At 43.7% G+C, this 126,622-nt stretch overlaps 2 protein-coding genes across 5 annotated transcripts; one reads left to right on the top strand and one right to left on the bottom strand.

Annotated features, from left to right (window-relative positions):
* Window positions 1-25,691: 25,691 nt before the first annotated feature.
* Window positions 25,692-81,281, bottom strand: parp14rs3 (poly(ADP-ribose) polymerase family member 14-related sequence 3). Of its 2 annotated transcripts, XM_078552552.1 has the most exons (25): window positions 80,703-81,281; window positions 71,965-72,167; window positions 70,327-70,381; window positions 70,042-70,212; window positions 67,956-68,204; window positions 67,528-67,764; window positions 65,448-66,976; window positions 63,056-63,107; window positions 60,674-60,802; window positions 59,933-59,995; window positions 58,547-58,723; window positions 58,250-58,434; window positions 53,049-53,097; window positions 52,194-52,328; window positions 50,294-50,356; window positions 46,184-46,360; window positions 44,190-44,356; window positions 42,703-42,826; window positions 39,644-39,706; window positions 38,552-38,728; window positions 35,928-36,107; window positions 31,890-32,495; window positions 29,751-29,896; window positions 27,478-27,652; window positions 25,692-25,994 (listed from the first exon to the last, which is right to left on the bottom strand). In XM_078552552.1, the coding sequence occupies exons 1-25, from the start codon at window positions 80,869-80,871 to the stop codon at window positions 25,693-25,695; spliced, it is 5,583 nt and encodes a 1,860-aa protein (XP_078408678.1). In that variant the 5' UTR covers window positions 80,872-81,281; the 3' UTR covers window position 25,692. The 2 variants fall into 2 exon arrangements, with proteins under 2 accessions (XP_078408678.1, XP_078408681.1); XM_078552555.1 differs by lacking the exon at window positions 70,042-70,212.
* Window positions 81,282-84,498: 3,217 nt separating this feature from the next.
* On the top strand, window positions 84,499-121,490 carry nmi (N-myc (and STAT) interactor). 3 transcript variants are annotated; one of them, XM_078552549.1, is made up of 10 exons: window positions 84,499-84,713; window positions 85,413-85,473; window positions 95,347-95,436; window positions 98,839-98,997; window positions 102,590-102,706; window positions 104,768-104,942; window positions 107,432-107,538; window positions 107,795-107,981; window positions 113,060-113,169; window positions 120,802-121,490. In XM_078552549.1, exons 2-10 carry the CDS (start codon window positions 85,417-85,419, stop codon window positions 120,997-120,999), a joined length of 1,200 nt encoding a protein of 399 aa, XP_078408675.1. In that variant the 5' UTR covers window positions 84,499-84,713; window positions 85,413-85,416; the 3' UTR covers window positions 121,000-121,490. The 3 variants fall into 3 exon arrangements, with proteins under 3 accessions (XP_078408675.1, XP_078408676.1, XP_078408677.1); XM_078552550.1 differs by lacking the exon at window positions 85,413-85,473 and having other exon boundaries at window positions 84,502-84,713; XM_078552551.1 differs by lacking the exons at window positions 84,499-84,713; window positions 85,413-85,473 and adding an exon at window positions 84,720-84,822.
* The last annotated feature ends 5,132 nt before the right edge of the window (window positions 121,491-126,622 follow it).

Below are 126,622 nucleotides of genomic sequence, written 5' to 3'. Positions count from 1 at the left end.
TCCTCACAGATGGAAATCAATTAGAAGTCACTGATTTGATGTGAACTTCCACTTTCTGCTATCTTAATGTTGCTGTAAAAAAAACTTTGGCCAGAATATCGCCATCGGCGTGCGGGGGGGCGGGGGGGGCGGGCCCGACGTGCCAACGCGCAAAATGACGCGCGGTGATGTCGGGCGTACTTCCCGTCATCATTGCGGGTCATTTAGATGGTTCATTCAGCGGGCACGTGCCGGAGGCGGCTACACACCCACCAAACCGTCAGCGACCTATTAAGGCCATTAAAAAAAACCAACTAAAGTTGTTTGCAATGCTGCCCGCCAACCTTAAGAGCCCAAGCAGCCTTCACGTTTTTTTAGGAAACCTCATCCACGAGCGGGATGAGGCTTCCTAAAGCTTTAATTAATTAAATGAAAAAAATTTTCCTAAATATAAAATTTATGCTTATGTGACACTGTCACATGAGGGGACACGTTTAGATAATTTTGTACTATATTTATAGCAATTTTTTTTAATCAACTTAATCTCTCTGAGGCAGCTCTGTGCCTCAGGGAGATCGCTGCGTTCTTTTGTGCACATGAGCGAAAGAGCGCAGGCCCCAACTCTCCCTCCTCCTCCCATAGGTGGCGCTGAGAGTTACCGGCCGTGCATCACGCTGGGTGGGCCTTATTTGGCCCACACACATAAAATGGCGGCGCACAGCCGATCGCGGGCGGTGATCAGCTCCTCCCCCTAGCCGGCCTGTTCCTGCCCAGCCTGCCCGACATGGGCAAGTTTCTGGCCTTTGAAAAAGTTATACCTTGTCGAACAAGGTGTAACTGTTTTTTAACAGTGCATTAAATCATAAATGCTGTTTAAATCCTTGGCCCTGAAAAACTAATTTTATATTTGTAGAATGTCAAATTTCTGCATTACGTGCTAAAAATCCATCAATCTTTAAACTTAAAAAAATTTTTGTTTATGATATTTCAGCTTCTACCTTAATCCCACATGTATGTCCCAGCCTTTATGTTACTTCCACATAAATTGTAAAAGGCGAAGGAGAAAACCTTGTTATTTCCCGATTTGCTATCTGTGAGAATTCTTAAATGCAACTGGCTGCTTACCTGCTTGATGACATCACTGTTGCTGGGTGTCAGAGATCCATTGTAACTGGCACAACAGTTAAACTAACACTGGGAAAGGTAAAAACACACCACAAAAATCACTAGACCTCTACGGGTAGCTTTCTTCGCAGTCAGCAGCTAACACCATCACTTTACCGCTGGCTGTAAAATCCATGACAGCCAGTTTCCATGGCAACATGGAAGCTCACTTATTCTTTTGCAGCATTTGTACCATCAAATATTCAATTCATCTCCCAACAGCAGACCTCAAATTATCCCACCTACATAGTAAACAGTGTCCAATATAAATTAACTTTCGGTTTTGTTAACTGAAAATGTTAAAACTACTTGCTCTGCTCCTATAATGTGCCCTTATGTCAGAGTCCCTATTTATATGTCTTTTTTCTCTCATGTACTACCCTTTTCCTTCATTACTGGTGTGGTTAGGTCGCCTCCTTTCACTGCGGTGTTAGGGATTGCTGACAGGATAAGAGAGAAATTTTGTTTTTGAAATGGAGGACGTGGACTTGAAAATTTAGTCCAGTGCAACTGAGCGTACACAAAATGAGCCTATAGGCAGCACTGCGCTTGTTGCTCCTGGTTCATTTTCTGCTGAGTAGTGGTTTATGGGCTTGAGCAGCCCCGGGACAGCCAATGGGCACACAGTGTAAATTCAGGGCTCAATAAATTCTTTGCACTGTGGACTATTTCAGTGGAACCAAGGAAAATGACAAAGAACGGGAAAAACCGTTGTAAACACACACAATAAATGCCAGATATGGATACATTATTAATGTGAGCATCACCTTCAAAACGACGAAACCCACAGAGCGATGGTGCAGAACGCCCTTCATCAACATCTACTGTAAGGACTGAAGAGCACCAAGGATGTGAAAGCGTGAGTGAAAAACATAAAGTCGCCATTAACCCTGTAAAATTAAGGAAACAAAGGCAGCTCCTTGCACTTCAGTTTTATGTGCACTGGAAGTGGAAGTGTATCTCAATCTCAGGGTGCAATTTGTGGACAAGTATTGTCCAATTGAAATCTTCCAAATTGTAGAGATATTTATTTACAAAGCATGAAATATACAAGGGCGAGCAGCATTTGTTTTTCAGTAAAGGCTGAAGAGCTGGTTAGCACTAAAGCAGCGAGGAAATCCATACCTACCACTGATCAAAAGCTTTTTGCCTCATCGTCATAGTGGTGCAGAAAATTGCTAGATCAAAAAATCACATACAATCGCTGAGGAGTCAATCCTGCCGTGTGCCATTGAAAACATCAAATGTTTGGAGAGCAGAAAGCCAAGGAACTGGGAAAAATAACATGTCAAATGACACTGCCAAACAACGATTGATTTAATGTCAGAAGATTTAGGGTGGAATCGTCCCAGATTTGCACTAAGTGTGGTAGCAGGCGGGTAAAACGGCGTTTCACCTGCCGGCTGCAATGGCGGCTTCTCACGCCCTATCATTCCATACCCGCTGTATTAATTATGCATTCCCAGGAAACACACCGTTTAGATGATGGGCGGGCTCTCATTCACCCACCGCGCCATTGCCTCGCTGCTTCATCACGCCGTGCGCACACCTCTCAGTGCTCCCAGCCCAGGACTGCTGCACAGATGACAGGATGGCCCCAAAAGGCAAAAAGACTGCAGCCCCCCCGCTTCAGTGACACGTCTCTCGAGCACCTTTGGAACACCGTGGAGGCCCGCCGTGATGTCCCCTGCCCCAGGCCTGGCCGCAGGACGGGCACCTGCATCACCAATCCAACGTGGGAGGCGATAGCAGCAGTGGTCAGTGCCAATGCCCTGCAAAAGAGGACAGACACCCAGTGCTACTACAAGATGAATGTTCTCATCCGTTCTGCCAGGGTAACTCACTCTTCTCATCACTCAACTCACACACTCACAAACCCATCACACATCCACAGGGATCTCACACCTCAAGGGACAACACCACTAACTCTTACACACACCCTCACATCTCCATCAGGCTCATACCCTCTCGAGCTTGTGTCCTCACCCTGTGCCTGGCGCTGCTCACCACACAAACATTCCAAGCAGTGCCATGTGTCCTGCTCATACACCCTCTCCATCTGTTTTCATGCAGGAGAAGCCTGCTCACATCAGCAGGGAGAGGCCCCAAACTGGGGGTGGAGTGGCCCACATTAGGTCCCTCACTCACTTTGAGGAGTGTGCCTTCGGTGTGCTGACTGGTGAGGACATGGACTGTGCCTGTGGTGACAGTGAGGTCGGCAGCGACACCCTCGTGAAGGTCCTGCACCAGATGTAAATGCTCTCTCAATGCAAATGTTAGCGCTCTCTCTCTTGCTTTTGATTCTGATGAAATGCATTAATTATCTCTACTTTGGTTCACAGGGAGCTCTGCCAGGTGACCGACACCCTCAGCCAGCCAGTCCCTCAGCTCCTTACACATCCTCAACTCCAGCCAATGACCTCCTCCATTGAAGAGCTGGAAATAAGCAGCCTGGAAGACGGTCACAGCGCCTACCCACACCCTCCACCAGCACAGAAGCATACAACCTGATGGGACCTAGGTCTGGAGCAGGCTCAGGTTCGCAATCTGGTGGTCATTCCATGGACACATGTCCGCAGCAGGAGGAGGCAGGTTCAACTGAGCTCCCCGGTACTCAGAGAACTGCTGGGGAAGAGGCACCTGTGAGGCCTGAGTTAGATGACAAGCCTCTGGAATTGGCCTTCCCACTCATCCTGGAGAGTCAGCAGAAGGTGTGGGAACATCACGCAGAGCTATTGTAAGCCCTCAACAGAGTGGCACACAAGTCTGAGGAGTGCATCCGCCTGCTCTCTGATGAAGTGGTGCCCACATGTGCAGGTATAGAGGTCTCCATGGGGAGGATGGCAGACACCATGGAGACCCTGGTCCAGCAGAATGCAGAGATGTGTGCAGACCGGCACTCCATCATGGGAGTCGTGGGTGAGTTCCTGCCATGGCAGGAGGGAGGGAAACGGAGCACCTCGATGTCCCTCCAGGTGCCCCTTTCCCTCAAGGAGTCAGGCTGGGGCTCCCGGCACCTGAAGGCCGGAGGAGCTGGATACCCCTGGGCCACCCACTCAGGAACCTCAGAGGCTGTCCTCTCTCTCTCTGAGTCCCCTTTGCCTGTGAGCCCCTCAACCTCATCCTCTGTCACCACAGAGGGAGCAGCTGGCCCACAAGTGATTCTGGAGGGAGAAGTGTGTGTGCGGCAGGGCCTTTTGGAGCCTCCTGCAAGCACTCTCCCACGCATGCAGACCCTTGCCGTATCACACCCACCTCAATGTCCTGAGAATTTTGAATGCTGCCTGCTGGGTTTCGCTTTCAGTTGTCCACCTGAGCTGACCTGTATCTCCGCTCAGCCAACGATCACACTGCCCTGCAGCACCTGATCTCGCCCATCACAACTGCTGTCTCACTTTTAATTTAGACGCTCCCCTGTCTTTTCCCCTCACCCAGTCACCCATTTCCTTTCACCCATCACTGCTGAGCCCCCTGGCATCACCCTCCACCTTCCAGCTACAACCTTTTTCCTACAGGGATGTCCAAGTGAACGTGCACGTTCCCTTCCTTCCCAAAAATCCCACCCTATTCCACATTCACCTCCCAGGCCTCCTCCTTCCCACCCCTGGGGTCCGTGTCTGCCTCTGAGTTCCCACCAACCACCCTCACCTCCCACCCTACCGCCTCACTCTGCACTCAGTCATTCTCACTATTCCCTCCTACCACGCCCGCCCTCAGTTCGCTCCCCAGGAGGCAGTCATGGACTCATCAGAGCCCTCCCTTGCACATTCACCTGGACATCTCCCCCCTTGGAACTCCTTACTGCCCCCCACCGGACTCCACCCCTGCTTAGCCCTTCCCCCTTCCCGACTTCTTTTGCCACACTTAGTCTTTCCCCCTCCTGACCCTTTCCTCCAGCCTTACTTCTTCCTCCACCCTTAGTCCTTCCCCTGTTCCTGACTACTCCCTCCCCCCTTATTTCTTTCTCCAGCCTTACTCCCTCCTCTCTGCGCACTCCATCCTCCCCCCGGACTCCCTCCCCTCTCCACACTCCTTCCCCTCTCCGATCTCCTTCCCTTGCAACTTTCACCCTCCTTACACCTACCTCCCCAGTTGCCATCTTCTGCCAGTACCTTACCCCCCTCCTCCTCCCTGTGCTCTCTTTCCCCTCCCAACCTACCCCAAAGCCTTCATTCTTCCCCTCCCAACCTCACCCCCCATCCCCCCGACACCTCATCCTCTCCCAGTCAACCCTAGACCTTCTCCCAGCCCCTGGTATATCTTCCTCTCCCAAACACAGCTGGACCTTACTCTCGACACCCTCAATCATCATCCGTTGTGAGCAGAGCCTCAACGGTGACTTTCCAACTTCCTTGAGCTGCTTCGCAGCAAGGCCATGTCCATGAGAATCCACCCAGCATGCCATGGACATTCCTCCAGTGTGCCATTGCTGTTGGGCTCCAGCATCTTCTACTCCTCGGGTGTCTGTGATGTGAGCAAGGCCCTGGCGGTAAGTCCCGACTTCTGCATGTCACACTTGTCAAGAGTATTAGACACTGGCATGCAATCACGCCAATGTGGGCGGACAATCCAGCGGGAGGGGATGATTCCGGTGGGCTGGCCTTATAATGATATCCAGATGTATTACAATGAGGTTCCCAACATCTGATGGTGGGGAGCTCAGCCCGCCATCGATGGGCTGAGCGGGCAATCGCAAACTGGTTTCACAACATCGTGAAACCGATTTCTGGCCTTTTCGCAATATTGTCTGCTCACGCTGCTGAGCACGCCCGACACCAGCGGGCACGGAACATTCCGCCCTTAGTTTTGCAATGTGTTGATTTCCTGTGTGGAAATGACTGTGAAACAACTTGACTAATCCACAAGACATTTCTGAAATGTCTCATTTAATTGCCCAAGTGCAGCATGTGTGGAACAGGGAAATAAAAGACTTTTTGTTTTGCAAAGAATTCAAGACAACAACAAAGCCAGGTGACATTTTCAAAGCATAGCACGATTTCATGAGTTCACTAGAAATCAGTCAGACAAATTACATTGAGGCCTCCACTGACCAGGCTGCATCCTGCTTTTGCACAATTATAAAAACCATGGTACCTTGCTCGGTTTGGACACGTTATTTTTTACACTGAGAGGCATTGCTGCAAGAGATATTGAACCAGATCTTCGCGATGTTCTCAACACATCAACAACACCTGTTAATTTTACTAAATCTAGAGCAAGAAACTCCAGGGGCCAGATCTTCCCCTCAGAGTTGGGAACTGCGAGTCGTACCCTTTTCCAACCTTGTGATCCAGACTCCATCATGTTCTCCTGCTCCCACAGTGTTTTTCTCACCTGAGGCATGGGTGGACAAGTTTTGGGTCTGCTGTCTCCCTAGGCAGGCACAGGACAGCAGTGGATGTGGGCAGGTGACAAGGCAGGCTGGTCAGAAGGCCTGCCTCCATTTACTGGCATAATGACCCAGTTCAATTCAGGGTTGTTAGCCCCTCTAGCCCTCACATCTCACACCCTCACCCACTCATCTACACCCCCCCCTCCAAGCCCCATTCATGCCCCCATGCACGCTTCATGCTTCCTCATATCCCCCATCTCCCTCCATCCCCCTCCATTCCCCCTCAAATCTCCCATATTCCTCCATGCCCCCTATATCCTTTCCATACCCCCATGTCGCCTGCATCTTCCATTCCCACCATGCTCCTTCGATTACCCTCATTCCCCTGATGCAGCCTCCATACCCGCTTTCCCAGGATCCACTACGTACAGAACTAATGAGCCGTTGGTAAGCCTGGAAAGCCATTGAAATGCTCCTGAAACTGATACAATAAATTAAGAGGCTTTGACAATCTCTTTTGAAAATAAAACTGCTCACCTTACAACCTCATAAAAATATCAATCCACCATAGCCATTCATAATATCAATTACAAGACCTTTAATCCACTTCACAACACTTAATCTTATCTAAATAAACAAAGAGGCATTTAAAAACACATCAAATTATTGCAAGGTAATAAAGATGTCAATCAAATCAATAAAGGAGCTGAATATTATTTAAATGGAGAAAGGCTGCAGAAGGCTGCAGCACAGAGGGATTTGGGAGTCCTTGTGCATGAATCCCAAAAAGTTAACATACAAATTCAACAGGTAATAGGGAAGGCAAATGGAATTTGCAAAAGTTATTTCAAAGGGAATGGAGTATAAAAATAGGGAGTTCTTGCTAAAACTATACAAGACTACACCTAGAATACTGAAACAGTTTTGGCTCACTTATCTAAGGAAAGATATTGGAGGCAGTCCAGAGAAGATTCACTAGATTGATTCCGGGTATAAAGGGATTTTCTTATGAGGAGAGGTTGAGTAGGTTGGGCCTGTACTCATTGGAGTTTAGAAGAATGAGAGGTGACCTTATTGAAACATATAAGATTCTTAGGGAGCTTGACAGTGTAGATGCTGAGAGGTTGTTGCCCATTGTGGCAGAGTTTAGGACCAGAGGGCATAATCTCAGAGTAAGGGGTCACCCATTTAAAACAGAGATGAGGAGGAATTTCTTGTCTCAGAGGGTAGTTAATTTGTTGGATTCCTTCCTGCAGATGGCTGTAGAAGCTGGGCCATGAAGTATATTCAAGGCAGAGATACACATTTTTAATCAGTGTTATGGGGAAAAGGCAGGAAAGTGGAGTTGAGGATTATCAGATCACCCATGATCCCATTGAATGGCAGAGCAGGCTCAATGGGCCGAATGGCCTACTTCTGCTCCTATGTCTTATGGTCTTATGGTCAAATAAAGCTAGCCCTTTCCTTCACACTGCAAACAGGCTCCTTTGCGCTGAATCCATTAGCCATTCTTGAAGCTGAGTCAAGCATTCATAATAAGGCCATTTGGAAATACAGATGTCTGGCCATCTCTTCAAACTGTTCCTGTGGATACATATGCCAGAATTGTTTGTTTAATCTTTCTCAGTTTGCTTATGTGCTTGCTAAAAATGATGGGCAGAGTTTATGATTTGAAATTGTTGAGGCCACTATTGGCTCCAGAAGGTGTGTTTATAACAGAAGTGTCTAATTCAAATTTTGTATTTGACAGACACAATGAATTTTACCAACTACTAGTCTTTGTAAACAGTTTGCACACTCATGTTCTTTTGACATGTTGCTGCACCACAGTATCACCCATTTTGGTCATCAAGCACCAATTATTATCTTATATTAATTGATATTGCATTGATGTACTTCATCACCACCATCCTGAGATTCCCTGGCTGTGTTTTTTATTGCTAAGTGGCCTATTCGCCAAATAGAGTCACTTTTCACTGTAGGACCTTCAAAAACTGGTACTGCTCCAACCAGCTTTGGGAAGATAAACAGGGTCCAATTTTAAGGAAATCCTACCCACCTCACATACTCCCAGCACAGAATGCATGTCACACTAAAAGTGCCAAAGTGCGCAAATTAGATGGCCTTGCATTATCAGTCCCCATAGGTCAATAAGACACCTCTGCTAATATGAAGATAATAGACCATGGTCTGGAATTTAACAACAAAAAACTGGTGGATTGGGGTCAGGTCAGAGCTTAAAATTTTAAAACACTCTAATTCTACTCCCAGCTTACCTTCAACACACCTCCTTGCAGATTTAACAGAGGTGGGATAAGGGACAGGCAGCCAACCTGCTCCCAGCAGGAGGGTTGGCAATTTAGCTGATGATTGCACGATGTCCATTCACAACTCCTCAGATACTGAAGCAGTCCATGTCCAAATGCAGCAAGACCTGGACGATATCCAGGCTTGGGCTGAGAAGCAGCAAGTAACATTTGCGCCACACAAGTGTCAGGCAATGACCATCTCCAACAAGAGAGAATCCAATCATCGCCCTTTGATGTTCAAAGGCATTACCATCACTGAATCCCCCCACTATCAACATCCTGGGGGTTACCATTGACCAGAAATTGAACTGGACTAGCCATATAAATACTGTGGCTACAAGAGCAGGTCCGAGGCTAGGAATGGTGCGAGGAATAACTCACCACCTGAGACCCCAAAGCCCGTCCACCATCTACAACGCACAAGTGAGGAGTGTGATGGAATACTCCCCACTTTCCTGGATGAGTGCAGCTCCCAAAACACTCAAGAAGCTTGACACCATCCAGGACAAAGCAACCCGCTTGATTGGCACCACATCCACAAACATTCACTCCCTCCAACACCGACGCACAGTAGCAGCAGTGTGCACCATCTACAAGATACACTGCAGGAATTCACCAAGGCTCCTTCGACAGCACCTTCCAAACCCACAACCACTACCATCTAGAAGGACAAGGGCAGCAGATAGATGGGAACATCACCATCTGGAAGTTCCCCTCCAAGTTACTCACCATCCTGACTTCACAATGTATCACCGTTCCTTCACTGTCGTTGGGTCAAAATCCTGGAACTCCCTTCCTGACAGCACTGTGGGTGTACCTACACCACATGGACTGCAGCGGTTCAAGAAGGCAGCTCACCACCACCTTCTCAAGGGCAACTACGGATGGGCAATAAATGCTGGCCCAGCCAGTAAAGTCCACGTACCATGAATGAATAAAAAAAAACTAATAAGACATGGAACCGATGATTTAAACCATTTTATGGGCTTAACTTTGGCCAGCTGGGTTTCTCAGGCCTCAAGAAATCTGGAAACTGAAGAGAGGTAAAGACAGGGGGTAATATCCCTTACAGTTTGTGGGCCAGATGGAGCAGGAGTGCTTCAGATGAACTTTGAAAATTGATAATAACGTTGATAATCCTACGAAAAAAAATCTCACCACAGAGGGTTAACTGAACACTCGAAATAGTGGCAAATGTACTCAAAACAATGATGTTCGTATATGTTTCTAATGCATCTCTGACCTGAATCTTCTGGTCGGCCCATGGGGGCGGGCCCCGCTCGCCGACACGTAAAATGACGCGCGGTGACGTTGGACGTCTGTCCAAACATCGTCACGTGTCATTCAGATCTTCAGTTCAGTAGGCGCACACCAGAGTCGGCTGTGCACCCGCCGAACTGTCAAAGGCCTATTAAGGCCATTTAAATGGCAATTAAAACACTTAACAGGTTGGACGGGCAGGCGAAGAACCCAGGCGGTCTTTGCATTTTTCATAGAACCTCATCCACGGGCGGGATGAGGTTTTGTGAACGTTTTTAAACTTTAATAAAAATTTTTAATAAAATTCATAGACATGTCCCAGTTCATGTGACATGAGGGGACATGTCCGAATAACTTTTTGAAATCTTTTATTTACTTTCTGATAATTAAACTCCCTGAGGCCGCTCTCGGGGAGGTTTCTGCGCTCTTTCATGCCTGCGCACGAAAGAGCGCAGGCCCCAACTCAACCTCCTCCCCCCGCCCGCACACGGAGCAATCAGCGCTTCCGGGCGCGCGTCACGCTGGGCGGGCCTTAATCGGCCTGCCCACATAAAATGGCGACGTGCAGCTGATTGCGGGCGGTGATCGTCTGCGCACCCGCCCATGCCCGCTCCCGCTCAGTCCCCGCAACGGGGTGAAAATTCTCCCCTCTGTTGATTAATGTGTTGTTGTGAAGCAGGACACCAGAGGGTGGTGTGGTTCAGGGCTTTGCGTTTGAATCTGTGTCATATTGTGTGAAGAATGAAAGCTCCATTTTCTCACACAATGAATGCTTGATTGTCACAATAGCTCTTATAATTATAAGTAGATTGATCTGATTGGTCAAGCTTTCGGTAACACCCACCAGACTGACTTTCTACATATGTGGCCTGCTTTTTGATGGTGAAGAATTAAAATCCAGTGTCACTTCTTACTGCCACTGACACCTGTTTTTATGGGTTATGTACAAATATCGGCCCAGATTTTACAGTTGTAATGACTGAGAAACTGTCAACATTCGCTGTCATTACTCCTCTGAACCTGACAGGAACTTCTGGAGGTTGCAAATGTGCAGTTAAAAGTGGAAATCCAGAAATTGCTTTTAGTGATTCTGTGGGCAGAGTTTTACACTTGGCGTGCAGGGGTGGGCCCAACACGCCCGAATGTGTAATGACACGCAGTGACGTTGGGCATGTGTCCCGACATCATTGCGCTGTCTCGCAATATTTCATTCGGCGGGCGCACACCGGATGCAGTTGCATGTCCGCTGATAATTGAAAGGCCTATTAAGGCCATTAATGAACGAATTAATTTCATATTTACGCTGCCCGTTCAACCTACCAGTTGGCGGGCAGGCAAAAAGGCCAAGTGGCCTTTACGTTTTTTAGGAAACCTCATCCAGGAGCGGGATGAGGTTTCCTAAAGCTTTTACAATTTAAATAAAAAGTTTCTATGAAAAATAAAAACATGTCCCATCTCATGCGACACAGTCACATGAGGGGACATGTTTCATTAAATTTTTAATGTTTTCAGTTTTTTTTTTAACAATCGCTTCAATCTCCCTGAGGCAACTCCGTGGACCCGACTCTCCCTCCTCCCCACCGCCCGCACAGGATGCTCGTGTTCCACACTGGCCCGCCCGCGTGAAATTGTGGTGCAGAGCCGATCGTGGGCGGCAGTCTGCTCCGCGACTGTCCCCGCCCACTCCCGCCAAGTCCACATGACCAATGGGTAACCCTGGCCTTTGCTTCTGCAGAGGGTGTAGTGTCGAAGACCCGCCCGGACTGCAATCTATTAAAAATGACTGAACTGTTGAGGAATTGTCCTTTTATGCTGTTTGCCTTGATGAACGAACCTTCTAAAAAGTTACGCGTTGTTGAATGAGATATAACTGGGTTTTTAACAATGTGCTAAGTTCACCGTTACTGCTGAACAGCCTTACCGTTTCTGAAAAACAATTTTTGTAATTGTGGAATAAGAAATTTCTTCATTATGATAAAAAATGCTTTTTAAAAAGTTTTCTTATGATATTTCTACTTCTACCTTATTTCCATGTGTATGTCCCAATTATTTATTTAACTTTCTTTAAAATTTTAACTTTTACTTACTGATTTGGTGTCTGCGAATATTTCGATGTGATTGGCTACTTACCCTGCCTAATGACCTGACGACCTTCTTGACTTGGTGTCGGATTCAAACTAATGTTGGTGAACAGGGAACTCCCATGCCCCAGAGATTGTCAGATCTTTGAGGTTAGCGACAAGCACAGTTGCGTCATGAGTAACCACTATATCTTGGCCATTGAATCAGCCTGTCTTTGTAGGGTAACTTATGTTTAAATGAAGCAATAAATATCAAAATATCAAAATTAAAATATCAAAAATAGTTCTAAAATTTATTACTAGATTCTAGATTGTAAATCAGGGAGTACGTTTTGTCTCTCTGTTGTTCACATGTTGCATTTTGGCTCTCTGCTCTCTTCTACTTCCATCCCTCATTCCCCCTAACTCTCTTTGCTTTCCTCTCTCCTCTTCTGTCTGTTATTAAGGTTTCATCTTGGGATTTGTCAACTTCCTAATGTAGAAGAGACCTTGCTGGAGGCAGTGATCTTTCATTAAAAAACATTTATTATGTAGTAACGATTTACTGAGGTTAAACAAGACCAAGCTCTAGCTGGAGCTACTCTCTAAGAAACTTCTCAATCATCTCCTCTCAGTGAGTGACATCAGCTCCTTATGCATATACTCAGTACCTGATAGTTGACAATCAGCAATGGTTTCATGGTCACCATTAGACTTTTAATTCCAGATTTTTACTGAATGCAAATTTCAACATCTGCTGTGGTGGGATTTGAACCCCAGCCCCCAGAGCATTGCCCTAGGCCTCTAGAAAACTAGTCAGTGACAATACCACCACCCCCTCCCCTAGGCCTTACCATTGACCAGAAAATGAACTGGACTAGCCATATAAACACTGTGGTTACAAGAGCAGGTCAGAGGCTAGGAATCCTGCAATGGGTAACTCACCTTCTGTCTCCCCAAAGCCTGTCCACCATCTACAAGGCACAAGTCAGGAGTGTGATGGAATACTCCCCACTTTCCTGGGTAAGTGAAGCTCCCACAACACTCAAGAAGCTTGACACCATCCAGAACAAAGCAGTCCACTTGATTGGCACCACATCCACAAATATTCACTCCCTCCACCACTGACACACAGTAGCAGCAGTGTGTACCATCTACAAGATGCACAGCAGGAATTCACCAAGGCTCCTTAGACAGCACCTTCCAAACCCACGACCACTACCACCTAGAAGGACAAGGGCAGCAGATAGATGGGAACACCACCACCTAGAATTTCCCTCCAAGTCACACACCATCCTGACTTGGAAATATATCACCGTTCCTTCACTGTCACTGGGTCAAAATTCATGGAACTCCCTCCCTAACAGCACTGTGGGCATACCTACACCACATGAACTGCAGCGGTTCAAGAAGGCAACTCACCACCACCTTCTCAAGGGCAATTAGGGATGGGCAATAAATGCTGGCCCAGCCAGTGACGCCTGCATCCTGTGAATGAATAAAAATAATTAGAGTTAATTCTTTATTCTACGTCTCCCCCTGATGTTTTATCCCCATACTGTTATAAATACATTCCCCTACACTTCCCCCTAAATTCTCCTCCCTTAAAGGGAAATTCTCTTTCTTGGTTTCACCAGTGTTCCTGAATGGGTGTGGATCTCCTGTTTAGGTAGATGAGAACCCTGTTACTTTGAAGTCAGTTCATGGGGTTGTCACTCAAGCTTTCCCTCGTTTGTGGTTCAGTTGGTGCGATGATCTCTTGAGGTTCAGGGTACTCTGCCCATGCTGTTAATGGTGTTCTGCCCATTGAGATTAGGGCAGATCTGTTCCTTTGAATGATGCCTGACTGCGCCTTGACCAGATACAATCTTGGTTGCTGTAACTCCTCAATTACCGTTCCTGCATGGTTCTAGTCTCTGACCTATACCCTCTCTCCCTTTCCAAGAATTGGGAGGTCATGAGCCCTGTGCTTCTGGTTAAAGGTACGAGCTTGACTCGCTTGGTAGGCTTCGTCATTCTTCCTAGCCTAATGACGGTCTTCTACCGTGACATTTAGCAGTAAGATGTGGGGTAGAAAAGGAAGTTGGGTCTTTAGCTTACAGCCCATCAGAAGCTTGCAGAGGGCAAGTTCATTATGTAATGATGTTGAGCGATAGCTAAGCAGAGCAAGCTCAAAGTTGTCATTTTTCTTCAAGAGGCTTTTCTCTTTTCCTTTCAGTTAGGAAATGCTTGGTGGACAGGAGTGGAAAACAATCTCTGAGAGTGGATAGCTCCATTTTACCCGGGCTTGTGGAAAAATCTCAAACTCTCAATGGCTCCTTTTCCATTCCCATGTGATGACTCCAATCATTGCTACTTGCCATTTGATATAATTTAATACAAGGACTGAGTATCCTTGCCACCACTTCATCCCATTGTCATCCACCCAACGCTTAACCTTTCATTCTGTGTCTCCCCCAGAATTGGCATGTGATGAAACTAGAGCGACCTCCCGCAAACCCGCCCTGTTTTTTCTGCATATTCAAACTCAACTTGCTTTTTTAAAAAAAATGGTCAAATTGGAATGAGGATAAGTAATTTTTGCTTATCTCTCCCTTCCCCCCCCCCATACAGATAACTGAGACTAAAATAATTACATTTTGTGTCAATGACACATAAGATGCGACATTGCTTTCAGTTGCTTCAAAACACACTTGTATTTATAAGTTGAACTAATTTAAGACGTTCTCGGTTTAATATATTTTCTGAAGTTTACAGGACACAAAGCAAAAACTGCAACTAAACAGCACACTTCCTTTCTCACATTCTCTCTCTCTCACTCACCTGCATGCACACTCAGGGACTTTCTGCTTTAATAAAGCACTCAATAACATTTTTATTTGAATGAACCCATTGGACCTTGATCTTTGGACCTTCACAATTTTTTCCTGAAAAATAAGTGAACAGGAACTGCTGGAAGATGAAGAAAAATATCCTCGTATTCAGTTGGTTGAATGGTGCCAATGCATTCCGGGAATTGATCACTGCATCTGCTCAGATTGCCCTGAAGAATTGATTTAAGAATTGTGATCCCTGGACAAAAATACATCAGAGCTTCAAAAGACACAAAAGACGATTCAGCCAATAAATTAAATCATGTTATTGTGAAATAAGTAGCTTTTATTTGTTTGAATCCTTATGTCGGATATTTTAAAAATTGACAAGGAATGATACAATACTAAAAATTTAACAGAAATTATTCTGAGTGATTTGTAGAGAATAGGTAAAATAGTTCCACAGAGTGGCTAAACACCTGAAATTCCAAACTGCCAGGAGGCAGCTGACATTAATAAATCAAATGGAAAATCTAGATCTGGGAATTTACAATGTCAGAAATTGACAGTAAAGCATGAACAAAAATGTGACAACTGGGAATAAAATTTGTAAAGACGAAATGATTTCAGATGCCACATATTTACTGAGAAATTACGATCTCCACAGAGGCTAATAATGGTTTAAAGGGAAATTCAAACTTCCAGTTATTAACTGAAAGGATAACATGTCAAGATTTCACTTTTTTTTTATTCGTTCATGGGAACGAATGAAACTAAAAGAACTTTTACTGTATCAATCACTAAAGACAAAACAGTATTAATTAAATGCTTACACTTTAAACTACTGAACAGTGTTTGCCCCTTTCTACTTTTAATGACAACTAAAACCCCCAATTTTTTTATGTTACTCAGTCTCTCATAGGCATCCAATTCCCTGGAACTAAACCAAGTGTTTTGCAGTTCCCAAGTTTGTTCTTTTCCTTTCCCAATACTATCTTCCATTCTGAGAGTTTTCCTAGGGATTCGCCCTCTAGCTTCAGCTATGTGGACCTTCCAGCCTTGCTTTAACTCCTCACAAACTTGGCCTACTGACTGAGTGCCAGCTTCCACCCGGATTCTGTGTGGTGAACAATAGAGTTAGTATTTTCTCAGCTTAAGGTACAGGCCTGGCTAACATCTACTTTTTTTTGCTTCCCAACTCCAAGTGGGCTGCAGATCACCCAAGACCAAACTGCAACTGGCTTCTGTCTGTGACATTCCTGGGTTTTTAAGGAAGTCTGTAACCTGAGCTCAAAATGGCTTCCTGTATCCCCTTCACCGTGGCAACAGGAAACACATTAGCCTTGTAGCTAAGTAAAAATGTTAATCAATTATCTCTGATCACTACTGTCTTTCACCTTAGAAGCAAAGGGACAGGTTTCAGCACAACTGTTTACAACCTGATATCAGTAACAACTTTCTGGGTCTTAGGTGATTTCGGGTCTTCTCATTGAGGGCTTAGAAGCAGCTGTCATTGTGCTCAGGTGCAAACATCTAGCACTTTCATTTCAATAAAATAATCTGACTCTCCCTTTGATCTTTCACAATTAAACCACCCAGGTTCACTGTCAGACAGGCTCCAGCATATGTTACAGCGCCCCTTCCATTTCATTGAAATTTAGAGATACAGCCCCAAACAGTTCTGCAAACCAAAATATATTGGCCAGGATTTTATGGCCCATCCTGCCAGGCGAGAGGGACCGTACAATCATAATAATCCTACAAACCTCATGTATGTATGTTTGTATGTATGTATGTTTTATATGAAGTTATGTATGTATTACCCCTCACAATAATGGTCTGGACATAATGTTGTCATCTGTAAGAGAGCGGAAGATAGAAAGCCATCCGGGGAGCATCAGAATGGTTGAGTCTGGAGGTAAGAAAGGTGTGGATGAGGGTTTCAGCAGCAGATAGGCTGATGGAGTGTACGGGACAACAATGCAATGGAGTGGAAGTAGAGGCCTTTATGATGGGGACAATATATGGTTGAAAACCCAGATCAATTGGATGCTGAAGTTGCAAATATTCGGGCTCAGCCTGAGACAGTGTTCAGGAAGGGTCCAAGGATCAGTTCTTGAGGGATTCCAGAAGTAACTGGGACAGAAAGAGTTGCCATTACGGGAGATTCTCTGACAGAGACTAGGTTAGGTAAGTAGATAGGCAACAGGTGAGGGCAGAGACACACTCGGCTCACTCAGAAAGTTGAAGGTAATTCAAAAAGATAAAATTCTTGAATTTTGGAGGGCTGTACCATGCAAAGAATACCCAAGAATCAAGATAGCCATTCTTTGTCTGATCTAATTTTCAGGTGAGATGTTAAACTGAGGGCCTGTCCTCCCTTTCTGGTGAATGTAAAAGATCCCATGACAGCATTCGAAGAAGAACAGGGATTTTATCCCCATGCCTTGGTCAATATTTATCCCTCAGCCAACATTACTAAAACAAATCAGCTGGTCACCATTTCATTGCAGTTTCTGGGAAATCAATGTACTTTTCAGCCATGTAACTCTGGTGGGGTCTTTTTAACTAGAAATGTTTTGACAGATATGACGCATTATTCTGCCTGACTTTTCGATTGGTTGGGAAACCTGGAGGCATGGCGTTAATGGCCTGGCTGAGCTAAAGAGCCTCGGAAAAGCCCGTCTTCAGAACAAATGGCTTTTCAACACACTACCAGCCTCCCCGTTGAGCGTGGGTCTGTTAAGATAAAGTTACATCCACAGTATTGATCTTTTCTGACTGACATTCACATTTTGGAGCTATTTAACTTCACGTACAACTAAGTGCAATTGTGAAGGAATCTATATTCTTGGATTTTTGTCTGTGTGGTTTTTGGTGTGGAGTCATTGAGGATTCGCACCTGTGGGAGTGCCCTTTGGTTGACTGGAGACTGTAACATTTCAGGTACAGAACGTACCAATGTTTGTTACATTAGACCCTACCTAATATCAGGAGCTGACCCCGTTGGGAGATTTAAAAGGTCACAGATCAGTTCAGGGGGCAGGGTGAACAGCAGAGCATGGAAAGCAGATGAAGAGGAGAGTTGACTCCATGCAGTTGAGATGCTGCCATTAGCTTTGGGCTGCTGAGGGAATGATTGCTCAGATTAGTTTGGAGCTGGAGAGGAAGTAGAAGGTTGCCATCTCAATGTGGCTAAAGTGCTGTGGCTAGCTCTCTGAGTCCCAACTCAGAGAGGCCCAGGAGCAGTAAATGCCTGAGGAAGAGACTGGAGCTCAGAGAAGCCCATTCAGAGCAGTGTCAGCTCAGTGAAGCTGGCTGTTGGGGCAAAGGAAAGCCCATGAGTAGTGGGGTTCTGTTCAAAGCAGCAAGGAAGCTGGGACCGTGGTGATGATTAGGAACTGGGGTGCAGCTTTGTGAGTCCAGCGGGACGTAGTGTCGGGAGAGGAGATTGAGCAGTTGGGTGGTGAGCAGTTGCTGCGACATTCCAAGTTTGAGGCCTGATGCCAGATAACTACTTGCAGGCCAAAGATGAAGCAAGAAGGTCTCCAGCCTAAATAGAAGCTTCTTTTGAGGGAAATCAGAGGCTGGATCCTCGAACGAGAAGAGCTGAAATCCCTCGTGAGGAAGACAGAGTTGGAAAATTTTTGTGACTTACTGATGTCTGGGTGGGCTGCCAGGAAATTCACACAATCTGCTCTATTTGTGTCTGCCCTTTAAAGTGCAACTTGTGGGTTGTTTGACCACAATTTGCCTGTTAATTCTTGTTTACCTCATATTAATTCTGGATGTTCAAGTATAAGTGCAGTAAAGTGAGGTACCCTGTCCCTTTAAGAGAATGCAAATCACATGCTGATCATGTGACAGCACTGATGAATCACTAGACAGTGTGGGCAACTGGGAACTGTAGGTCTAGTTCTGGAGGTGTCTGAGTGAGCATGTATGATCAGGTGCTCTGCCCTATGTCTCCATAAACATCACTGTTTATTCTTACATCAGTCCACCCCTTTATTGATTGCAAGCAGCAATTGATGAGAATATGGGAAGGCGTGCAGTTAGAGTTCAGTTGGCCAACGAACTCATTTACCCAAGACATAAAAATAAGATAGATAGTGTTGACTCTTTGCTTTGGTAACTCGTGTACAGTAAAGTTTATTCTATTTCTTTAAAAACATGGAATCTTGTGGCTTTATTCTCTGAGTAAGTAACTAATTAACTGAGGTTTCAAATCTCATCTACTTCAAAAAAAAGGTCACTAGTCACTAACCAGATTGAAACAAAATTGGGGCCTGCCCTGGGATCATAGCACAATCCAAATTTCAAGAAAAAAGTTGGAAGTAAAGCATTTAGAAACTCACATTGAATCTTGTGTAGTGAGAATATCAATGACTATACTTGTGTACTTGTTACTATATTATATGGTTCAGCAGGCCACAATAACTCAAGCATAAACAGTGATACTGTCCTCCTTGTCAGTGGCAAGTAATCATTTTGATTTAGGCAGCTAAGGGCACTTTTCTGGAATATGTTAAGAGGTGCACTTTACTTTATTTATCCTCAGTGCATTTGTGATCAGAACGTCACAGGCTGCTATCGCTATGCTGTGCAAGTTTAAATATTTCAGCACACGCCATCCTGACTTGGAACTATATCGCCGTTTCTTCACTGTCACTGGGTCAAAATGCTGGAACTCCCTCCCTAACAGCACTATGGGTGTAACCTACACCACGGGGACTGCAGCAACTTCTCCAGGACAATTAAAGAAGGGCAACAAATCTTGGTCTTGCCAGTGACACTCACATCCCATAAATTTTAAAAAATGACCCCATTATTATGAAACAAAACCTTAAACGCCATTGGTAGAGGTTTACTAAAACATATTTATTTCAAGACAACCATTGTTTGTAAATGTTGCAAAGCCGCACTAGCAAACCAACTGTGCAATGACTATGTTTTTGAGCATTTTACTTTCTTAATGTATAATTTACAACTTTTAAATTTGCAAACTCTTTCATTTGTAGTGGGTGTCACTCCCTCAACGTTTACTTCCAAAGACAGGTCTTAAAGAAGGCTTGTGTGTGAACCAGACATCAACCCCACATTTTGCTGTAATGATAATGACAAGCCGTTCAGCACTCCCAGTTATTACAGGGTAAATCGAACAGAAACTTCAGACATCTACACGTGCAGTTACATTGTGAAGTTCAGACATCGCTGCCAGAGCTGTCCTGCTCTTCCATAGTGTGCGCTGTTGCAAACCTTGCCAATAAACTTGGCCCTGAAATCACTGTAATGGCATAAATCGGTTATGCATAAAACAACTGAAAAGGTTAAGCTGGTACATTTAACAGTAAGTTTTTAGCAGCATGATTAGTGATAATTACTGCTGAATGACCTTTCTAGCCTGAAAATTTAATTTTACAAGTGGAGTCACATTCCCTCAGAAGCAAATTAGTAGTGCCGATTTAAAAGAATGCAAAGATTAAATTGATTTTTACTTTTTCTGTGTGTATCTTTTATCTCTCTCCTTCATCTCATCTGTATTTCTAACCCTTCTTTAGTTTCCTTCACATCATTTAAATGTAATTTATATTTGCTCGATTATACCTCCTGGACTCTGGAGATGTAATCTTGTGGATGCGATGGGGATCTCAGCCTTCAGCAGGAGAGCAGATAAGAGCCCCGCATCACCTCTTTGCAGGAAAACCTACTGCATCTTGTTCCACTCAGGCACTTTACAGGCCAACAGCGGCCTTACCCCAGGATCAAGGACCACGGGCATGGAAGTCATCCCCCCCGCCTCCCACCTCCCCTACCACCACCCAAATCAGAAGCTGGGAGCTCTACTGAATGACAGCACCGCCAGGGATGCTGTAGCTTCTGCTGGTACGATACGTGCCTGAAGCCTAGGATCATCGTAGGATCTCAGGCCATGAGTGAGTGGTGGTGGGAGCGGGGGTCATGGGGAGGTGGGGGATGGGGGGTTTGGCAGCATGGGCAGAGCAGAGACTCTCAGCAGGCCCCACTTCCTGATGCAGGGTCCCTCAATCAGGCATTGAGTGTCTTTGACCATCCAAGCCCTGGAAGCCTGCAAGCAACCGCCTACGGGTCCACTTGTGGTGTTTTCCCACATGGCGAACCTCCTGTCAGCCGCTGGGTTAAGGCCAGAAGTGGTGGGAGGAGACTCTTAAGTGGGATTTAATTGATCCCTTAAGGCCGTCAATTGGTGGTGGGGCAGGAAGGGCTGCCACAGGCCCTCTTGCCACAGATTTAATCAGGGTGGAGGCAAGAAGGTGGCTAGTTCCTCACCTGATTAAATGCCACCCCAGTGCCCCCCCAACCAAATTCGACATGGGGAGGGCATAATATTCCGTCCAGCATGTCTCAAGTGAGGATACTTAAATCTGATTGGTTGAGGAGCCTCATTGTGGCTTACCCTGTTCAAAGTGCCATAAATCCCTACACGGCACCACACTGAAACTGATACCAGATTTGTGGAAACCTCTCCTAACAAACCCAAAAAATGACCATGCGCAGGTGAGATGAGAGTGACTGCCTTTGATATCAAGGTGGCTTTTGATCGAGAGTGACATGAGAAAAATTGAAGTCAATGGGAATCAAGGGAGAAAACTCTCAATTGGCTGAAGTCTTGCTAGTGCAAAGGAAGACTGTTGTGGTTGTTGGAGGCCAATCATCTCAGCCGCAGGAGTTTGTCAGGGTAGTGTCCTAGGCCTGACCACCTTCATCTCCTTCATCAATGATCTTCCCTCCATCATAAGGTTAGAAGTTGGGATGTTCATTGATGATTGCACAGTGGTCAGTGCCATTCACGACTCCTCAGATACTGAAATGGTACATGTGTGCATGCAGTAAGCCCTGGGCAAATGTAGACTTAGGCTGATCACTGGCAAGTAACATTTGGCCAAATAATTGCCAGGCAATTATCATTTCCAACAAGAGAGAATCTAACCGCCGCTCCTTTACATTCAATGACATTACAATCGCTGAATCTCCCACCATCAACACCCTGATGGTTACCATTGATCGGAAATTGAACTGGACCAGCCATATGAATGCTATGTCAACAAGAGCAGGTCAGAGGCTGGAAAGTTTGCAGTGACTAATTCACTGCCTGACTCCCCAAGGCCTGTCCACCATCTACAAGACACAAGTCACGAGTGTCATGGAGTACTCTCCACTTGCTTGGATGAGTACAGCTCCAACAACACTCAAGAAGCTTGCCACAATCCAGGACAATTTAAACTGCTTGACTGCCAACTCATCCACCACCTTAAACATTCACTTTCCGCACCACCGATCCAAAGTAGCAGCAGGGTGTACCAACTACAAGATAAGCTGCTGCAACTCACCAAGGCTCCATCGACATCTAACAAAGCTGAGACCTCTACCACCTCAAAGGACAAGGCAGCAGACACATGGGAACATCATCCTTTTCAAGTTCCCCTCCAAGCCACACCCCATCCTGACTTAAAACCAAATCGTTGTTCCTTCACTGTTGCTGGCTCAGTCAAAATCCTGCAATTCTAACAGAACTGTGGGTGTAGCAATGCAGCATGGGCTGCAGCGATTCAAGAAAGTGGCTCACCGTTACCTTCTCAAAGGCAATTAGGGATGAGTAACCAATGTAATTTTTGCCAGTGATGCTCACATCCCCATAAGAGAATTAAAAACGTTGGGTATGAGGTGAACTGCAAAAGTCATTCATTTGCCACTGAGAGCAAAATATAGGTCAATGCATCCAACTTGTGTAGCAAGTGGGTAAATGAACTAAGGGATCAACGAATGGCACATTATCCCGGCAGAGCAAATAGCCTCATCTAACAAAATCGTAACTTCATTTACCTAGGGCATAATATGGGCTGGGCAGAATGATGTCTGCTGTGGGTAGATATGCTGAGTATTTGATGATACAAATGTTGCAAAAGGATATGTAATCTTCCATGTTGCAATGGAAACTAAATGTCACTTGCCGCTGACCTTGAAGAAAGCTTCTCACAAAGATCTACTGATTCCTGAGGCATGGATTTTACCTTTCGATGTTAATTCTGGTGCCAGTTAAAGGGGACCTCTGGCATCCAACAACAGAGATGCCATCAAGCAGGCTAAACAGTCAATCACGTTGAAAAATTCTCATAGGCAGTAAACCAGGAAGTACTAGACAAGTTTTATTTTTCACTTCTTACAATTTTACAGAAAGATGGTGACATACACATGGCATTCAAGTAAAAAATGAAATATCATAATTTTAAAAAATAGCATTTATTATTTTAAAAATCTATAGATTTTTTAACATGTGATAGAGAAATCTGTCATCCCACAAGTTTTTCAGGGTCAGAGAAATTTTTCAGTAGTAATTATGACTTAGCACCTGCTAAAAACTCACTTGCATCTCATTCAAAAACGTGCACTTTTTTCAAGGGCAGAGCCATCTTCTGTTCAGCGAGCGAGGGGGCGGGACCCACTTGCCGACGCATAAAATGTCGCGGGGTGACGTTAGGTGTGCATCCCAACGTCACCTCGTGTCATTTAGATTTTCAATGCAGCGGGCGCGCAGCCGAGGCCATTAAATAAGTAATTAACATGATTAATGGACCCACTCGTCCAACCTTCAGGTTGGCGGGCAGGCCTGGAGACCAGGCGGGTTTCTGAAAAAAACATGAATCCTCATCCATGGGTGGGATGAGGTTTCATGAGGGTATTGCCATGTCCCCCTCATGTGACAGTGGCACATGAGTGGACATGTCAGTAATTTTTTCTCCCTTCTTTATTGAAATTTTCAAACCTGAGCCGATCTCCCTGAGGCAGCACTTTGCCTCAGCGACATCTGTGCGCTCTTTAGCGCATGTGTGAAAGAGTGTACTCCCGGCTCAGGGAATTCTCCCCTGTCCGCACAGGGAGCATATTGCCTTAACTGGCCTGCCCACGTAAAATGGCGGCACGCCCCCGATTGGGGGCGCTGGTCGGGAACCCACCCGCTCACGCTCAATCCCGCACAACACCCCCCTGCCCCCGACGGGGGGATGATCCTGCCCCAAGAGTTTTTAAAATGAGACTAATAACTTAAAAATGGGAAGTTCACATCAAATCAGTGATTTCTAATCGAATTCCATCTGTGACGACTTCAACAATGCACTCTGTGGAGGAATGAGGAGTTACTGCCAACAACTTCTAAATTTCCATGTTTAAGTGTGGACACCAGAAATTTCAGTCAGTTTCATGAGACTAAGGGGAGTGGATGCCTACAATTTTGTCATCTTTGCTACCACAAAATCTACTCTATTCTTCTAAATTATGCAAACATGACCATGAAAAAAATATGCAGAACTATAGTTTACTAAATTAAATGCATATGAGGAAAATCATTGGTGCTAGTTACAGTAACAGCTTCCTCACAGAGATTCTCTATTGCATTGATTGCAATTTAGAATATGGGTCATTTTAGTTTTTAACTTGCAAATATGCAAGAAGTGAATTTATCTGTCAGGCTGTTTAATCTTCCTACAAAATGGTTTCAGCCATCATAATTGAAATATATACTAAAATAATTTGTATGCTAAATGACAATTGTTGTTGAAACTTAACTCGAAACTAAACTATTGTTGTCTATGATGCCTTGGGCTGCAATTCCCTATTTGGATTGATTGAGTCACTCTTGGAACACAATTTATTTTGGCAGGAGGCCTGCTGTGAATTAGGTCTCATGCCAATATCCAGAGATGTCAAGATAAGTTAAGCAAACTTATAAATCCATTTTTGTATGCATGTATTTAGAATTTTGAATATTGCTGAAAAGAGAGACATGTTGCCGAAGCTTTTCATCTTGCACTCAAGAGGGCAAATGCAAGAATGCCAAATTTCAAACAATCACAACAATTTATACTACAGGGGAAAAGGGTGCTGATTGATTGACAAGTTGACTCAGATTGGCCGAGGGGTTGCCATGGGGAAAGCAACAGGGAGCTAAAGGCTCTCCAAACTCCTAGGTAATTCAGAAAAAGGCACGAGACTTAAACACATTCCCCTTGCTTGCACAGGATGAGTCCCTGTGTATGACTATATGCTGCTTCTAGCAAGTATAAATTTGACTGATTATCTTAAATTGGTTGTTAGTGTAGCTATTAGCACACTCAGTATTGTTCAACAAGTGCTGCCCAATCACAGAATCACATCTAACAGCAGACATTTTGTTTTGGGCTTTGCAAGCAAAGAATGGTTGAGTACAGTCTGTACTCTGCTTATTACAAACAATCAAAGGAATACGCTGTTTGATTTGATCAGCCAATTGTTGGGACGTATGGCCTACATATCTGGCATCGCACTGGCACTGAAATTCATAAACGATGTTGCTTGGGGAGCCTATAGTTCCATGTTGCTTTCTCTATGGCTATGCCTCGGCCAATCAGGGTCAACTTGCCAACCAATTAGCACCCTTTTCTCCTGTGGTTTTAAATTGTTGTGATCATTTGAAAATTAGTTTTCTTGTGGGTAGATGATATAGTTTACTTGGGAATACATTTTCACTATTCAACTTCACATTCAATATCCTAGCTGACAATAACTTACGATGTCTTCTAAGGTTATGCTGTTTCACCTCAGTTTGGAGGCAGTGCCCACTGGCAACCTATTCCATAAGAGCAACCTGAACAGGTCATTAAAGACTGCAATCTGTAGAATGCTAGATTTACCAGAAATATGAATGAAATTTGTATAAATTGCAATAAAGTTATGGCCACTAGAACAAGGTCGCTTCTGTCTCACGCCAGCCTTGTTTTAAAGGTTATTAAGTATTCCGGATACGCTCCATCATCACAAAAAATAACAAAAATGGAAGGTTTTGATAAATCATCCACTGCACAGTCACAAAGGTCAGCTGAATCTATCTGAGGATTTACTGGTGCTGGTTCCAGCATGTCTTGTTCTCCTTTGCATTCCTTCCCAGTGATCACTCGTGCCTGATAGATGTATTTGCATCCATCAGAATCAGGGTTGGAGTATTTGTTGTCACAAGAATACGAGGCATTCAAGGCAAAGTAAGTTCCTTTTCCAAAGTAAGTAGCTGAAACATATGAAAAATATTTTATCAGATATTAATTGAAGTCATTGCTTGAACTGATAATCAGCTGTGCTGCACCACTACTAAAAATGTGTGTAAATTCACAGAGACCACGCTAAATAGAAAATCCAAACCTCCAAATGACCTGGAAATTCTAGTGCAATTTGAGCCATTTTTATGCTGGTCCTGTTTGAGTTTCGATTGCAAGACATCAACATTCATGGGGCAGTTCTCAGTGTTAAGCTGGATTCCCTTGTCCCCTCACTAGCATTGGTATTGAATTTTTCATGAGGAGAGGTGCCTTTCTCTGGCATAAGGAAGCTGGATTTAGCAGTGTGAACAAGGGAAAGATGAAAGATGGATGCTAATTACTCAGTCTGAATTAAGATGGAGTCAGCAATAAAGAGGCTGATGTCACAAACATTAGGCACAAAGTTGGGTTGGAAGATGGGGGCATTGGTGTGGTTCAGGACGGGGGGGAAGGGTGGGGTGATCAGGGTGTTAATTGTTTAGCAAGATTACTTTTAAATACATTTTGCAGCCTTCTAATTCAGCTTCTGCTGTTAGTCACTTTCAACCCAGATCCAGGCCAGTGATTAACTAGCAAGAGCATTCTGGAGTAAATTTCTGGACAAATTCAGGGCATCCAGCTCAAGTCCACAATGGCATGGTCCATGTCGAGGTCATACACACAGGGTTCCAGGCAGCATATCTCTGCCCATTGGAGGTTTGAACTTTCTGGCTAAATACTCCCCATGTGCGAGTGCCAGTACTCCCTTCTGGGGTCCTGACGCACTATCGAGATGTTTGCCACTATTTCCATCAGAAGATTGGGACCAATATAAATAAATCATTTGGACGTGAAGCGCAATTGCCTGTTCTGTTAAGGTATTACACTAAAAAAAAGTGTTTCACCAGGTCTTATCACTTTATACAACAGTTAACAATACAATGGCTTTGAATTTTCTTAGATGTTCTGTTGCTGTGCTGCCAGAACTGCAACAGTAACCCTGTTTACGAGCTTAAATGAGATTTCCTACTGCCCAACCATTAAATAGGTTACTTAATGAAAGAGGACTACAACCCATCCATAATTATGTTTTCTTTTCCAAATGACTTCTTTAGTTTTAACACAGGCTTAACCATCCTCCCACATTCATTTGGCTGGATTTTATGGGTTTCCATGGTCCTGTCCCTCTGGCTAAATGGTTGGTGATGAGTCTGCCCGCTATCCCGCTGGCTGAACTGCAGCAATTTAATGCTGGGGGCAGAGTTAATGGCTTTAAGGCGAGACTTCTGCCTCTATCTCAGGAGGAAGTCCCGCCTTAGAGAGCTGCTGACCAAACGGATGGCTGACAGCTTTGTAGTCCCAGCAGCGCCAGGTGGGAGCGGTGGCCACTGCTGGGACTACAGGCAGTCCCAATGAAGAGGAGCCCAGAGCCCAGGATTGTGGCCTATTTATTCTTGTATTTTCCCAGGTTCTTACCATTTCTCCCGCAAAAGCTTCTGTTGAAGCCAGTTTTGTTCACTTTTTGGGAAATTTCTTTTGTGGTCCCATGATAAAGGATCTGCTCAATATTTAGCCCGGGATTCTTTCTTTGTGCAGTTTCTTTCCTGACAGAATAACTTTGCCAAAGCTTGCGATTCTGAATCCTTTCGATCTAGACGAGAAATTTATACAGTATTAGTTTTTAAAGCAAAAATAAAGAGATTGACAGTTGTAAGTATTATGGAATCAGCCTGGATATGGGAGGCAATGATGGGGAGGGCAGGGAATAACAATAACAATTGTGGCTGGAGGTTAGGGTGAGGTTGGCCATTCCTCTGGCAGGAGAGGGGCATGGTTGGGAATGCCCGATAATAGTCTAATAAAAAGATTAGTGAATGTGAAGCCAGAAGACAAGTGGCAAAATGGATTGCTAATTTAAAAAAAAATTCCTTCACAGGGTGTGGCTGTCTCTGGCTAGGCCATCATTTATAGCTCATCCCTAATTGACCTTGAGAAGGTGGTGGTGAACACCTGCAGTCCATGTGTAGGTAAACCCGCAGTGCTGTTAGGAAGGGAGTTCTAGGAATTTAACCCAGTGACAGTGAAGGAATAGCAATATAGTTCCACGTCAGGATGGTGTTTGACTTGGAGGGGAACTTGCAGGTGGTGTTGTTCCTATGTATTTGCTGTCCTTGTCATTCTAGGTGGTGGAGGTCGCGGGTTTGGAAAGTGCTGCCGATGGAGCCTTGCCAAGTTCCTGCAGTGCACCTTGGAGATGGTACACACCGCTGCCACAATGCACTGGTGGTGGAGGCAGTGAATGTTTAAGGGGTACATGGGGTGCCAATCAAGTGGACTGCTTTGTCCTGGATGGTGTCAAGCTTCTTGAATGTTGTTGGAGCTGGAGTCATCCAGGCAAGTGGAGAGTATTCCATCACACTTCTGACTTGCACCTTGTAGATGGTGGACAGGCTTTGGGGAGTCAGGAGGCGAGTTATTTGCCACAGAATTCCCAGCCTTTGACCTCCTCTTGTAGTCACAGTATTTATATGGCTAGTCCAGTTCAGTTTCTGATCAATGGTAACCTCCAGGATGTTGACAGAGGGGAATTCAGCGATGGGAATGCCATTGTATGTCTCTTCCCTTGTTGGAGACGGTCATTGCTTGGCACATATGTGGCATGAATGTTCCTTGCCACTTATCAGACCACGCCTGAATGTTATCCAGGTTTTGCTGCATATGGACATGGACTGCTTCAGTATCTGAGGAGTCATAAATGGTGCTGAATATTGTGCAATCATCGGCAACATCCCTACTTCTGACCTTATGATGGAGGGAAGGTCATTGATGAAACAGCTGAAGATGGTTGGGTCTAGGCCACTACCCTGAGGAACTCCTGCAGCGATGTCTTGGGGCTGAGATGATTGACTTCCAACAACCACAACCATCTTCCTTTCTGCTAGGTATGATTCCAACCAGTGGAGTAGTTGAAGTAAATAGTATAGATGTGTTTAAGAGGAAGCTAGGCAAGTGTATGGAGGAGAAGGGAATAGAGGGTTACGATGCCAGATTTCGATGGGGAAGAATGGGAGGAGGCTTGAGTGAAGCATAAACACTGATATGGCTGTTTTAGCTGAATGGCCAAGAACTGCAACTGTATATCCCATATAACCCTATGAAGGCCTGTGTGATCAGAGGGAAGAGCGTAGTCAGAGTTGGTGGTGGGGGCGGGGTGGAATGGTGGTCAGCGTGAGGGCAGGGTGGTAGCCTTGGAGTGGGAGGAGGTGGGGGGCTCTTGGAGGCCTCCTGGGGTGGGGAATTGGGAGCAAAATGAAGGGATTGAGTGAGAGGTTGCCTTCATTTATAGAGGAGTTGACCATATCAATATGCTGAATCCAGAAAGTAAATGGAAAACCATTTAACTCATGACCCAGAAGTCCCTCTCCTCAGTTTGGCTGGCAGGTTTCCTGAGACCCAAAGCTGAGGAATTGAAAATTTAAAACTTGAGATACTATAGCGTCACCATTTTTGGAAGGGTTTTGATACAGGAAATGCATGCAGAGATAAGTTTTTTAAATATACTATAAATAGAGGAATGAATGGATATCACACCAGAATTACATCTATTCCTAAATCCTTTCTATCGATGTTTACTTTTAATCTCTAGCATATGATACGTCATTAGAAGAGATCTCAATTGTTTGCTGCGCAGGAATAAGTTGAATAAAAAGCAAAAACGTACAAAGTCAAATTTTATTGAACATGCGTACCTTGACTATGTCAACAATTGTCTTCTTGCAAGAATTCCTGAACGTCTTTGCTACATCTTTGAATTCTGTGGTACCTGATTGAAGACCAACCATTAAAACTTCCTGATTGTTCATGTTAGTCCAATTTGTTGGGAGTTCAAACATAGCTAGAATATAAAATAGATGCAGATCCAGTAAGAAAGCACATTTCAACTAAAGTTAACTTCAAGGTTTCGCTTTTAATTTGTAAATGATCTGTCTTTGCAGGATTGAGGAAATCCTGCAATGATGTCCAGAGACTGAGATGATTGACCTCCAACAACCACAACCATCTTCCTTTGTGCTAGGTATATCTCCAAACATTGCAGAGTTTTCCCCCTGATTCCCATTGACTCCAGTTTTGCTAGGGCTCCTTGATGCCACACTCGGTCAAATGCTGCCTTGATGTCAAGGGCAGTCACTATCACCTCACCTCTTGAGTTCAGCTCATTTGCCCATGTTTGGACCAAGGCTGTAATGAGGGCAGGACTGGGTGGCCCTGGCAAAACCCAAACTGGGCATCAGTGAGCATGTTATTGCTGAGTAAGTGCTGCTTGATAGCACTGTTGATGACCCCTTCCATCACTTTGCTGAAGATCGAGAATAGACTGATGGGGCAGTAATTGGTTGGCTTGGATTTGTCCTGCTTTTTGTGTACATAACATATCTGGGCAGCTTTCTGCATTGCCAGATAGATGCCAGTGTTGTAGCTGTACTGGAACAGTTTGGCTAAGGAAGTAGCTAGTTCTAGGGCACAAGTCTTCAGTACTATTGCTAGAATGTTGTCAGATCCCATAACCTTTGCAGTATCCAGTGCCTTCAGCCATTTCTTGATATCACATGGAGTGAATCGCATTGGCTAAACACTGTAATACTGGAGACCTCAGAAGGAGGCCGAATTGGATCATCCACTCGGCACCTCTGGCTGAAGATTGGTAGAGTGGGAGATATGCCGGTCTGTGAGGTTACAGACTGTGGCTGCATGAAATTCTGCTGCTGCTGATGGCCCACAGAACCTCATGGATGTCCAGTTTTGAGTTGCTAGATTTGTTCAAAATCTATCCCATTTAGCATGGTGTAGTGCCACACAACATGGGTATCCTCAATGTGAAGATGGAACTTTGTCTCCACAAAGACTGTGCAATGGTCACACCTACCAATACTGCCATGGGCAGATGACAGGTAGATTGATGAGGACAAGGTCAAGTAGGTTTTTCCCTCTTGTTGGTTTCCTCACTACCTGCCACAGACCTAGTCTAGCAGCTATGTCCTTTAGGACTTGGCCAGCTCTGTCTGTAGTGGTGCTACTGAGTGATTCTTGGTGATGGACATTGAAATCTCCCACTCAGAGTACATTCTATGCCCTTGCCACCTGCAGTGCTTCCTCTAAGTGGTGTTCAACATGGAGGAGTACTGACTCATCAGATGAAATTTGAAACATCCCCACAATCAGTTCCTCCCTCCCTCCTTGCTCCCAATCCCCACCAAGGTTCTCTCATTTTGTTCTTTCTTTCCCTAAGGTGTTGATTCAAGCCAGAGTACAGTTCCATAGGGTCAGACAGATCTCCAATGTTTTCTTCTAGTTATTCTTTAGTTAAATCAACTTAAAGTGTATCAGTAAATTATTCAACATTGTAGCCATACCTGGTATGGTCCATACACAAAGTTCAACATGCCATTACACTCTATCTACCCTCACTTGACAGAGATCACAAAGCTAACCCTTGCTCTTTTATTCAGCTAACCCTGTCCCCAGAATTTGGATATGTCTTTGCTGAGGCAGAATGCTGGCCCAACCACACTTCTAGCAGCGTAGTAACTAAACCATGATCTCTAGGCTTCTAACCTCACTCTCGCTCAAAAAGAAGAACTCATTATTATTCAAAACGCAATCTAAATGAAAGTTAATGAACAAGCTAAAGTAGCTTAAGAACCTTCAGAATGATGTATACACCAGGTTCCTTAAGTAACTTTTTAAATAAAGATAACTATTGGGGCGGGATTTTACAGCCCTGTCAGGGCAGGGGCCTTAAAAAGCGGCGAGTCATTCAAAAGTCCATTGAATTCACTGGGACCGTAAAATCCCACCAGCGTAAAATTCTGCCCTTTGTTTTGACATACCTGCTTCAAGAAGTCTTCTCTTAACGTCCGCTATGTTTCCTTTCGAATCCTTTTCTTGCATCTTATTAAAGTCAATAGTGCACATTTCCCCATTTTTCATGCAAACTAAGGTTTTCTTTTCATTCAGGTAAGCTTTCTCAAGATCACAGTTCAAAGATTGATCATAAGGCTGAGCTGTTTCATTATTCGCAAACTCCCACTGGACAAATTTCTTCATCTGGGTCTCTTCCAGCTTTCTATCCTCTCTCTGTTTGACAGCCTGGAGCATAGAATTCACTTTCACAAAGGATTCCAGAATATCAGCGTTGTATCCCTCTATTGTTATTTTCTTTTGCTCAATTTCAACTTGCAATTGATGTTTTTCACAGAGCTCAATGATTTGTTGTCTTTCATCATCTGAGAAACAGGCGGCATATTCACTGCACATTTCCTTGCTTCCATGGTTTTCTTTAATTAGATCTTCAACAGCCTTCTGAGCCTTAGCAATGTCATTCTTTGCTATGCCACATATCTCAACTACGCCAATCAAATGCTTTGTTGCCCTCAGAGTGATTGGATGAACAGGTTGGACTGCATGAACAGGTTTCACTGGAAGAACTGTTTGTGCTGAAAAAAATAAAGTTTATATGACATACACAAGCATATATCTATCAAAAATTTATGTGCACACATCCTAGCAAATTCTTCCATTGTGGAGAAAGGAATCCATACTGGAAATATAAGAATTAGGATAGAATGTATGATTTTAAACTGACGATGCCCTGGCACAATTATCCCCTGCCCCCTAACGCCTCTTCTCCTGTCCCGCCACTTTATCTATCCTCCTGGGAAGGCTGAATTTCCATGTTGGTTCTCCCTCTCATCTACCAAAATCTTGGCTGAAGAGTTACAGAAACCCTGGGGAAAATGATACAAATGTCATTTACACCCTCTTTCTGCAATTTCTGTAGCTCTTCTGTTGAAGTTACAATGAATGAGTGGGAGAGGCACTGTTGAAATTCATCCTCTTGGCGTAACACACAGGAAATGTTCAAATGCCTGCAGAAGGATTCATTATTGACAATAAACAGCATTCCTTCAGAACATACCAGGCATGAATTTGACTGACAGTATCAAAATATCAGTGGATTTGTGCCCCAGAATAACTAAAAATCTCTAACATCATGGTATACATTTCAAATAGGAAACATACAGTAAAAATGGGCAGCAACATTACTCTTTGACTTTGACGTAGGCTAGAATCAAGCTCAGAATGACGAGGCAATATCCTTTTCTTTCAGTTACCTGGAGGAGTCTTGCTTCGAAGACATTTCATTGTTCCAACCCAACTCTTAATGGAGGCAACCCTCAGCACACAACTGACCACAATCTAGCATTAAATTCACAGTTTCATTTGATCTCTCCACTGTCATCTGGCTGTGGGCACCTGCACCCATTTGGTTCCATTCTTAGTCGTAGGCGTCTCTGCAACGGCTTCTCTTCCTGCTCACACACCGTTACCTCTGGTGTCCCCTCCCAAAGATGTCCCCTTGGCCCGCTCCAATTTCTCACCTACATAATGCTTCTCTGCAGCATCATCCAAAAACACAGGCCCGGATTTTCACTCCCAAGTCAGGTAGCAAGAGTTGGAAAACATTTTAGCTCACCACTTCCGCCGAGGGAGAAGCTCACCCAAATGGCAGGATCTTCATCCTGGGTGTGTGTGTGTGTGTGTGTATCAGGGAGGTGGTGGGGGGTAGGGACGGGGTAATGTGTGAGCGTTGCATTGCATAGATGCTGGATTTGGACCTGCCAATCTTGGACACAGATCGGAGACAGCCACGGAAGCCCCCGAGTGCTGAGGTGGGCTGTTTAAAAGACCAACGCAAGTTCTATGAGACCTCCTATCAGTAGTTCTGTTAAATATTCGGCTCTCTAGCCCTCACCCACTCCTCATGCTGCTTACATGGAAACTCATGCCAACCAATTTCCCCCAACCCATCCCCAATGGCCCCTCATATCCTCCATGCCAACCCTTTTCCCCCCATATACTCCCATGGCCATTTAGAGCCCCTATGCCAACTTAATACCAACTCTTGCCAATCTACCCACCATACTTTGCCATTAATCTTCCATGCCAAATCACCCAATATCCACTATGGACATACTTCATGAACCATGTTGTGATGAAATAAAAATAAAGTTCTAAATATCTATTACAAGTTTCATTATCTGAGAAAACACTCCCATTTATGAAAGCCATTCAAAACATTTAAATCCCCTCAAGTACCTAATCCCTCATAAAAGCAAACTGTTGTATTCATAATTCTACATCAAAGACAGTTAATCATTTAATAACCCCTTTGCGCTGTCAATCAAACTGAGAACTTACAATCCCCTACTGAGATAATGATAGATCATGGAAAGCAGTCAAGCATAAATAATGATAAAATAATAGCCTTTAGGTTAATGTCAACAAACAGCTGCAGTAACTGCTAGAACTGATGTTTTTATCTCTCACTGGCACAGGTAGCCTATATTTTTTAAAAAGGCTGGGAGTTTAAATAACTCCACAGCTTGACGCTTTTACAGACCTTATCCACCCTTCATGGGCATTTATGTGTACTTTAAAGATTCGTAACTGTAACTCCCATGCTATAATCTAAGGCCCTTGCTACAGCAAAAATGTGGTCTGAGTTCAGTACTGAGTTCAAATGGCTTTGTTGAGTTTGGATTTCTGGCCTTTGTGAGTCCCCACACCCAGGCACCCCGCCCCCCCACCACCGCCGCCGCCCCCCAACCCCCACCCCTGGCCCCTGCTTTCACCTACCAGCAAAATGGGATCTGTTGGAAATGCAGGTGGCACTTCCAGATCTAGATTCTGTTTGCCATTCTAGAAGGTCCATGGATTTCCATTACTTTGTGAATATCTGGGCCACTGCCAAATTCCACATGTACGCTGCTGACACCCATGTATACCTCACGACCACATCTATCAATCCCATCCACTGACAACATTGTAAGGCTGCTTGCCCGGTATCCAGTACTGGATGAGTATAAATATCCTCTTACTAAATATTCACAAGACTCAGACCGTTGTTTTCAGTCCATGCCATAATCTTCATTCCCTAGCCACTGAGTCCATCCCTTTCCCTGGCAACTGTCTGAAGCTGAACCAGACTGTTTGTAACCTACTTCATACTCAAACCCAAGATGAGCTTCCGCAATATCACCAAAATCGCCTATTTCTACCTTCCTAACATTGTCTGACTATGGCCTTGCTGCATCTCATCTGCTGCTGAAATCCTCATCATGCCTTTGTTACCTCTGGACTCAACTATTCCAACAACTCCTGGCCAGCCTCCTACATGCTACCTTCTGTAAACATAAGGTCATCTAAATCTCAGCCGCCTGTGTACCTAAATCACAGAAAGTCCTATTCACACATCACCTCTGTGCTAGCTGGCCTACCTTAGCTCCCAGTTAAGTAATGATTATAAAACTCTCAACCTTGTTATCAAATTCCTCTATGGACTTTCCCCTCTGTAATCTCCTTCAGTCCTACAACCCTACAATTCTGGCCTCTGGAGCATGCCCGATTTTAATTGCTCCACCATTGGCTGCTATGCCAAAGCCTTAAGATTTGGAATTTCCTCCCTAAACCTCACTGCCCCTTAACCTCTCTTTTCTCATTTTAAGAGACACCTTAAAATCTATTTCTTTGACCAAGTCTTTTTCTAATTTCTTTTTATGTGACTTGGTGTCAAATTTTGCTTGATAATGCTCCTGAAAAGCACCTTGGGGTTTTTTTTACAACGTTCAAGGTGCTATATAAATAGTTTTTTGTTGTTGTGACAAGGCTGGCTAATATAGCAAATAGGAGTGTTGCAGTGAACCCACGATTTCTTCTCTGAGATAATGGCACATGATGAGTCAAGAGTGAATGAAACTGACTTGCAACAGCCTAATGCTAACAGTGCAAAATAAGGACAATTACTGAACTGGGTTTCATGATTATGGAAACGCCTGCAGGAGTATCGTGCTGAAATAGTTCCTCACCCGCGAGCTGTGAAATTCTGAAACGCTGCTCCATACATTGACAAAATGGATCCATCAACAGTGAGTTGAACAAAACAATCCTTATCACAGAGAGTGAATGTTGAACAAAGTCTACCACATAATCACTTATGGCATCCAGCAGTGCATTTGCAACATCACTAGGCTTCAGTTTTCCTTCCCCTAAAGAAAAAGATTGGTGTGGTTAAATAGAATGCAATGAGAAATTTTAACAAAAGAAAGGCTGCAAAGTAAGAAAACTATTAAATCCTTAACTACACTGCTTTGCTATCAATTATTTCTGTTGTATTGTCATTCTTACTTTAATTTTCCCCTCCCATCCTCAGTTTAAAGTATTGCCCCTTTGTTGGGGTATAATTCCAAAGACAGTAGTTAACCTGCGGTACTTTGCTCAAGTAACCATTCTTTGTACGCAAGACAGTGAGTGACAGCAAGCTATTTGATTATGGCTGGATAGGGGGTTGGGGGAAGCATGATATTACAATAGGACCATGGCTCAGTTGTAGCATGCTTACCCCTGAATCAGATGATTATAAGTTCAAATCTCTACTCCAGGATTTGAGCTCAAAAATTAAGACGAGCACTCCAATGCTGTGCCAAAAGAGTGCTACCCTGATTGAGGTACCATCTCTCAAATGAGGTGCTAAACCAAGGTACAACTGCTGTGAAGAAGAGTGGGGGGATTATCCCTGGCCAATATTTTTCCATTGAACAACATTCTAAAATTGATGATCTGGTCATTATCACATTGTAGGAGGTTGCTGTGTGAAAATTGGCTGCATTTCCTACTTTGCAACACTCATTACACTTTAAACATTCTTCATTGTAAATGATGTGCAAAGTATTTGGGACATACTTTAGTGATGAAATGAGCTACATAAATGCAAGCTTTCTTTTTTGACTCTGTAACATTCCAGACACCACACTTAAGACACTTCACCCAAGTCTGACTATGTTTATTTAGATCTATTAGACCACATGATCTTAAAGCAACTGACTGGTTTAAAAGTCGACCTTGCAGCTACCAAGGGTATCAGGGCTGCTCAGTGCTGAAGAAAGATGGAAGACCACTCAAAAAGAAGCTAGAATTAAACAGGGATTTTAAAGCCTCACAGGGTGGTTATTTCTTCATTTTGAATGGTTTTCTTCATTACCTACAACAAATTGAATGCTAACCCTTCTGTTATTCTCTGTGGGGCTGTCTACCCACTTTAGAGACGACACAAACAAACTTCCTATTGTGGATTACTATTTAAGATAGCTTCAAGAAAGAAAAGGAATAGGGTCATGGAGTTTGAATGGACAGAAGGAGCTTGTCAGCTCATGACAATTGGGCCAGTTCTCTTAAAAAAAAAACCTCTCCTCTTCACCTGCCTTTTCTCCATCATCTTCTCCTTTACTTCAGGAGTTACTATGGATTCTGTTTCCACCAGTACTCTTTGCAGTTTATTCCATTTCTGAGCAAGCCACTGATTTTAAATAAAAATCACAGGGTTGGATTTTGTGCAGCCCGCTGGAGTGGACTACGTGGAGGGAAAGCCAGAAAATTGAGGGTAGGGGGGAGGCAGCACATCCCATTCCCACCAGCAGGAAAAATGACCCCTGGGAGGCACCAAATTCAGTCAAGCCAGCGAAGTGACATGGGTTTCCCACCGGTTTTCTTTTGGTGATGATCTTAAATTTATGCCCTCTAGTTATCAACTTACCAACTAGAAGAAATAGTTTTTCCTGTTCACCCGATCAAAATCTTTCATAACTTTGAACATGTATATCAAATATCCTATTAATCTTCTCTGATTCAATGAAATGAGCATTGGCGCACTGGTGAGACATACCTAGGTAGGTGATGGAAGTATCTGGAATGTTGGTTGATTAATATGATGCTGTAAGTCTGACTATGTCAAGCTGTTGTTTATCTAATCTGTGAGACACCTCTCCCAAATTTGGAACCATCACTGACTCATTACTGTGGAGACTTCATAGAGTTGACTGGGCTAGATGTGCCTTTGTCGTGTCTTTAGTTTGATGCCTAGGTCATAACTGAGTGGTCTATCTGATTTTAGCCATTCGTTCCTTTCTAATAGTTTGATGCGATCGAGTGGCTCGGAATCAACCATGTTGGTGTGGGAGCTGGAGTGACACAAAGGCCAACTGTGCAAGTATAGCAAGTTTGCTTCCTTAAGGGCACTAATGAACCAGTTGGGTTCCTGTGACAATTTGACAGCTTTGTGGTCATTTTTACAGATATATCCTTTTCATGCTTCCAAATATTTTTTGTTAACTTTTTCAAAAAACAGAGCTTTCACAGAGGCTGGGTCTATCCCTCACGGACGTTTCCCTGGGAACTGTCGACACAACTTGGTGGTGTATTTTAACAGTGGGGAAGGGTTATCTTGTAAATGACTTCCTGGATTCTGCAGCTAAGAAAAACAAACTCGTAATCAGGAGGAAGCTCGACTGTAATTATCAGCAAAAATTTTGTTTTGTGGTGAGATGTGCAATGGTCTCACCCTGTTGTTATTGGGCCATCTTATACCACATGTTTTCTTTAACACAGTAGTATAAAGATACACAATATACTTTATACATGTTGTACTAAATCTTACCTGTTCCCATTGCTGGAAAAGAAACTGAACTTATTTTTAGGTCTTCGCATTTCTTCAGAACTTTGCCAACAGATGCTTTTGTATTTTTCACCTTCATCCAGCCAGCCAAATGTAGGATGTATTTTACTTGAAGGTTTCCTGCTGCTGTGCTTGTAACACTATCATTGCTTTGGACTCCTATGGCAGAGAAAACAGAAATCTGTCTGAGAGGAAAACTACTTCCATTGTCAACAATTCAATAACTTGTTGGTAGCAGGAATTAACCTCTGTAGGCTCAAAAGCTGATGAGTGTGTTTCTAAAAGGCTGTGGAGTACCAGAACCTTGCAAGTTAGTTATGGATATGAAAGGTCATTTCAATCCTCTAAATTCGTCCATCCAGAATAAACCAAAAGCCTCCCCATTCCAGCATCCAATTGTTTCTTAAATAATTTGATTGCTTTTGTCTTCACTACTACATCTGGCAGTCTATTCTATGCATTGATCACTCTGTGGGTCGGGGGGGCGGGGGGGGAATTTAATGGACTTGCTGGGGGTCTCACCCACTGGCTGCAGAGCTTGTGAGAGCCCCACAGCACCTCTTTTTTGGGCCAAATTAAGTCACTTAACTAGACAGTGTCAGGTCTTCCCTAGGATCCAGGACCCCGAGGGCGGAAGTTTTGCCCATAGAGAGCTGCCAGCCAGTCAGAGGCTGGCAGCTCTATTGAACACAGCGCCATCAGGGAGTTGGTGGTTTCCGGCAGTATACACCCACCAAGGCCAGGCTTGTCTCATGCCACAGGTGAACAATGGTGAGAGTGGGGTCGTAGGCTGGGGGTTGCGGGAGAGGTTGGATGGGGTGGGGGGAGTGGTGACCACAAGAGCAAGGGGGAATGTCTTTCTGTGCTACCCCACTCCCCACCCACCCTTTCTGATGGTGGGTCCCATGGTCAGACACTAAGAGCCTTTGAACAAGTGACCCTTTAGTTCCTCCACTTTCTGAAGCTGCTACTAGCTTTAACTTTGCACTCATTATCTTCTGGCAAACAATTGCCAAACCCATTTTGAGCTTGCATTTATCCGCATGAAGAGGCAGGTGGCCTACAGTTACTCACCCAGTCGACTACATTCATCCACGACTGATTGGCCGGCTGCTTTTAGAATAGCCCCAGAAACGCCTGTAAAGTGGAGAAGTTAGTTATTGAGGCTGAAAGGCAATTCCCATTTTACAAAGAATTTAACTTTTGTCCTAAAGATCTGTAAATTTCAGCAGACCCCTAATGTAACTGAATACTGCCATGCGATCTATGCTGTGTTACTATGACCTTTTTATCTGATAGCATATCAATTTCCAATGAGGGCATGCATCCACTTTTTTTTCCATTCTCTCCCCTGGAAGGAATCCTTTTCTCTAGGTCAGATGTCTGCTGAAGGGAAGAAGCCAGTGCAGGTGGCTTGGTTCTAGTCCACTGCTTTTAGCTGATGTTAGACTCGGGTTCGACAGGGAGAAAAGTTGATCAGTCATCCCACTCCTGATCACTTTCCTGTGACACCTGCTGGAAGTGTGCGTTTGTGGACAAGATAAGGCTTGGTTATGAAGCCCTCATGGTATAATAGCTTGCCAACACTCACTGTCAAGGCTTACATACCATAAAGCTCACTTGGAATATACATGAGGTGCCCCTGGAGCTTGACCCCATCAGGGAGTTAACGCAAACTTGGAAGCAAATCAAAAAGGAAAAATACCATAGACCATCTATGAGATCAATTGTCCACATAGTTCAGTGTCTTTACAGTTCAAAACAGATGAAAACACAGTTTAAGCTTCTGTCATAGTGGCTAACTGTAAAAGGGAATTTTGTATTGATATCCCAGCTGTAATGGGCCTCAAAAAACAAATTCTTTCAGACATTATTTCACATAAACATTTGTCCGGCTGAATCAGTTGGCAGCAATCTCATCTGACTAGAGGGCTCGATACCGTCCAAGGTGAATGGGAGATGCTTCAGGTGGGTTGGTGAGACAAAAAGTTAAGAAGAGTGAAAAGTGACCCTGTCCTGCTGCATACGCAGCTTATCCTGGTTTTCAAATTGCTCCATGGCCTCGCCTGTGATCCCCTCCAGCACCATCACCCTCCATCAAATCTTTGCTATTCCAATTCTGGCATCTTGCACATCCCCATTTTTAATCACACCACCACTGGTGGGCCAGCCTTCCGCTGCCTAAGCCCTTAAGTCTGTAATTCTCTCCCTAACCATTGCCACCTCCCTAGCTTTCTCTCTACTTCTTTAAGACCAACTTTATTAAAACCTTGGAGAGGAACACAGTTAACTGTGTCAGCTGTCAGACCTGCTGAGTTTTTCCAGCTATTTTTGTTTTCATTTCAGATTTCCAGCATCCGCAGTATTTTGCTTTTAATTTATTAAAACCTTTCTTTTTGACCAACCTTTTGGTCATCTGCCCTAATATGTGGCTTAGTGTGAAACAAGGGGACAGTATTGTCAGGGGGTCATGCTGTTCTCTATAGCTGTGACTGGGAGTCCTCAAGGTTGTGTTGCCTGCCGGGTGCCAGGGTTAAGGACTGGGCAATGTTTGACTGGGCTAGAGAAGAACTTGGAGTGGGAGGGAGATGATCCAGTTGTCATGGTCCATGTAGAAACCAATGACGTAGGTAGAATTATGAATGAGATTCTGCTAAGAGAATTTGAGGAGCTTAGTCACAAATTAATAAAAAGCAGAACCTCAAAGGCAATAATCTCTTTATTGCTACCTGAGCCCCATGCAAATTACATACGGACAATCAGATTAGAAGGTTAAATACAAGGCTGAAAGAATGATGTGGTTCATCAGAGTTCATGAGGCAGTCCACTAGTGCAGGGAAAGAGGGAGTTGTTCCATTAGGATGGACTCAAGTTAAAATAGGTTGAAACCACTGGCAATCGAACAACAGGGCAGGTAGATAGGGCTTTAAACTAATGAGGGTGAGGGAGGTTCAGATAAGAGTAAATTCATCAGCCTCAAAACTCAAAGTTATAGTGTAGGGTAGTGATTTAGATAAAATTAAGCAGGATGCATCAGGAGGGTATTAATGACTAATGCCACAATGGGGAAATATAGTGAAAAGTTAAAATTTAAGTCGCTCTATCTTAATGCATAAAGCATTTGTAACAAGATAGATGGGTTAACAAAAATAATTAATGGCACAAATAGAGATACATGATCTAAAGTCCTCTCTGATCAAGGTTGGGAACTAGATATTTGACGATATTTGACTCTTAGAAAAAAAAAGGCAAAATTGAAAAGAGGTGGAGTAGTCCTGATAATAAAGCGCGAGTCAAAGGCAATAGTGAGAAAGGAGCTTAATCCAGGGAATCAGGGTGTAGAATCAGTATGGGTGGAATGAAGAAATAACAATGGGCAGAAAACACTGGTGTGAAGAGTTGACAGACCCCCCAACAGTAATATGATAATTGGACAGAATATAGACAACTTTGAAAGATCAAAACCAGTGCATCCACTATCTCTGCAGTCACTCTTTTTAAAACTCTAGAATGTAGGTTATTAGGTCCAGGGGAATAGTTGGCTTTTAGTCTCATTAACTTCTCCAGTAATTTTTTTTCTTTCCTCATATTGAATACTTTCAGTTCCTCGCTCACATTAGACATTTGGTTCCCCACAATTTCCAGTCTGTCCTCTGTGTCTTCCAGAGTGAAGACAGGCACAAGATATTAGTTTAACGCCTCTGCTATATTCAACGGAGGTTCGTCCATTACCTTCTGAGGTAGAGAATTCCACAGAATTACCTTTCCTGTGAAGATATTTCTCCTCATCTCAATCCTAAATGATCGGTCCCTCATCCTGAGATTGTGCCTAAGTGTTCTAAGTATACCAACCAGGAAAACAACCTCCTAATGGTTATAGTATTACTCTTCTTACATGCTCCTCTAATATCCTGATCTATATGGTGTATAGTGATGTTGATGTAAAAGATCAGCCATGACCTTATTGAATGGTATAGCAAACTCGAGGGGCTCTAGTCTACTCCTACTCCTATTTATTATGTTATTCTAGTACTCCTGTGAAGCACCTTGGGATGTTTTATTGAGAGAAAAATGTCATTAATAATGCAAGTAGTTGTTGGAAAACTGATGTGTGAACAAACATTGCCACTCACCCTTGTTTCGGTTAAGTTTGACATTTGCGCAGTTTACAATGGCGTCAGTCTGTTCTGCTGTGATATCACCTTGAACAGCTATCACTTTTACTTTGCCAATGTTTATCTCCTTAGTCTTCAACATCTGAAAGAAAAATTGTTGAGCGTTAAAAATATTAGGATTCTTTTCTTTCTTTCCACCCGTACTTCATTCTGACCAAGAGAGTAAGCATTCAGTCTGTTCCTGGGCTTTCACTTGTAAAAGCACACGACACAATTTTAACTCTCGGGTGGCAAAGTGAACGACCGGCCCATCAGGAAGCGCTCGATTTAAGTGGCCAGACCTCATTAACTTTCTGACTTCCTGGCCAATATGGCGAATAAAATCAGGTGGCGTGATGCTGTCATTAATGGCCCCAGGGGCACGATTGCTGCCACAAGGGAATTTGCACCATGGAAGAAAACAGGGATAGAGGAGAATCAAAGTTTCCTTGCAAGACCCAGAGAAACACTTCTGATCCTCTTAACCTACAATGGAATTGAAAAATACATTAAAAATATACCTTGCTTGGGCCTCTTCTGGCCCTGGCTCCTGTTCCCAGAAGCTTGGCCTGGCAAAGAAGCCATCAGTGCTCCTCTGCACAAGCCTTAGGTTAAAACATTGGGCAGAATTTTCTGCCTGTTGGGCGGGCGGGCCCGACCCAATCTCCGGAAAGCGGGGAGCCGATCCCCGCCGGAGAAGTGGGCCCCACCACCATTTTACATGGGCGAGCCAATTAAGGCCTGCCCAGCGTGATGTCCGGCGTGATGTGTGGGCGGGGGGATTCCCCAAAAGTGAGAATGCGCTCTTTCGCGCATGTGCATGAAGGAGCGCACATCTCCCTGAGGCTAATTGCTGCCTCAGGGAGATCGCTGACACTTTTAAAAACATTAAAAATAGAAAAAAAAAATCCTTAACATGTCCCCCTCATGTGATAATGTCACATGAGATGGGACATGTTCATAAATTACACTAAAACTTTATTAAATCCCTACATGAAATCTCATCCCGCCGGTGGATGAGGTTTCATGTTTTTTCTATTGCCCCCTGGGGCTCCTGGCCTGCCCGCCAACCTTAAGGTTGGACGGGCAGATACACTAAGTACTTTAATTGATCTGTCAATGGCCTCAATTGGCCATTGACAGGTTGGCGGGCCCACAGCTGATTTTGCTGCGCCCCCACCTTCCTGAAAATTTAAATGGGGCGGGATGACGTTGGGAGTTCCGCATGACATCATCCTGCATCATTTTATGCGTTGGCGAGCAGGCCCCGCCCCCTGCTCGCCAACGGCAAAATTCAGCCCATTAAATTTGGTCCAAATGATCCCTTTGGGCTAGGGTGAGTATTCTAGCCAGAAAGGGGCAGGAAAGGAATGTGTAAGTTCCCCACACTTCATTTTAAAAACACCTCCGTCTGATTTCATCTTAAGGCTGCAAAATGTTGTAGCTAATTTTAAAGCTCCTCTCACCTGTTGTGATTTTTGTTGGAAGACATCAGAAAAAACATCGTACACTTTACGATCGTAGACAACAATGTAAATGAGTCTAATCGCTGATGGATTGGTTTGTGATAAGTGATTTCCAAATCCAGCCAAAATACTTGCAATAGCATCCTGCGGCTTCACTCCTCCCATGCCTGAAAAAGGGCAAAGTCTTAGCAAAATGAAATTAAAATGAAACCAGAAGAGGATCTAAATCACTGTTAGACATATCTTTGGTCAAATTATTGACTTATATTATCAGTATCAGAGAGAGAGAGGGGTGGGGGGGAGGGGGAAGGGTGCCTCTCTATTATTATGATATGCAAACTGATTGCATTTGACTTTTCAAACATAACTAACTGTAGCAAATATTTACTGATTCGACCTACAGGTTGTCAGCACATGAATCAACCTCACATCCTTTGTTAAGCTGTGTCCTGTATTACACTTATATTTATAATTTTGTGTGGGCTGCGCCGCTCCACTCATAAGTCCAGGTAGGACCTTTGGGCCGGATTTTCAAATGCTCAAGGCGTCAGGAGCTGGTGAGGATGCGACTTGAAAATCGCGGTTCTGGAGGTCTTCTCAGGATCCTGACACCTCTCGGACAGTTTCAAATCTTCAAAGTGCTGTCGGGTTTGGGGGAGTGAGCAGGGACCTGGCTTGCCACCAACTAATGGCCCATTAACCAAATATAGGAGCTTGTTAAAGGGCTGGAATGTTCGGGAACGTGATTTTTGAAGTTGATTTTGGCGAACCCGAACAATGTTCGCATGTTAGTGCGCAGCTGTCGGCTTCATCCCGAGCTAAAGGTCAGTTCCTAATGAGACGGTGAAAGTTATTGGGCCCTTGGGTAATATGTGCCGGGACGTGCGCATTACCTTAGTTAGACCCGGTTGCCCTCATTCCCAACCTTTATCTGCATGGGCTTCTGATATGCTGCCTGTTCTCTTCAGCAAGGCAGTGGCAAGGTCCAACATGGCATGTTCTGTTGAAGAGTCTTACGGACTCAAAACGTTAACTGTGTTCCTCTCTGCAGATGCTGCCAGACCTGCTGAGTTTTTCCAGCTATTTTTGTATTTGTTTCAGATTTCCAGCATCTGCAGTATTTTGCTTTTATCCAGCATGGCTAATGCCTGCCTTTGCCATTGGCACCAAGCAGGCAGCTCCACCTCCTGGAATCACTTGGTGCCGAGCTTGCTTCCTGCCTAATTAGGGCATTTACGGTTACAAATAGCATCACATGAGTGACGCAGCTGTGGGACAGGGTCAGCACCTGGAATTTATCTGGATGTTGGGTTCTCGAACCCATTTTGAAAATCCGACCCTATAAGTCAACAGTTGTACAGGTCAGATTACTGGGTGCTATCAGAGTATCACATTCAATGAGACACTAGTTTGGAACCTCTTCTGACCATTTATTAGTGAGCACTGAGCAGCAAGTATCAGGTAAGCAGCTCATAACTTGAGCAGTGTTAACCTGATGCACTTTATCCAGTGAGATCAAAAAATATGTTTTAACAAGGAAGCTGAAGACAATGAGGAAGCGACGTTAAATAATCAGACACTAACATGGATTGAGCCATACAGACCAGCTGGTCTCTACTTTCAACTCCTGTCTCTGTTCAGTTAGTTAATCATAGTCAAGGCAGCAGTTGAGGATGCGAAAGTTGGTCTATTCCTGCGTTGGGGGGGTGAGAATTTGCCCTAGTTTTACACCCAATTGTTATCGACAACAGCTGCTGTAAGTGTACATGTGTTGGATAAGAAACAAATTATGCCTAGCTGCGATACCATTATAGCTGAAAGCCAGATGAAGTGCATTGTCAAGAGACACACATGAATAATGGTCATTTGGAAGAGGCGCTGGGGGCACACTGGTTCTCATGGAACTGTATCTCAGCAGCAAACAACACCTTCAGGAGAGGAGAGAAGTGGAGTAGAGGAAAAGATGAAAATCTTGCTGTCCTGACTGCAGTTACCTGTTCCTAGAGCAGGGAAAGATACTGTGGTAATCTGATTTAGTTCACATTTCTGCAATACTTTTTCTACTGAGGCTGTTATCATGGCTGGATTAGTTTGGCCGATCATATGAATGATGTAATCGCAGGTAAGATTTCCACTTCCAGTGACTACAACACCATCATTAGGCTGAGAACCTAAATAAATCACAGACATGAAGTTAAATAAAAACTACATTTATTTTCTCTACCTATGAAAGCTCAATAACATAAATGCATTTAAACAACTTCCACAACTGCAGAGTCAGAAAATAATGATTACACTCTTAGCTTTGTTTTAAGTATATAAAAACATAGATGATTATGAACAAATGATGCTTTAGGAAAACACGTCACCAAGCATCTCCAAATGCTAGATACCATTAAGGTTGTATATGGTGAATCACTCTTCCTGGTTAGAATAGAAATTCTCCCATTGTTCATGTCTGGAACCCGCACTGGTATAAATGACTGGGACTGATTTTACACACATAGGCCAGAATTTTTACCTCGTTGGGCGGGCTCGGGAGGGGAGGTTGGGAGCGGTCGGGAAGCCGAGCGCCACCTGTGATTTCACACTGGGCAGGCCTTAATTGCGTGCTGCAGCACTCAGCGCTGCCTGTGTGTTGGTGGGTGTGGGGGGGGAAGGGGGGGAAGTTGGGGGGGGGGGGGGGGGGGGGCGGGGAGGGGGGGGAATGGGGGGGATGGGGGAGTGGGGGGGAGGGAGGGGGAGTAGGGGGGAGGGGGTGTGCAGGGGAGGGGGTGTGAGGGGGAGGGGGGAATGGTGGGGGGGGGAGTGGGGTTGGGGGGAGGGGGGGAGGGGTAGGAGCGCGAGCATGCAAGTTTGCGTTCTGCAGCACTCAGTGCTGCCTGTGTGTTGGTGGGGGGGTGTGGGGGGGGGGGCAAGTTGGCGCATGCGTGCAAGTGTTCACAGGAAAAGCTCCCTGAGAGCTGCCTCAGGGAGATGAAGATATAAAAAAAGTAAAAATAACGCATTTTAAGGTGTTAAAAATCATGTTCCCTCATATGACTCTGTCACATGAAATTAGAAATTAGTATGAAATTTTAAAAACATTTTAATGATGGATTGAAACCTGATTCCACCTGTGGATGAGGTTTCGCAAAAAAATGCAAATGAGATGAGGTAAAAATTATGGCCATAATTTGCGTGAAACTATCCTCCACTTCCTGCATTTTGCTGAAGAAATCACCCTGCTTTTATCCAGAGTAGTATGGCTGTAGTTTCAAACATGAATTCAATTTGCTGTAGTTCATAGGGGCTCTTTTTAAATAGACTCTGAAGACTGTTTATTGCAGTTCACTGTTTAAATAGACCGTCTTGCTTGAGTGAATAGACTTAGTTTTCTTTGCTGTTTTGTTGAATAAGTAATGGCCCAAACCTCTGGTCAGCATCAATGCTGCGCACATTGACATTGCCTGCAAAGATTTCTATGACCCGACCCTTTTGCGAATTTTCAACCAGGACTTCTGATCCCAGCTTTAGCATCGAAGGATCAGCACAGCCATCCCCAGGAAAGATCGTTGGGACATGTCCCTTTTTCATGACAGTAGTTGCCGTATTCAGGCGAGTTTTTAAAGATCCAAGTCCTTCAGTAAGTGAGTGGGTTAGTGAATGGATGAGTGGGTGAGGTAGGTGGGTAAGTGAGTGAGGCAGTGATTGGGTAGCGAGGTGGTTGAGCCGGGTAGTCAGATGGTCAGGGAGGTAGTCAGGTGGTTGTGGGGTAGTAGACTTGAGGAGAGCAGTTGGGTCAGGGAGGTACATGGGTCAGGTCAGGTCGGGGTGTTGGTTGTGGGGCTCAGTTCTGTTACACTGGCTAATAACTGAGCTAGACCAGGTATTAACCAATATAATATTTCCAGGGTAAGTATCCAGGTAAGTTGCATGTATCTGTCTCGAGTCTCTGACACTGAGCTCAGTGCCTGAAACTTTCACCAAGGCAGTGGAAATCAGCCCATCGGAAGTTTAAACTTCAAGTGTAATTTCAGCACATGTGTGTGTGTGTCAGGACTTCTGCAGGGCCCTGACACGCATCTCCCAACTTAATCCTATCTCTGTCGATCCAGATACCAAAAGACTTGGTGCTACTGTAAGTCCCACCTCAAACTCACTGGCTTACATAGTGCAACTTATTGGCTGGCACAGTGGCATCAATAGGTACTCTGTATAATTAATGCTCAATTGTTAAGCTACAATATAATCTAATCAGGTACCAGGTAAAGAGAGCACTTGTCAAACATTGTAATTGGACATCAGCATGCATTTGCGCATGTGTATTATGTGTCATTCACTACTTTTTAACTAAATACTTCGTCTCTTAGATTAGCTGCTCAAGGCAAGACTATTTCAGAAAGTTTTAAGTGTTTTAGAAGCAAGAATTGCATTTATGTAGCACTTTTTATAGCTCAGGATGTCCCAAAGCCACTATTCTCATGTCAGCATTTATGACATGCCAATTAGTTACAAATCTCAAAAGAGTAACAAGTGATTTCATGGGTCAGAATTCTTATTTAATTCCAGAAAGAGTGGGCAGGATCAAGAAACTGCTTCAAAAAAAAAACTCCCCTTCCCACAAAAATTGTTTGAAAGAACTGCAAAAAAATTGCTTTTCAAAGGAGTACACTTCACTGGCTGTCTACTTATATCTGTCATTTCTGGTTCAAAACTGCCCATCTATGTGGACCAACCTCAACAATTCACTGTTAAAGTTTGTCACTGTCAATGACACTAGCTATGATACAGCTGGTAGTTTAATCTCCTATGAAAGTAAATGGTAGGACTGACACTAATCATCTTTTGAAATGATGTGAGCGCATAGTGGGAACACTACATGTTAACCAGAGACAAGAAATGAGCTTCTTGTTCTTTCGGGCCATGCTATCCCAGTTTAACTTGTGCGTTAGATGTTATTTCAGTTCATAGGAAAATTAAAGTTGACGATGGGAGCAGAATATTTTTGCTGGGAATGAAAAAGCCTGAATTGTAATAGGTTATAAGTGTCTATCATACTTGAACTTTAGGAGCAGCCAGATAGGCCACAATAGTCATTCCTGGTAAGGTCCTGCATCTCATTAGTTCAGTCATTCCAGATCTGGTTTAGCTGAAATGAAATGCTACGTAGCGAATGAAAACAGAAAATGCTCAAAACGCTCAGCAGGTCAAGCAACACTTGTTCAGAATTGGTTAACATTCCCGATTCTGAAACATTAATCTTAGTTTCTCTCTCCATCGATGCTGTATTCATTGCACAATACCTTGCTGCAATGGTTACAGAGGCCAAATGTGCAACAATTTCCAAAGCCTGAATTTTCAGTTTGGCGGGCAGTCGTGATTGGTGGGCCCGGGAGCGGTTGGGAAACAGACCCCCGACTGCGATCGGCCCCCGACTGTGATTTCAAGCTGGCTGGCCAATTAACGGCCAGCTAGCGTGAAGCACACGCTAAAAAAAGCTCAGCGCTGCCGGGGTGGGGGCGGGAGGAGGGCGGGCGATGATGTTTCCGTGGGCGTGGGCGAGCGCTGAGAGAAAGTTCTCTGAAACCAGAGAGCTGCCTCAAGGAGCTGCAGACCTGAAAACCATGAAATAAAGCTTTGAAAATCAGGAAAAAGATGTCCAAGCATCACAATCAGGCACCTGAACATATAGATGATAAAAATGCTGTCCACAGATTTTCATTTTTTATTTTATTTAATAACAGAAACCTCGACCCACCCTTGGATGAGGATTGATGAAAAATGTAAAGTCCGGCTGGCTGATTCGCCCGTCTGCCAACCGTAAGATTGGACAGGCCATGAAAAATCAGAGACAATTGCACCATTAAGTGTGAACTTCATCTATTGACGAAGACCATGACCAATCATATCTAGTTTGAGCACTCCAACAATGTCAACAGGTCCTCATGGCCAATAACAGAGAAAAATATCTTGCTCAGCCAGCCTTCGATTGTGTTCACAAAAGTAAAAATCATGATCATTGGAGATTGCTGATATGAATTGCATGTCTCAAAAGTATTCAAACGTCTAACTGGAGATTTAAGAAAAAATATAATGCACATCTTTACATATCTGCAACTTACCCAGCTTCTTGCATTCATCTGTGACAGCACTGCCAGCAGCTGCAAATATTGCCCCTGAGACGCCTAAAAAAACAATCACACGACAAAAATTGTGACTATCTAACTTATTTTTAAATATGACAAACAACTTTGGGTAAATTTTCTGCCCATCCATAAGTCAATCCTCAGAACATGTGGCCTTTTGCACTTATATAACATGTTGTTACTGCAAAGAAATGAAAGCAATATACAGAAGGTGGAATGGTTTACTTTGGAAACTTCATTGAGTTTCTAATTTCAGCCCGAAACATAGGAACTTTCCCAAAATGAGGAAGGGAAAATTGTAAGAGTCATTTCCAGGATCAGCAATTTCCTCCTATTGTCCAGCTGAAAGTGCTATCATCTCAGCCACAGTTGATATACGTCCTGAGATCAGGAGGAAGAATGTTGTATAGAAAACAGTAGGGGTAGCTTACCATCAATTTTAAGAGCAAAAGCAAATGGATCAAAAAGCCAGAGAGAACCTTTCTGACAACCCCACTCAAAACTGATTCTGATCACAAATCTCAGTAGTTTTATTCTAATTAAGTAAAATGTGCCATCACTGCAACCCTCCTCTTCATTTCATTTCCAATTCTTGACAATTTTGCAAGTGCAGTAGCAATAATTGCTATTATGAGCCCCTACAAATCAGGGAAGAGACATCCATCTTATGTCAAAATAACAATTGCAACAAATTATTAACAGTTTCGTACGGACAACCACAAATTCTAGTGAAAAGAATTCTACTTGTCTCATTAAATAGTGACAAGATGACACCTGGCAACAGTTAAGGAAATTATTACCTATTCGTTTTCTAGTTACCAAAAAGCACTATGCTGTCCATGAAATGATCTCTCCAACATTATTCCAAATCCTTTCACTGGTCATGTGCAACACACTACAATCCACCTTTTAACTCTATACACTATAACTCATTGTGATCAATGTCAAGCCAAGCGGGTAACAGGTAATTGTATTTCAAGTACCAGGAGGATAAAAAGAAACAGCTCCCATAGACCCTAGCCCACAGTCAACTTTTAGGGCAGAATCTTCTGGTTGGCGTGCGGGGGCGGGCATCGGAGTCGGCTGTGTGCCCGCCGAGCTGTCAAAGGCCTATTATGGCCATTAATCAACCAATTGAAGTAGATGTCAGGGCTGCCTGTCCAACCTTAAGGTTGGCGGGGGGGCAGGCGAAGAGCCCAGGCGGCCTTCGCATTTTTCATGGAACCTCAGCCACGGGTGGGATGAGGTTTCGTGAAGGGTTTATAACGTTAATAAAAAATTTTATTAAAATTCATAGACATGTCCCAGCTCATGTAACACTGTCATATAAGGGGACATGTCTGAATAATTTTTTAAACTATATTTTTCACATTTTCATTATCAAATGAATCTCCCTGAGGCAGCTCCATGCCTCAGGGAGATTTCTGTGCTCTTTCATGCGTATGCACGAAAGAGAACAGGCCCCGACTCTACCTCTTCCCCCCCCCCCCCGCCCCCACAGATAGCGCTGAGCGCTTCCGGGTACGCATCACGCTGGGCGGGCCTTAATTGGCCTGCCCACATAAAATGGCGGCGCGCAGCCAATCGCAGGTGGCAATCGGCTGCGCGCCTGCTCCAGCCCAGCCTGCTCGATGGGGAGAAAATTCTCCCCTTAAAGCCGAAATCCCAGTTTGCCAATTTCCTTTCATTTTATTTTTAAGATCCCAGAGTACTAATGGAAGTTTTAAGTTTCATATGTGTTTGGGTATTCCTTAATTGACAAAACTCACCAAATCTATTTCATTACAGGGTTGAATATTTTATTCAAAGGTTCAAAGATTCTACCAAACAAAATTCTAAGGTCTAAGGGTTTAAATACAAACAGAAGTTAACTTACCAGAATTGAGATCCAGTGTTGTAGTTGTGGAATTTACTATTGCTTTCACAGTTTCCAGGGTTATGTCTCCTTGCTTTACCTCCACAATAGCATTATGGATTTTCAGCTGTGTAGACAACAACCCTCTCTTTCGAACTGGAGAGTAACACAGAGATTTGCTTTCACTTGGCATCATAAATGCTGTTAGTTCATGTCGGGAACTGCAATGCATACTATCATCCTCAGTCCATCAAATGCTTATATCACTTCCAAAATAGTGTCATGTACTAGAGAAGGGTGGGCTATTGAATTGCCCTGCTTCATCAAGGCGCCAATTTAACTGGTTATTCTCAATCCAAATTAGTCACAAATTTAGAGTTTGCAGATTACCAGCAGTGTGCCACTGTTTGGATGCAGAATTTGGGTTCGGAACTATTGTGCACTTTAGCTACTTACGGTAGCCTGGTGAAAAATGTGGAGACTGGTCTGCAGTGTTGCCGTCCTATTGATTACTGCCATTGTTGAAGCAGGACATTCAGTAAAAACATACATAGGAGGTTTTCAGTGAGCCAAATCATATATACATGTTTAAACAATTGCAATTTATGAAAAAAGTTTTTTATTCTTTCATGGTGCATTGCTGGCCAGGTCAGCATTTTGATTGCTCATCCCTGATTGCCCTTGAGAAGGTAGAGGTGAGGGACCTTCTTGAACTGGTGCAGTCCGTGTGGTGCACGTACAGCCACAGTGTGGTTAGGCAGGGAAATATGAAGTATACATTTTACCTCTTTACAGAATTAGCTCAGGGGCCAGATACAGGTTTGTTGTAAGAATAAAGACAATCATTTTACAGGGAAGAATGGAGGTGACCATTACCTGGTGGGATGTAGTTATGTTGAAGATTTGCAGTCATCTGTGCTGTGCCCTAAAATGTTCAAATTGGAAAAGAGGTAATTTAATACAATGCCTTGAATGAATTAACAAAACAGAAATATTTACAACATCCTGCTCTCTGATACTGAGTGAATTCAGTATCATTACATTTCAATAACTAAATTAGTTCCTGTGAGATGTCAGGACGTACGAAACAACAGTTTCAGAGAGACTGAAAGCTGTTTGAGATTAACAAACAATTTATTGAGATGAAAAACTGGCTGCTACAGATTTGCACTCTCACTACCTCATTGTGACAAATGTTCATTTTGAATTATTTCTATTCAGTATGAAATCAAAAACATTGCAAACTAAACTAGAATTGATGCTTTCTATCGTACAATTTGTCTCATTCTCTACTTTGAGTCTTGCTCTTTAACCAATCATTACCATACATAATACCTTAAACAAAATTTGTATTCCTGGTGAGTAGATACATAACAAATGATCAGACTTTGCACACTACTGTTACATTCTGAAAACATCTATCACTCCACTCATGATTCAGAACATTTGGAGTGTTGAAAGTTCTGCCCTTATGCTTAATTCATGTTTTACGTTGTGGCATTTATTTCATGATGACAACTGAAATTTTAGTGTAAATGCAACCTTCATACTAAGTAAAGACCTAACACTGCATCAAAATGGTGACACCCTGTGGATGGAAGTATCACTTTATATTATTCCAGAGTCAGAGCAGGCCTTAACTTTGCATGTTTAGCATAGGAATTTGCACTATACTAGGCACAGTTAAATTTTTCAGAGGAATTCTTCCTTTCAAGTGCCTGGGTAAGGAAGAGCAAAAAGGAGTGGAGATTCATGATTCCAGATCGCCAACTCTGTATTTATCCAGGAAATTGGGGCACTTTTCCTGAGGATCGAGGTTTGCTTGTGCCTGCAGCAGGTACATGAAATGCAGAATAGTTTATAGGCCTCATAACAGTAATAACAATGTTGGACAGAATATAAATCAGGAAATTAGAAAAACGTGTAAGAAGAGTAATGCAATAATCTTAGGGAGCTTCAACCTTCATATGGACTGGACGCGCTTGGAGACCAAGTTCATAAAATGCATTTGAGATTGTTTCTAGAATGATATGTTGAGGAACCATCTAGGGAACAGGCTATTTTGGATCTAGCATTGTGCAAAGCGATAGGGTTAATTATTAATTTTGTAGCAAAGAATCCACTGGGGAAGATTGATCATATGATAGAATTTCATATTAAGTTTAAGAATGATGTGGTTAAATATGAAACTAAGGGCAGGATTTGCACATTTCTAGCCATAGTCAATGGACCTTTTGCTAGTCTGTCAAATTTTCCATCCCGCCTGCAACAATTCCTGAGGCGGGTGGGACTGGAAAATCCCAACCTAGGGCTTTAAATGTAAACAAAGCCAATTACTGATTTGCGAGGGATGAGTTTTCTGGGGTAGATAAAAGGATGTGGCGGTCGGTAAATATAGCAAATATATAAATAAATGATTCAAAATTCTCAGTGCATATACTTTCTTTGAAGAATAAAAACCCACTGGGAAAGTTGCAAAGCCGTGACGACCTAGAGAAGTTAAAGATAGTATTAGATTAAAAGAAGCTTACAATGTTGCCAAAAAGAGCAGTGACCCTGAGGATTAAAAATTAACAAAGAAATTTATAAAGACGGGGAAAATAGATCTTGAGATTAAGCTAGCTTGAAATATAAAACAGATCATAAGAGCTTTGAAAAGTATATGAAAAAGAACTAAACATAAGTCCATTCAAGGGAGAGCAGAAATTACAAAGGGAAGAATGAAATGGCACAGACATTAAACAAATATTTTGTGTCTATGAGAAGACACTAAACATTCTTGAAATTGTGTAGAGCCAAGAGTCTAATGAAAGTGAGAAACTTAAAGTAATTAAATTACTGGTGAAATTAATGGGATGAAAAGCTGAAAAATCGACTGGACCTGATGGGCTTTAAAAGAGTTGGCTGCAGAGATAATGAACGCATTGCTTTTGATATTCCAGAATTCCCTAGATTCTTGAATGGCCTCTGTGGGTTGTTTGTTAGAGGAAGGAGAAAGACAGTAGTAGGGAAAATGTGAGAATGTATTCTTAACCATACGGTAACAGGGCACTTGGAAAGCCACAATATGAGTAGGCAGACTCAACACAGTTTATGAAAGGGAAATCTTGTTTGACAACTCTACCAGAATTTTTTGAGGGTGTAATTAGCAGAGTAGATAAGCAGCAACCAGTAGATATGGTATATTTGGATTTTCAGAAGGCATTCAATAAAGTGCCACACAAGAGGTTGCCTCGCAAAATTGGCACTCATGGGTTTTGGGATATTAGAATTGATTAAGGATTGGTTAAAGAACAGAAAACAAACAGTAGGAATAAATGAATCATTTTACGGATGGCAGGATATTTGTAACTAGTGGAGTGTTGTATGGATCAGCTCTTGGGTGAAAGCCATTTATAATCTATATTATTGACTTAAATAAGGGGATTAAGATTGACACATCCAAGTTTATTGATGATACAAAGTTAGGTGAGAAAGTAAACTGTGAGGAGGATGCAAAGAGGCTGCAGTGGATATAGACCAGTGCCTGAGCAAGGAGCTGATAAATGGAGTATAATGTGGGGAAGTGTGAAATTATCCACTTTTGCAGGAAAAATGGAAAAGCAGGATATTATTTTAAAAGGTTAGAAACTAGTAAATGTTGGTGTTGGGGAAACAAATCACAGAAAGTTAAATGTAGGTACAGCAAGCAATTAGAAAGTAAATGATGTGTTAGCCATTATTGCAAGCAGGCTGGAGTAGAGTAAGGTCAACTTGCTGCAATCATCTAGAAGCTGGAGTGGTGTGTGCAATTTTGGTCTCCCTACTGAAGAAAGGATATACTTGCTTTAGAGGGGTGTAATGGAAGTTCATTAGATTGATTCCTGGAATGAGAGAGCTGGCCTATAAGCAGAGATTGAGTAGAATGGCCCTATATTCCCTGGAATTTAGAAAAATGAGAGGTGATCTCACTGAAATGTATAAAATTCTTAGAGTACTTGACAGGTAGTTATTGAGAGACTCCCTGGCTGGAGAATCCAGAACTTGGAGTCAACTTTGTGCAAGGAGTTGGTCATTTAGGACTGGGGTGCTGAGAAAATTCTTCATTGAGGGTGCAAGACTTTGGAATTCCCAACCTCAAAAGACTGTGGATGCTCAGCCAATGAGTATATCCAAGACTGAGATCAATAGATAAATAGGGATTTTGGAGATAGAATGTATAGCTGGACTTGATGTACAAGTCCAGCTATGATCTTATTGAACGGCGGAGTGGGTTCAATGGGCCATATATCCAGCTCCTGCTTCTATTTCTTATGTTCTTAGACATGCTAGTGAGGTAGGATGGGCTATTTAGTCTTCAATTCTTCTCACAACTCCAAAAGGATTCTCAAAAGGGGCTTGTGCCCAACGCCCAGAGGGGCAAAGAGTAAGAAGGGTGAGCCTGACTAAAGGTAAAATACTCTTTCATTATGCTACTGGACATCTTTGATTAGGAGACCATTGGCTGCTGATGTCTGACAGATTGGAGTTTTTCTGGAGTGGTTGGATTTCTGCCCCTTGTTCCCAGGTGCAGGGTCCTGTCAGAGGTTGGAGCTGTTTGAATGTTAATCACCTGAATATGGAAATCTAGGTTGGTTCGAGTCACATCAGTGTGACTGCATTTTAGGGGTGTTCTTCCCTGAATAGTGCCTGAATGTAAGAGCTTTAGAGGGAAAGCAGTCCTTCTGCAGATTTAGGAGGAATTTCTATATTAAACCCAAACATACTGGGGTAAACAATTTGCTGAAATGTCTTAAAGAAGTGACCACATCTGGATTACAGTTTCTAGTTCTGAAAGCTGCCCTGTAAAAATGATATAATGGCCTTGGAAAAAGTGCAGCATAGGTTTACTGGAATGTTACTCGGGCTCTAAGGATTAGATTATGAGGAGAGATTACATAAAAAAGGTTTGTATTTCCTGGAAGATAGAAGATTTCATCAAAGTATTTAGGACTTTAAAAGGAATTGACAGGATAGCAAGAGAGAAAGAAGCCTTCTCCGCTGGTGGGAGAGTCTAGAACAAGAGAACATGAAATTTATAACAGAGCCAGGTCATTCCAGAGAAATATTAGGAAATACCTCTTCATGTGAAGGATCATAGAAATGTAGAACTCTCTCCCACAAGATGCATCAATGTGAGCTCAATTAATAGTTTTGAATCTGGGATCAATAGATCTTTGCCAACAAAAGGTGTTAAGGGATATGGAACCAACACAGGTGGATGGAGTTAGAATACAGGTCAACCATGGTCTCACTAAATAGCGGAACAGGCTCAAGGGACTGAATGGCCTACTCCTATGTCCCTGTGTTCTTAAAATAACAGCATTGCATAACTGAAATGTTAAGTTATTAGTTTCTACTTTTTAATGGGAAAGATTATCCCCCTGTTGGCGGGGAAATGTGGGAGCGGGCGTGGACGGACGCGCCTCCGATCCATTTTACGTGGGCCGGCCAATTAAGGCCCACCCAGCGTGACGTCCGCCAGGAAGCACTATGCACTCCCTGTGTGGGCGCGCGCGCAAAAGAGTGCACTGATCTCCCTGAGGCCTCAAGGAGATCGGCTCCAAATTAAAAATTGTTATACAAATGATAGAAAGATTTCCCTGACATGTTCCCTCATGTGACACTGTCACATGAGTTGGGACAGAACTTTTATTGAAACCTTTATTAAAAATTTAAATACCCTCATTAAACCTCATCCTGCCTGTGGATGAGGTTTCATGCTTTTTCTGAAGCCTGCCAGGGCTCCTGGCCTGCCCGCCAAGCCTTAAGGTTGGACGGGCAAGTCCATTAATGAAGTTAATTACTTTTTCAATGGCCTCGTAGGCCATTGACAAGCTGACGGGCACCCAGCTGACTCGGTTGCGCCCCTGCGAACCTGAAAATGGAAATGATGCGGGGTGACGTCGGGAGTTCCACCCGATGTCATCCCGCATCATTTTATGCGTCGGCGAGCGGGCCCCGCCCCCCTGCTCACCGACGGGAAAATTCTCCCCAATGTGTTCTGCTGAAAACAGAGAGCTAGCGAAAATGAAATCCTTTCAGGATGCAAAGATTACCACTGTGCCAACACCGAGGCTCAACTTCTTCACGTCAAAAGCATCAGCAAAATTGTCATAAACATATGACTCAAATGCAATAATCGAAATGACTTTCATCTTGGACAATGCAATAGTCGAGAAATATTTCTCCATTCCACTGAAGACTGCGGTGATGGCAGTTTCACAACTGATTCCACCTTTACCTGAATAAAATCCAAAAAAAAACTTATTAGTAAGTCTCAGAAAAATAAAAGCAAAGTAAAAATAAATCACAGAATAAGTTGACCAAACTGCACATGTGGGGGTAGAGGTTACCTGTCCCAATGGCTGGGAATGCTACAGTAGTGATATCCAGCTTTTCACATTCCTCAAGGACCTTGTGCACTGATGTTGTGATGCCGGCTGCTAATGTGGTCCCAACCATGTGCACTATATATTTACACTGAAGCTGGCCACCTTTGGTGACTACGACACCATCGTTTAGCTGTTGACCTAGGGAATAAATGAGTGGAAGAAATTCATCCTCATTAACCTCTAACTGCAACATTATCAAGAATACACTTATATTCACAGCCCAAAGTAGCCGATACACCATGTTATCTCTTCTCCCATATGAAAGCTGCAGTAGATATTTTCCCAGCTGAGATATGTACCATTCAAGTGGAGGTTGGGATACTTGCTGGGCATTGTATAGTCAGTCTTTTGTACAAGGTTTGCATGAAACTGATTTTTTTTCCCTTTAGCTCTGACAAAGCTGCCACAGGCTAGTTATTTTTAAGTACGCTGTTACTTAAATTTTAGGACAGGCAAAATATGATAGAGCCTTGTCCAACAGAATTCAATTTGTCGTAATACACAACTGGGTGATAACCAAGACATTACCTTTGAAATCCCAGTGGAAGTTGTGCCCACAATCGTTATGCCATCATAATCCTGTACCAAAGCCAGGACAAGGGGTAATTTGAATAATTGAAGTGGGCACCTGTGTTTGCAGTGGTGTTACAGGGGCACTTGCTCTCATGGAAGCCAGCGTAACCTAAGAGTATCCTCCACTGCTAAGTGGTTGAGGCAAATGCAAGCATGCCAAGTTTTCAAATAACTGCTCTCCTATGACATGAAGCCTTTGACCCAGAGGCACTGATTGTCATTAACTTTGGCCTAGAACAGGGCCTACTCTATCTCAGCAGACTTGGGTACCATTGGTCAATCTGAAGGGATTCCCAAAATTGCCCAGGATGACAACCCATTACACAGACATTGTCCCAAACGGCTGCCAGGATGTTAGAGCAGAAGCAGCCACCCAACTTTCCCCCTCCCATCTGTTCAGTGTCATCCTGTTAAACAGGCTTCAGTGTAAATCACCTTCATTTCATCAGTAAATAACATGAAGTTTTGATACTTTTACAGTAACATAGATCCAGCAGATTGGCATGAGCATCAGCACATTCCTCACTTCCATCAAAAGTTTCTCATAAATCTTATATAATAAATCTTATAATAAATCATAAATTGATCTCTTCAACTTCAAGCTGCCCCCTTAAATCTCTATTGTCCCTTTTTAGTGTCTTTTTTTCTCCCAGTTGTTATTCGCTTTGAGACTTACTCGATGTGAGAGCTGTTATACAATTATCATACCAATGTAGTTACTTTTTCAAGCATACATTCTAGAAAAACACAACTCTGGCTAAGAGGTACCAGTACCTAGGGCCTTGCATTCATCCTGCACAGATCTGCCTGCAGCTTTTAGTATTGCATCGGACACACCTACAGGTAAAATAAAACAAAAATACAGATGTTAAGGAGAGTACAAGACATTGGCTATTTGGTGATCCAGATTCATAAGTCAGACACTGATTCTTTTTGTGAAATTTGCGCAATTCTAGCATTGCATGGTGATGATGTAAAATGGTCAGTGGTGAATTAACTGCTCATCATTCACCGCGATTGATTTACTTTTCATTGGGGTGTGCGGTGGGGTGGTTAAGCCTAGACCTGAATGTTATCTGTGGAACTCAGATGAGCATCACTGCCCCTGCAGCCCCACAAGGAAAGTCAAGAAAAAATAATATAAATCAGCTTTTCTGTGGTTCTTTTGGCCCAGATGTAGTCTCATTCTCATTTGACAGCCCCATCCACAATAACTTCCTTGTCTAGGCCACTGATTAACGTAACAGTTGGGCCTCAATGATATCATAGAAGCCCAATTTACTTATTTAAAGGAAGACCCCACCAGTTCCTGGTAAATGTCCTTTCTTCCTGCTCAGAAGAACAGGTAAAAATTGGAAGCTGTAGGAAGCGGGCAAGAATGGGGCAGGAAAGTTCCCCGGTTAATTTTATCTACCCACCCACCAGTTTCCGTCAAGGTTGAATGCACCCCATGTAGTGGAAAGTTTACCATTTAGTTTGCTATTAATATTTAGATTTATTACCTCTTAAACTTACCAGAATTTAAGTTCAATGTGTTGTTGGTGGAATTTACTATGGCATCTGTACTTTCTTGGGTGATATCACCCTTTTTCAGTTCTACAGTTACCCCAGATATTTGTATTGCTGGGACTGTTGGTGTAGGCACTGCAGAGAGAGCAAAGCAGAGTTACAATTTGTTTAGAAATGGACATATTTCAAAGGTGCAGCCCTCATGTAGGGCTGGATTTTACATGCCCCCACTTTTTGGCTGGGTGCCAATAGGGCAGGTGCCAACCTCACCACCTTCCGGCCCATCCCCGAGTTCACTCCCATAACATGGTAGCGGCAGTGTTAGGAAGGTTAAGAAGATGTAGTTGCACAGCGTGGGCATGGGTGTTGATCACATGTACATAGTGTTCACTATTGTAACCTGCCAAGAATGTCTCCTTGTCTATGGCTCCTTGTTCTGATGAGCAGTGTTTGTGTCACTCAGATGTGAAACCATGGTTCCTGCACAAGATAAAGGCAGATGTCTCAGTCCAGGGTCTCTTTCTTGTGCAGTGTGTAACCTTCAGACCAAAGTGATGGTCCAGCTGCACACTCACTGGACACATTAGTGATGCCTGCGCCTTGATGGTGCTTGTCATTGCTGCCAGAATATTGTGGGCAGACGTCACAGAGTTCCATAATTCTCTCTGTGTGCTCTCAGCACCTTCAAGGTGGGGCTGCCCCCCATCTTTTCAGCATCTGTGTCTGGTGATGGTGTGGTCCTAAAGGGGACAGATGCTGGAGGCTGACAAAGGACCTCGTGCATTTAAAATTTCATGGCTGAGTCTTCATGAAATGACCATGATCACAGAGGGCAAGCAAGCTGCCCTCAGCCAGACAGGAGCCAGACATTCACAGAGGCAAAATAAAGATCTATGGAATGTCCTCAATGCATGGCGTCGTCATCCTCCTGGAATCTATCAATTAAGCTGAATTTTTCGCTGAAAAGGTCAAGCATCCTTTGCATTTTTTAGGAAACCTCATCCACGGGCGGGATGAGGTTTCCTAAAGCAAATTAAAATTAAAATTTTAAAATTTAATTAATAACATGTCCCTGCTCATATGACAGAGTCACGTGAGGGGACTTGTTTCATTACTTTTTTATTTTGTTCTTTGTATATAATTCCTCATCTCCCTGGGGCAGCTCTGTGCCTCAGGGAGATTATGAGGTGTGCACTTGCGTGCATGTGCGAAGGTCACGCTCACCCCACTTGCTGCTGCTCGCGTTTCACGCTGGGGTGGGTCTTAATTGGCCCGCCAGTGTGAAATTGTCTTCTGGCCCCGATCGCGGGCGGCACTCAGCTTCCTACCCGCACCGCCCACCCCCGCCATGGGTCAAGTTCTGCCCTGGAACTTGTTCTAACATGAATTTGATTATGCATGATATTAAGAAAGATATGGCACTTAAGTTTAAAATGAAATTTAAATTTTAAGGCCTCCGACCCAGAAGAAATAGCCTGATAATAACTGGAAGGGCCCGCCGCTCCATTCTCACTATCACTGTGGCACTGGCCTATTTCCCAAGGCCTATTGCTGAGCAGCCAGAGCAGCCTCCTGGGTTAGGTGGTAGACTCAGTTAAAGTGGTGCATGAAAGACCCCAGCTGCCACTTTTTGACCAGGCTGGGCGGCGATTGTGCCTTGCATGCTCCAGCCAGTATCAGCTGGAGGTTTGGTCAAAGACAATTCATTCCTCTTTCTTTTTGTGGGACTGAGCAGAGCAAAAGTACAAGTCTACAATTACAGCCTCGACCAAGGCCACAGCATCTCAGTGCCCCCCCCCACCCCCTCTCCTCCCCCCGCCACCCCACTCCAGGCTTCAGGCCCACATCTCGCCCTTGACCCTGTTTCCTTCCAACTCATGGGTTGGTCAGTCTTCTTGATACTGCATCAGGCCACAGCCAAATTGACTCTGCCTGAGGCTTACGATCTCTGATCCCAGCTCACCACTTCAATGCACTGAGACCTGGCCATTAAAATATTCCAGGCCGCCAGGGGTTGTGGCTAATTGGTCAGCACATGTTTCTGACCAAGCTGATGATGCTGGTTTGCCAGTAGCTGGGGGGATAATACACCCATTGGTCTCCATCTGTTTAAAGAATCTTGAAACGAAGCTCCTACAATCACACACCAGATGGACCTTTGCACATACAGTACAAAGGGATCTCAGGACCATCATTATAATGAGGGAATGAGTTAGATACCAAGAAGTTGCAAAAATATTATTTCAAAGATTGACATAGCTGATAAACATCATGAGAATAATGTCAGTAGAACCATGTTTTTTTAGAAATGACTGCTGTTCCATATGCATTTTGTTTAAATTGCCAATTCTACCATCTTGTTTTAAAATTGTACCAATGATATCTTACCTTGAGGAGAAGGCATTGGTGACTTCAGGGCTTGTTTCTGTTGTTTTATAACCTGATCAGCAAAATAAAAATTGTTAACGAGCAGGCAGGTCTAAATATTTTACCGACAATGCTTTATTCCTGAAAATTGTTGAACAAGTTTAGATTCCTCTACGTCCCCAGCAACACAGATGCCAGTCTTCAGTCAATTCAATTCATGGTGATGTTTCATGCGCATGTGGAATATTAGTCTTTAATTTCATTGGCTGTTCAGATATATATTGAGCTTAAAAGGAATTTTGCCAAGCAAAGACATTGACTTTAATCTGGCTGCAGAAGTCACTTGACCTACGAATTGACCAAGTATGGAAATTTCTGGACATAGGGGTCTTGATGCAGTTCATCTTGTAGATGGTAAACACTGCTGCTACTGTGCATTGGTGGTGGAGGGAGTGAATGTTTGCGGATGTGGTGCCAATCAAGCGGGATGCTTTGTCCTGGATGGTGCCAAGCTTCTTGAGTGTTGTAGGAGTTGCACTCATCCAGGCAAGTGGGGAGCATTCCATCACACTCCTGACCAGAATGTGGCGGGCAAAGACAATCAACAACAATATAGAATCTAACTACCTCCCCTTGACATATACCATCACTAAATCCCTCCATTCGGGGGATTACCATTGACTAGAAACTTAACTAGACCAGCCATAAAAATGCTGTTTCAACAAAAGCAAGTCAGGGACTGGGAATTCTGCGATGAGTCACTCACCTCCTGAATCCCCGAAGCCTGTCCACCATCTTCAAGGCACAAGTCAGGAGTGTGATGGGATACTTTCCATTTACCTGAATGAGTGCAGATCCAACAGCACTCAAGAAGCTCAACACGATCCAGGAAAAAGCAGCCCACTCAATTGGCACAACAACTTAAACATTCCCTCGCTCCACCACCAGTGCACAATGGTAGAAGTGTGTACTATCATCGAAGCTTAGTTCGATGGCACAGAGAACGGACATATTGTCTTTACACACCCAGCTCAAATTGATGGGAAGAAAGTCTTTGCATTCTATTGATATGAGGATGCCGTGTGAATTGATTCTGGGCCATCCTAATCCAGTTCCTAATGGGCAGTGGGCTCATGAATGTAAAAAGCATCCATAATTCAGTCCTAACCTCACAATCTGAATGAGGCAGAAAATGAAAAACCCCACACTGCTGCAAAAAATCGCAAATGAACCACAGAAGTGAAAAAGTGTTCAGTGCCCTGGATGCCAACCCTTTTTGCCAACACCAATACTGGAGGCAACACACTTCCTGAGTGTGTGCTTCATGTCCGCCATTTGATCTGTTACCCTGATCTGGTAAGATCTGATCAGAATAACAGGTGCTGTCAAAGTTCCCAGTGACTTGAAAGGGTTACTTTCTTGCAGGGATGCGCACCACCTACTCTGGTGCTTGGATCCCCATCTTCTTTTTAACTTCATCAGTCTAATACCGAATACCATGGCCTCGAATAGAATCACCTTCCTTGAGCCTCGACATTAACGCACCGCCGCGCAATGACAGTCAGTTAGTGCAGTCGGGACAGGGGTGGTGGGTGCGGTGTCTAAAGAGTTAAATATGGGAATGTGACCTCAACACTCTCCTTTTTTTAACGGTGATGAGGCAGGACACCTAAGTGCCACATTTAAATCGATTATCGACGGGGCATTTTGGGTGCCCGATTTAACATTCACTGCTGCTGAATGTGTTTCCCGGCAGTTGGGCAACCTGGGAGTGAAAGGGAGGTGGGATCGGCTGAATCCATAAGCTCCACAGCGCCTTTCTCAGCACTCCTTGTGGGCCAGGGGGAGGAGTGCTGCTCTCAGCCCCTCAAGTAAGACTGAGGCCTTCCCCAGACACCGAAATCGAGAATTATCAAGCGTCCCTGGCCAAAGCCTCCAGCCAGACTGCCTATTTGGCCAACTGCTGGGTGGAAAACAGTATATTACAGTGGGGGGATGGAATGGGATGGACAACTCGATCGGAAACGCGCTTGTGCGCGCCCGCCCCTCAATTTCGCCCCCGACAGGGGGGAAATTCAGCCCCAAGCAGTTTTTGGGATGGGCAACATATTATCAGGGTCAACTGGCTTGGTAACAACCATAAGTGACCCTTAGATATTCATTTAAATATGATGGGCGGGCTGCCGATTTCGGCGCCTTATTTTATGCATCCCCCTACCCCGTCGGAAGCATGCTTCTTCCGCCATTTTAGCCTTCACTTGTGCCCTTCCTACACTGCTATAGATGTTGGGGGCTTGGTATCTAAGTCTATTCAATTATATACTGGGCATAAAAGTTCACCTGACTTTTAGTTTAGCATAATGGTTTGCCAGATGGATAGGTTGAAGCCATTTCATTGTTTGTGTACACTTACAGGTTTTGGGAGGCTTGATGAATCCTGGGCTGCTTCCTCAGTTTGAATTAACAACATACACCCATGACTTTTAACCTTGACTTGTAGGACATCCTTGTGCTTAGACAGGGCTCTGGCCTCTCCTGGTTTGTTGTAAGTGCAGGTTACTGACTGAATCAGTGACAGCTTATCTTCAATAGCAGGAACTGCCTCCTTTAAATGCTCTGCTGCACCAGATACTTTCAAACCTGGAGAAGCCGTTCTGATATATGATACTAGGATGCCTTTGTCTTGGATTTCAGGCAGTTCTGTGAGACTCGAGGAACTTTCCATATAGTCCACCTGCATCAATGAGGCAGGAATATGTTGCACGATCACCTGCTTATTGTCCAGGTAACTATTTATCATTTTTTCAACATCAGAAACAACATCTGAATATCCCACGATTATTACGGCAGCTTGATTTTTCTCCTCTATGATTGTGCAGCCCACATCTTTTGACTTCAAGTCGAACTTCAAGTCATCAAGGAACCTTTTCCATTTGTCAGCTTTGACGACGTTGATTTGCTGTGGGGTGAAGTCAATCCTTACTTCCTGGAAAAGTTGCTTTATTTTATCTTCTCCTTTCGTTACATCTGCCTTGACAGCCAAGAGCTCAACAGACTGTTTATGCAGCAATGTGGCCTGGATGCCTTTTTGAATGAAGTGAGTTTGCACAAATTCCTTGAGGTCTAACGATTTGATAAAATCTATCAGGTGTGAGGACTGATTGAGAGGCTTCCTTTCTAACTGGGACTGAAACTGGCTGATGACCTTGTGAACTTGGCCAACTTCCTCCTTCAATCCTGTCAGTTTTAATGCTGGGGGAGATGTGCTGGTGGATATTTTCACAGAGGGAACAGTATATTTGACGTGGCTTTGCACAAATTCCAACTCTTCAAGACTCTCCAATAAAATTTGCTCTTCAACAGTATTCCTTTCAACTTCCAATTCTCTTCTTGCCTTTTCCAATATTTCTTGTAGCTTCCTGGAAGTGCCCAAAACTTTATCTTGTTCCCCAACAACGACAATCTTGTTTTCTGTAGAACAGTAAAGAACATCAAAGCCAGGTGCTTTCAATCCTCTGCTTTTGTTCTTGACTTTTTCCCACAAATCTTTATCAGTTGGAAAGTCTCTGAAGTCAAACTTGTTGATGAATTTCCAAATTGCCTCTTCAGCGTGCTTCTTCCAGTCCTTAGCAATTTTATAGCACAACAATATATCTGCATCAAAAGAAGGCTTCAAAATAAGTTGCTTTGAACTTGGAGAGTCCGCAAAGGTAATGTGACAATAAACATCCTTCGCAATTTCCTCTAACTCTCGTTTATAGAGGCGAGTCTTCTGGATATAGTTTAGCACTGTGGGATTGACGCAAATATCACACTGTTCAGGCTGTTTGATTCTTGGACCATTATTTCCATACAAACATGATTGTAGATCCTGGTAATGACGACCAACTGTCAGCTGAAGACCCTTTAAGGAATGTTTCCTTTCAGTAACTCTTCTTACCACTGCAAAAACACAATTGGAAGAAACCAGTTAAGTGAATAGAAATAAATCTATCTATTATCTATGTAGTCTTGTGTCAACTTGCGAAATACTCCAGTTTTGAAGAAAAATCATATTGGTCTCCAAAACATTAACTCCGTTTCTCTCTCCACTGATGTTGCCAGGCCTGCTGGGTATTTCCAGCACTTTCAGTTTTTATTTTAGATTTCCAGCATCCACAGTATTTTGTTTTTATTCCAGTCATGTTAGGCAGTTTGTGAAGGCAATTCCATTAAGCTTCAATAGTGAGTATGCTATTGGGTTGGATACCTAAGTCAATTCCAGGATTAAAATTGTGAGGGGAAGGGACAGGAAATAAATTTTCCTGATCTTAACCACTCATTCACCCCATTCTAATGGGCAAGTTGAGTTAAAATCAGGGCTATAGATAGTTATTATTAAGCTTAAACTTAGAAACAATGTGCTGGAAATGATGGCCAGCAGGAGATAGCCTAAGTTTTAATGTTAGAATTTTTGAAATACAATACTTTTGGAAAAAAATGAAATACTATACCCTCATGATCTTGATAATGAACAATAGCTGTCATTGCAATCCTTTTAACAATGATTTCTGTGATTTCCCCACCACCGCTGCGTTTGGTATTTGAGAAGTACAAATCCAGGAAGTCATCGCTTAAATTGGGATGAATTCCTTCTATTTGAACTGAATTTGTCTTGGCCAGACGTTGGGCAGTGATACGATGGTTTTCAAATGGCTTCTGAAGACAGTTCTGCAGAAAGGAGTTGACATCTAAGAAAGCAAGATAAGGAAAAATTCTATATTACTGCATATAGCCACATTAATCACAATCTTTGATACAGGCTTCAGTAAAGCCATTTCATTCAGCCCCATATATCAATCATCCAGGTTTCATTCCCAAACATTCAAATAAATGAATTACTATTACCTAACGAAAAATTAGAAAAGAATAAAATACCAACCTATATCAGTTTCAAAAGTGACTGCTATTGTTTCACCATCCTGCAAGGGTTCAATATGATGCTGTGTGTTATTGCTGAGGCTGTCAACGTACAGTGAAATATGGTCTAACCTCGAGTTAACATCAAAACCCCTCAGGAGAAATGTTCGAGGCTCATACTTTTCATCTTCTTTATCTTTCTCGTATAATTGCACTTTCAGAGTTTTGCCACCCAGCTTGTGCTGCTTTTGTGAAATTATTTTTTCCACGTCTATAAACATAAACCAGAAAGGCAACACAATCAGTCAGTCAAATGTATCTTTGTATGGACCTTGCATCCCTTGTATTTCCTATCACAACCTTAGTGCTCTAAAAAATGGTACAAGTCCAATGGCTTTGACAAAATAACTCACTCCATAACCTGAAGTAACAGGCAATAAGTAATAAGTTGTGTTGAAAAAGCTCACAAAGGAATTTTACACAGACTCATCAATCCACTGATAATCAGCACAAGTAGTAAACGAAGGAAAGTTTCCTCATAACTGTCAACCTCACTCATCAAGCTCTTGAACTTTTATTTTTGTTTGTTCTTTCATGGGATATGGGCATTGCTGGCTAGCCTAGCATTTATTGCCTATGCCTAATTGCCCTTAAGAAGGTGGTGTTGAGCCACTTTCTTGAATTGCTGCAGTCTATGTGGTGTAGCTACACCCACAGTGATGTTAGGAAGGGAGTCCCAGGATTTTGACCCAGTGACAGTGAAGGAACGTGTCTATCGAAAGTGAAAGAAGTTGCATGGTGAGGTCTGTTGCTTCAAGAGTCTTACACACAAAGGAAATATTGCTTTCTTTCTGGCCTGTTGTTAAAACTGATCTGAGAAAGTTTGGCCTGATGCAGAGTGTCAAAAGAGGGAAGATGATCCATCACATATGCCCTCACTTGATGTTATAATAGGGGCAAGTTTTATTGTACTTTCTCTCTTGATGCCTAAACATCATAGTAGCTAGCCTAACAGGTTGTGGAAAAGATTATCATGTTTTTCAATTTTTGACTGATTTTTTTTTTGCACAAAATGCATTTTGAGACTGAGTTATGTTTAATTGTTGTGCTTTAAAAGGAAATGATTTGGCAAAGACTTAAAAAGAAATAGCCAAAAGCAAAGGATATTGAACAACATGTATTAAAGCTAGATGAGCCAGATTACCAAATGTCACAACTCATCTGAAACTGATACATTAAGGATCTTTTGTCTCACCCCAGGCCCATTGGCCAGGACGACCAGGGACATAAAGCCATTCACCGTCTCACCTCAAGTGGTGAAACAAATGCGCATTCAAATGACACCCAAATCCAGAAATGGTTCAGGCCTCCCGACATCAGCTGACATTGCAACAGTTGCAGGAAGTCAAAGATCTCTCCCCTCTCCATCCCATGCCCCTCTACCCCACTAATGTGTAATTTAGGTCATAAGGGGCTTTATGGTTACACCCCTAAGTTATATTATCATATAAATTAGACATTGGGCTGTACAGACACAGTCCTCAATGCAAGACACTCACAAAACTGAGTGACCAGGACTACTGTACTTGTGAGACCCAGAACTTGAAATAGTGGTGAACAACACAGGACACAATCTACTGGGCTTTTACAAATCATGGGAAGTGAGATTAATCTATGCTTCTGAAAATGTGTAATCTCTGGTTGAAAGTGGAGAGTACAATGGATGGCGTTCCCTCGATCCTTTCTTTCTCAGTCTCTCTGTGTTTTTCTCTGGCTTCTTCTTTTAAATCAGGGACTTAAAATTAGAAATACATTAGAGTCCTGCACTGAGAATGTGTAGCCTTTTGCCAGGTAAAGTATGTGTCGTATAATGCAGAGAGTATCAATACTTTTACTGAAACATCTGAAACCTTGTCTCATTTGTGTCATACAAGCTAAAGTCTAAGAATTCCTGTGCGCAATACTGACATGCCAATGCTCAACAAAGTAATGGTATATGAAGTGGCAGGTGTAGAATGCAGTCATTTCTATGCTGGTATAATTTTCATTCCTGCCACATATTCTCATTCTTTCCCTCTGATGCTATAGTTAATGATATAAACATTTACCATCACTGCTTGGACAGGACACAAACCAAGAGCTGTCACCGTGTTCAGAGATTTCCACATCTGACACAAATCTTTCAAAGTACATTAAAACAACATCTGTATCAACAGGATCGTCACTGCTAACCAGCAGCTGGCTGGAATGGCTTTCCTCTCTCTCGGAAGACTCGAAAACTGAAAGAGAGAAATGTACACATGACGGGCCCTTTCCCTCTTCAGGTAACAATTTTGAAATGTAATGAAAGCCATGGCAAGATGTACTTGGTTCTGCAGAAATAAAATCTGTACCTGACTCTTCCACTGCACCTGGGGCTCCTTGATTTTGAAATTCCTTCGCTGGATTCTACATTAGAAAAGCAGGAAAAGAGTACTCCATACAAAAGTTTGCTAAGTTGCTCTGGACAAAGTAGTGGTGCATTAGATGTGGAATGAATGAAAATTAAGAACACAAATAAGACAAAAAACAATCAATTTACTTTCCATTTTTCTGCAAATTCTCTCTCCTCCCCTGAATGTTTTGGCTCATGCTGAGGTAATGTTCCATCACAGAGTTATGTCTGTGATATTCGTTTTTCTTTATGCATGAGGATAGATGGGCACTGTCACCAGCTAATTGACTGTTCAAGCTGTTGCAGGCAAGTCCATTCCTATTCTCTTCCAATAGCATAATAGTCAGCCTCATAGTCAGTCTCACTGAATAGTGACCAGGGATCAATATTATAACAGATTTTTCCCTTTTAAGTACATGTGTGGGAAATCTAATTTTGGCACTAAACTGTTCTCCAAGGTGAGATCTGCAGAGTCAACACAGACCAGGACCTGAATCTGGAACTTTCTGGTCTGCTTAGCTTATACCACTCAGAAGCTTTACCCATTAGGAATTTACCATCTATTTTAAGGAAAGCCAATCTGAGTACCAAATACAGCATAACCTCTTCAGTCTGGAAAGCTTGGGACCAAGTCATTTCTGGATTTTGGAAATTTCTGGATTATAGAATGACATTATAATACCTAACCACAAGTGTGTGAACCAGAATACAACATAGATCTAAATTTTACTTGACACATAAAACAATGATAAATGTTATAAAGTAGCAATAAAAAAGATGAAAGTGGCTGATAAACAACAGCAAAGGCAGCTAATTCTAGGTCCTGTGTCTTGTCCAGTCTGCTAGTTGATGGGATTGTACTATACCCTGGGACTGCCCGAGTCTGTTCAAAGGCAATGCTGCAAAAGGAGAGGAGGAGGAGACAAAGAGAGAGGAGAGAGAGTGAGAGAGAGAGAAAGAGAGAGAGAGAGACAGTGAGAGAAAGAGAGAGAGAGAGACAGTGAGAGAAAGACAGGCAGAGCCAGAGAGAGAAATCAAGAGAGAGAGAGAGAGAGATAGAGAAATAGACTGACAGAGAAAAAGAGTCCAACAGAGACAGGGAGAGAGAGAGAGAGAGTCAGACAAAGAGACAAAGAGAGATGGAAAAAGAGATCGAGAGGGAGAGAGAGACTGAGAGATCGGAACAGAGAGAGATGGAGAAGTAGACCAACAGATAGAGACAGAGACAGAAATAATGTAGAGAGAGAGATCAAGTTGCTTATAACCTCAGCCTACATTTTCCCACAATAATAATCTTACAACAATGAGATCAAGTGGCAGATTGTCTGGCTTCAACTGTGACAGGATTTATGTTCATGCTTAAAACTTATGTTTAAATTCTTTGTCATGATTTCTTGGACAGCTGGACAGTTAACATTTCTGAGATCAGTTTTACTTACAATCCTGCAGTTACATCTTTAAATGTGTATCAGCAAAATGAGACACATTTGCCTTTGTACTATTTACAAGTAGCCCATCTTGTCAAACCCATTTAATAGAAAACAGCATGGCAGAAAGAATAAATAACGGCAATGTATTTACATCAATAGTGACTTACCTGGTCATTTTTATTGTGTTTTTGTGAACTGGTCAACAATTGATTTTGTTCTATTGCTGGCTCTTTGTAGGAGTCTGCGGCCACTCCAATTGTGCTCACAGAGCTTCCTCCACTACTGTCCCAGAGTGTAACCCGAAGCTGGACTGGCTCTGGGCCCAATAGCTGTACTGTGTGGAACTCCTTCTTCACCACGTTTTTCTGAACTGATAATACAGAACAAATAGGAATCATTTCTGCTCAGGATTTGGTAAGAATAACCTTCCTTTATCCTTTAACAATGTCTTACTACTTCCAGTGACAATCATCAAGATGAAGGTTATCAGCTTTTTCATTATATTTATTCATTAAAATATGTTCGCATAATTTTCCAACCAAAATTACACTATTTAAAGCCAAGCTACTTTAGGGCCTAAACATTACCAGCATTGAGATAGCAAGTGGGAATAACATTTGTGCCATCTAGATGTCAAGAAAGGGCCATCTCAAATATGAAAACGCCCAGCCTGCTTTCCTTAAACTTCACCAATAGCATCATTGCCAATCCATCCAATGGCAATGTTCATGATATCACCAGTAGCCAGAAGCTTAACTGAACCAGTGATATCCTGCTTTCAAGAGCAGCAAATGAGCCTAGTGTCAAGGTACCAATTTGGCAGTTTGCTTTCTCCTGGATGATGTTAAGCTTCTTGAGTCATGTTGCAGCTGTACCATCCAGGAGAATGGTGAACATTCAATTCAACTCCTCATTTGAGCCTTTAGATGGTGGAGAAGTTTTTGAGGGATCAAGAGGGTAGGGATCATTGCAAGGTTCCCTGTCTTGGGCCATACTGTGCTTAAAACTAATAGTGAGGCTAACAGCATTCACTGCTGATAAAAACAAAAAGCTAAAAGCTACTGCGGATGCTGGAAATCCAAAACAAAAACAGAATTACCTGGAAAAACTCAGCAGGTCTGGCAGCATCGGCGGAGAAGAAATCAGTTAACGTTTCGAGCCTTCATGGCCCAGTTCTGCCAAAGGGCCATGAAGGCTCGAAACATTAACTGATTTCTTCTCCGCCGATGCTGCCAGACCTGCTGAGTTTTTCCAGGTAATTCAGCATTCACTGCTATTTATTTGCAATTCAAACAACAACTGCTAGCAACTGCAATCTGAGAGTTGCTATCCAAAATGTTTTGCTTCTCCAAAAGCTTCTCAAAAACAGCATCTCATTGTCTGATTCAAATACACTGGACAGCATCATGTTGCTGTATTTACCTCATACACGTGGACTAAACTCACCCAAAAAAGTTAGGGCTTGTCCATATCTGTCTAAACACCCTTTCAACAGCATAGTGACAACAACAACTTTTAATTGTACAGCACTTTTAACATAATGAAACATCCCAAGTTGCTTCACAGGAGCATTATAAAACAACATATGTCATCGACCCTTATAAGGAAATAATAGGTTAGATGACCAAAAGCCTGTTCAAGAAGGTAGGTTTTAAGGAGTGTCTTAAAGGAGGAAAGTGAGATAGTGAGGCAGAGAGGCACAGGGAGGGTATTCCAGAGCTTGGGGCCTAGACAACTGAAGGCGCAGCCATCAACAATGGAGCAATTATAAATCAGGATGCACTAGAGACCAGAATTAGGGAGGCACATATATCTTGGAGGGTTGTAGGGCTGGATGAGATCACAGAAATATGGAGGGATAGGCCACAGAGGGATTTCAAAGCAAGGAAATTAAGACTTTGCTTGACCAGGAGTTAATGGAGGTTAATGGAAGTCAACAAACACAGGGGAGATAGGGAAATGGACTTAGTGTGAGTTCTCCTTGAATTGTCACAGTCCTTCTGTTTCTGGAGCTCCCACAAGTTTGAAAGCTAGGGATTTGAGGATTTTACCCCAAGTCAGAATGATGTGTGACTTGTTTGGAAAATTGGAGGTGATGGTAGTCCAATGATCCTACTGCCTCTTGTAAAGCTTGAAGAGTTGGGAGGTACCCTTGAAGGAAGTTTGGTGAGGTGCTGCAGTGCAATCTGTTGCTAGTACAGGTTGCAGTCGCAGTACCCTGGTGCTGGAGGGAATAGATATTGGGCCAAATTTTGCTCTGAGCAGTGAATGAATAGCACAGTTACTAATTGATTTTCTATGGGCTTTTGCACAGCATGTTCCTGTCAGCCAACCAGCTAAGCACAGCACCCTCTACAAGGCATCTGAGACCTGTGGGAGCAAGGCAAGCAAAGGTGTGTGTCCTTAACCAATCAAACTGAAGAATCATTGATCCTGAACCAGGAAGTGTAAGTTGGAATGGATAGTTCCTTGGGACATTTCATTATGTTAGTGATGCTATATAAATATAAGTTGTTGAGAAGGCCCACCATTTCCTTCTCAGAACAACAATGGGCATGCAACAAAATGTGGCTATATAGCATCACCCACACCCTAAAAATCAAAATGTTTAAAAGATAATGGAAGAAAGGATCATTTCAAAGCCTTTTCAATCTTCAACTTTTCAGCATAAGTCCTGCACACTTAACAATGCGATTTCCCAAAATGCGCTGTTGCACACACTATGCTCCAGCTTCCTCAAAAATAAAGCAGCACCACATAGGCACATAGACATTTTTAAAAACATTCATTCATGGGATGTGACTGTCGCTGTCTAGGCCAGCATTTATTGCCCCTGTTCAGAAAGCATTTAGGAGTCAACTGCATTGCTATGGGTCTGGAGTCACATGTAGGCAGGTAAGGACAGCAGATTTCCTTCCCTAAAGGACATTAGTGAACCAGATGGGTTTTTACAACAATCAACAATGGTTTCATGGTGATCATTAGACTTTTAATTCTAGATTTTTATTGAATTCAAATTCCACCATCTGCTGAGTCGGGATTCGAACCTGGGTCCCCAGAACGTTACCCTCGTCCAGGGACAATACCACTATGCTATCACCTCCCCAAAAAATGGTCCATGCCATGTGCCAAGTTCATACTGTGGCATGTGTCAAATGTGTGCTGTTCCATGTATCAAGTACTTACTTTGGCAGATAGTGATGCTTCAAGTTTCAATCACTTTCTGTGTAAGCAATTTAACCAGTCACAACATGCATCAATTTATGTATCAGCTTCAGATATATTTTGACAATACCAGACCATCATCGGGCTGGAATTTGGCGGTGGCAGAAGGTGGACTGGGCAGCCGTGTTCTGGAAATGTCCATGCCATACTTTCATGGTCGCAAGGTATTAATATAATAGCATAAAGTAAAATATTAAACTGATTCTCAATTAGCAAGCCTCAAGGAGGAAAGCAATTAGAAGAATCATATTTTCCTGTGGAGAGTTGCTTCCAGGACCCTTTCAAGTTATGCATTCCAAATTAAAACACTCACTGTGTGAAAAAAAATTCTCCTCATCCCCCTCCTGGATTATTTTTTGCCAATTATCTTAAATCTGTATCCACTGGTTATCAACCCATTCCCCAGTAGAATCACTTTCTGCTTACTGCTTATCTGCTCTATCAAAACATTAATGAATTGTGCAACAACTTGCATCTATAGTTACAACTGTTACGTCACTGCTCATGAATGTGAAAGCAAAATATAGATAAGAGGTGATCAGATACCTTTGGAAAACAGTGTTTAGAACGATATTTGCTAATAAGGGTGTAGCATAACCAGGGGAATTTACTGGGGGAATTTTGCAACATTGTAAACGCTTCCGTGTTTGCACATGAACTTACAGGTTACTTTGTCCCTGCACTCTCAGTAATTGTGGTAAATTAAGTCCATATTGCCTCTCCCAATTCCTTCAGTCAAATACATCATCTCGCACTTCCCTGCATTAAATCCATCTGTCACTTGTCTGCCCATTCAGCTAGAATGCCTATGTTGCAATTAATTGGTGTCATCCTCAATGTTCATGAGGGTCCTCCAAATTTGGTATCATCGGCAAATTTTGGAATTTTACTTTGCATTTCAATAACTAAATCATTTATATATATATATATAAAAACACAGTGATCCTTGGGGAACGCCACTGTCTACCATATTCCCGGCTGCAAAACAACCGTTTACCACGACTCACTGTTTTCTGTTCTTAAGCCATTGTTTTTTTATCCAAGCTGACACTGACTGTCCACTTCCATGAGCTTTTAACCAGTTGAATTATAACATATAGGGTGGAATTTTACACCAGTGGGATTTTACAGTCCTGCCAAAGTCAATGGTGTTTAGAATGGCTCGCCGCATTTTAAGGCGCTGAACTCGCCGCGATGGGGCCATAGAATTCCGGCCATAGACTGAGAAAGTAGCCTGGGACTGATAGCGGACTCGGCACATTTGGGCAGGAGTCAAGTACGATTTTCTGATCGTCAGTTAAATGGTCAGATTATTGCGAACAGCAGCACCTGCATTTCCAAAATTCACTTCCAGAAAGCATGATCCCTAACATAAAGTCAACTCCTACCACCATAAAGTAGAGTACCAATCTACAGTGTTTAACGCAAAAGCTTTATGCACAGACCTAAACACACTGATCAGAATATATTTGGAGTCTCCTGTGGTCAGATCTGATTCGCACTCTACAAAAAGAGACAAAAGTACTGAGATGGATTCAAAAAGCAGTAAGACTAAGCACTGTACCCATCCTAATGCCTGTAACTCTTTTTTTGTAGCATGTAAAGGGGATGAGTTACGGGAAAGAAGTTAGACAAGATTAAGTCTAGGAAGAAGGCAGGACCTCTTCAAGGTTTATAAAATATTAAATGCTATAGATAAAGTCAACCCAGAATATTCAAAGTAAGTTCAGGAGGTTGGACCAGATAAATTTAAATTGGTGAAAAGTAGATTTGAAACAGATTTTAAGAAGAATTTTTTATTCAAAAGAGTATTTGGAATAATCTGTCAGACTGCTATTAAACAAGGAGAGTCATTGCAAATGCAGTTGAATGGTAAAGTGGGAAAAGGTACAAAAGGTGACTGAGTGAAATTACATTTTATTGTTCATTTCTATTGCTACCTATTTATAATAAAGTGTTATGATGTGGCAGATGATGTGTGCCAGGTGGATCAAATCCACGAGGGAAACTTGATGGTGCTATTACAACGGTTTTGCAATTTGTATTTATTTCAAGATGTGTGCACTGAATTCAGAAGTAATAAGTCCATCAAGACTTTTAGAGATACTTTAAAAAACTAAATTAAAATATGTATTAACAAAAGAAAAGATTTCAAGCACATAAATAGGACTACAAATTACTACTATAATAACTCCTAAAATCCTAATTAATCTGACTCCCAGTTACACCCCCTTTAGGGCAACTGTCCAAACATAGGTTTTAGATTTTAAACAGATCCAGCAAATTAACACAACACCCTGGACAGTGGAATTCCTGATGACTTTTTGGTAGACATCAGACTTCCGCACAAGTAATGGAAGCTTCATTAAGGCTATTTCACACACATCTGTTAGATATCACAATGCCTTCTCCTGACACAGAGGCCAGAATTTTACCTTGGGTGTGCGGGCGCACGCCTGACATGCCCGAACGCAATATGATGGCGATGACGTTGGGCGTGCATCCCGCATCATCGCACATTTAGCGGATGTGCACCGGAGTCGGCTGCATGCCTGCCGATAACTGAAAGGCCTATTAAGGCCATTAACAAGGTAATTAACTGGAAATTTATGCTGCCCACCCAACCTAACGGTTGGCGGGCAGGCGAGAAGGCCAAGCGGCCTTTACATTTTTTAGGAAACCCCATCCATGAGTGGGATGAGGTTTCCTAAAGCAAATACAATTTAAATAAAAACTTTATTTTGAATCTAAAAACATGTCCCATCTCATGTGACTGTGTCACATGAGGGGACATGTTTCATTAAATTTTTATTGCCTTTAATAATTTTTTTAATAAGCGCTTAATCTCCCTGAGGCAGCTCCGTGTCTCAGGGAGATTAAAGTGCTCTTTTGTGCGCATGCATGAACTGCGCACCAGGCCCACTGTCCCTCCTTCCCCCACCCGCACACAGTTAGTGCTCATCACTGTCGCTCACGACCCACACAGGGAGGGTCTTAATTGGCTCGCCCGTGTGAAATCGCAGTGCAGAGCTGATCGCGGGTGGCGGGCGGCTTCCAGACCACCCCCTCCCACTCTTGCCAAGCCCGCCTGACGAGGGAAAAACTCTAGCCATAGCGTCATGCTCCTATATTTCTCTCTTCTAATATGTAAATTTTATTGTTTTATGTGCCTTTGAAACTGTATCATCCTCACAATATAAATACTTTCATGTTGCTACTATTTATTGTCAGTAACCTTTGGGAAAAATAAACACGTTCCTTAACCTTGCTTATTTGGCTATTTGTAAACACACTAAAATTCCTTTGAAATCCAAATCTCCCTTCATCTATCTAAAAATGCAAATTCCTTTCATACCTCACATGCTAAGCCAACATCCATGTCTATCCATTAGCATTTCAAGCACCTAGCTTCATCTGATGAGTCAAAGCCTGCAGTCTACCTGACTCCCAATGTAATTACATCACACACAGGCATACCTAACTATACTTAATCCCCATAAACTTACTTTACAATAAACCAGAAAAATATTATGAAAATTATTATACCTTCGTGACAAAAGATTTAGGCCTGAATTTTTAGATGATACATCCAAAGAGTTGGTGGGGAACACATTCCCGCCGACTCCGACAGCCCTGCTGCCATTTTACACTCTAACGAGCATTGATTGGCATAAGGCAGGACTTCCGCCCCTCACTTGGGAGGAAGTCCTGCCTTGGAGAGCTGCTTGCCAGTTTGATTGGCCTGCAGCTCTCCAGTCTCTCCAGCACTGCAGTGGTTGGAAGAGGCACAGCACTGAGCGGCCTGAGACTAAGTCCCAAGAACCGGAGAAAAAGTTGTGTCGGGGACCCAGGGTGGGGAGAGTAGGAAGGCCTGAGGGATTGCGAGGGGGCAATCAGGGTCTCAGGGGATAGGCCGGTGGGGTGGCAGGAAGGTCTGGAGGTCACTGGACCTTAAGGGGAGGGCACCCCAAATCAGAAGGTGGCTTCTGTTGGAGTTTCCCCATCTCCCCTCCCTCACACGAGATCAAACTTTCTTTATTTCCAGGTTCCCTCCCCACAAGGTTTCATCCACCCACCAGCCTCAATTGGAGCAAGGGTGGGCTTCCCATCCGAGGCCCTGACTGTCCCAGTGTAAAATCGCTACCAGGTCAGGGCGGGCGGGAACCCAGAGGGAATCCCATTCGTCCAATTTCGCACTCCCCCCGCCTCAGAACCCGCCAGGGGTGGGGGCTGGGGAGTGTAAAATTCTGGCCTCAGCGTAGACAATATGTGGTACACAGTACACCTAGAAGGTTTTGCCCGAGAGGTTACTGGCAGCAATTATGTGTTCCAGGAAAACAAAAGATAACCTTTGCATTCATATTCAAATATTTTTAGTCTCCTCTTACCCTGAATTTTATATATTTATACTTGGAGGAGTAGACTTTCAACTTGTTGCTTGGCAATAAGATTAGTATTATGTATTGGCTCCTTGATAGTGAATTCAATCAAAACATAAATCAAGTCGTTTCTCTAACAGGCTAGCAATTTGCAATATCCCATTTTACACTCGAATAGGAAATCAAAAACCTGCTTTATGGTAAGGGTTATCTGTAGCCAGCCGCTAATTATCGGCTCCAAGAAACACACCCTTTCTTGTGCACTTGCTATCAATAGTCAGAAAGAGGCATAATTTATCACAAGATATAGTTGAATCTTGGGATACTTCACAGTTGACTTCACTACCAATCCCACAGAGGGAAAAGGAAAGGAGTTCACTGACAGAATGTAAGAAGATTCAGATATGAGTTAAAAGGGTGAGCAGAAAGACACCCGGAAGCAGGCAGAGTAACAGAGGCAAATCATAATAAGTTAAAAAAAAGTCCATATTGTAACAGGAAGAGGAGTAGGCCCTTCAGCTCCTCAAGACTGTTTGACCATTCAATTAGATCATGCCTGATCGGTACATCAGTCCCCTTTACCCACGTTTGCTCCTTATATATATCTTATACATCCATGCCTAACAAAAATCTAGCAATCTCAGTCTTGAAAGCTTGAACTGACTTTTAGGGGAGAAAGTTTCAGATTTTTACCAAATGTTGTGTGAAGTTCCTCCCAGTTTCGCTCCTGAATGGTTTGGTTCTAATTTTAAGATGATGCCCTCTTGTTGTGCATTCCCCACACACACTCTGAATGATTACTCACTCACAGTAACCAGACCTGCTCTGCTTTCGGGTGCACATTCCCAGTGGCAGTCTGGAATCAGTGAATGTACGGTTCAAATTAAACATCACAGTGATGGTGCTGACTGGTTTCGGTAGAAGTCAGATAGGCTGTATGTGATTTCAAAGGGTAAATTACCTGAATATACTCTCCAAGTGGAGAGATGGGCCCGAAGGGAACCACAACGCCGATTCATTCAGCCCTCTTACCCTCAAAAAGTTTGCCCTCAAAAACCCCATCTATGTTGCAATGGTCCAACTGAATTGCTGGAACTAACAGTTAATAATAATGGCACAAAGTTGTCTTAAATGTTCCGTCCCAGAACAGTGGCGGTAGTGAAAGTGCAGCATTCTCAACAGAGCTTTAACACAATAAAGTGCTCATTGTTGGAAAATAGCACTCACTGTATGTTCAAATTTTCCACACCAGTACAAACCGGATGAGGCTCTAAATTTCTTCAATGGGGATAAATTCTTACCTTCTTCGTTTTGAAAATACACGAGGAACTTGCCCTGCTCTGGGTGTGCTCTGATCTCACACTCTCCTCCACCGGATTTCTTTTTGCTTTGGAAATAAATGGCCAATTTACTTTTGACAGAGTCCAGCTGGACTGTCAGACCTTCTACCAACGCGGGGAATCCGGCCATCCCTTGGCTTTCCACATCTGGGAACAAAGTTTCAGCCTTCGGCTCCTATATCGGTCCTCGGGACCGGGTCAGTCTGTTTGTTTTTTTGGTGGGGGACAGCTCGATGTGTGAGATCGACCTTCCTTCAAACCTCTTGAATTTTGCTGCTAAATATTGTCCGGAAATATGCTTCCGTGTCTACTGCCCATCTGATATCGAAAGTGAAAGATTGAGAAAATGAACTTGTACTTTAACACAATAGATCACAGACATCGCAGTTGTTTCCAAATAATCTTTTCAGGCCATCCTAGAAATTGCCCGATCTGCTCAGGCATCTGGTTCACCCATCAGAGGAATGGGTGTATTATTGACCCCCTGCCTGGCTGTCAAACGGTTGTTCACGCCGGCCGGTTGCCCACGTTACTCGAGGAGTCGAAACTCGACAACAACAACCTGCATTTATATAGCACATTTAATGTAGAAGAAATCTCCCAATGTGGTTCACAGGTATGTTGACAAATAAAATTTGACACTGAGCCACTTTATTGGGAGATGGCCGCAAAATGTTGCCAAAGAGGTAGGTTTAGGCTAAGAGCGAGAGGGCAGAGGAGGTTTAGGAAGAGCATTCCAGGTTAAGGCTTAGGCAGCTGAAGATACAACCGCTGGAGTCGCCAACTGTGATTAAATATATTCCTGGAGGTTTTGTCACATTAGGGGGATTGTTCAGGGACTAGCTTTATATTCCAGAATGATTAACTGAATTTAAATTCCACCAGCTGTCTTGGTGGGATTTGAACCCATGTCCCCAGACCATTAACCTGGGTTTCCTGGATTACTAGTTCAGTGACATGACCACTATACTGCCATCTCCCCCCACCAGTGGGTGAATGAATAGGTGAGTGGATGAATGGGGGAGTGAGTGAATGTCTAGGTGGGTGAGGTGGGTAGATGCGTGAGGTGGGTGGGTAGGTCAGTGGGTAGGTGAGTGAGTGGGTCAGTGGGCGTGGTGGATAGGGGGTTGAGTGGTCAGTTGGGTCAGGGTGGGGCAGTGGCAGATTCACAGTTAGCAGTGCTCCGTGCTCGGCTTCAATTTTGTGCCCCACCACCCCCCACCCCGCCAAACCCTGGACACAACCCAAAGTTATGGGCCATTGGTTATTTCACCAGTTTTTTCACAGTCATGTAATTACTTCTGCACACCATCATATAACCTCAGTTTTCACTACTCAATTGAAAAAACTTTGCGCCTCTAACGAGTTGATACAACTTAAAACGCGTATGCAAATGAGCACTGCTTTGCTCTCGTGGTGTAATTGGTTCGCACATGGTACATTAATGGCAGGATTGGGGCCTGTGCAATGCCGAGATTGTGAGTTCAAGCCAAATTTAGCGGAACTTCTGTTCAGCAGCTCACATGAGCTTTTGGCTGGCTGCGGAACGAGACACGGTGAAATCTCGAGCAGTAAAATAATTTAATTGGAAAGGACCAATTTCTGCAGATTGAGAACAGATCTGGCCCATTTAAATGTCTCAAGTATCAATATAAATGCTGCAAATACTCAGCAGATGAAGCAGCTTCTGTGGAGAGAGAATCAGGGGCGATGATCCTTCTGATACTCTTTCGAGTTATCAACAGCCACAGATTGCAACTCTTTCGAGTACAATCACAGTTCTTGGTTTCCGGGAGTGGGACATGAACCCACAATCCTCTGATTCAAAGGCGAGGGTGCTATGAACTTAGCCACAGCTGACACCTCATGATCCTTCTGATATCGTTGATACTCTTTCGAGTTATCAACAGTCACAGATTGCAACTCTTTTGAGTACAATCACAGTTCTTGGTTTCCGGGAGTGGGACATGAACCCACAACCTTCTGATTCAAAGGCGAGGGTGCTATGAACTGAGCCACAGCTGACACCTCATGATCCTTCTGATATCGTTGATCCTGCGCTGTGTGTTTCATCTCGGTATTGATTCTTTAACACATTTCATGTTGTTCAATTAGGTGCCAATTCCTCGGATCAAAAAAAAGTCACAACAATGATCAATATAATCTAAACCATCTGATGTTTATCAGTAATATAAGATGTTATGAATAGGTTAACCATTCAGAATAGAGATTAAAGCCAATGGTTAAGCTTAATCTTATACCCGAGCTCAACTCACAACTTATTTGTTACCCTTTAAAATGCATCAATATATGAAGTAGGCAATAGAATTCTCAAAGTATGTCAGGCGGTGGGGGCGAGAGGGGAGTCATCATGTAGTTTCCTGACTAGTGGTCTCCAGGTTCATTCAGGTGCCCCACTTCACTCCTTGTCCCTGTCTTTACATGGGAGTTATTAAAAGGACTTAAATGTAATAACACTTTGAGACATCTGGTGGGTGTGAACAATGACAATACAGCCAATAAAGTACAACACTGCCAGGTAAGAGTGCCAGGGGCTGCTTTGGCACCCCGTTTGTTTTTGACTGGGGATAAGGTGGTGGGAATCATTCTAATGGGTTCAGACTATTAGCAGGGGAGAGGACGATCCAGAAGATGGGCCTCTGCCCCATTTGTGCAAAGCTGGATCATTAAATCATTCAAATTTTAAATCGTTTCTGAGGCATGTTCACGCCGATTCAGTTCTGCCTCCTTCTAGCGCCATGAAATCGATTGCACAGAATCGCATTTATTTGAAGAGTGACACAGCCTGCTCCAGTGAAAAGGTTGTTTTCGAGATGCAATGCTGAAATGAATGAGCGATTTATGCTGGATACTCACTACTATCCGTGTCTCTGTCACTGGGAAGGTGACAGGTTTAATAAAGCCACTGCTACCCGCACCAAACCACCAGGCCCGGTCACACAGGCAAAAACCAAAAGGTGTCAGCAGAAATCCAAGTGTATGGGGGTGGGGGGGGGGTCTACATTTACTCAGTGTGGTGTGATTGTTAATGAATTGCACCCCATACACTTCTCCCAGCCTTCAGAGGTATTTGATTGTAAAGGCAATTTAAGATGCAGACTGTGGGAATGCTTGATGCTTTCTGTGTCTCATGTTGCACTTTAATACAGCAGGGCTGGCACTCTGAAACAGTGGCTCTTAGTTTCTGGGTGTAACTCACTTGTCAGTTTGGGTTCCCCCCCTGTGGTTTGGGGGCCTCATGGCCATGGCACAGTGTGTTCCATGGCCCCTGGATTGGGGGGTACTTGGTGGTTGGGAGAGTAGTCAGGTCAGGTTGTTGGAGTAGTCAGGTGTTTGGAAGTGTATTTGGGTCGTGGGGGTGGGGGCAATCAGGTAGGGTGGGGAGGTAGTCAGATTGAGTCAGGGGGTGATCGGGAGGGGTAGTCAGGGGTTCAGCGGGATGGGTGGAGATACCCAGTTGTTGACTGGGTTTTAATCTGTTTAACTTTCCTGGGTAACTATTCAGGTAAATCCCATGGAACTTGGAGTGAGAGACATTCCCACTGAAAGTTTAAACTTCCCAGGCAATTCCCAAGTAGGTTCAGGTGTCAGGATATCCACAGCATTCCAATGATCCAAGGACTGGAAGATTTGGCCCTTCATGCTTATTAAATTGTCAGGGTCAGAGAAATTGTTCAGCTTTGGGGGAAACTAAAAGAAAACTGTGCAAACATTTGTCTCCCTTAAAAAAAAGGAGGCGGTCAGGTCAGATGATTTCCAGTAAAGCGCCATTCTGGAAACTGAAAGTAAATTGCGAGCAAAGAGCGTAACAAGGTCGTGGTAACAACCGGAATCGGCAAAAAAAAAAGGTCGAATTGCAAACGCCTTCCCCGCCGTTTGTCCTCAATATAGCGAGGAGTTCGGAACAGGGCGTCTAATCCTGCAGTCAGGGGACTTGTCAGAAAATTGAACGTGAGCTCCCTTCACTCCCAACCTGTGCCACCCCGATAGTGCTGGCCAAGACACGGGCTCTATTTACATAACGCCCGGGTCCTCAGAGGAGAAAATAGGGAATCATTGTGTGAGATTGTAATGTTTCCAGTGTTTATATTTTAAGACAATTTTAAGTCTTAACTCTTTTTTTAAAAAAAAATAACTTGCGTTACTTTCGGTTTTAAATGCACAGCGCGTTTCTTTGTGTATTCAGTGTTATATATGGCGATATTTTTAGCAGTATTTCTGAGTTGTAGGATGTTTGGTTGTGTCAACGGCTTGATCGTCATTATAATACTATTAAAACATTCCAGGCGCTCATCTTTTGATGTATTGACAAGCAGAAAATTCGGGAGCTTTCTCCTTCTGGTGCTGCCAACCCACCTTTTTAGCACGTTCATGTAACCATTACCTTGTGTGAGGCTTGAGGGACCTGACAGCCGGCCTAACTCTGGTTTTGGCCATTGTTTCCACCAAACGTCAAGTGTCATTATAAATTCATAGATTGTAGATTTTTCCTTTTTTGGTCCTCGATTTGAACCCAAAACCCAGAGCTGAAAGATCATTGCCTCACTAATTCCCTTAACAGATTTCCCCTTGGAAGCATAATTGTCATATCACTTGCTCCAAATAAGAAATTTGTGTAAGTTAAATGTGTTGTTTTTCTTTGATGAACAGGTAAATGGCTCAGTGTGACCAGCCCAAGCCTCTATTTACAGATTCTAGTAACTCACATTCTGTAAGTATGTTAGCCAAAAATGTGTTGTGTTATATCTATTTTCATAAACACAAATGCCCATTTCTTTTGCATACATAGACATCAGCCTTTTCAGCGTAATGTAAGAACAGCCCATTGAGTCTGCTCTGCCATTTAATAAGATCATGGCTGATTTGATAATCCTCAATTCCACTTTCCTGCCTTTTCCCCATAACCCTTGATTCCCTTACTGATTATACAAATGTGTCTATCTCAGCCTTGAATATACTCAACGACCCAGCCTTTACAGGTCCTACGAGAGAGGGGGTTGTCCTGGACTTAATTTTAGGGAATGAAGCCGGGCAAGTGGTAGAGGTTTCATTGGGGGAGCGAGCATTTTTCAGTTAGTGATCATAACTCCGTTAGATTCAAGGTTGTTATGGAAAAGGACAAGGATGGGCCAGAAATCAGAGTTCTAAACTGGGGGAAGGACAATTTTAATAAGATCAGATATGATTTGGCCAGAGTGGACTGGGAGCAGCTACTTTTAGGTAAATCTGTGTCAGAGCAGTGGGACTCATTCAAGAAGGAACTAGGGAGAGTACAGGGCCAACAGATTCCAGTAAAGATAAAGGGTGGGACCAACAAATCCAGGGAACCCTGGATGTCAAGGGATATACAGGATTGGATAAAGAGCCAAAGGGAGGCATATGGCAGATACCGAGGGCTCAAAACAGCAGAAGCCATAGCGGAATATAGAATGAGTAGGGGGGAACTTAAAAAGGAAATTAGGAGAGCAGAAAGGGGGCATGAAAAAACATTGGCAGGTAAAATAAAGGAAAATCCAAAGTTATTTTACAAGTGAGCTTGCACACGAGCAGGGGAGAGACCTCATCCTGAGTGAGACACAGCCAGAGTGATTGTGGGTATTGGCAATTTGATGCACAGTGGTGTTTCGGTGCAGAGGGGAAGAGGTGATTTTTGCATTTTTTCTTTGCTATCCAACTTCTTAAATCTTCAGAGAGTGGTCTTGCCCTGCTGCAGCAGTAGAGGCTACATGGGAGAGAAATGACTGGTAAGTAGTGGGTAAGGTCGAGTAAATATTTACTACTTTTATTGTTTATAGCTTATGGCCTTTTGTGGTTTATAGTTTGTATATTCTGTAGCAATGAGGATCAGGAAAGAAGGGCTCTAGAGTAATTGATTTAAAAAGTTTAATTTAAAGGGATAAGTCATGGCAGGAGAGCTCAAAGCTGTGGTGTGCTCCTCGTGATCCATGTCCAGGACCAACATGTGTGCAGCAAGTGTGTCCAGCTGCAGCTCCTGGAAGCTCGGGTTTCAGAGCTAGAACGGCGGCTGGGGACACTGTGGAGCATCTGCGAGTCTGAGAGCATCGTGGATAGTACGTTTAGAGAGGTGGTCACACCGCAGCAGAAGGGACTTGAGGAAGGAAGGGAATGGGTGACCACCAGGCAGTCCAAGAGAAACAGGCAGGTAGTTCAGGAGTCCCCTGGGGTCCCGCTCGCAAATTGGTATTTCATTTGGAGCCTGATGAGGGCGCTGATTCCTCCAGGGAGTGCAGACAGAGCCAAGCTTCTGGCACCACAAGCAGCTTGTCTGTACAGGAGGAGAGGAAGAGCAATAGTAATAGGGGATTCTATAATCAGGGGAACAGATAGGCGCTATTGTGGCCATCAACGTGACTCCAAGGTGGCGTGTTGCCTCCCTGGTGCCAGGTTCCAGGATGTCACTGAACGGCTGCAGGGCATCCTGAAGGGTGAGGGTGATAAGGCAGAGGTCATGGTACATGTTGGTACCAATGATATAGGTAGAAAGAGGGATGAGGTCTTGCATCAAGAATTCAGGGAGTTAGGCAGTAGACTAAAAAGCAAGACCTCTCGGGTTGTAATCTCTGGATTACTCCCAGTGCCACGTGCTAGCGAGCTCAGAAATAGGAGAATAGCACAGATGAATACATGGCTTAAGAGTTGGTGCAGGAGGGAGGGTTTTAGCTTCCTGGATCACTGGGACCGTTTCTGGGGAAGGTGGGACCTGTACAAGCGGGATGGTCTACATCTGAACCAGAGCGGGACTAACATCCTTACGGGTGTGTTTGCTAGCGCTGTTGGGAGGAGTTTAAACTAATTTGGCAGGGGGAGGGGACACAGAATGTTAGCAGAATAGGGACACATAATACAGTAAAACAATCAAGCTGTATTAAGTTTCAAGGGAGTAAGGCAAGGCTGGATGGCCTCTACTTTAATGCCAGGAGTATTACAGGTAAAACGGATGAGTTAAGGGTGAGGATTGACGCATGAAATTGTGATTTAGTAGCCACCACAGAGACGAGGTTGAGGGAGGGGATTGGCAACTCAATATTCCGGGATATAGAATCTTCAGGCGAGACAGAGGAGGTATTGCATTATTAGTTAAGGAGTCAGTTACTGCAGTAAGGAGAGATGATACCTTGGAGATGGCATTGAATGAATGAAGCTTTGTGGGTAGAGCTTAGGAATAAAAAAGGGTCAGCCACATTGTTAGGTGTTTATTATAGACCCCCAGATAGTCAGCGGGAAATTGAGGAGCAAATATGTGCACAATTTGTGGAGGTGTGTAAAAACAATAACAATAGGGTAATTATATTAGGTGATTTCAACTTTCCCAACATTAATTGGGATAGACATAGTGTTAAGGGCTTGGATGGGGCGGCTTTCTTGAAATGTGGACAGGAGAACTTTTTAGGTCAATATGTAGAGGGTCCAACAAGGGACGGCATAGTGCTGGACCTAATTTTGGGGATTGAAGCCGGACAGGTGGCTGAGATGGTGGCGGGGGAGCATTATAGTGATAGCGACCACAACATGGTACAGTTTAAGTTTGCTATGGACAAAGAAATTGACAAGTTTTAAAAAAATGTTTTGGATTGGGGGAGAGCAGATTTTAGTAAAATAAGGCAGGAACTGGCCAAGGTAGACTGGGAGCAGCTACTAGTGGTGAAATCTACAGAAGAGCAGTGGAGGGGGGGAGGGGGGGGGGGTCAAAAAGGAAATGGGGAGGGTACAGGCTCAACATGTTCCCTCTAGGGTGATAGGAAGGAGTAACAAGCCCAGAGAACCATGGATGACCAGAGATATTCAGGATACAATGGGAAGGAAAAGAGAGGCTTTTAGCAGGTACAAGGGGAGCAAATCAGCGGAGGCATTAGTAGAGTACAGAAAGTGCAGGGTGGTGCTTAAGAAAGCAGTTAGGAGAGCAAAGAGGAGATATGAGAAAGCTCTGGCTGGTAAAAGTAGCGAAAATCCCAAGATGTTCTATAAGTATATCAATGGGAAGATGATAACCAGGGAATGAGTAGGGCCCATTAGGGACCAAGGGGGCAATCTATGGGTGGAGCCAGAGGATATCGCTAGAGTGTTGAATGAATACTTCACATCCGCCTTCGCCCAAGAGAATGAAGATAAAGGTATGGAACTCAGGGCGAGAGACTGCGAGGTTCTTGAGCAAATTGGTATAGGGAGTGACAAGGTATTGGAGGTGTTGGCAGGCTTAAAAGTGGACAAATCTCCAGGTCCAGATGATTTATGTCCCAGACTGCTGAGGGAGGCAAGGGAGGAGATCGCAGGGGCTCTGACCCAAATTTTTAATTCCTCTCCGGCCATGGGGAGTGCCAGAGGGCTGGAGAACAGCTAATGTGGTTCCACTATTTAAGAAGGGCTGTAGAGATAAGCCAGGGAACTACAGACCAGTGAGTCTCCCATCAATGGTAGGGAAATTATTGGAGAAAATTCGGAAGAAGAGAATCTATCTCCACTTGGAGAGGCAAGGTTTGATCAGGGATAGTCAGCATGGCTTTGTCAGAGGGAGGTCATGCCTAACAAATTTGATTGAATTTTTTGAGGAGGTGACCAGGTTTGTAGATGAGAGTAGTGCAGTTGATGTAGTTTATATGGATTTCAGCAAAGCCTTCGACAAGGTCCGACATGGGAGACTTATAAAGAAGGCAAATGCACATGGGATACAGGGTAATTTGATAAGGTGGATTCAAAATTGGCTTAGTTGTAGGAGACAGAGGGTGGTGATGAAAGGGTGCTTTAGTGATTGGAAGCCAGTGTCCAGTGGCGTACCACAGGGATCTCCTATTATTCATCATTTATATAAACGACATAGATGACTATGTGGGGGGCAGGTTAGTAAGTTTGCGGATGACACAAAGATTGGCCGGGTGGTTAACAGTGAGGTTGAGTGTCTTGGGCTACAGGAAGATATAGACGGGATGGCCAAATGGGCAGATAAGGAGCAGGTGGAATTTAACACTGAGAAGTGTGAGGTGAAGGACTAATTTGACAAGGAAGTATTCAGTGAACAGCATGACACTAGGAAGTTCTGAGGAACAAAGGGACCATGGCATGTGTGTCCATAGATCTCTGAAGGTGGAGGGGCATGTTAGTAGGGTGGTGAAAAAATCATATGGGACACTTGCCTTTATCAATGGAGGCATAGATCACAAAAGTAGGGAGGTCATGTTGGAGTTGTATAGAACCTTGGTGAGGCCACAGCTTGAGTACCGTGTGCAGTTCTGGTCGCCACATTATAGGAAGGATGTGATTGTACTGGAGGGGGTGCAGAGGAAATTCACTAGGGTGTTGCCTGGGATGAAACATTTAAGTTATGAAGCGAGGTTGGATAGACTTGGGTTGTTTTCGTTGGAGCAGAGAAGACTGAGGGGCGACCTGATTGAGGTGTACAAGATTATGAGGGGCATGGACAGGGTGGATAGGGAGCACTGGACACTGGCTTCCAGTCACTAAAGCAGCCTTCTGTCATCACCCTCTGTCTCCTACAACTAAGCCAATTTTGAATCCACCTTATCAAATTACCCTGTATCCCATGTGCGTCAGTCACAAGCTCAAGGTGAGGGGCAGGAGGTTTAGGGGGGATGTGAGGAAAAACTTTTTTACCCAGAGGGTGGTGACGGTCTGGAATGCACTGCCTGGGAGGGTGGTGGGGGCAGGTTGCCTCACATCCTTTAAAAAGTACCTGGATGTGCACTTGGCACGTCAAAACATTCAAGGCTATGGGCCAAGTGCTGGTAAGTGGGATTAGATAGGTAGGTCAGGTGTTTCTCACGTGTCAGTGCAGACTCGATGGGCCAAAGGGCCTCTTCTGCACTGTATGATTCTGTGAAGTACATTAAGAGTAAGAGGATAACTTATGAAAAGAGTAGGGCCCAATATGGACCACAGTGGTAATTTGTTTGTGGAGCCAGAAGACGTAGTTAGGGTTCTAAATGAATACTTTGTGTCGGTGTTCACAAGTGAGAGGACTGTGATATAATTAAAGAAGTTAGCATAGAAAGGGAGGAGGTTCTAAGTGGTCTGGCAGGCTTAAAAGTAGACAAATCTCTAGGCCCGGATGAAATGACCATAAGACATAGGAGCAGAAATTAGGCCATTTGGCCCATCGAGTCTGCTCCGCCATTCAATCATGGCTGATAAGTTTCTCACCCCATTCTCCCACCTTCTCCCCGTAACCTTTGATCCCTTTACCAATCAAGAACCTATCTATCTCGGTCTTAAATACACTCAATGACCTGGCCTCCACAGCCTTCTGTGGCAATGAATTCCATAGATTCACCACTCTCTGGCTAAAGAAGTTTCTCCTCATCTCTGTTCAAAAAGGTCTTCCCTTTACTCTGAGGCTGTGCCCTCAGGTCCTAGTCTCTCCTACTAATGGAAACATCTTCCCCACGTCCACTCTATCCAGGCCTTTCAGTATTCTGTAAGTTTCAATCAGATCCCCCCTCATCCTTCTAAACTCCATCGAGTATAGACCCAGAGTCCTCAAACGTTCCTCATATGTTAAGCCTTTCATTCCTGGGATCGTTCTCGTGAACCTCCTCTGGACCCTCTCCAGGGCCAGCACATCCTTCCGAGATACGGGGCCCAAAATTGCTCACAATATTCTAAATGTGGTCTGACCAGAGCCTTAAAAAGCCTCAGCAGCACATCACTGCTTTTATACTCTAGTCCTCTCGAAATAAATGCCAACATTGCATTTGCCTTCCTAACTACCGACTCAACCTGCAAGTTAACCTTAAGAGAATCCTGAACTAGGACTCCCAAGTCCCTTTGCACTCCAAATTTCTGAATTCTCTCCCCATTTAGAAAATAGTCTATGCCTCTATTCTTCCTACCAAAGTGCATGACCTCACACTTGCCCACTTTGTATTCCATCTGCCACTTCTTTGCCCATTCTCCTTACCTGTCCAAATCCTTCTGCAGCCTCCCCACCTGCTCAATACTACCTGTCCCTCCACCTATCTTTGTATCATCTGCAAACTTAGCCAGGATGCCCTCAGTTCCTTCATCTAGATCATTAATGGATAAAGTGAAAAGTTGTGGCCCCAACACTGACTCCTGCAGAACTCCACTAGACACCGGCCGCCATCCTGAGAAGGACCCCCTTATCCCCACTCTCTGCCTCCTGCCAGACAGCCAATCTTCTATCCATGCTAGTACCTTGCCTCTAACACCATGAACTCTTATCTTACTGAGCAGCCTCCTGTGCGGCACCTTCTCAAAGGCCTTCTGGAAGTCCATGTAGATAACATCCATTGGCTCTCCTTTGTCTAACCTACTCGTTACCTTCTCAAAGAATTCTAACAGATTTGTTAAGCATGACCTCCCCTAGATGAAACCATGCTGACTTTGCCCTATTTTATCATGCACTTCCAAGTATTCTGAAATCTCATCCTTAATAATGGACTCTAAAATCTTACCAACGACTGAGGTCAGGCTAATCGGCCTGTAATTTCCCGTCTTTTGCCTCACTCCCTTCTTAGTATCCCAGGCTGTTGAGTGAGGCAAGGGAGGAGAAAGCAGGGGCGCTGGCAATAACTTTCAATACCTCTCTGGCCACAGGAGAGGTGCCAGAGGACTGGAGGAGAGCCAATGTGGCACCATTATTCAAGAAGGGAGGAAGGGATAAACAAGAGAACTATTGGCTAGTCAGCCTAACCTCAGTGGTGGGGAAACTATTGGAAGCAATTCTGAAGGACAGAATTAATCAACACTTGGAGAAGCAGGGATTAATCAAGGACAGTCAGCATGGTTTTGTTAAGGGGAGGTCATGTCTGACCAATTTGACTGAATTTTTCAAAGAGGTGACCAGGTGTGTAGATGAGGGCAATGCATTTGATGTGCTTGGACTTCAGTAAGGCTTTTGATAAGGTCCCGCATGGGAGACTGATAACGAAGGTAAGAGCCCATAGGATCCAAGGCAATTTGGCAAATTGGATCCAGAATTGGCTGAGTGGCAGGAAGCAGAGGGTGATGGTCGAGGGGTGTTTTTGTGACTGGGTGCCTGTGTCCAGTGGGGTTCCACAGGGATCGGTGTTGGGTCCCTTGCTGTTTGTGGTATATATAAACGATTTAGACTTGAATGTAGGACGGTTGATCAGTAAGTTTGCAGATGACACGAAAATTGGTGGGATGGTAAATAGTGAGGAAGATAGCCTTAGATTACAGGAGGATATAGACGGGCTGGTCAGATGGGCTGATCAATGGCAAATGGAATTTAATCTGGATAAATGTGAGGTGATGCACTTGGGCAGGACAAACAAGGCATGGGAATACACGATGCATGATAGGACCCTGGGAAGTACCGAGGATCAGAGGAACCTTGGTGTCCCTTAAAGTAGCAGGACAGGTAGATAAAAGCAAAATACTGCGGATGCTGGAAATCTGAAACAAAAAACAAAAATTGCTGGAAAAACTCAGCAGGTCTGACAGCATCTGTGGAGAGAAAGAGTTAACGTTTCGAGTCCAGATGACTCTTCAGAACTAAAGAGAAGTAGAAATGTGGTGAAATATATCCTGTTGAAGAGGGGTGGGACACATGAAGCTGGATAGAAGGCCAGCGATAGGTGGAGGCAAAGGAGAGATTGCAAAAGATGTCATAAACTAAAGGTCGAAGGGGTGCTGATGGTGGTGATGCTGGCTAAAGGAGGTGCTAATGGTGACATTAAAAGTAGAAAGCAGGGTGAGCCAGTGACAGATGGCCCTAGTGGGGGTGTGGTGGGGAGAGGGGATGGCGCAGGAGCAAGGTAGATAAGGTGGTTAAGAAGGCATATGGGATACTTGCCTTTATTAGCTGAGGCATAGAATATAAGAGCAGGGAGGTTATGCTGGAACTGTATAAAATGCTGGTTAGGTCACAGCTAGAGTATTGTGTGCAGTGCTGGAATCGCATTATATGAATAATGATTGCACTAGAGCGCAGAGGAGATTTACCAGGATGTTGCCTGGGCTGAAGAGTTTTAGTTATGAGGCGAGATTGGATAGGCTGGAGTTATTTTCTCTGGAGCAGAGGAGATTGAGGGGGGACATGATTGAGATGTATAAAATCATGAGGGGCATAGATAAGGTAGACAGGAAAGAACTTTTCCCCTTGGTGGAGGGATCAATAACCATGGGGCATAGATTTAAGGTAAGGGGCAGGAGGTTTAGAGGGGATGTGAGGAAGAATTTTTTCACCCAGAGGGTGGTGGGAATCTGGAACTCACTGCCTGAAAGGGTGGTAGAGGCAGAAACTCTCATAACATTTAAGAAGTATTTGGATGTGCACTTGTGATGCCATGGCATACAAGGCTATGGCCTAGTGCGGAAAATGGGATTAAAATAGTTAGGCACTTGTTTCACCAGCGCAGACTCGATGGGCTGAAGGGCCTTTTGCTGTCTGTAGATCTCTGTGACTCTATCTTTAATGCCCATTGAGCACATAGACAAAATCTTGATTTAAAATATAATCTAAAGGGTAGAACCTCCAAAAAATGCAGCAATCCCTCAGTGCTACACTGAAGTATCAACCTGGATTAAATGCTGTAATGAGGCTTAAATTTACAATCTTCTGATTCAGAGTCAAGAATATATATTTTATTTAACACAAATTGTTTGTAAATGGGATCAGAAATATAATTATCCATTTATTTTTAAGTAAAAAAAACTTTCTAACAGAATGCTGCCCCTATTTCTGACAATATGAATGGTCAATGGCAGCATTGACCATTTTAAATTTATGTAATTTTGTTTTATCTTAAGTTCGAATTGTTATCAGTGCTATATGATTTCCCTGGATGATACAGGAAATAAAGAGATCAGCCGATGTAGCCCTACACCATATAGACTAGAAGGACTTAGGTTCTAATTTGAGTCAATACAGAGTTAGTTGTTTGGAAATAGAGCTGCTGTTGATGTGCTACTTTTGACCTTGGAGTCTCGGAGTTACAGAAATCAATGTCAGTGCCTGCTATTGATCTTTATTTAGCAAAGTCTTACTGAAAGATGTTTTTGTGTGTATATCTGATGGGAAGTTCTTCACGGTGATTGGAGTGTTGACACAAAGTTAGCTCAAACATGAAAAATGGCCACTGGATGGGGATTAGTGGGTTTACAGCTACCTGTGCAACTGCCCCAGGCTCCAGATGAGAAAGAAGGGAAATAGCAGCAGTGTGAAACTCCAGCTCATGCCTGAGATTTCCATCCATCTAAGTGGTCAGAATATTATCTGACATTACACTGTGTGTATCTACTGTGGGATGGAAACACATTTGGTATAAGTGGAGATGTCAGTCAAAGCTATGAGGATCAATCCCATCTTGCTGAATGAATGAGACCTCCTGAGTGTTTCAAAGAACACAACTTTCAGCTGTCTCAGAAAAAGATTCAAAGACTTGGACAATTATCTCTAACTGTTCAGTAATCATTACCATTAAAGTTTTATTGCTTCTATTTATGTTTAAAACATAACCAAAAGGTATAGGTTGATGAATACGCCCAAAAAAATGATATATTAATTTTTGAGTATAATTCTTCATCGGACTGTCTCTCACTAATCTTTCTCTGATTGGTGTTTCAGGATTTTGAAGTTATTCAAGAGAACTGTCAGGACAATATGAATCTTTCAGAAAAACTTCAGGAAGCGGAAGAGGAGTTAAAGTTGTGGCAGGTACAGCAATCTGACAGCATCCTCTGTGACTTCACTAGCTGGCTTTATTGTGCTGTGATTCTAGACTGAGCTCCCTGTAATCACAAGAATAAACTTATATGAACCACTGGCACAACTTTCATAGCTGAAAGGGGAAATTAGGCTTTGAAGTCAAATGCATAGGTTTAGGGTTCCTTCTGCTCCATGTTCATATGCTCATATGTAGATAAAATAACTTTGACCAATTTTACCTATTTGATGTGATCTTGTCATCATAAATGATATTTCTAAATACAACTGAGACTTTTACTCAAGTTAAATTGTGAATTTGTCTTACGAGTGCAATTGACTCTACACAACTTAATACAATTATAAATAGTACTGTTAAACACAAGTAAGTTTTTAAAAATACAGTTCTCAATCTGAAGTGGTTGAACTCCTTCAAGCTACCTGTACAAGGTGAAATTAAGTTGTGCGATATTGGTAACAAAGACACTATGTGCTTATGTGAAATTCTTTCTAATATTTTAATGGAACCATTATTACCCTCTTTAAAAATAAATAATGCCCGTGAGAGAAATTTAACATATGGACATAATACATTAGTTACCAATATCTCACAATATAGAATCATACCGGCAGAAGGAAGCTATTCAGCCCAACATGCTAACCAATTAGCCTCACTCCACTGCTCCTTCCGCATAGCCCTGAATAGTATTCCTTTTCGAGTAATACCTCCAGTTTCATATTAAAAGTTACTTTTGCACCTGCTTCTCCAAACCTTTCAGCAGTACATTCTGAATTATAAAAACTCACTGCATTAAAAAAAATGTTTTCATCATCATCTCCATGTGAAGGTAATATGAGCTAAACTAAGATCGTTAATAGTTCATTATTTATAATGGTGAGAATGGGAGTACAGAGAGAGAATACCAGTCAAACCAGTATTTGACTGGTTTTGTAGCTATGTCAAGCCTGAAGTGTGTTCAATCTGTGTAACCTCAGTGAGAAACTTTTCTCTTGTGAACTCCTAATGTTGGGTCATTGGGATACTGCAAAGGCTATGGGCTGGATAGAGGGCCAATGATAGGTGGAGATTGCCAAAAGATGTCATAGACAAAAGGACAAAGAGGTGTTGTCGGTGGTGGTATTAGCTAAGGAAAGTGCTAATAGGGACATTAAGGGTGGAAAGCAGGATGAGCAAGGGACAGATAGCCCTAGTGGGGGTGGGGTGGGGGGGATCGAAATAGGCCAAAAGGTAGAGATAAAACAATGGATGGAAATACATTTAAAATAATGGAAATAGGTGGGAAAAGAAAAAAATATAAATTATTGGAAAAAGGGGGATCGGAAAGGGAGTAAGGATGGAGGAGAGAGTTCATGATCTAAAGATGTTGAACTCAATATTCAGTCCGGAAGGCTGTAAAGTACCTAGTCGGAAGATGAGGTGCTGTTCCTCCAGTTTGCGTTGAGCTTCACTGGAACATTGCAGCAGGTCAAAGATGGGCATATGGGCATGAGAGCAGGGTGGAGTGTTGAAATGGTAAGCGACAGGGAGGTATGGGTCATGCTTGCGGACAGACTGAAGTTGGTCTGCAAAGCAGTTACCCAGTCTGCGTTTGGTCTCTCCAATGTAGAGGAGACCGCATTGGGAGCAGCGAATGCTGTAGACTAAATTGAGGGAAGTGCAAGTGAAGTGCTGCTTCACTTGAAAGGAGTGTTTGGGCTCTTGGACAGCGAGGAGGGGGGGAAGTAAAGGGGCAGGTGTTGCACCTTCTGCGGTTGCATGGGAAGGTGCCGTGGGAGGGGATTGAGGTGTAGGGGGTGATGGAGTGGACCAGGGTGTCCCAGAGGGAACGATCCCTGCGAAATGCCCGCCGGGGGGGTGAAGGGAAGATGTGTTTGGTGGTGGCATCATGCTGGAGTTGGCGGAAATGGCGGAGGATGATCCTTTGAATGCGGAGGCTGGTGGGGTGATAAGTGAGGACAAAGGGGACCCTATCATGGTTCTGAGAGGGAGAGGAAGGTGTGAGGGCGGATGCGCGGGAAATGGGCCGGACACGGTTGAGGGCCCTGTCAACCACCATGGGTGGAAAGCCTCAGTTAAGGAAGAAGGAAGACATGTCAGAGGAACTGTTTTTGAAAGTGGTATCATCAGAACAGATGCGACGGAGGCGAAGCAACTGAGAGAATGGGATGGAGTCCTTACAGGAAGCGGGGTGCGTGGAGCTGTAGTCAAGGTAACTGTGGGAGTCGGTAGGCTGTAATGAATATTGGTGGACAGTCTACCACCAGAAATTGAGACAGAGAGGTCAAGGAAGGGAAGGGAAGTGTCAGTGATGGACCATGTGAAAATGATGGAGGGGTGGAAATTGGAAGCAAAATTAATAAATTGTTCCAGATCCAGATGAGAGCATGAAGCGGCACCGAAGCAGTTATCGATGTACCGGAGAAAGAGTTGTGGGAGGGGGCTGGAGTATGACTGGAACAAGGAATGTTCCACATACCCCATAAAGAGACAGGCATAACTGAAGCCCATGCGGGTACCCATAGCCACACCTTTTATTTGGAGGAAGTGAGATGAGTTTAAGGAGAAATTGTTCAGTGAGAGAACAAGTTCAGCCAGACGGAGGAGAGTAGTGGTGGATGGGGATTATTTGGGCCTCTGTTTGAGGAAGAAGCATTTCCTGACCTCTACATGAACTTGGGGTCCACTCAAGCATCCACACACCATGACAACCACATGATCATCATACCTTTTGAGTCTACAGCATGGATAAAGAAAAGTTGGAGGCAGGACTTAAAGAGAATACTAACTGCAGGATAATGGTAATGGTAACGATAACTCCATTTGGAGTAGGCTGAAGGGGGAATAAATTAAAGGAATTGTACAATGCAGAGGAGACCCTATCTACCTTTACAGTTGAGTTATAGGAATCACAGCAGGGTGTGGGAAGAACTGATGAGCAGAGGGTGATACATTTCACATTAGTGAACTTGTCCAATTCGCCAATATTTCTGGAAATAAGTCATAGAAGTTATTGGAAGAAATTGTGCAGATAAAAGAGGATTGACCTCTGCAAATGATGACCCATTTGCCCTCAGAGCAGTCAACAGATGCATTCCATTGCACTGGTGCCTCCTTATCTGTAAACTTTGGTTATTACTCCTCTGGACATTAATCCCAGTGAAAATAAACATGCACTCACTTCATCCAGGCTACATGAATGGGGTGAGACCTTCTCCTGTTAGTAATTTTAGGAAAATGGTTGAGTTTAAAACCAAAAGTTAGTTTCAACCATTTAGTGAATAATTAGTCATAGCAGTTCTTAAAAAAAAAGGTGTTAAGATATGTCTTTTAAAAAAAATACAGATTTAGTATGTTTTTCAGGAGTCAAAATCATTCCTTGTGTTTTTGAATAGGTTAAAATAGACAAGTTAGAAAAGCAAAAATCAGAGTTACTCATCGAAAAACTGGATGCAGATGAGAGGAAGAAGCAAGCTACTCAACAACTTTGCAACCTGAATAAGGAACAGGAGAATCTCCAGAGAGACTTTGAAAAAGCAGAGCGGTCCTTCAAGGTAAAAGTGATTTTTGACTGGAACTTTGTTTTTTCAGCATAGCCTTAAGGCTAGAAAGTCTGATGGTGGAATTTCACATATGAATGTTTTAACCACCCATACTGCACTCTTTTGTGTCTTTAAACTGGTGCCTTTATATAAAAAGAGTGCATGCACATACCAAGGTCAGAATTGTCTTCTCTGGTGGATTAGCCACCAGAGGAAGTCCAGGGTGAGATGTCAAGCTTCTATTCCCGAGTCATTTTCCTGGGTTAATAAAACTGATAAGAAGGAAGTGTTGAATAGGCTGTCGGTACTTAAAGTTGACAAGGCACCGGGACCAGATGAGATGCATCCAAGGGCACTGAAGGAAGTGAGAGCAGAAATTGCAGGGACATTGGTCATAATCTTTCAGTCTTCCCTAGACTCAGGGGTGGTGCCAGAGGACTGGAGAATTGCAAACGTTACGCCCTTGTTCAAAAAAGGTTGTAAGGATAAGCCCAGCAATTACAGACCAGTCAGCTTAACTTCAGTGGTGGGCATGATTCTAGGAACAATTATTCGGGATAGAATTTAGTAGTCACATGGAAAAATATGGGTTGATAAGGAAGAGCCAGCATGGATTTCTAAAGGGGAAATCGTGTTTAACTAACTTGGAGTTTTTTGAAGAGGTAACAGAAAAGGTCGATGAGGGTAATGCTATTGATGTGGTGTACATGGACTTTGAAAAAGCATTTGACACAGTGCCACACAACTGACTTGTGAGAAAAGTTATTGCTCATGGAATAAAAGGGACAGTAGCAACATGGATACAAAATTGGCTGAAAAATAGGAAGCAGGGAGTAATGGTCAATGGATGTTTTTCGGGCTGGAGGAAGGTTTGCAGTGGAGTTCCCCAGGGGTCAGTATTGCTTTTCCTGATATATATTAACAATCTAGATCTTGGTGTGCAGGGGACAACTTCAAAGTTTGTGGATCATACGAAGCTTGGGAGTGTTATGAACTGTCAGGAGGATGGTGTGGAACTTCAAGAGGACATAGACAAGTTGGCGGGGTGTGCAGATGAAGTTCAATGTGGAGAAGTGTGAGGTGGTGCAGTTTGGTAGGAAGAACATGGACAGACAATATAGAATAATAGGTGGAATTTTGAAGGGTGTGCAGGAGCAGAAAAACTTGGGTGTATATATGCATAGATCATTGAAGATGGCAGCAGAGGTGGAGAGAGCAGTTAATAAGGCATATAGTATCCTGGGCTTTATTAATAGGGGCATAGAGTACAAGAGCAGGGAGATCATGCTGAATTTATATAAGACCCTCGTTAGATCTCAGCTGGAATATTGTGTACAGTTCTGGGCACCGTATTATAGGAAGGATGTGAACACACTGGAGACAGTGAAAAAGAGGTTTACAAGAATGGTTTAGGGATGAGAAACTTCAGCTATGAGGATAGATTGGAGAGGTTGGGACTGTTTTCCTCGCAGAGGAGAAGGCTGAGAGGAGACTTGATAGAAGTTTTCAAAATCATGAGGGGGCTGGACACAGTGGATAAGGAGAAGGAATGGCCTCCTTCTGTGCAGTTAAGATTCTGTGATTGTGTGCCATTGATTCTGCAGGGTGGGATCCCACAGGACCACCATTACCAAGAGGGAATCGACAGCTGCCAGGCCTCAACAATGATCACTTGCTGCAGCAATTGGGTCACAACCCTCGAACTTGCTCCCTAACAACACTGTGGGTGTACCTACACCACATGGACTGCAGTGGTTCAAGAAAGCAGCTCACCACCACCTTCTCAAGGGCAATTAGGGATGAGCAATAAATGCTGGCCTAGCTTGTGATGCCCACATCCCATGAACGATTTAAAAAAAAACAAGAGGCAGATCAGACAGACCCTAAAGATTTGCCAATAACTTTTCTCTTAGGCTTTGGACTGGGCCAATGCCTTGGGTGAGTAGTTGGGCCTACATTAGAGGTAAAGGTGGCCATTATCAGGTCTTATCTGTCCAAGCTTTCCATTGATTCCTCCAGTTCTCCTTTCTCCCCCTCGCTTGGTGATTTCTGGGGTGGCAGCAAAACGCAAGCAAATCTTTTGCACGTGGTGGGATGGGAAAGAGACAGTTGATCACTTTCCTTGTTTGTCGGGGAGGGGGAGTGCAGGACAATCAAGAACAGTGCTGGTAGCAGCAATGAATGGAGGGGGAGAGACAGATGTTCTCTCCCTGGAATCAAGGTAGCTCTAAGGTGAACAGGTAGCAGTGCAAGCTGGGAACCAAGTCACTCCTCTGTGTCAAACTGAAGTCAAAAGCTAAACCAGGCAGATTCCTCCATATCCAGGGAATTGTTGATAAGTGAATAGCCATCTAGGCTCACTAATAGAATGGGGAGGAGTAGACATGTCACTGGGAGCCAGTATTTTGCCCATTTTCACTCCAGACATTTCGACAGTGCCCTAACAGGTAAGGTAGTCTTGGCAGTGGGAAGCTCAACAGTACTGTGTGCTGGTAGGCTTGGCAATGTTAGTTAGTTAACATCGGGTTGTACACTTTGAAATTCCTAATATTTGGTTCTGATCATCTGTGTCAAAGGTCTGATGCCTTTGTAAGTAGGCGTGTATGGGGGACGAGCATGTGCAGTCTATATTGGACCAATAGAAGCTACCTGTGTAGATCTCTCAGTAAGAGTTGCTTTAGTGGCTCTTCAGCTTGGTAATAACATTCCATGTGTGTTGGGCATTCAGCTGATCAAAATTGAAAGCCTCTGCTGGTGCAGCCTGTGCACCATCTACAAGGTACAAGTCAGGAGTGTGGTGGAATACTCTCCACTTGCCCGGGTGAGTACATCTTCAACAACACTCAAGAAGCTCAACACCATCCAGGACAAAGCAGCCCAATTGATCAGCGTCCCATCCACCACCTTTGACATTCACTCCCTCCACCACTGACGTACAGTGGCAGCAGTATATACCATCTACGAGATGCACTGCAGCCAAACTTCCTTTGACAGCACCTTCCAAACCTGTGACCTCTACCACGTAGAAGGACAAAGGCAGCAGGCGCATAGGAACATTACCATCTGCAAGTTTCACTGCAAGCCGTACACAATCCTGACTTGACATTATATCACCGTTCCTTCACTGTTACTGGGTCAAAGACCTGAACTCCCTTTCTAGCAGCATTGTGGGTGTACAAGGAGGTAGCTCACTAACCCCTTCTCAAGGGCAATTAGGGATGGGCAGTAAATATTGGCCTTGCCAGCAATATTTACATCCCAGGACTGAATAAAAAATGTGGAAATGTAGACCCTAATTTCATACAATCGACTTTTTTTTAACATGTTCTTTAAATTTTATTGAATATTCAGGAGACTTAATTTTAACTGGTTAAGCAGTAAGTGCGACGAATTGCTGGGTATAAGGTATAACTGATCCAACATACATCTGTGTTGGGGAGAAAAACAACATCCTTTGTTCCACTTATATTTAGGAGAGATACATTTTAGGCAATGCTGGGCACTTCTGTTATGAATGTTGAATCTACGTATCACTATTTTGTTGAGTCATTTGATTTACTTGCAATCCATATATAATTATTTAAAGCATGTTCTTTGTTAATAGGAAAAGCTCTTTGATAAAAAGGCTGAAGGTGCAAAACTAAAAGAACTATTGCTTCAACTTGAAAATGAGCTCCATTGCAATCAGCAACACTGTGACCTACTGCAGACTAAATTCAAGGTAATTATTACCCATTATGTTCCAAGGCAAATCACATCCTTGGTCTTCAGTGAATCCTGTTTTTTTTAAAGTAGATCTTGTAATTATCTATCTGATGTCCAGAGCCTTGTGGTCTGAGAATGATGGGATTAAGGTTCCTGTAGCTACTAGGATTACATTGGATATACAGCACAGAAACAGGCCGTTTGGCCTAATCAGTTTATTTATGCTTCACTTGAGCTGCCTGCTGTCTTTCCTCATCTAACACTATCATCAAAACCCGCTATTGCCTTCCAGCTCAAATGCTTATATAGCCTCCTTTTATAGAACCATAGAAGCTAGGAGCAGGAATAGGCCATTCGGCCCATCAAACCTGCCCTGCCATTAAATATGATCATGGCTGACCCTCTGTCTCAACGTTTTCTCCCCATACCCTTGGTGCCCCTAATATTTAAAAATTTATCAATTGTTTTCTTCAATATACTCAGTGACCCAGCCTCCACAGCCTTCTGTGGTAAAGAATTCCACAGGTTGACCACCAACTGAGTGAAAAATTTTTTCCTCATGTTAGTCCTAAATGGCTTGCCCCTTATCCTGAGACCGTGGCCCCTGGTTCTAGACTCCACAAACAGGGGAAATATCCTCCCTGAATCCAGCCTGTCTAGCCCTGTTAGAATTTTATGCATTTCAATCAGATCCTCTCTCATTCTTCTAAACTCTAGCGAATAGGACCTGTCGAACTAATTTCTCCTCATATGACAGTCCTGCCATCCCTGGTATCAGCCCAGTGAACCTTCGCTGCACTCCCTCTATGGCAAGTATCTCCTTTCTTAGGTAAGGAGACCAAAGCTGCACACAATGCTCCAGGTGTGGTCTCACCAAGGCCCTGTATAACTGTACTAAGACAGCCCTCCTTCTGAACTCAAATCCTCTTGCAATGAAGACCAACATACCATTTGCCTTCCTAACTGCTGCTGCACCTGCCTATTTACTTTAATTGACTGGTGTACATGGACACCCAGATCCCTTATCTATGCTATTCACTTCAACTACTCCCTGTGGTATCGAGTTCCACATGCTCACCAATCTCTAGGTAAAGCATTTTTTCTGAGTTCCTTATTTAGTTTGTTAGTAACCATATGAAAATTCATGGCTTTCTGTTTTCCTCTTCTTTACAAGTGGAACAAATCACTGTCTATTGTATCAAAACCTTTCATAATTTAAAAAACTTTCATTAGGTCACACCCGCAGCCATCTCTTTTCAAGAGAAAAGAGACTCAGACTGTTCAGGCTCTGCTGATAGGTACGTGGGTATGCTCCCACACTTCTGGTATCAGATTCATATTCTGGTATTATGGGGACCAGAATTGGACAAAGTACTCCAGGTGTGATGTCACCAAGGTTCGAGACAAGTTTAGCATGACTTCTTTACTTTTCATTTCAGTTAAGCTGCCTACTTATCCTATTGGAATGCTCTTCTGACTGTTTTAAATGTTAGTATGCAGGGGTGAGAAAAGGAGTTTTTATTATGAAGGAATCTCTGTCATATCTTTATTCTTGCCCAATTTACTACTACTCTCTTCAATTACCTCACTTAAGTATACATTACCGGTAATTGTGACTCCTGCTTCACACTGGCTTCATATGAATAAAAAAAAAATAAATTGTCACTACTCTTTTTTTGTGGCCACATTCGCATCTGGGGAATCTAAATGGGCAGGCCCCACATCTGCTCCACTCAGGCATCTCTCTTTCTCTGCAGAAGCCCTAAAACATATGTTAGGGCCCTCATTAGCGTATGCATGGGGACCAATTCTTGGTTTGGGTAGCCACCAACAAAATTACGGGAACCAATTTGGGGTCAGCTGTTTTTAGGGCGCAAAACGTTAGTCCTCAAAACTGTGACACAATGCTTCGGTTTGGAGGCCATTTCACACCACAGCAAAGTTCAGCTTCTACCCTCGTACCTCTATAGGTGTAAATATTCCTGTCTTTTAACATATACAAACAATTTGAGCTTAGAAGTGCTAGAGAAGCTTTTCTCCTTTTAACCGGTTAGAATTCTCGCTTTATTGTGTATAGATTAAAGTGGGATTGCCTGAGAAGAATATTAAATTTACCAAGCTCGAAGAAAGTGTGCCAACAGGTCGAGAGGGAGAAGACTTCCTGAAGATCAAGTGCTGCTATAACATCTTGCCCAAAGTTTTTGTGGTCCTTCGGAATGGACAGGCCTTAGTCACTTTTGAAGAAGAACAAGGTAATACAGCTACCCTTAATAATAAAAGCAGAAGATTTTGGAAATCCTTGGTTGTTCTGTCACTGTTTGCTAATATGGCACCCTCATTCTAAAAGAACATGGTCCCCATTTTATTTGGAGAAGTGCAAGTCATTTTACAATGGAGTTGTTGCATCTTCAGAGACATACTTGCCTTTCTGTGTTTATTTGGCTTTTTTTTTATTGCTGTTTATTGATAATTTTGAACACATAGAAACTAGGAGCAGGTGTAGGCCATTCGGCCCTTCGAGCCTTCTCCACCATTCAATATGATCATGGCTGATCCTCTATCTCAACCCCATATTCTCGCTTTCTCTCCATACCCCTTGATGCCCCTAATATCCAAAAATATATCAATTTCTTTCTTGAACATACTCAGTAACCTGGCCTCCACAGCCTTCTGTGGTAGAGAATTCCACAGGTTGACCACCATCTGAGTGAAGAAATTTTTCCTCATCTCAGTCCTGTATCCTGAGACTGTGGCCCCGGTTCTAGATTCCTCAACCAGGGGAAACAATCCCCCTGCATCTAGTCTGTCTAGCCCTGTTAGAATTTTGTACATTTCAATCAGATCTCCTCTCATTCTTCTAAACTGTAGTGAATACAGGCCCAGTTGAACTAATCTTTCCTTATCCTGCCATCCCTGGTATCAGCCTAGTGAACCTTCGCTACACTCCCTCTATGGCAAGTATATCCTTTCTTAAGTAGACCAAAACTGCATGCAATACTCCAGGTGTGGTCTCACCAAGGCCTTGTATAACTGCAATGAGACATCCCTACTTCTGAATTCAGATCCTCCTGCAATGAAGGCCAACACACCATTTGCCTTCCTAATTGCTTGCTGCACCTGCTTATTTACTTTAATTGACTGGTGTACAAGGACACCCAGATCCCTGTGTACATCCACATTTCCCAATATATCACCATTTCAATAATACTCTGCCTTTCTATTTTTCACACCGAAGCTTGTGCATTTCTAACAATGTATTTTCCCTTTTATTCTGGCTCCCAGCATTTTCCTTTTTTTTTGAAGATGATTTAAAACAAAACAAAATATGAAAAAAAAAACCTGCACAGATTCCTGTTGAAAAATGCAGCAACACTCTTTCCACAACCCAGCCTGAAGAAAATGTTTCTGTGTTGGGTTTCCCAAATTAATACTTGACACTTTTTCCCTGAAAATTCACAGCTGCTCTGGCCTCCCACTGTCGTAATTTGGAAAAAAGTCCTCTAAAATGGCTAGAAATGGCTGGGCCTAGACGTGCTAAGTTTCAGTCTTGTTTTGAAAGCAACTTTGGTGGCCTGTTGGGGTCATAACCTTTGCATATGCCAAGCATACCCATCATAAAAGGGCAGTTGCAGATTTGGGGCAGCAACTTCCTATGTTGTCAGATATGATGCCCTGATCCTTCTGAGTGACCAAGTGTATAGTTAGTAGAGACTTAACGTTGCTGAACACCAAATATTATGGAGTCCACGGTGTGATTGTGGCCTGGTTTCCTCAAGAACAGTGCAATTTTTTAAAAAAAGGAACACTTCCCTCTGGCCTCTTTACAGGAGAGGAGCATGACAGCTCTCATTCTGGGGATGAGGGTGAGGGCTATATTCCCTTAACTCTGAAATACTCCACCATTCTTTTTAACCTCTTCAGTGGATGGGCAATCTAGTTTTGTCCTTAATGTCAAGGGCACCCTAAAATGGTATCCAAATGATAACATCCAAATGTATCCACTGGCTACAGTATGCCCCTGAGGATCAGTGATGAAGGTTCTTTGTAAGTATAATTGCTATTAGCACTGACCCCTGCATTTTTCATATCGTTAGTTTCTTTGTTATTATTTACGTGGCTTTTCTCTGTATTTTCTCCTTTCCTTGGCCACCTTCTAGCTCCATCTTTATAAGCAGAAGCCCCAAAATTGTTTGTGGGGATCCTGCCAGCTCAATGTCCCACCAGTGCTCACGTCATCAGAGCTTATTGAGTAATAGCAAACGCACTTCACTTGCATGAGGCCAGCAGATGACAGCTGCATCTTGGGCACCTACTATCTTACACAGACAGGAAACTCGACCACCAGTTCTCCTTCTCTAGAGCGTCCCATTTATGCCTTTAAGAATACTGGTACGTTTTGGGTTACTTGGTGTTACAGCTTCCATATTTGGAGGCTGCATGAAGCGGGAACTCCTGATGCATTTTGGTTTGGAATATTGGGGGTATTCCCCACCCTAGGCCACGAATGTCCAATTTTGAATTTGATTGGCAAAGAAATGGCAGGGTGTAGATGTGTAACACCCTGACGTTTGCTTCCAGGGTGTGGCAGGAGCACTGAATGGAAAGATCTCAATCTGTGAATCTACCTCCCATCACAGGTCTCTACCCAGTCCTTACTTCTTGACTTCCTGTTACAGCTGCTCAAGCGGTGTCTTCTCAATTAACTCCCTCAAATTGTTTATTTTCGTCTTTTTTCTTGAAGTTGCTAATAGAATTCTAAAAGTGCCCAAACATCACATAATCCTGGATTCTGGAAAAATGGATGTGAAAGTTCAACCTGTCAAACTGGATACAGCAAGGAAGTTTGAGGTAAATGCATGAAATCAATGTCAGGCTATTGTTGAATGTATTGAAATAAAAGATTCTGGGCATTAAGAGCCTTTGTGTGGCATTTTATAAGTTGAGCTACTCTCTATAGTTGATGTATAAGACCACCTCATATATGATGAACAAAATCAGTTACTTCTGACACACTTGCATTGATTTATCATGTGTTAAGAGCACAAGAGTGTTATCCACCACTGATCTCGCAGGTTACTTGGAATATTTTTATTAACTCTTTCAGATACATGTTAACATCTCCAGGAAGACGGTCAAGGTTTCCAAAATTCCAAACAACCTTCCCGAAGAACAGATGAGGGACAAGTTGGAAATAAGTTTTTCAAAGCCTAGTTTGGGCGGAGGGGAGGTGGAGAACATTAGTTATAATTGCATTTCTGGAACTGCCCTGGTCACATTTGTCGAGAAAGGAAGTAAGTGAAATATTTTCCCCTTACCATAATTGTCGGTTAAGTGCATAAGAGAGAAGGAGATCTATGGAACTGCAAAATAAGGCAACACAATTTGTAATTATTAGGAATACAAATAGAGAAGGGCAAAGAGAGATACCAGGCATATCTTTAGTGTAGATTTACTTGCTACAAAGATACAGTCACATGAAACAGTCACAAGAAACATTGATAATGGATTGTTGATTAATCGTGGCAATTAATCTCGATCAGTTAGTCTACAACAGACCCAGAAGTGACACGAGGATAAATTTTATGGGGAGAGAGGGCTCACCACCTCCACTCGCCGTTGCTAAACCGAATGACTTAAAAAAAGGCTGCCCCACAACAATAATACACTGCTGGAAGCCTAAATAGGCAGAGAGTGGGACTTGCGCCTCTCAGGGACAGGAAGCCCCACTCTCAAGAGCTGTCAGCCAATCTGACATGAACTTGATGTCATCATGCCAGATTTTACCACGCGCAGGACGGCAGCAACCTAATTTGGAAATGTCAAATCCTGGCCAAGGAAAATCTCAATAGTGGAGAGTTTTGGAAAAAACAGGTTTAAAGTCACTTTTTCCTCCCAAAGGTGCCATATTTACCATAAGTATTGTCTTAAATTTCTCATACTGTATCCCAGAATGTTATTTTCTGAAATATATCTATTTAATTTCCATTTGAATGAATTAATACCATCTTCTTCCACCATCACTCTATGGAGTCTGCTCCATAGATTGACCACTCGCTGAAATATTGGGCACAATTTTAATTCACTCACAACCCACTCACTTAGAGTTAAAATTGGGCCACTGTGTCTGCAGATTAGTTCAAACACTGGCTGTGTCCTCTGGTTTTGCTGGTTTGTGGGCAGGATGAAATAGCTTCCCAAGACCTATGTTATCTGATCCCTTTAAAATCCTGTAAAGTGCTAAAAATGGCAATCATGTTGCCTCTCAACCTTCTCTTTCCTGGTGAGAACATGCCCAACTTAAAAGGTTCTGATCACAGGTTTCCCGGCACTAATGTTATTTGGACAGTTAAACGATAACTAAACCGCAGGACTTATTTATTAAGCACTGACGGAAGTTCCCAGGAATCCTGTTCTTCCTAACCACCCGTCCTTTGGCGGTCTGGCTATTTTTGGTGACCTAACGATTCAAAGGCAACATTTGAGTCTGGGCACAGGGAGTCACAAAACGGTCCCATGTGTTGAACTGCAACAGTGGTGACTAAAAATATACTAAGAACAGTATTGTCTACCATAAGCTTTGTTTCTGCTCTATTAGTAACACAATAACCGCTTCCAAAAGCAGTAAACTATTAGTTTATCTAAACAAACCATTCAACTTGCCACAGGATTTGTCTTGTCTTTTCTTTCATCCACCCTCGTTCCGAGGATTGGCCGCACTATAGACAATCCTTCTCCACTAATTTCTATTCTCCGCTGCCCTCACTGCCTGCCCCTTAGGCAGGCCAGTCCACATTCTGATGTTATCCATCCATGCCATCTTGCGTCTTCCTTGTGCGCATTTTCAGCTGTTTCGCCTTACTTTACCTCATTTTCCAGGCACTGCCGTCCTGCATGCATCACGTGTCCAGACTATGTGAGCTTCCTTGATATCGTTGCCTCAGGCTAGTTCTTCTTATCACCAGCTTTCTCCAGCACCCACTTGTTACAAAATTAACTTGATGCATTTCTAAATCTAATAACCTTATTTATTGAGAGGAACTTACCCTGTCATAGTTTTTCATTTCCCCCACCGTTGCGAAGAGTTTATTCCACATGCTTATCATACTTTTACTCTGTCCCCTTAGTTCTGGACTTAATCAGTTACTTTACATTCCGTACAGGAATCTGTATTTTAAAATGGGGGGACTAAAATTCCGCATGATGCTCCAGTTGTACTCTCATTTTTTATCTTCTGTTATTGTTCCCCTCAGAGGTAATTAGAAAAGTATGTAGCCTTTTTTTTCTCAATTCCCACTAAGCCGCTCTCCTTAAAATGAAAGAATGTTGGAAATCTGAAGTAAAAAGAGAAAGAATGCTAGAAAGGCAGCAAATGTGGATAAAGGAACTAGAGTTAATGACCCTGATATTTACAGGCAGGTGAAGAGAGTGCAGAAAGGTCAGAAACAGCTGGAGAGCCCAGTAAGGCTAGAGGCATGAAGGTCCTGCTGAACTTAAGGCAGGATCTCTCTGGCATCCTTATGATCCACTTCCTGCATGGCATCCAGCCAAACCGCACATCAGTGGCAGGAGGCCACAGCTGGGGAGCTTTTGGGACAGTTGTAGAAACAGAGAAAGATTTACAGCATGCGAGAAGGTCCCTCGGCCCATTGTGACCTTGAGGGTCCCCAGCAATCAGAATGGAAGAAGCTCAGTGATCGGGGCTGGGAGTGGGGGATGGCGAAGGTCAGAGATAGGGACAGGGAGGGTGGAGGCAATGATTGGGAAGTGGGAGAAGAGACCATGATCTGGAGGGTGAATAGAGCCTGCAATACAGGATTGGCAGGAAAGAGCAGGGGCTTGGGATTAATTGGATAGCATTACCAAAGAATCAGCTGGCAGATATGGTGGGCTAAATGTTGCTCTTCTGTACTGTTTCATTCTATGATTCTATATTGAGGCAGGGGAGTGAGAGGGGGAAAGAGAGATTGGTGATCGGGATGCGGGGAGGCCTGAAGGGGAACATTCCGGCTGCTCCTGACCCACAGGGAGTGCCAAGAAAGGCACTTTACCTTGTGGAGTCTCCCATTCGTTCAGGTTTCCCAACCCCAGAGAATCCCACACACATGCAGTAAATTTTAAATTGGGCTCCCGATTGCACTGTGGGAGCCCTATTTAAGTATGTTAATTAAGTACCTCACCTTTCTATGGTAGGAGAATCGGACACCCCAATATCCGCCCCTATAAAAGACAGTGGGCTAGATTTTTCCCCTCCCCCCCACCGCCCCCGTTGGCGAATTTCGAAGTAGGGGGAGTTGTAAAATAAAGCAGATGGCCTGCCCACCACCTTCCTGCTCGCCCCTGGCCTGTCTCCCATTTTACTGTGGGTGGGAAAGGCGTCAGGCAGCCTGCCTGCCCGTGGGCATGTTGAGGCCCTCAAATGATGACTTAAAGGCCTTATACTGCCTCCGCCTCTATTTTATGTGCAGCAGGGGAAGGTGGAGGTCGGCAGCCGGCAGTTTTCACTCTGGGTACTGCTGTCGGGCTGAGGAGGTGGGGGTGGGGGGTCCTTTGTGGCCATCGGAGGAACCCCCTCCACACTCCTCTAAGAGCATACCCCTCTTTTAACTCACCCTCTGCTTATCGGCCTCTCAAACCCAGCCCCCCCCCCAACCACCACCCTGCCGCCTGGGGTCTCCCAGACAGGCCCCTCCAAGTCTGGGCTCCATCAGTCTTACTCACTGGGGACTGCCCGTACTCCCAGCAGTGATAAAAAGGTAACAACATTAGTTAAATTCAGGGTGAGATATTTTAATATGTATAAACAGAAAATGTTGGAAACACGCTAAGGATTAACCTTTCTTCCTCAAATGGATGAGGCCAGAGTGTGTTTCCCAAATTTTTATTTCATATTCCATCATTTGCAATTTCTCTTTCGTTCCATAATAATTGAAGGGGCCTTAGGAGCACAGTCGGGTTCTTTTCTATTGTTGGTGAAACACGTTGACGTTAGGGATACAGGAATGTGCATGACTGGAAGTGACCATAGCAGTTCAACTGGCTGGTCCCAAAGTTTGAAAAAAAAAAGTGCCTTATTCTAACATTCTTTTGCTGTCAAATTTCTATTCAGGCCTCTTGAATTTAACCTTTTCCGCTTCCCCAGGCAGTTTACTTCGTACAAAAGCAGTGGATGCTGGAAAGCTGAATTATAAGCAGAAGATGCTGGAAATACTCAGCAAGTCAGGCAGCACCTGTGGAGAGAGAAATAGTGTTAAATGGGCCTGATTGTAACTCTAAGCGAATGGGTTTTAAGTGGGTTAAAATCTTGCCCAATGTTTCAGGCCGATAATCTTGAAGTTCCGATTGACCTGAAACGTTAACTCTGCTTCTCTCTCCACGATGCAATCTGACCTGCTGAATGTTTCCAATTTATTCCATAAAGGCTGGGATTTTACAGGACCACAAGAAACGGGTTGGGAGGCAGGGGTGCAGTAAAATTAGGCAGGAAGGGGAGGTTGGTGAACTGGGTGGCATGCCTGTTGCCTTCCTGCTGCCACTGGCATTTTATCCGTCAGGCTAGACGGTGGATGGCACTCCAGCCCAGAAACCAATTGAGGCCCTTTAAGTAGCCAGTTTAAGGACATGTTTCCGCTGCCATTTGCATTTTACCAGCAGTGAGTGGACCTCCACCACATTGGGAGACCACCAGCTAAATGCCAGTGGCCTCCTTGTGGGCTGGAGGCAGGGTGGGGGAAACCCTCCTGGTCGGGCACCCTGTGACCCATGGAGGGTTCCCCTAATAGTAAGAGCCGCCCCTGCAGCAACAACCCCTCCCCGCCCCTGCCCTCACCAACTACCTCCCCCACCTCCCCAACACCTCACTGGTGCCTGCCTGACTGGCTCAAGCAACCCTGACCCACTGAGCTTGGTTCTGCTCTGGCCTGTGTGCAATCCCAGCAGTGGCCACTGCTCCCAGTGGCACTGCTAGGACTGAAGAGTTACTGGCCCTCTGATTGGCCGACAGGTCTTGAGAGTGACACCTTGCCCCTTGAAAGGGGGCAGGAGCCCTGACACCCTGCAGTTAATTGTCCGGTGGACATAAAATCTGGACAGGACTCCCAGGAGCAGCCAAGGTAGGGTTGCAGTCAACTCCCTGGCCCACGATTGGTGCCACTGCGGCTCCATAAAATCCCAACCACATTCACGACCACATTCAATTTTTTTTCCTTCATTTACATGGATTTTTGCCAATTGGAACTGAATATGGGCTATTTCTTTGTGTTGGGAGCAATAGTAAATCCCTAAACTGCCAGAAAGCGTTGTGTGGTTCTGGCCACGCTGATATCATGTGTTCATGATAAGGAATTTCTCATACCTTGGATTTACTTTTCAGTTGCTCAGCGTGTTGCAGAACAGAAGAAGTACAAACTCATCTTAAGTGAGACACAATGCTGTTGGGTGATGATTGAATCCGTATGGGATTATGATCTGAGGAAGTTTCAGGTGAGCATACCGCATATGTTGTCATCTTAATGAAGTGTGTGCTCAATGGTTGCTTTCAATGTAATGAAGGTGTGACTAATCGAAGGCCAAATGGGCCAGATCTTTTCGGGGCAGGCATTTCCATTAGCTGGACGTTTTCCTGCACCCTTCAGCTCAAAAACATTTTGCGGTGCAATTTGCTGGAAGTGGGTACTGACAATGGCATGGTGGGGCCAACTGGGCTTCATGGAGATTAGTGAATGACAGGGCTATGGTGTATCCTCATAATCACCCATAGTCAATTAGATTTAAGGATTGGGAAAGAAATGGAAGAACGATGGTAAGTGGGGCTGAGGTGTGAATTAGCATGAAATTAGGTCCAGGAAGAGAAGTGAAGAAGAAATGGGTTAAAGCAAAGAGAGAAAAAAAAAGACAAAGGAAAAACAAAAAAATTTAAAAGCAAGTCCTGGGGCAGGATTTTATGTTCATGGGCAGGCGCGCGCCTGACCCGATCGGGCGTAGAATAGTACGTGATGACATCAGGCGAGCGTCCCGACGTCATCGCGCGCTCGCACGATATTTCGGTCGGCGGGCACGCACGAGAGTTGGCAGTGCACCTGCCGACAATTAAGAGGCCTGTTTTGGCCCTTAGTCAATTAATTTAAACATATTTTTCACTGCCCGTCCAACCTTATGGTTGGCGGGTGGGAAAATCGGCCAGGCAGCCTTTTGATTTTTTTTTTAAGCAAACCTCATCCACGGGGCGGGATGAAGTTTCCACAATTAAACAAAACATAAATATAAATTTTGGGGCAGAATTTTTATTCTGTTCATGTTATTGTGAGTTAGTCCCATGTTTGGACATTGTTTTTTCTGATGTTAAAAATCTTTATGATTTTAAAATTGTTCAGCTCCCTGCCTTCAGGGAGCTTTCAGTGCTCGCTCCCCCGCACATGCGCAGACTCTTGCACGTGCACTCCTCCCGTGTCCGCCCCGGCAGCATTGAGCCTTTCAGCGTTAATTGGCCGGCCAGCGTGAAATCGTGGGCGGCGGACTGCTTCCTGGCCGTTCCCTTGCCCGCCACGCCCGACTGGCGAATCAAAAATCCTGCCCCGGGAGATTTGCAGCTCACAGTCTGCCTCTTAATCCCCCGAACTTGTTGGCACATTTATAACGCAATTAATTTTCCTGCAAGACCTAGCCCTGCGTCTTCTACTTAAATTGTAAAAGTCCTTGGCAGAACACTCAGTTAAAACTAAAACTTTCCTTAATTTGTCCTGCTTTCACTCAAAAGGACCCATTCTTTTTTTTAATTCAAAACTGATGATATGGTGTGTGTGCTCTGCCTGAAGGCAGTTCCTTGGCTCATTGTCTCCTGATGCTTCATCCTAAGCTGTTTTCTTGTCAGCTTTTTTGTCAGTGGTAGTTTGCCATCGCCTTCCACTCTCAGGGGCAGGGTGAAGAGGCAGATCCCAAGTCTATCTCAGCTGGAATGGAAATTGAATCTATTCCTTGATGCTATTCCGAACTGCATGCTAGCCAACTGAGCTAATCACTGCCCTTCACCCCCACCCCATTCTCCCTTATCTGATATACCCAATAACGCAAATAGGCCAGCATAGTAGATAAGCACTTTAGTTTAAATTTGGACCCATTCCCTCAGCCCACGTCCAGATACAGGTAAATTGAGATCTGGTATTGGAAGCTAAATTGGGTTTGTGATTTTTTTTTTTAAAAAAGCTCAAAATAGGATGCTGGGAAGGCTGATTATGGACCCATCTCGTGTGTTGACACAGTTGGGAAATTGTTCCCGCAAATGAATTTAATGGGAGGTAGAAATATATATTCTTAATAAGAATGGGACATTTACACCCACATCTTGTCATGAGAGTCATGTTTGATGAGTCACACTAGAGATGGGCTAATTCTTAGACCTGACTGGCTGAAATTCAAAATCGTCCCACATCAGTTCAAATTTCTTTTATTTCATTCATGTATTTACAAACTTACTTTGTTATTTTGAAAATTGACCTGAAATAAAGAACAGTGGCAATATACAAATGAATGTAGGGACATTTTCAAATGTAAATTGGCTGTAAATGTAGGAATGTTGACACTTCTCAAACAATCATGACTGTTACATTTAAGATAATTTATAATTCCTTCCCCTAAACCTGTTGCTGCAGATGCAAAACAGTCCTAAAATGTTGTCTGCTGCTGAGACTCTGGATTCCAGGCTCACATTGACATCTAACCTAGCAATTAGACTCTGAGCATTTACTAAACGATTTATCTTTATAGCTTTAAATGGACCCAACTTTACTTTACTAGCAGAATCATAGATCCTGCATCCCAACAACCATTTGCATTTATATGGTGGCTTTAATACAATAAAATGTCCCAAAGTGCTTAGAGGTTTATCAGGTGAAATTTGACGCTAAACGGCATAAGGTGATGTTAGGATAAGTTCACTGAGGGTGCAGGGTGGGAGGAGGGCTAAGACACTATTGGAACAGTTGAGTTTGAAGGTACCAAAAGCATGGATGAGAGTTTGAACAGTGGAGGAGCCGAGGCAAGGGATGGTGAAGGATACAAAGTCTGAAACTCAGCCCAGGGTCCAATAGGATACCAAGGTTGTGAAAAATGTGGTTCAAGTAATGGTATAATGTATATTATTCAAGGTACAACAGTCTTATCCCTCTAAACCAGTCAATCACTCAATTTGCAGTGAACAACACTACAGAAGATCAGTAAACATATAAAACATGCTCCTTGTACATAATTTTTGCTGATCTTTGACCAGAACTTACATTATATCCTGCATTTAAGACTAGAGTCACAGTATAACTGTATATAGATGCAAAGTCATTTTGCTGGAGGACAGAATCCGCTTTGCTTCACTACATAATCAGGTTAAGACTTATACAGACCGCCAATAAACATGTAGTTTAAGAGCATATAAAGCAGGAACAGTCCATTCAGCTCCTCAAGCCTGCTCCACCATTCAATACAATCATGGCTGATCTTTTATCTCAATTCCACTTTCCTGCCCGCTTGCCAAAACCCTTGATTGTCTGAGAGATCAAAAACTATCAATCTCAGTCCTGACTATACTCAACGATAGAGCATCCACTATCTACAGCCCAGGGGTTGCCATTGATCAGAAACTATACCGTCAGGACAAAGCAGACCGCTTGATTGGCTCCCTCCACTGTAGGATGTGAAAATCTTACTTTTAAGTTTGGATCCTTACTCCTGGACTAGTATGGATGAGGCATACTCAGATCAGATTCAGTTTGTTTCCACTAAGCATGGGAACGTTTGTTGTAATTAACAGTTCATGGAAAAGTTACCCCGATTCTCTTGAGTTATGCTTGCGTGGGAGCGGACTTTGCTTGCCGGTCACTCCATGTCATCCCATCTCCCTGTGTCTTTGAGTAACTGATCAACTTGCTCCTACCTGACTACAGTGCCTGCAGCTGCACAATCTCCTTTTAAGCTGATTCCTGACTTTGTTGTAACCTCCGGCATCATTATATGTTGATAGGGTTTGTAAGATCAGTTGCAAATGTTCTTTTCCCAAGTTCCACAGATTTTGTAACGTTTAAATCAATCACGCCCGTATTTACTGAAGCTCCTTGTTAGCTTTGGTAGTGTGACCCATATATCACGGTTTAATTCCATATTCTGTTTATCTCGACCTTATAGTATCTGCCCCACATGCAGGGTGACTCATTGATTCAGTTATAAGATGAGCACAAACATATTTATTTGAAGTCAACAGGATGCAGCCTATTCATTCATTGGATATCAGGATTATTTCAAATAGAGGAATGTTCAGCAGGTCATGAAGTCAGGCACTCATGGCTGTTGTATTAGGAGGTCCAATTTTTTTACAGGTGGACTCTGAGCTTCGCAATCAGGCTGAGATGCTTTTTCAAAGACTCTACGTTCTTAATAGGCAAATGGGTCACTGCCTTTCTCTGCAGTCTTGTCAGTGTTATTCTGCAGATTGCCCCCACCCCAGTTTCTCTGGAGTTTTGCGATATAAGGATTTCAGCATCAGAGAACTAGTTTCAGTCACATGGTCAACTACTATTGATATACAATAGAGGTTAGATGGTGGTCTTTCACCCTTAACGTATGGATAATTGGTCTTGTCAGCTTTGCTACATTGCAAACCTGGAGACAAAGTATCTAACAGCCCATTGCCTCTGTGTTTTGGAGTAAGCTTCAAACAATGGCAAGCATGAATTCCACAAAGGAGTGCTGTCTAGGCATGTCCATTCAAGGGGTGCCCCCACCCATTATGACTCAATTCCGAAAGCTTGCTAGTCTGTATTGAAGTTGCATAGGTCACCTGACCCCCTTGGCAGCCATCTTAAAAATTCATCAGTGTTCATTTTTAAATAAATAAAGGCAGTTACAGAAGTTTCTAAGTCCTGTCCATATTTAAAGTTATAAATATGACACGCATTTTACTGGGCATGATAGAGTGGTTAGGGTCTGAAATGCACTGCTTGAGAGTGTGCTGGAGACAGATTCAGTCGTGGCCTTCAAAAGGGAATCGGCTCGTTATCTGAAGAGGAAACATTTTTAGGGCTACAGGAAAAAGTTGGGGGAGTGGCACTAAGTGAATGGCTCTTGCAGAGAGCCAGCACAGACACGATGGGCCAAATGGCCTCCTTCTGTGCTGTAATCATTCTATGATTCATTCTAAGTGCCATATTTGAAACAAAAAAAACACTAACGACAGTCCACAAAGACATGTCAATTTTGAAAGGTTGCTAAACCACTAGCAATCTGCCTCTTTTATAATTTTGCTGTCTCTCTTCTACATGTCAAATGCAAAGCACACATTTCAGAGGAACGCACTTATACAATTATAAAACTTAAGCAGAAATTAGGCAACAAAGGTTAGGAAAAATGGGTGGTGAGCATTTTGGTTGACACCATCACTTGAAACATTCACTCCCTCCACCACCAATGCAAGGTGGCATCAGTGTATACCATCTACAAGATGCATTGCAGAAACTCACCAAGGCTCCTCTGACAGCACCTTCTAAACCCGTGACCTCTACCACCTAGAAGGACAAGGACAGAAGATGCATGGGAACACTGCACCACCTTCAAGTTACCCTCCAAGCCAGATGCCACTCTCACTTGGAACTATATTGCTACTCCTTTACTTTACTGTCGCTGGGTCAAAATCTGGAAATTCCTTCCTAACAGCACAGTGGATGCACCTACACCACATAGACTGCAGAGATTCAAGATGGTGGCTCACCACCACCTTCTGAAGGGCAATAAATGCTGGCCTAGCCAGTGACACCTCTATCATGCGAAAAAATAAATTTTAAAAAACCCTTCTGGCATAGACAATTTCAAAGATTCATTGGGTAGAATTACCGCCCCCCCCCCCTCCCCCACCCCCATTAGGGGGGTTGTGCGGGGGCAGACGTGGGTGGGCGTGGACTTGATCGACACCCCTGATCAGGTCCGTGCCGCCATTTTATGTGGGCGGGCCAATTAAGGCCCGCCTAGCGTGACGCACACCCGGAAGCGCTGTGTGCTCCCTGTGCGGGTGGTGGGGGAGGGGGGGGGGTTGGTGTGGTCCCTGAGTTGAGTTTGCACATGCGCGAAAGAGCGCAAAAATCTCCCTGAGGCACAGGGGTGCCTCAGGGAGATTACTTGCACTTATGAAACATTGATTAAAAGTAAACAAAAATTTTAAGGACATGTCCCCTCATGTGAAGCTGTCACATGAGCAGGAATACATCCATTAATTTTATTAAAAAGTTTTAAATCACCTTAAAAACGTTCATGAAAGCTCATCCCGCCCGTGGATGAGGTTCCATGAAAAATGCGAAGGCCACCTGGGCTCTTCGCCTGCCCGCCAACTTTAAGGTTGGACGGGCAGCTCAGTTTATTAGTCTAATTGATATTTAAGTGACCTCAATAGGCTTTTGACAGTTCGGCGGGCACTGAGCTGAAAAACTAGATGACGCACGGTGACGTCGGGACGCACGCCCGATGTCATTGCGCGTCATTTTACGCCTCAGCGGGCGGGCGCCGCCCCCACTCGCCAAGCCGAAGATTCTGCCAATAATCCTCTGAGTGAAGAAATTTCTCTTCATCTCAGTGCTAAATGATCAACTCCTTAACCTGAGGGCGCGTCCCCGTTGTTCAAGCTTCCCAGCCAGAGGGAATAACCTATGATTATAACCTGTGCATCCTTCTGTTAACTATATATTTGATAGCTTTTGATGCACCTAATGTAATATCATAGCTATTGAACAAAAGTGATCCAGACCAGTTTTAAATTGTTTCAGAAAGATTGGAGTGCAATTTAGACCTTTAATTACATGCATTTATGGTGAATCCACCACTAGAGTCACTGCCAATGATCACTGCCTGACCATAGAATGAAGGCATTTATGAAACCAGAATAAAATGCAATAAATGTGCCATTCATGCGTGATAGGGAAGCAACACATACCCAAGTGCATTAGGTTTTTCTGCTTTGATGTGAGAGGTTTGATAATGTTTGGGAATGTTGATCGATTATTAAAATATGGGTACATCAAAGTTAAACCCAATCCTGCCTTCACTTAATTTCCATATATCCATTTCTTCTACCAAATGGTGATCAGGAGAGGGAACCCTGTTGGACTTTTCACCTCCCTCTCCCAGGGATATTGTACTTAATTATACTTTCTCAACTTCTACATTAGCTGTGATCTGATAACAAAACAACAACTTGTATTTATATAATGCCTTTAACCTAATGAAATGGCCCACCATTTTAAAACAAAGTATAATGCCGAGCATATAAGGAAGGTCAAAGGGGGAGATTTTAAGAAGTGTCTTAAAGCAGGAAAGAGAGGCAGAAAGGCATAATTCCAGAACTTAGGGCCTAGGCAACTGAAGGCATAGCTGCCAGTGGTGGAGCAATTCAAATTGAGGATGCACTAGAGAGGTTAGAATTAGAAGATTGCAGATATCTTAGAAGGCTGTGGGGCTGGAGGAGATTACAGAGGTAGGGAGGGTCAAGGCCATGAGGGGTTGGAAAACAAGGATGAGAATTTTAAAATAAGGATGTTGCTTGACTGGCTGGGAGCCAATGTAGTTCAGCGACCATAGAGGTGATGGGGAACGGGACTTACTGCAAGTTAAGACACAGGCAGCAGAGTTTTGGATGACCTCAAATTTACGGAGGGTAGAATATGGGCAACCAGCTGGGAGTGCATTGGAATTATCAAGTCTAGAGGTAACCAAGGTATGAATGAGAGCTTCAGCAGCAGATGAGCTGAGGCAGGGGCAAGGTTGGGTGATGTTACAGTGGTGGAAATAGGCATTCTTAATGATGGCACGATTTTGGGATCAGAAGCTCATCTTGGCTCATCTTACAATTGGGATCAAACATAGGAACTTGCCATTCCCTTTCTATCCTATGCCACTGCATTTATCCATTATGTTATAAGGAGGACGTTTAACTTTCATTTAACTGAAGTGTTAACTGTAAAAATACAGGATTGATTCACATCCTGGATTTTAATAACATTCCCATCCTGAAAGTGCTACCCAATACTTTTTAACAACTCAATGGAATAACAAACTGCACTCCGCTGCATTCTTTCAACTTTCTTTCAGACATTTAATGGAATTTGCAAGCAAACTGTGCTGATATCAGACATCAAAAATGAACTGGACGAGGAAGAATTGCAGGACAAGCTTGAGATCCATTTCCAGAAACCAAGCAACCACGGTGGTGAAGTTGAGAATATAAAATATGTCCCAAAGGACCAACAGCTCACAGTGTACTTAGAAGAAGATGTGGAAGAGAAATAATGTTCTGATTTTCAGCTCGGTACTCTGTGAACTATGTGGTCTTTTAAAGTCTACACGTCTTCTTCTGTCTATTGAGTAGCTTATTTTTGCTGCTTCTAGCAAGACATTTTCTTCTTCAACGTTCCAGTTGTAGTCATGATCAGAGTCGTTTTCCAGTTGAAAGCAGTTACACTATTTAGCCATTAGCTCTGTGAATCATTTCTCATGTGTGTCTGCATATATATTATACATATATGTTTAGTTTAATCACTACTGAATTGATTTGCATTGTGTATAAAAGCATTCTATATTGTGCCTTTATCTGCCATACACAAGGATACATAATGGAATTTCATATCCTTTCTCCTTTAAAATGGATAAAACTACACTGATTGCAATATGGCATGATAAAATAGCTGTGCATAAAAATAATAGCCAAAATAAAGGAATGAGAAGTGCTGTTCCTATCTGTGTTTACATTGCTAGATTAGTCCTTGGAAATAAATTTAGTGTGAAATTAGTTTTTTTCAGTATTTGTAGTGATTACAATTTCAAAATATGGAGGACAATGCTATTGATAATCATGGGATGGAAGAACAGACTTACTGGTTACTTCAAGACTGTGGATTTTTCCTGAGGTTTATCTGTTAAAAGCAGAGGTTTTCACAATTTGGTGTACAGCAATCAGTCTCAGGTTTCAGACCATCCTCCATTTTAATTGCTCCATAATTGGTGGGCATGCCTTCAGTTGCCTAGGCCCCAAGCAGAGTGACTAACTCTTGAGGGAAAAAAAAAGGGCATTTTGGCATGGGGGTCTTTACAATTGGGGTGGGGTGGAGGTTTCCTGTCCTATCTGTGGGAGCAGGTTACTGGTAGCAGAGCGCATTTTGCATGCTCTGGTGTGTATTGCACATGTGCAAGAATCACAGGTATGAAATTCAGGACAGTCCAGGCAGCAAACAACCTGGGACATGGGACAACTGCCTCGAATATGGGATGGCCCCAAGCTCTGGAATTCACTCCCTACACCTCCCAAGCTCTGGAATTCACTCTCTACACCTCTCTGTCACTCTGCCTCATTTTCCTACTTTAGGACATTCCTTAAAACCTATTACTTTGACCAAGGTTTTGTTAATCTAACTTAATATCTCCCGATGTGGCGCAGTGTCGTATTTTGTTTTTAATGCTCCTGTAAAGCATTGGACCCGGGTCCCCAGAGCATTACCCTGGGTCTCTGGATAAGGAAAGCTAAGGAATGTGTTTGTTTTTTTTCCTCAAAGATTACTGACAATAAATAGTAGCAACATGAAGGTTTTTATATTGTGTGGAAGATAGACATATGAAACAATAGAATATTAAAGGAGACAAACATATATAAAGGAGAATGAGGCTATATGTCAGGAGGAGGCCCTGTGAGATCTAACAGAAGCGAGTGAAATAACGATAATGAAACCTCCAGTATTTGTGCATAGGCCTGCTGTCTATCGAAACTAAAGCTAGAAAAAAGCAAATTGGAATTCCACTATTCAGCACATTGTGTTAATTTGCTGGATTTGTTTAAAATCTAAAATCTATTTTTGGGCAGTTGCCTTAAAAGGGGTGTAACTGGGAGTCAGACTAATTAGGAATTTTAGGAGTTATTGTAGTAGTAATTTGTAGTCTTATGTATGTGCTTGAAATCTTATCTTTTGTTAAATATTTTAATTTAGTTCTTTTAAAAAACTCTAAATGTTTTGGTGGACTTATTACTTCTGAATTCAGTACACGCATCTCGAAATAAATACAATTTGCAAAAACATTGTGATAGCGCGATCAAGTTTCTCTCATGGATTTGGTCCGTCTGGCACACATCATCTGTCGTGTCATAACAGGTAGGAAGGTCATTGATGAAGTAGCTGAAGATGGTTGGGCCCAGGGCACTACCCTGAGGAACCCTTTATGAAAGGGAAATTATGGGCAGGATCTTCCTCTCCCGCCATCAGTGGGATTCATGGCGGGTGTGGGCAGAAGTTATGGCGGGATGCAAAAAAATCAGTTTTGCTACATCGGGAAATCGGGTCGGGATCTTCCCTGCCTGAAGTTCATGGCGGGTTAGATTTCCCAGTGAAGCTCGGCGGCTTCATATTCATATTCAGCAGACTGGAATTATGCATCGCTGTCAAAGCTTCCTCCCCACCAGCGGGAAGTTACACTACTCTGTTACCCGACTGCACCTGGCAAGGGGGAGTTCTAGGACACTTGTGAAGCTGGAGCTGATCGCAGGTATGGCATGTGCAAAAACACGAAGTGGGTGGAGGTCCAGCAGAGGCGAATTGGGGCTGGGTGTAATACAAGAAGTGGGGGGTTGTGCGGAAGCATGGCCTGGTACCAAACACCGGGGCTCGCGGTCTGGGGGGCACCTGGGCCCAGGTTCGGTGTTTCAAACAGTTTCTCGGGGTCCACGCTGAGCAGCCAGAGCTGCAGTCCTGAAAAAAACTTCTTAAAATAAAAACAGACCCGTCAGGCTGAGAGTTCTGATGTCCTTTAAACTGGTCTTTCACTGTCAGTGTCAGTGCTGCTTCCGATCTTCAGGCAGCTTTGCAAATCCGATTGGGGAGGTGTGAGTGGAGGGAGGGGGAAAGGAAGGCCTGAAGGGGAAGGGGGAGGGAGCAGAGTTAGGCGGTGGGGTGGGGCCAGAGAGTTTCAGAAGGAGGGGGTCGGTCACGTCAATGTTGGAAATCTGGGCGGAGAACCGGGGGGTATTGGTGAGAGGAGGGGATGGTGACTGTGAGAGGGAGAAGTGCGACGCTGTAGGGTGGTAGGGTCAAGGTCTGGGTATGACCAGGTATAGTTTTCATCTGGTGGGGTCAATGAGGGGGACATAGATGGGGGGATTGATTACGGGAATGGGGAGGATCAGGGTTGGCATAGGAATGGTGACTGGTGTGGACTCAGCAGAGAGGGAAGGCATGTCCATTTTGACACTGATAGGGCCCAGGGTGATGGGGGAGGCTCAAGGGTTATCACGGGGAGTTAAAGGTGACATTAGTGGGGCGGGGAGAAGCGATGGTGATGGGGGAAAGTTGGTGGGTGACGGGGGAAGGCAAAAGGTGGTGCAGACAGTCTGATGTGTGACACGCACCATCCTGAGACAGAGGCAGTTCAACACTAAGGCAACATCCTCAATGTCCAACTGCAATACATCAAGGTGGGAGGAGGGTCTTCTCAAGTGGGTGGAGGTGAAGGCCAACACAACTGGACAACTAAAGGGAAACCGTAATAATCATGTGGAGACTGAGAGCTTTTTGCTTTGTAAATCCTCACTGTCCGGTGAAGGCCGCACGGCAGCAGGTCTGGCCCAGAGGGTTCTCACGACAATGAGATCCCAGCAAGGTGTAGAGCTGCCTTTTACTCTGAGCCATTTTCCATGTGATCCAGGCAGAGTTAGGAATGCAGGGGGGTAGTGGGTGTCGACAAGGTGCATGGAGGTGGAAGGCAGCCAAGTCGCCACTGCAAATCTCCATCCTCGCAGGGGAATGGACCTGCCTGACATGGGCTCATGTGGTTAGAGTTTCCATTGCGACAGTGTCTCTCCATAGAGTCTCGATGGTAGTGGAGCCAAGTGGAATGGTGTGAGTGGGAGGCCTTTCGCACATGGCAGTCACCACCCTTGTCAAAGAACGATGTCTCCATGTGCAGCCATGCATTATGCGGAGGAAGACCCATCCTTGGTTCTGTCCCTGGAAGGGATGGAGTGCTGGTGACCATTAAAACAACTAGCAACAAGAATGAATCCAGCAGACTTCCAGTCAGTGAAAGATAACATATATTTTCAAGTGCAAAAACTACATACAATGCTTGTACAGCTGTGCCACCAGTGTTAATTCAATACTTCTTAATTTTCCTAACTCTAACGCACATCGAGGTGCATCCCCGACATCTGCAGCAGAGGTGGAGTCAGTCTGCTGCCTACCATGCCCTGATGCCTGTGATGACGTCGGCGGACGTCTGCTGGAGATCCGAGGCCTGTGGGCCCCACCTGCTTTGGGTCTCCTGCTCGGGGGCAGGTGCACCCTTCTCAGCCTGAGCAGCTGGAGCTGACTGAGTCACAGGCATCGGGGTTTGGGAACGCCTGGACACCCTTGGAGTGCCCTGGGTGGATTTCCCCCAGATGTCTGCCTGACGCTCCTCCCTTAATCCTGGAGGGAGGTCGAGGTGCCTCATCCCCCCCCTCACATAGCCACTGCAGAAGCTCACCTGTGGCTAGAGTGATGGAGTTCAGGACTGAGCATATCCCCAGCAGAGACTGTGCGTTCTGCTGGACCAGGTTCTCCATGGTATCTGCTACCCTCCCCATGGAGACGTCAATGCACTCACATGTTGGTGCTACTACATGGGAGATCACTTGGATGCACTCCTCCATCTCTCTTGCCACTCTGTTGAGGGCCTCTGACATCTCTGCCTGATGTTCTGCTGCATCTTGCTGATAATCCAGCATCATCTCCATGACTGCTCCTAGAGGCTTGTCATCTGACTCCGTCTTAGCAGAGGCCTCTGCTCCAGCAGTCCTCTGAGTGCCAGAGACCTTGACTGTCACTGCCTCCTCCTGCTGTGGACATGTGTCTGTGAGGTAACCACCAGAGTGTGAGCCCAAGCCTAGACTAGGTATATTGCCCACTGAGGTGTCTCTGGGCTGTTGGGGGGTGCAGGTGAATACTGTGATGGCTCTACAGGTGCAAAGTCATCCTCGTCCTCCTGCGAGGTGTCCTGGGGCTGGGGCTTACTTCTGCTGGGGGTGCTGGCCTCATGATCTTCCAGCTGGCTCCTAGAATGGAGAGGAGAGAGAATAAGCGTCTGCCCAGCCTGGATCAAATGTGGCACTCATCAATCACCTTGATTTTCCAACGTTCTCCGGATTATGCACGCTTCCTCACTCGATGATTGGAGGAGGCCAACCCCGCTGTCGGCACATGTACGGTGACGATCCTCCCCTGCCATCTCGGCAGTCTGCTGCTCGAATGTAGTGAGGTGTCTGACCTCAGGCATTCCTCCTCCCGTCTTCTCTCTCCCGCTCTTGTTGTGGGGCCACCTTCTCCTGCATAAAGTCATATAGATACACTGTGGGCACATATGGTGAAAGGGCAGTTTGTAGCCTGCTAATTCTGTGGCTGCTAACTTACCTCATGATTCACCAAAACCTGACCACCATATACATGGCACGAATGAGGAGTGGGGTGGATTGGTCTCCACTTGCCTGGATGAGTGCAGCTCCAACAACACTCAGGAAGCTGGACACCATTCGGGACAAAGCATGCCCCTTGACTGATACCCTATCCAGCACTCTCAACATTCACTCCTTCCCTTACCAAGACAGTGCCAACAGTGTGTAACATGTACAAGATGCACTGCAGCAAGTCACCAAGGCTCCTTCAACAACACTATCCACCCTGTGAGCTTCACCAGCAGGAAGGGCAAGGGCAGCAGACACATGGGAGCAGCAGCACCTACAAGTTACCCTGCACTCCACCCCATGGCTGTGCCTTCACAGTGGCTGGCTGAAATTCCTGCAGTTGCCTCACTAACAGCATAGCACATGGGCTGCAGCAGGTCAATAAGGCAACAGGACAACACCTCTCAATTCTCAAGTGCATTTAGGGCTGGGCAA

Source organism: Cetorhinus maximus, chromosome 11, assembly GCF_964194155.1.
Source record: "Cetorhinus maximus chromosome 11, sCetMax3.hap1.1, whole genome shotgun sequence".
Taxonomy (NCBI): Eukaryota; Metazoa; Chordata; class Chondrichthyes; order Lamniformes; family Cetorhinidae; genus Cetorhinus; species Cetorhinus maximus.
The sequence above is the reverse complement of the archived record's forward strand: the minus strand, read 5'-3'. Positions and strand labels throughout refer to the sequence as shown.

Bases quoted from the DNA above. Each gene is read 5' to 3' on its own strand.
- nmi (XM_078552549.1), top strand. From the start codon at position 85,417: ATGGCTCAGTGTGACCAGCCCAAGCCTCTATTTACAGATTCTAGTAAC. The intron at 107,539-107,794 runs GTAAATGCATGA...TAACTCTTTCAG, and splicing joins ATACAGCAAGGAAGTTTGAG to ATACATGTTAACATCTCCAG. The intron at 107,982-113,059 runs GTAAGTGAAATA...TTTACTTTTCAG, and splicing joins CACATTTGTCGAGAAAGGAA to TTGCTCAGCGTGTTGCAGAA.
- parp14rs3 (XM_078552552.1), bottom strand. From the start codon at position 80,871: ATGGCCGGATTCCCCGCGTTGGTAGAAGGTCTGACAGTCCAGCTGGAC. The intron at 44,357-46,183 runs GTAACTGCAGTC...GCCCTTTTTCAG, and splicing joins TTTCCCTGCTCTAGGAACAG to GCATGGGAGGAGTGAAGCCG. The intron at 25,995-27,477 runs GTAAGAACCTGG...CATATGTTTCAG, and splicing joins AAGCTTTTGCGGGAGAAATG to CTACTTACTTTGGAAAAGGA.